Raw genomic sequence first — 117,789 nt, 5'->3', positions numbered from 1 at the left:
GCTCCTTCTTGGGCAGCTGGAGGGTAAGAAAACATTCATACAAACTGAAGGTGAACAAGGCCAGTACAGGGTGGGGCCTGAAACCTCTTTTCACCTTGGTACTTTACTTCAATTACAATTTACTTCAAGTCTTGCACATCACTTTTTAAATTTCACAAAGAGCTTGTGGTCAGCTTAGCCACTCAAGCTAGAAGATTAACAGTAGCCAGAAAAGAAAGGCAGAGGGGCCTGAAGTAAGGGCAGTGCTAAGGGAGGGAAACAAAGAGAAGTTTAAGTCCAGGAGATAGAACTTAGAATGGGAACAGTGGTTCTCAAAAAGTGTACTCCAGACAGGGCCCTAAACATTGAAAAACGTGGACTCCACCTCCTACCACATATGTGATTAAGAAATAAAAAGGTATGGAAGTCCAGCAAAGTTCTGAATATTCTCACTGTGATGACTTTGATCTTTTAAATACCAGACATGAAATTCTTTTCTCGTATTTCTGCTTCCCTTATTTGTTGACACTCTGACCGTGCGCTTGTCTCTCTACTGGAGAATTCATCACTGTCTGCAGACTACAGCATCGAACTTATCTGGCTTTCTGAGGCTACTTCAGTGCTACTAAACGGGAAGCTCTAGACGTGGGTCCAGGAAACTGAATTTTAGCCAGACGAAGAAATAATAGTAATAATAAATACGGTAAGTAGCCAGTGTCCACTTTGGCTCTCATGACTTTTGCCTCCTGATATTCACACCCTTGTGTAGTTTCCTTCCACATTGTCCTGGGGGGGGCAGCATATGACAGAAGTGAAGCTATGTTGCTTCTGAGATTAGGTTATAAATGAGTTAGGCTTCCCTCTGGGGTGTCCACTCTCCCTCTCTTTCTTGGATCTGTCACTCTGGGGAAGCAACCTTCTATGTTGTGAGCAGCCCTATGGAGGGGCCCATGTGGCAAGACCAGGAAGCCTCTGTCCAGCTAAGAACTGAAGCTTGTCAGCAACTGGGTGAGAGGTTGGAAGCAGATTCTTCAGCTCCATTTGAGTCTTGTGGTGACTGTTGTCTCAGGCCACCAGCTGACATCTTGCCTAGAACCTCAGGAGAGACCCTGACCCAGACTTACCTCTGCTAAAGCCACTTCTGGATTTCTGATCCCTAGAAACTGTGAGATAATGAATGTCTATTTTTGTAAGCTGCTAAGTTTAGGGATAATTAAGCAGAAATAGATAACTAATATAAGTACCATTTGTTGAAAGCTTACTGTGTATCATGTTCCCTTCCAAGTATTCAACAGATGTTATTCTATGTGAATTTCTCAACCTATGTGTGAGGTAGGAATTATCAACCCCATTTTGCAGGGGAAGAAACTAGAGTTCAACACAAGTGCTGAAAACCACTATTGTGCATATAAAGTTTAAAAGAGAATATCCAAAATGTTGAGTGAAAATATTACCAACCAGTTACTTTAACCATAAAATACTTTTTTTTTTTTTTTTTTACTAGACCCGTGCTTTGGTATAATTATCAGAAAAGATAATTTTATATTTCTTCCCAAAAATGCACTCCCAAGTGTACTCAGGGGAGCTGAATTAGTTGACCGTTAAGCATAATGTTTTCCACTTAAATTTTGGAGAATTCCTGCCAAATCCAGCATTTTAAAATTTAGGCACAATTAACACGAAGGCAGCCTTTCTGACAATTAATTGGTCCTAAAGTAGGTTTCCCTTTTTATGAGTTTGTTTACTTATTTGTGTCAATAAAATCATGCCATCGGCACAAATGACAAACAGTGGTGAGTTGACTTGCTAAGCCTGGACTGGAGCCTCGGCCTCTGGACACCTAGACGGGGGCCATTCCTATAGCTTGCCATTTTCTCTCTCTACTTTGTGAGATCCTGTACGGTTCCCATACATTCCAGTCACACCTGCAAGGTGGAGCAGGCTTGCAGGTCCAGAAGTCACCTTGGATGTGGGTGTGCTGTGTGACTTTACCACTGGGAGGAGAGAGGGGAAGCTCTGGCTTAAGGAGCTGAATGCTATCTAACCCCCTTCCCCCAGCTTCCTCCTCCAACTGTGCTCATTTCTGCTGTTGTGGGAAGCAACAGTAGAGAAAGTATGGATTTTTAGAACCCTCTAGACCCGATATCAAATCCGGGCTCTACCAGTTACTTGCCGTGTGATCTTAGCCTAGCAACTTTGCCTCTCTGTACCTGAGCTCCTTATTTTCATTCATTCATTCATTGGTTCATTCATTCATTCAATCACGTGTTTATTTAAAAATATTTATTGAGAGCTTTCTAGGCATAGAATTATGTGGTGAACGAAACAAAGTCCCTTATCTCTAAGAGCTTTCCTTCTAGCAGCTGTGGAGGGTTGTTGGAGAGACAGACAATAAACAGGAAAACTAATATATAATGTTACATGGGGATGGTAGTAGGTGTTGTGAAGACAATAAAATAGGGTAAAGTGATAGAGGGACGAGGGGTGCCACTTATCTGTAAAAGGAGACAGTAATTCCTACTTCACAGGGTTGATCTAAAGATTACATAAGATGTAACATAGGAAGCACTTGGCGCTGTACGTGAGACAGAGTATTAATCGTTGAGTCCTTGTTATGTAATAGACACTGTTCCAAGTAGTATAGATATATTAACTCATGTAATCACCTCGTTTTACAGATGAGCTGAGGCACCGGTGGGTTGTATTATTTGCCTAAGGTCAGGTAGTTAACAGATGGTAGAATTAGAACATGAACCCTAACATTCTGACCTCAAAGCCTATGTTTTTATTTGATTTGCTAAATGATAGTGTCTCTCTCTGCCTTTCATAACTTGATTTATGGAAGATGGAGGGACCCAGAGTAGGGTGCATTCAATTTTGTTGGGGAGGGGGGGCAGCAGACAGAGGCCAGGTGGGACCTAGGGCAGCTTGTGAAGCAAAAGCAAGGGCATCTGGAAGTTGAGTAACCATGTAACCTGGTGATGCAACTAGATGATAAAAAAGGTGACAGTTGAGGATAATGGAGTAATGAAATACTTGGATGAAGAGGGTATCTTCATTTAGCTTAAGTTGCTATAACTAAATATCATAGGTTGGGTCACTTAAACAATAGACATTTCTTTTTTCACAGTTCTGGAGGCTGGAAGTCTGAGATCAGGGTGCCAGTATGGTTGGGTTCTGGTGAGTACCCTCTTCCTGGCTTGCAGACTGTTGTCTTCTAGGTGTGTCCTCAACATAGAAAGAGAGAGAGAGAGAGAGCAAGCTCTCTGGTGTCTCTTCTTATGAGGGCACTAATCCCATCACGAGAGCCTTACCCTCATGACCTCACCTAACCCTAATTACCTCCCAAAGGCCTCATCACACTGAGGGTTAGGGCTTCAGTATATGAATTTGGAGAGGGGCACAATCCAGCCCATAGCAGAGGGGATGGACAGGACCTATGGAACTTATTGCCAGAATCTAAATCCACAAAGCTTTCATGGGCAGGAATCTAACAGAGATTAAACGTAATAGGAAAAGTGCCAATCCCTGAATTTGATCCAAAAAATTGCAAAGTCAGGGGATGGAGGAAAAAATTTTGGATTTAGTTAACTATAAGCTCAGTCCAAGCAGTTGGGACAATGTGGTCACCAAAAGAACGGACACCTCTCTGGTCAGATGCATCATTCCTGGGCCAACATTATATTTGGGCGCCCCTACAACACAGTCCTAAGGTGTCCTTTCCTTTGGGGTCTCCCTGCCCCAACCACCTCAAAACACGTCTTTCCATCTGCAACCCTCTTCCTCAGCTATTTTCTTTCTTAAGCTTTTTTTTTTTTTTTTGAGAGACAGTGTGTGTGGGGGGTGGGGCAGAGAGAGAGAGAATCCCAAGGAGACTCCGTACTGAGCATGGAGCCCGATGTGGGGGTGGGGCAGGAGCTCGATCTCATAACCCTGAGATCACGACCTGAGCCCAAACCAAGAGTTGGATGCTCAACCAACTGAGCCACCCTGGTGCCCCTTCCCCAGGTATTTTCAAACAGACCGTCAGCTTGTTATTTGTGGGCTTTCTAAAGTATCAATGTATTAATTTTTAACTGAACATGTGTTACATAATGTGCCACAATACAGGAGGCCTTTGTATGGATAATAGCAGGAATTAAAATTTAAGAAAAATACATGAAATAAGGAAGATGGAGAAAACTAAAATTGAAAGCAAGCCTAGGTTTATTTTATTTTAGTGGTACAAAGCCACTTTCAGGCCAGCTCACAGAACATTAAGGAACCACTGAGGTCCTGCAGGAACACTGTTTGAGAACCACTACTTTACTGTACAATCCTCTCCATTCTTGTTGACAAGTGCCTCGTTACCAGTGGGCTTTTTCCCTCTGGCCACAATATCCAGTCCTTCCGCTTCTCCCTCTTTACCATTTCTAGTTCTCCTCCCTCCCTGGGGGCCCTTGCAGGCTGAATGGCAGGTAGACTCAGACAGTCACTCGCTTATTCAGCAAGTCGTCAGGAGAACCTACTATGTGCCCGACTCTGCTTTAAACACTGGTGATAAAATGACCAGAAACCGGCATGGGCTCATCTCTTACGGGGCTTCTAATCCAACTGGGGGGAAGATAATCAAATCCAATTAGTTACGCACACGATTATAAATTGAAATGACGTCTAGGAAAGAGCAAATGGATACAGCCACCAAAAGGGCAGATAGCAAAGGCAGTGCTTGTGGTGCTTCCGACAAACAAGCGAGGTCACCTTTATTAGTAAAGTTACATAATCAAGTCCAGAAAGTCATAGGGAGATAATTTTTACAAGTGGGTAGGTGACTTCAATGTTTTATGATAAACACATAATCTTAAACAACACAATTTCACAACACAAACAAAAGTTTCCTGTGAATATATTTATGGTCTCAAGGTTGTTAGTCAGCAATCCTTGAAACCATTAAAACCAACCTGTCCTATTATAAGGAAGTCATTTGATATTCTTAGTCCACAAACTTTAAAACTTTATAATGACAGGATATAAATAAATACAGATTTAACATAAATTTTATGGTAACCTGTATGTAAATATTCTCGATTCATTATCCAAGATACAAGGCCAGCTGATACTTTATCTCTAAGCCCCTGTGTCAACAGTCTTATGCAAGATTCCTCAATAATTGGGGAACTGAGGCTTGTGACTTCTGGCTTCAGATATAACTTCTGGCCAAGTCCAATTAAAGAATTTTGGGGGGTTAATCATTACCTGTTTCCTTATATGTGTGGTAGGTCAAGTCCCTTAGCCTCTCTGAGCCTCAAGTTCCCCATCTGTAAAATGGAACAATAATAGGGCCTATATCACAAAGGTATTGTGAGAATTAAAAAAGAAAATACAAGCACAACACCTAGCACAGTGCCTGGCATACGGCAAACACTAGAAAACATCTGTTGTTATTAATCCCGAAAGTAGAGCTTCCAGGAAATGTATTGAAACAGAAATGTGATCTTTATGTCATGCTTCAGTAAAGAATTTACATGTTTATTTAACAGAGGAACTAACGTTCTTTATAGCTGTCACAAAAGCAGAAACTCTTTTCGGCGATTTATCTGGAGAGCAATTTGTGAATCATGAATATAATAATTCCCTTTGGTCTAATCATCCTACTTCCAAGAATGTTTCCTAAGAAAATAATCAAAGATGTAGACAAAGATTATATGGAATATGTTCATTGCAGCATTATTTATAATAGCAAAACAATGTACATATTCAACAATGTGGGAAAATTAAATTGTGGTGAATTTAGATTTTAAAACTTGAAACATGCATGTAAAGCAATTGGAAAGAAATATACTAAAACATTCAACAATAATTCTCTCCAGACTGTAGCATGCTAGGTGATTCCTATTCTATTATTTACACATGTCCATATTTTCCAAATTTTTCATAATGAATATGTGTTACTTTCACAAGGAAAAATGTTCTTTTTAATAGCCTCATAGACAAATTTTTTTCCCTAAGCTTTTTAAAACACCACACTGGGATGTCAGAATCCCGAAGTAGGAAAGAACTACAGAAAAATCATCTCTCCACCCTCTGCTGCCATTCCTCCAGATCGAATCTTTCCCAGCTTCCTCCTGGATGACTGCAACAGCTTCCTAATTGTTCTCCTTGCCCCCAGTACTGACTGTGCCATCCCACTCTCCAAATCAGTTGCCGTCAAAAATGAGCTTTCGACAGTGAAAATCTGTTTGTTCGCCCCATCTGCAAATCTTCCTGGCTCCCCATGGACTTAGTCATCAATTTTTTTTTTTTTTAGATCTCTTCCAACTGAATGATTATATATTTATATATATATTTATATATCTATATTTATATATACATACACATATAATTGAATTATTCAATTAATATATTAATACTATATATTAATTGAATATTATAATTGAATATATTAATTGAATATATATAATTTAAATTCAATTAATTAACATATAATGTATTATTTGTTTCAGGGGTACAAGTCTGTGATTCATCAGTCTTACATATAATATCCAGTGCTCATTACAATACATGCCCTCCTTAATGTCCATCACCCAGTTACCCCATCCTTCCACCCCCCTCCCCTCCAGCAACCCTCAGTTTGTTTCCTATGATTAGGAGTCTCTTATGGTTTGTCTGCCTCTCTGGTTTCGTCTTGTTTCATTTGGTCATCAATCTGACTCCTTAGCCGTGCAGGCCCACCGCAATCCAGTGTCCAAAGCAAACCACCTCCCGCTTCATGTCCCACCACTTGCCCTGGCACCCTATGCTCCGGACATACCTACTCACACTCTGTCCCACTTTGATGTCTTTCCACACGTCCACACTGCTCTGCCTGGTAAACCTGGCCTGCTCTTCAAGCTGCCTGATGCCCCCAGTCCTGAGAAGTCTCTCCAGACATCTGGTTACCCTTCGGCTACCCTTTCTTTGGTGCCCTTTTCATCACAAGTCCCTGTGGCTAGTTACTGATTTGTATGCTTGTATCCAGTACAAAGGTTCTCAAACTTCAGTATGCATACGAATCCTTTGGGGGGGAGCTTGTTAAAACGCAGATGCCTGAGCCCCACCCTAAAGCGACTGAGGCAGAACTCCTGGGTGAAGTTCGGTCAGCTGGAGGTTCAGCAAGCTTCCCAAGGGACTCTGATGCACTTGGAAGTTTGTGAAGGTTAAGTCCCACTCGTCTGCAGAAGAGACTGTGCCTAAGTCATTCCAGGCAGACAAACGCCCACTCCGAGAGGAAGGTGAGCATTCTCTACGGAGCGCTTAGTTCAGCATCGGCGCATTTATGTGTAGGCGCCTTCCGTACTTTTCTCATGAAACTCCCCCCAAAAACTCTCTGAGGGAACTACTCCACAAAGGAAACTGAGACTCGGAAAGATTCAATCCTGCACCCAAGAGAAAGTGGTGGTGCTGGGACTCTAACCTGGAGCCACGGGCCTGTGAGAGCCAGCGCGCTCTCTGCGCGTCTCGTTCTTCACAGGGCCCCATGCCTGCCGCTGGCCTAGAAGAAATGGGAAAAATCAAGGTCATACAACTCTAGGCTAGGTTCCAGTCTATTTACAGGATTGGCCTCAATTCTGAGACCGTTTTTCGTTTTTAGGGTTAAAAATGTTTTTTTACCTTTACAAAGTGATTTTGATGGTAGTTGGTTGCTTTCCCTTTTTTAGTCTTTATGTGGCAAAATAAAAAATTGGCGGGGCGCCTGGATGGCTCAGTCGGTTAATCGACTGCCTTTGGCTCAGGTCATGATCCCACGGGGGTGGGGGAGGGTGGGGAAGGGGGGGGCGCTGCTCAGCGGGGAGTCTGCTTCTCCCTCTCCCTCTGCCCTTCCCCCTGCTCCTGTTCTCTCTCTCTCTCTCTCTCAAATAAAATCCTTAAAAAAAATTGGCAACCCCTGTTCACTGTCCTTTTTTCTTAAATTAGACTTGTTCTGGAAATCCTAAAATGCGGTACCGCTGATTTTAATGCAATCTTCTTTCTATAGCGTGAGCCTGTTTCCTTGACTCATCCTGCAGCAAGTAGAGATCACTCATAACACTTCTCGGCACAGTGGAGTTTTGGATATTATTGCGGAGTGTGTGTGTGTGTGTGTGTGTGTGTGTGGTGGTAACGAAGAAGAAGGGGCCAGTTTTTCAGGGATGGGAGAACTGCTCAGCATCCCTCCCCTTCTGAGCCTGGCTAAGTGGGCAGCCATTACAGCTGGGGGCCGGGGGAGGGGTATGGTCACAATTCTAGCTCTTTCTCTTTTGCAGTTTAAACCCTATTGTAATATTTGAGCACATCATGCTCCCAAAGCCCTCTCTTCTCCGGATGGGAGGCAGGAAGCCAAGCTGGAATAGGGAAGGGTTTGGACAGGACTGAGGTGACACGTATAATTCTCCTGGCCCCTGCAAAGTCACCTCAGCCTCACTGTCCCATCAGGGAGGAATGTCCTGGAGAAGGTCCAGCCAGTTCTCGTGGTCCCTGCCTAATTTTCTGGTCTTGGGAGATCTGAGGAGAGGAGACAGGACAGAGGTGGGAAGCTGAGGCCATGGTCGTTGCGTTGGCCATTCCCACTAGACTGTGGGCTCCATGAGGACAGGGAAGGTGTGTTTGCTTCATATCTGTGTCCCAGATACAGCCTGGCCCATTAGAAGTGGTTAATAAATACCTGCTACACAAATGAATGGTCGTATCTGAGTGAGACAACTAGAAGAAGGGTCTTGGCAGGGGCCAAAGATGGGGTCTTTGAGAGGAAGAGACAGGAGGGTGTGGGCTCTGGCCTGTTACCCCAAGACTGGTCTTCAGGCACTGGTGTTGTTAAGGAGATAATTAGTCATGCAGGGTCCTTGACGAGTGGGATCATCTAGGGTTTGTTTGTTTGTTTGTTTTTTCCCCTCCAAAACCATCCTCTTGCCCAAACCCCAGATAGTTTTCCTTTCTTGTTTCTACTTCCTCATATTAACATCCCAGCACTGAGGAAGGAACAACTCAAAAGCACAACCCAAAGAGTTTGAGTTTGGATGAAAAGGGAAGATGGAGTGGGCCTGAGGTTGGTGAGACAGCTGAACCTGAGTGACCCGCACATGATGACTGACTAAAACACTTGGACTTCACAGAGCCAGGGACTCTAAAAGCTTGGGCATTAGAGGTCATCTAATCCCACACAGCGCATTGAAATCAGGGATCCTGCCTGGGGCATCTCTGGTATTGAACCGCATTAGGAGACCCTTGGTTTGGTAGTTTTATAGTCAGAGAAATCCACTTAGGTCTCAAGGCCTCATGATGCCCTTGTCAATAGACAAAGGAAAGGAAAGAGGAGTAAAAACCCAGGTGTGTCTGGCTACAAGCCCAGAAGTCAACCAAAGAGCCTAGAATGTCCTTAGGGACACTGACCCACGTACTATCTCAAGAGAGCATTAAAATTTAGCCCTGAGTGTCTGGAAAGAGTTCTGCTAAAATCTTTGTCTCTTTCCTAAAGGCTCCAGGAGCAGACCTTGTATCACAGGCTACGTCAGGCACTCCAGGGCTCACCTGCCAGGCCCACGTGGGCTCCAGCATCACAGAGGCATTCTGGAATGGATGTCTTCAGAGGATGGGTGATACTCAGATTTCGTATTCCTAGGCTGACTCCTGTAAGCAGAGGGGGACCTGTAGGAATGTCCTGGGCTGGGGTTGGGGGAGTTGAACCTCACACAGACCATGAGCTGATGGAGCACACAGTCAGGAATGGAGATGGGTCATTGTCCTCTGTCTTCAAAGCTTCTGACCTACTATAATGGGGAAGCAGAACCACCATCTGTCATCTGTTCTAGAAGGAGGCAACCAAGCACAGAGACCGCAGATCATCTGTGTAAGCATATACTTCTCTGGGTGTGTCTGTCTCTTTCCTTGTGAGTGTATTTCACCCTGGGTATATTTGGATACAGCCAGATATAGCTACTTATCTGTGTGTTTCCTTCCCGGTTCTCCTTTTTTTCCCTCCCTCTTAAATATCCTATCCCCCAGGGGTCTGGCCCCTCTTCTCTATTCCCTCAAGACCTTTCCCTGGTTAATTTCATCCACATAGCCTCAGTATGGCTATGAATTCCAAATCTATATCCCTGTCTTCACCTTGGTCCTGAGCCCCAGATTTGTGTCCGGGTCCTCCCAAACACCTCAGTTTGGCTGACACACATTCAGCTTGCTCCTAAGAACTCACCAACTTCCCCACATTATTATCAGAATATCTGAACTTGCCACACCCTCTTGAATACCTCTTCACTAATGTCTGATTTTCCTCCCCAGATTTACAGGTGGGGCAGGGGTGGGATAGGATATGGTGGGGTGGCTCTGAGAGTTGTTTAAAAGTGTTCTGGGGGCCTGGAACAAACATGGAGAAATTAGCTGGGATCCAGCAATGGGTCAGGAATAAGGTAAACAATTGTCTACGGCCATACCACCCTGAACGTGCCCGATCTTTTCTGATCTCACAAGAATAAGGTAAACAATTTAGAGCTGGATTACAATGCCAAATGGAGCAAACCAGATGAGAACAAAGCATCCTGTGGCAAAACCATGGGGGTCAGAGATGGAGGAGCTACTGGGTTAGATGAAGCCCCATTGGAGAAAGTGAGGCTAGCCCAGAATGATGGTTGATCATCATTTTACACATTATACGTGTATCTGGCACATGAGATCTGGGAACAATCAGAGAAGCTAGGGAATACTAGCTTACTGTCATCTATAGATCAAGTCCAAACTCCTTAGCCAGAACTTTCAGATCCCCTCTGACCTGGATCATGCTTACTTCTACAGGTTCACTCTTTTCACTTTCCAGCTCATGCCAGTACTGCAGGCATTTCCCTGAATTCAGCGTGTCTCTTGTGCTCCTATGGGCACACACAATTCCCTCTGCCTAGAACATTATTTCCACTAGTGTTTACTCAGTAAAGACCAACTCATCCGTTTGGAGTTAGCCCCAGCTTCCTCAACTCCTCCAGGCATAACGAATGATTCTGACGTCCTTCTGATGTCACCAGAAACATACGTTTATATCTCAATTATTTCAATTGCTGCACTACATGATAATTGTCTACTTGCCTGCCTGAACTGAACCGTGTGCCCCATGAAGACAGAGCCTATCTCTTACTGCCGTGTTTAAATCCCCACATCTAACATGGTAGATAGCACATAGTTGGTGCACAGTAAACATTTGCTGGATGAATGAATGAATGAATGGACTCACATTTTTATCAGGGAGACAGACAAGTAAAGAAAAGAATTACAAAGCTATGAGGAAAAGGCCATGCTAACAGGTCATTTTGGGTACAGAGAGGAAGGAATGCCTGATTTCAGGCAGCCCTATCCCCCTTTCTGCTCCCTGCAATACGTAATTCAACATAAAAGCACTAAACAGTAAAATAAAATTTTTGAAACAAACAAGAAATCTTATCCATAGACATGAAATGACATAAGCTCTTTCTTTTGGGGAAGGGGGCAGTACCTCTGCTCTGTTGGTGACTGTAGCCGTCAGGACGCTGGCATCCTCAAGAATTTAACAGAAGAGAACGTCATGACTCTTGGCAGAGATGTGGGCGGGTTAAAGAAACCGGCCGGGACTGAAGAGGCACCTACCTGAGACTAACGACAGGAAGAAGAAGTCGCCCTCTCTGGGCCTGAGGTCCAGGGTGGGAGCCTAGAGCTGTGGCCATGCAGGAGCACAGCCACCGCCAGAACTTGAGCTCAGCCCAGCAAGCTGGTGGTGCAGGTGGGGGTGGGAGAATCCCCAATCACGCCCTCCGCCCACCTTCAGGTCTGCCTCTCACTCTTGTTAGCCAAATGCAATCAGGAGCCAGAGGGCAAGTGAGCCCAGGTTATAGAGGTCAGCCTCCAGGGGCAGGGGAAAGAAGGGCTGGGAATGGAACTGGGTAGTGAGAGGGCAGAGAACAACCAGCACTGGGGGGAGATGCCTCTGCTTTGCAGGTGACCTATGTCTATGATTATTGCCTGTTGAGGAATCAAACATTGATTCGGGCCCTGCAGATGAAAATTCTACGTCTCATGCTTTCTCTATTTGGATATTTGTGTAGCCGAGCTTATTAAAATCTGTGCCGCTTATTTCATAGGTCTGGGATGGGGCAAGGGTATCTACGTTTTTAAAAAGCTTCCCAAGAAATTTTGACAGGCCTCGCTTGATGAGAACCACTTTTATAGTCCCATCCTCTCAATTTTATCAACAGGGAAACTAACGTCCAGAGAAATGAAAAATGCCCTGACTTGGCCATGCTCCGAGAACTATCCCTTAGGTGACATTAAACGATTTGGCTGGAAAAAGGACATGTTTGCACATGTCTCCTAGCCCCATTTCTCCATTTTCTGGTGAGAAAACCCAGGCTCCAAAGATGGAGTGAAGCCCCTAGTTAAAAGAGCTAGTAAGTCCCAGAGAAGGACAGGTTAACACCAAGTACAGTAGTTCTAACTCTCAATCCAGGCTTTTTTCTGGGCAGGACACTGTAGGAAGGTAGGTGTGTGCGCGCGCGCGTGCGCGTGTGTGTGTGTGTGTGTGTGTGTGTGGCACCAAGCCCTCCGGGCAACAACTGTAGTCTCCCGTTCTGGTAAGGTAGGTCTGCCCACAGTCCCTGCCTAGGAAGAGAGCAGAACAGGCAGAATTCACTGCCCACTGGGGCTCAGTGCAGAAGGGGCTTGGAGGCGATGGGAGAAGGCTGTGGGTGACCCCCAGTCCCAAGTCTTGATTCTCACCCTATTGCCCCTGACTCTGAATCTCTGCTTGTCAATTCTATTACCGAGAGGGCTGCTCCCCACTTCAAGTGGGTGTCAGGTCCGCACAGGCTTTGGGGAAAGCTGGGCGGGTCCCAAAAGAAAAAAGAAAGAGGCCCATTGTGGGAAGGGCTCACAGAAGGCAAGCTGTAGGCTTCTTCTGGCCCAGCACCAGACTGGGGTGCAGCAACAGGGCCTTAGTGTCACCCCAGGATGTTTAAAATTCCTTGTTGGTTGATAATTAGGGCTAATTAGGGCTGGTTATCCCCTCCAACCCCAGTTCCCAAAGCCTGACACACAGCTCCTTCCCTCCTACTGCAGATCAAAGACCACAGGCCATCCTTTAAGAAGTGTCTGAAATCTCGGTCTCCAGGAAGCCTCCTGGACTTTCCTAACACCAGCAGCCTGCTCCTTCCCCATCCTACACAACATGTGGGCTTGGGAGGAAATGTAGAGATTATGTGCTTATTTTATATATGAGGAAATCAAAGCCAGAGAGGGCAGGTAATTCACCCAGTCACCCAATGTGGACCTGGCAAAACTGGACAGAGATTGCAATGCATTTGACCTCTTACCAGTCCACCCATTTAATTCCCATGATTCTGATGAGGCCCGGTTCCAAATGTGCCTGTGTCCCTTTAGTCTCTGTAATCTCGACATCCAAGCTGCCTAAACCGGATTTTGGCAAAGTTAGTTCCCCCTTGTGTGGGTCCTTAAGTATGCTCAGGTCTGCCTGTCATTCCTGATGTGTTCTTACGCTACAGTTAGTTGTCTCTGAGCTATGAGAGGCATGTGCCTAAGAGCAATGAAGTATTTGTGGTCTGTAAGCTGCTGCGGGCTTGTCTCCGTGTCTCTTTTTATGTCGAAGGATGTGTGTCGACCTGCGGCTGCTGGTTTTGGGTCTCCGTACTTGTGTGATGCCTAAGGGTAACTGTGATTCTGTATATGTTTGTATATACGTGGGGACGATGAGTCTACGGGCTGCTGTGGACCTACTGATGTGTCTCTTTTCACGTTGAAGGTGGTATGTACGCTGACCATTGTGTGTCCATTTGGATGCGTGTTTGTACACAATGAAGGTTGTGGGTCTAACCGTAACTATGTCCGTGTGAACGGCGTGTTTAAAGGCTGAAGGGAATCAGCTTTTTACCCCCGGGTTATGAGAAGATGTGTGTAGCCGTGTGCCCACGACAGGAATGTGTTTGACTCTCAGCCCAAGCTCGCTCCTCACTCCGGGGTCACAGTCACGTTCCGTCCGGGGTGCTCTGGCCCGGTTTCCCGGAGGGGCGGGGCCTCGAACGCCCCGCCTCCCCGCCTGCAGCCCTCTCATTGGCGCTGTGTGCTGTGACGTGGCGGGGATCGCAGACAGGAATCGGAGCGCCCGGCGAGCCGGAGGTATTGTCCGTCACCCTAGGCTTTGTCTTCGCCTGCTCACCTGGCCGCGGGCACGTCCTGGCCGCTGCAGCCCAGAGCGGAGTGTCAGCCGCTGCCGCCGCCGCTGCCGCCATGGTGTCCCCGGTCACTGTGGTGAGTGAGCGAGCGAGCGAGCCAGTGTCCGGCGCGGCCGGAGCCCACCGGCCTGGGGACTGGGCTGCGGCAGGCCAGGCCGTCGGGGGCCGAGGAAGGGCAGGGATCCCGCGGCGGTCGGCGTCCCCGGGCGGGAGGCGGGCGCTGTCAAGTGCCCCCGCAGGCCGGACCCGGGGCGCCCCTCCTCCACGCAGCCCCTGCCCGCCCGCGGGAGGGAGGAAGGCAGTGGGCACGTGACTCGGAAGCGTGACTTTGTTGATGTCTGTGTGTCTGACGGGGGTCGGCGGGGTGGCTGCCGGGGAGAGAGAGGGGACAGCAGCTGGCCGCCAGGTTCTGCGTAGGCAGACCACAGGGAGGCGTGGGAGAGTGCGGAGAAGGGCAGGAAGGTGACTGGGACCTCCTGGGAATCCTGGCCCAAACTTGTTTCCTGGCGTCCCTCATCCTATAAACAAGCCTGGGGCGCAGGAGGGGACGCCCCTAAGTCCAAGCAGCGTTGGTAATGCGCTGGAGGAAGAGGGGTCATTCTCTCTTGACATCTCTCCCTATTCAGACTTTCTCAACTCGAACCTTTGTCTCTTCCCCACCCTTCCTCTTCTAGTGTTGGATTCTCTATGACTGTCAAAGTCTCACCAGCTACTACTACTACGGCCTGTTTCTCCTTACAGGAAATATGGGGCTGGGGGAGGGGTATGGAGCAGAGGTTGATGCTTCCAAGGACTGGCAGGTGGTTGCTGGGGAGAACTGGGGACTGTGGGGTTGTTCATCTCCTCCAGTCTCCTCTACCCATGCCCCTACCCTGACGAGCCTGGATGGGGCAGATCTCCATAAGAAGGGACTTAGTCATCTTTTCTCCCTGCTCTCACCCCTGGCAGAGCAAGGGCAGGCTTGGACCCTGGACCTACCCATCTGCCTCTTCCCAACCTCCTTCATCACAGTCTGATCAGTCCTCAGGTAACCGGCAGTCTGGGAATCTGTGTGTTCCCAGAGCCTTGTGCTGGACAGCTCACCCAGCCAGAGTCACAATCATTTTGGGCAGAGTGTGTGTATACAGGGAACCTCAGCAGTTCTGGATCACCCACAGAGACCCTGTACCCGAAGCCCAAAAAAAGGAGCTTCAGGGGATCACAGATTCAGAATATCTGCAGTAGCCCCCTCCCTCAGCTTGGAGAGTACCTGAAGTGGCCTTGGACACACCTTGCTTTAGCTGCCCTCCCTCCTAATCTGGCTGAGGCTGAGTCAGCTGCTCTAACTTCCCCCTCTCAGTTCCACATCTCCTCCCAGCCAGTCTGCTGGCTTCAGATCAAAAGCTGGAAAGAGAACCCCTCCCCTGCTTCCTTCCTCTCTTTTTGATGAGCTTTTGAATTGCTCTTGTTCTCTGGGAAATGAGACTGACCAAGAGACACCCCGCCCCTTCAACTCCCCAATCCCTGAAATGGTTCTCTAGCCAGCATCCCTATCTCCTCTCCTTGCTCTTGATGGTACCTTGAGGCTGGTACCTTTCAGGGCAGCTGGAACAAAGGCTGAAGGGCAGACTGGCCAAGGAGAGAGCCTGTGGGGGCTGAGGGCCCACCCTCACGCATTCCTGGCACTCACCGGGTGTTGCCAGGGCCCTAAGCCTGTGCCCTGGCCCCACTGTGGAGGATCACGAGTTGGCCAGTTGTGGCGTCTCTGTGGTTTCCTGCTGACTCCGCTTCATTCCAGACAGCTGGTGGTTGATGCTGGCAGAGAGGGGTTAAAGGGGTTTTGGGGAGGGACAGGGAGGAGCCAGAAAGGGAGAAATATTGCCTGCAGGAGGGGACTTTATCCCAAGATCTGCTTTCTGCCCAGCGAGTGACTATTCCGGTCCTGATTGGGCCAAGAATGCCCACGGGCAGCAGGAACAGTGGAGCCCTTCCCTGCCTAATCAGTTAAGCCTCAGGGTGATGATGGGAATGTTCATACTCTGCTGGCTGGTTGGGGCAGGCCAGACTGGCTTTCTGTGTGTCAGTTCTCCCTACTTGGGAGGTGGGTCTGGCTCTGGGGTGGTATATGTCTGGGTTGAGGGTGCTGGCTCGGAACACCTCTGTGTGCTTCTGAGCTCCAAGTGCTGAGTGCTTCCCTTGTCCTGTGTCCTCCAGGTGAAGAGTGAGGGACCCAAGCTGGTGCCCTTCTTCAAGGCCACCTGCGTGTATTTTGTGCTCTGGCTGCCCTTGTCCAGCCCATCGTGGGTCAGCGCCCTCATCAAGTGCCTGCCCATCTTCTGCCTCTGGCTCTTCCTTCTGGCCCATGGCCTAGGATTCCTGCTGGCCCATCCCAGTGCCATCCGCATCTTGGCGGGGCTCGTCTTCTCCGCTCTAGGTGATGCCTTCCTCATCTGGCAGGACCAGGGTTACTTTGTGCACGGTCAGTTGCCGCAGTAGCTATCTGGGAGGAATCCTGGGGCTGGGTGCCAGAGGGTCTTAGGTGGCCAAGGATTTGGGAGAAGGAGCTTTTGAACAAGAATATGGGGAATCTGAGGGTTTCTGAGGCCAAAGACTGTGGGGCCCTTGTTGGAGGATTACCTTGCAGATGATCTGGTGATCAGTTCTAGAGTTTCTCAGGGGAAGGGAGGGTGTATCTTTACCTCTGTGGATTTCTTCCCACTCCTGATACTCCCCAGACAAAGCTCCTGGGTTTTCCGAAGCACTCCCCTCCTACCCCAACCCTGTTACTCATTAGTCCCCCGAACCTGCCCTCAGCATCCCCTCATCCCCTCTCACTCCTAGGTCTGCTGATGTTTGCTGTGACCCACATGCTCTACGCCTCGGCCTTTGGCATGCGGCCATTGGCTCTGCGGACAGGTCTGGTGATGGCAGTGCTGTCGGGCCTGTGTTATGCTCTTCTCTACCCGTGCCTCTCAGGTGTCTTCACTTGTCTGGTGGGGGTCTACGTGGCCCTCATCGGCTTCATGGGCTGGCGGGCTATGGCAGGACTACGGCTGGTCGAGGCAGCCTGGCGCTGGACTGAGCTGGCGGCAGGCAGTGGTGCGCTGCTCTTTATCATCTCAGACCTGACCATCGCCCTCAACAAGTTCTGCTTCCCCGTGCCCTACTCACGGGCACTCATCATGTCCACCTACTATGCTGCCCAGATGCTTGTCGCCCTATCAGCTGTTGAGAGCCGGGAGCCACTGGAAGACTGCAGACTGAGCAAGGCTAACTGAGAGGCCAGAGGCTAGTTACCCTCTCTCCTCCCGGGGCAGGGGTCCAGAACCTGCAAGGACTGGGTCAGGATGGCTGTAGGCCTAACCTGGGGCAGCAGATACCACCCGGGAACTGTACAAGTTGGAGGGGGTGAGCAGGAAAGGGATCTCTCTAGCAAAGCTAGTGGTCCGGAACAATTCTGAGAGCGAAAAAGAGCCAGCCTGATTCTCCTTGCTGGAGCTGAAATTAGACATCTCCCCACCTCTAACCCCATCGGGACTGTCAAAACCCCTCTGGAGGGTGATGGTGCTCAGAGTCTTGTCACCCCCGCCCACTTCTTCTAGATAGAAAAGTCTGACTCACCCACTCCCACTCTTTCTGATCTGCACAGAGTTGAGGGAAGAGAGGAGAAATCTGAGCTGAGATGACCCAAGCCCAGGGCTTGAAGCCCCTTTTGCAGGCCCCTAGTTGGGAAGATTGGATGAGAATGGAGTCTCCCTTTCCTTCATCTATCCTTGTTACTTGAACAATCTCAATTTCTAAGTGTTGGTGGGAGGTGAAGGGGTGTCTGTCCGGGTAGGTGAGACTGGGGACTTCATTGGCCTGGGAGCTTGCGTTACCAAGGATTCACGTTGGTCCCATCTCTCTCAGAGGCTAGCCCAGAGTGCAGGCCCACCACCACCACCCTTAGACCCTATCCCCAGGGCTCGGGTGAACCATGCCAAAGGAAGGGGCCAGCCTGTATGTGTGTCTGTGCATGTGAGTCCGTGTGTGTGTGTGGTCTGTCTCCCAGTCTATGTCTGACTCTGCCATCTGTCTCTGTCCTGCTGTCTAAGTCTTATAGGGAGAGGGCCTCAGGGAGTTGCTGAGGGGGTGCTGAGCCTGGCTTAGAGAGCTGGGACCCCACCCTGCCTCCATCAATGCTTTCCTCTCTGCCCCTTCTGCACTGGGAGCCAGAGGAGGGGGCTCCAATGACATTCTAGGGTCATAAGACCTAAGGCATATTCAATGCAAAAGGAGCAAGGATGGGACAACTCCATCCTTTGCTGCTCATGTGAAAAAAAAATAAAAACCAAGGACCATTGACTGTCTTGCTTGTCTGCCTGTGTGGCATGTGGCTGTCCTGGAGAGGAGGGGGTGGGACATGGTGCCAGGGGCCCTGGATGTCCTTACAGCCTGGGTCACAGTCCTGGCCAGTGCATCTTGGCGCCAGGCTGGCTCCCTGGCTCTGGTGACACGGTGCTGGTTGGAGTAGGTCTCACTTCCCCGGTCACGTGTATGGGCGAGGATGTAGTTCAGGAGGATGGGGGATGGGTAGTATTTACCACCATCCAAGTTTCTCCTTGATACATTCCCCTGCGCACGGGTGCCTGGCCACCTTTGGTAAGTCTTAGTTACCCAGTGTCCTCTGCTGCTGCCCACCTCCTCCCAGACCTGCTGCCTGCTCCAAAATGATCCAGATTCCCATCAAGCCTCTCCTCTCTCCTTGGCCTGTGGGCTCAGTTAAACAGCAGGGAGGAGGGAGATTAGATTGGTTGATTTGTACTTTAGATGGGAAGCCCTGGCGAAACAATGGAGTGGAGTCACTCCACTCCAGGGGCATTTGCATCTTAATGGGCAGTGCCCCGACCCAGAAGCAGAAAAGGAAGCCTTGGGTGGTGGTGAATATGCCCTTAGTAGAGAGGTTGTAGAGTTGTAGAGGAAGAGGCTCAGTCCCATGTGGGTGATGGGTGAATTAGTGATTTCCAAACTAGGATTTTTACAGAGATACCTGGTGGGGGACAGTGAAAGAATAATTTGAGGAAGGAGGCTCAGAGATCCCCCCTATCCTTGTGTGATGTCCAGTAGTTTCTTATGATTTTTTTTTTTTAAAGGGAGAATTCTGCTGTAAAACCTAAGTTTGAAACCTAGTGAGCTGGATGACCAATTCCTTCTAGCTCTGAGATGCACTAATTCTGAAATAGTGGGAACCCTGGGCACTAAAGAGGCAAGGCCCTGATCCCCTCAAACCCCAAAACTCTGACGACAGACCTACCTGGTGAAGAAATGGGAGGGGGGGACCTGGAGAAGGATGAAGCCTCTCAGGACTTGCTGTCCCTTGCCCTGAGGGGAGAGGAGGGTGCAGTGTGGCTGCAGAGGACGGGGGAGGCATGTCAAGGCCCAGTCTAGAAGGGGCTGCTCACTCCCAGTGTGTGTGGGTTTGGACTAAACTCTTGGACTCCATGCTCCGTGTGTCCCCATCCACTCCCAAGTCCATGTCCTTGGTCCCTGCTGCACATCACCCTCAGGAACAGGCAGGGGTGAGCTTAGTCAATTTATTGTCCCATGCCTTCGTGGACTGTTTACATTGACAAGCACCAGAGAGCTAACGGGGCTGCCCTCACTGGGGCCACACACAGGATAGGCCCCGAAACCACATATCCCAACATCCTCCTGACGCTTGGGCTGGGCCGGAGCTCACATAAGGTACTTTGACTTCTTCTGCAGACTTTCAGTGACTGATGCTAGAATGGACTTGTCATCTTTGTCTGAAAGAGCAAGACAAGTATTTGTCAGTGTTAATGTTGCTAGGAGGAAGGCAAACTCCAAATTGCTGGACTTACAGTTAAGGCCCCAGTCTCCCAAGGTCAGTTGAATGTATGGGGCCAAGAGCTACCAGTTATTCAGCACTTAATATTTGCCAAGCATTGCGCCAGGCACTTCTACGCACTATCTCATTTAAGCCTCAGAACAGCCCTAAGGGACAGATGAGAGAGCAGGCTCAGCGTGGTTTGCCAAGGTCACACGGCTGGACAGCAGTGGAGCCAGGGCTCTTGGCCCACGTGCTTACAACCCGAATTAAGTTGTCAGGGATTTCTCTAGCTGTGGAATGAAAGCTGGATGTCTCCCACCGGGCCTTCCCTGGCCTACTTCTGTCACACAGTTCCGCCGCCACCATGGAGGCACCATCTCAGGGCCAGACGGCTAGCCGAGTACTCGAGACAGACAGCGACAGGGCGTGGCACCTGCCCCAAAGAGAGGCACCTACAACAGGACACCAAGGGACTACCATGGAGAGTTCAGGGAGTGGCAGAGGATGAGGCTGGAGAAGTAGATGTGAGGAGGAGCCTTGCTGGCTGGGGTTGTCCCAAAAGGATCATGGAAAAGTTAGGGAGTTAAAGCAAGAAGGGAGCGGGGCAGGTCAGCTTTGCATTTCGAGAGTTCATGCTCCTTGCTGTGTAGTTGTGAAGATAGTAGAGTGTGTAGGAAGAAATGAGATAGTTCCCCTACACGGACGCACCTGAGCGGAGATGTGGCACACCTGGGCAGAGGAAGGGTCTCCACTAGGTTCCCTTCGGTCTTTCCCCCCTTTGTACTTCCCGTCTATCCTTATCCTAGACCAGTAGTTTTCGGTCTTGGTTGTATATCAGAATCCCTTGTCAAATCTTGTAAACATAAAAATGCCTTCCAGAACCCTGCCACAGAGATGGTGACTGGTGAGTCTGGTTTAGGCCTTATCACCAGTATCTTTTTCAAAGGCAAGTCTAGGCCCACCAAGGGCTGCAAACTACAGTCTATTGAACTCCCAAGTCTGCAGCGGCCAGACACATAACAAATGACACCCAGAGGATGGGAGAGAGGAACCAAGTATGGCCAGTTGGTGAATGTTTACACCACCGGATGGCAGAGGAAATAAAAAACGGCGCCAAGAGACGGCCATCTCGTGCCTCTGGACCAGGTGGGCCGCAGGGACACCTCCCTGCCCCCAGCCGGCCCTGCCCGGTGCCCTCACCGTAGACCGTGAGCGTGCAGCTGCTGCGGTCCTTGCCCAGCTCGTTCTCCACCAGCACGCTGTACTCGCCGCTGTCCTTGAGCGTGCAGGTGGGGATGACGAGCGTGCAGACGCCGCTGGTGGAGTTGTACCAGAACTTGGAGTTGGCCGTGATGTTGACGTCACCCTTGTAGAGGGTCACCGTGGGCCGCGGGTTCCCAAGGAAGGCGCAAGTCATGGTGCAGTCCTGGCCGCGCAGCACCATGTGTGGCTTGAGCGGGGTCAGGAAGCGCGGCGCGTGGCGCCAGTCCTTCTGCTGGTACGGCTTCAGCTTGGCGCTCAGGTCCTCGACTGCGCAGGGTGGGACACGGCGGGCGGTGAGCGCGCCCGGGACCCCAGCCGCCGCCCGCCTGCTGAGAGCTCCGAAGGCGCCCCGGAGACCCAGCTCCCCGAGCCCCGGTGGCCTGGGCTACATTCCCACGCGCTAGCAACTCTGGGGCCCCGACTTGACACTAGCGTGCCCGAGGTTCTCCTTCCGCCCCCCTCCCACCCCTTGTCACTCCACGGTTCCACGATCAAAGCCAGGTGCGCGGGTTTTTACCCTTTTCCAGACGCGGGAGTCCTAAGTTCTTGCCAGCTTCGGGCCCCAGCTGTTCCCCGGCTGTTAACTGCCCACCCAGGCTTTCCCCGGCGTCATCTCAGCCTCCACCGTCTCCCCTCGCCTCCACTTAGCTCCTTGCAAGTTTCCCTGACCCTATCCCCACCCTTAACCCCTTCCCTTCCTGGACGTCACCCTCGGGGACCCTCCCCAGTCCTCACCCCCGTGGACCCCCGGCTCAGCTCCACACCGCCCGCCTTCCCCCGTCATCCCCGCCCGCAAGGGCACCTCCCCACCCCCACATTGGTCCCACCCCTCAGATACCCAGAAAGTATCTCCTCTGGGCTTCAGGGTCGCTACTTCTCTTCCCAGCATCCGTGACGTTAACCTTTCCACCTCAGCGGTTCTCAGATTTTACCTCAAATCTTCGATACCCCGGCAACGCCTATGTCCTCCCTGCCATCGGGGATATAATCCGAACCCCCGAGTCCCCCAACACTCACTTTTGTCCTTGTTGATGAGCCAGGTATCCTTGGAGTCGAGCGGGTCGCTGTCACCGATTTCGTTGCGGGCCACCACTCGGAAGTAGTACTTCCTGCCGGGGAGTAAGCCTGTCACCGTGTACTTGTTGCTGAAGACGCGGTCGGCTGCCGTGAACCAGGCCGCAGTACTGGCATCCCGCTTCAGGATGACGTAGTGGGCCTCGCTGTCCTCCTGCACGTCAGGGCTGTGGTTCCAGGTCAGGGTCACTGTGTTGGGGACCTCCTCAAACAGCTGTAGGTTTGTGGGTGGCTGCGGAAAATCTGGAACGGCCACAAGGTCCGTCAGCCACCCTTGGGGGCCTGAAGACTTGGGCCCACCCCAGCCACCTGCCAAGCCCTGTGGAAGATGGAATGGGGAACGTCTCTTCTTTGAGTCTCAGGCCGCTGGTGTTTTGGAGTCAGAAAGAACTTTCTGAGGTGCAGCTCTGCCATTTACCAGCCCTGTAAACTCTGAGACCCATCTCCTCATTTGCAAAATAGGCCTAACAGTAACTCCCACAGAAGTGTTGAGTCAAGTGCCTGGCACATAGTAACTATTCAATAAAAGTTTATCCCTTCATCCCTTGAGGGCTTAAGGCTTGATTATAAAGCTTCTAGCCCTCACTATGAGGTCACTCCAGTTCCGAATGGACTCATCTCCTCCTGTCCCTCCCGCCTCCCACTCATTTTCTGCTCTCCCTCTGCCAACCATACCTTGCATATGCCCCCGAAGCTCACCAGATACGACTGCAGAAACTGAAACAAGGGTTTGGTCCTAGTTCAATGCCTCTAGGGCTTCTGGACATTGGGAAAAAGTGGAAACAAACCTCCCCATCAAGGCAAAGGCCGATGACGTCTTGCCCTGTGGCGCCAGAGCAGCCTTCACTACCTTCAGGCATGACTTGAGGGTGGCAGGAACTCGAGCAGCAGTGGGGAGCTCGGTTTTGGGGTGTGTGCAAGGACGCCTCCCCGAGGCCTCCGCCCGCTGTCGTACCTGCCACCCGCACGTGGATGTCATAGTATGCCTCTCCAAACTCGTTCTGGAGCAAGATGCGGTACACCCCTGAGTCGGAGCGCCTGGTGCTGTTGATGAGGAACTGGGAGTGGTTTTTGCCCTTGGTGATGGTTTCCCGGCCCTTGGTGGGGATGCCATCTTTCTGCCAGATCACGTTCGGTGCGGGTGAGCCCTGCGTGGTGACAGGAGATTGGCACTGGGGTCACCCAGGTGATATTTGAGGGCAGGGCCTCTCCCACTCCACTGTCGAGGGCTCTCCTGCCAGGCTCTAGTGCCAGGCGTCTGGCGAGGGGCAGAGACAGAAATTATGATAGCTAGAGCAGCCATCTTTGTTAAGTGGGGGGCACCGGGGGGCCAGGGTCTGGAACGACTCACAGAGAAGGCAGCGTGGATGCAGAGGGCTGTCCCAGCGCGAACCACCATGTGACTCTTCAGCCGGGCACTGAGGTCAAACTTGGGGGCAGCTGAGGGAGACGGAGGAGACAGAGGTGGGGCCATGGACTCAGCTTTAAACCTCCCCCCAGAGCCTTTCCCAGTCTCTCGTCCATGCTCTCACAACAGGCCATACCTACAGCGGGCAGCCCCAACGCTGTGAAGCATTTAGTTGTTCCTCCTTTGTCTTCCCCTGTTAGTATGTAAGACTCCAGGCCAGGTCCTGTGTCTTATTTGTTTCTATATTTCTAACACCTCCCTTGGCACACAGTAGGTACTATTTGGCATACAGTGAGTGGTGTTTTTTTTTGGGGGGACAGGTCACCCCTAGCTCTGTCTAAGCACAAGTATGGATGAGTTCTTAATCATAGCATCACCCAGTTTTTCCCTGTGGGATGAGGTCCCAGAGAGGAAAGTATGGGGCCAGGATGTTAGGGCCTAAACCCCAGCTCTCTCTGCATCCTCACCTGGTGGTGGCATGGCACGGACCCCCTCATCCAGCTCCACAGGCTCCCCAACTCCAGCCTCGTTCACAGCTCGGATTCGGAAGAAGTATTTCTGCCTCTCGGTGAGGCCTCCCACCACGTAGCAGGTGCCCGAGATGGGGATCTTTGTGCACTTGGACCACTCCTTATTGTCTTCAGCCCGCATCTCAAGGATGTAACCGGAGGGTGGGTCTCCCTCTGCAGGCTCCCGCCAGGCCAGGGAGATGCTGGAGTTGGAGGAATCAGACACGTGCAGACCCTGCACCAGGCCTGGGGGTTCTGGGTGGCACAGACATCCAGTCAGCCTTCCGACTCCTCTGCACTCAATCCCATGCCCAGTTCCCACATTCATTACCCCTGAAACCTAACTTCCACCACCTCTGCCTCCAACTCCTAGTTAACACTTTCCACACCAACCCTGCACACTCAACAACCTCCAAATTCAATTCTCTCACTGGATCAACCCTTTCACCCTTGAAGTCAATACCCTCCAAATTCAACGTACCCTACACCCTCAATCCCCTTATATTCTAAACTCCAGCCTTTAGCCCAACTGTCTCTACCACATCCATTCATGTGCAGTACCCCCACCTCACCTCCTAAATCAGGACCCTCCCAAACATCTACCCTACAGCCCTACCCAATCCTCAAATATGCATCCACCACCTTACCTAACCAGAAATACTCAGAGTTTGATAACTTTTTTTTTCCACCCTGCCTCCTCGCTGTCCCTGACTCTCAATCTTTATTTGCTGGCTTTCTTTTGGGTGTGAATCCTGTCCCTCTCTTAGGCTGGCAGACCCCAGAAAGTGGAGACTGTGTGGTAGGGTCACCCTGTTAGACCTTCCCAGAGAAGAAATCCACTGTCTACCTTGAATGGGCTAATTCTACTATGTGTTGGGGCTTGGCAGCCCCCTACTCACTGACAGGGTCCTTGGCTACCACTGAACTGGATGCCATACTGGGCTGTCCAGGGCCTGCCTTATTCACAGCTATAACTCGGAATTCATATTCTGTGTCCTCCAGGAGACCATCCACAGTGCACTTGGTGTCTGAAATGGGAATTTGAGGGGTCATGAGGCAGGGGGTCCATGAGATGGGAGACCATAGAGTGAGAGGACATGGAAGGGGGGGTTATGGGGTGCTATTAAAACCCCCAAAGGAGTTGGGGAACAGAATATGTTCAGGGCAGCAGGGGTGCATAGGTCCACCCAGCAAAGCCTCCCTTGGTCCTCCTGGGCCTCTCTCCCTAGGACCTCACCTTGGATGGGGTCCTTGTTGACTGGCACCCATAGGTTACTGCCTTTCTTCCTCCGCTCCACAATGTAGCCAAGCACTGGGGCTCCCCCATCCTGGGTAGGGGCATTCCATGTGATGGTCATGGCCTCTTTGGTCACATCAGTCACTTGAGGCTGGGAGGCAAGACCAGGGGGCTCTGTGGGAGACAGAGGGCAGAGGTTGGCGGGGGGAGCATGTAGATGGTTGCCCACCCTATGCTGATCTCTGGCTCCCTCCTTTAAGAAAACCCTGATGATTCTTAACTGTGGTTGCACATTAAGATCAAGTGCAGAGTTAAAAAAAATACCATCACCAAAAGACACTGTCTGGGTTTTACCTCCAGATAGTTTAATTTAATTGGCCTCGGGTGGAGGCCAGTCATCAGCATGTTTTTCAAGACCTCAGGTGATTCTACTGTGTGGCCAAGACTGAGAATCACCAGCTCGAATCTACCAACCTGTGTCATTCTCAATGCCACAGTTCTTAATGTTCTCGACACAGGGAGACATGGAGACCGACTGGGAGGAGTGCAGCAAGCAGTTAATTAGCATTCATAATTAAAATGCCAGTGTTGTCAAGGGTTTTCTTTGGGGGAAAGTTAGAACAGATTCAAGGTTATCTCTAAAGTAACATCACTCCCACTTGGATTTGGGATGATTTCTGGAATGGAGAAACAAGTGGAATCATTTCCCTGGAATTGAATGCACTTCTGGATATACACACGGGAGTGTGTTGTGCATGAGATCTGACTGGGAAAAGTCGAGAATTCCCACCCAAGATGATGTTCGGCTCTTACTCTGGATTCTGTCTGTCTCATAGGCTAGCTACAGAGGTGACCCCAGGGAATTCCCCCACAGACTAGCATTCCTCACTGTCTGACCCCTGAGTTTCCCACTGAGCATGGGGCTATCTCACTGACCAATGGGATTTCCTGCAAACACTTCGTCTGTTTCCAGCGGGTCGCTCACTCCTTCTGAATTAACCGCCAGGATACGAAACTGGTAGGCTTTCCCCTCTTCTACCTTGTTGGTGGAGAATTTCGTGAATTTGCTGTCCACCTCGCCTATCTTAATCCAGGCCTTCTTGCCGACCATCCTCCGTTCCACAATGAACTGTGTCACTGGCCGCCCGCCATTGTCCTTCGGAGCCTTCCACTTCATGTGCACACAGTTCCCCGAGAGTTCCAGGAACTCCACCCGGCCCTGGGGAGGCTTGGGACGGTCTGAGGACAGAAGAGAGCATCAGAATGGGAGCCAGGGATGAGAAAGGCTTTATCCACCTGCTGGAGGTCCAGCCAGACTGGGGGATAGTTAGAGTCTGAGCTTTATGGATGCCTCGCCCTTCTCTGTGTTCACTGCCCCTCCTTGTAAGACTTGTCCAAAGAGTTGGATCCTTGGCCCCCTGAGACTCTCACTTGCCTAGCAATGGGGGGACTGGGGATCTGAGGGTCCCCTGCCTCAGCATATTCCCTCCTTGTCTCCTTCCAGACAAGATCTGCCCCTCCTCTCAGCTTCCAGAACTCCAGTGCTTTCTGGTATTAATAGTTTATCTTATGTTATAATTACATGTCTGCTAGTTTTCATCCCTTTTGGGTTGAGAGACTGCTGGGATACTTCCATCTCTGTCCTCAGCACTGAGAACACAGAAGAGCTCAGTCATGCTGCTGAATTGAATTGAAACCCAAACCTTCTCACTCCACAGCTTGATGGCGTGGGGTGTGTGTGTGTGTGTGTGTGTGTGTGTGTGTTGACTATGAGCTCACTAAGGCCAGCTCATCTCTTTCCTTAGCCTTATGATTAGACTCATCCCAAATCCCATTCCTACCCGCTCCCATTTTTCCAACCTCATTTTATCCTCAACCGTATCTCCCCTCCCCTGACTTCATTTCACTTCAACCCCCAAAACTTCCCCACCAACCTCACTTCTATCCCTAAATCCCACCTCTTTCACTTCATTTCTACCTTCCAACCATGTCCTCATCTTCAAGTCAGTGACAACACAACATTGGAAGGTCTATTATGTGGTCGTGCACTCCGCTATGTGCCTTAGATTCACTTGAAAGAGATACAAAAAGCAAACTAACAAAAAACCAAGTCATCCTGTTGCAGGTAAGAAACTGAGGCTTCAGAAGGTTCATTGACTTGCCCAAGGCCACAGGATTAGGAAGTTAGAAAGTGGGCTTCTGGCTGCGATCTCTTTCTCAAGCCCCAGCTCCAGCGCTATCCCCACCCCCAGCGCTGAGCAGCAGGTACGCTCAGCCCAGCCCAGCCCAGCAGAGTCCTGCCCTCACCCAGCACGCTGAGGTGCAGACTGGCTGTGGCTGTGCCGTGGTCATTCTTGAGCTTGAGCAGAATAACGCCACTGTCCTCACGCACGCAGTTGGAAATGGTGAGCAGCGCCTGGTCCTCCCTGCGCTCCATGGACACACGGTCCTCCTCCGTCACCTCCACGCCATCCTTGTACCATGTCACTTTGGGCAGCGGTTTAGCCCGGAAGGGAACCTTGATGTTCGCAGTGTGGCCCACCTTCACAGTCATGGGGTGCGCCCCCAGCACCTCCAGCACGGACGGGTCGATGGTAGGAGGATCTGTGGGGCGGTGGCAGGGCAGGGTCGCCCAGCAGGAATGGGGGGCGGGGCGACAAGGGGTGGACGAGGACCCCATGCGGGTGGGGGAAGAGCTCTGAGCACGTGGGCAGGCCAGGTCTGGTTGAGTTTTGCCTCTAGGGGGTGGTGACCTTACCTGCAATGAATACCGAGGCTTCGCTCTCTGTGCCCTTGGCCCGGAATGTGTACTTGCCCTCGTGCTCCGGGCCCATATTGGGGAAGATGAGCTTGTGCACTGCACCCTGCTTCACGATCTGCATGCCGGGCAAGTCCGTAATCTGGGAGGTGGGGGGGGGTGGCGAGGGCGAGGGGCGGGCGTGTGAATGTATGCCCAGTCAACCCCTTCCCTCCTTGGACCCCTTCTCTATCCCTTGCCTCAGACCTCCTTGCCATCCTTCAGCCACACGCCCTCCACCTTCTCGTCGTTTAGCACGACGCACAGCTCAGCCAGGCTCCCAGTAGCCGCGTGCACGTCAGACAGCCCGCTCTTCACTGTGGCCAGACGCTCTGGGGAGAAAGGGAGCAGGGGCTAGGTTAGGGTGCTGGGGGCAGAAAGGACTCATGGGAAGATTGCTGGTGGCCATGGCCAAGGGAAGGAGCAGGGGTGCCATGTCTATCAAAATAACTTACGATTAGCAGGAAGTTTGGAAATGGTCAATGGGTGATTGGAGAATGGTCAGTGGGGGGACTGGAGCAAGTAGGTGGGAGGTTGGGGAAAAGTTAGTTGCATTGGGAAATGGCCAATGGGGGGCTTATCATCAGAGGATGGTCAGTGGGGACTTGGGATGCTCAGCTGGAGAAGGGGAGTGGATGGTGTGGATGCGGGTGGTTAGCGGAGCTAGATATGCTAGACTGTTTTTAGGAGTTGAGGGTGGTCAGGGACAGTGGGGAATGGTCAAGGTTAGTGAGTAGGGGCTGGGCAGGGTCAAGGAGTATAGAATGATCAGGCCTGCTAGGGATGGTCAGAGTCTGAAAGTGAAGGATGGATAAAGTCAAGGGATTTCAGATAGAGTTCGAGAGATGGGGTATGATCAGGGTCTAGGAGGTAGAGATGTTCAGGGCCTGGGAGGTCGAAGATGGTCAGAATTTGGGAGATGGGGGTGGTCAGAGTGGGGAAGTGGAAACTGATCATGGTCTGAGGAGGGTTGGAGTCAGTAGGGGGCTGATCAGTGTCCATGGTAGGGAGCTGTCAGGATGGGGGGGATTGGTCAGTGGGGACTGACAGGGTGGGTGTATACCCTCCACGGTGACCATGGCAGTACTGTAGTATTCAGTGGGGTCTCCATCCTGCATGGCCACCACGGTGTACTCGCCACTGTCACTGAGCAGTGCATCCTCAATGACCAGCTCTGCTCGCTTGCCCTCATGGCTCATGCTGTACTTGCTGCTGCGCTCCAGAGGATGCCCGTCCTTCTTCCAGTGCAGTGTCACATCCTTGGACGTCAGCTCACACTCAAGGCATGCACAGCTCCTCTCTTTCACACGTACGTTCTTTAGGGTTCTCACAAACTTGATGGGGATGCCTGTGGACAGATAGATCTGGATCTGCACCCAACCCCGACATCCCTTTTCTGCAGCTACCTGCCGCCTTGCTCCTCTTTTTGGTCCCAGAAACACAGGGACCTGTGACATGGAATGTGTTTGTGTACAACATGTGACCCATAGAGGTAACTGGCAGGGAGAGTCCCAGCTCTATCCCTTACTTCCTAGCTGACTCTCTGCAATGCATTCACTCCCTGAGCCTCAGTTTCCTCATATGTAAAATGGGATAACAACTTTTACCTCCTCACAGCATGGCAGTCAATATCTCTAATGCCCCTTTGGAACTCCAGCCATAATTGCACTGTCTTTCTGGTGTCTGGGCCTTGATACATGCTGTTCTCTCTGCTGAGAATTTCCTCTCTTCTTCCCCATTTGCTGAAAGCTGAACTCCTTTTTTGTTCTTCTGGGAAAGAAGCAGCTTGGCCATCACCTCATCACATCCTTTCTGATATCACCTAGTGGTGCCCCTTCTTTGGGTTCCCACAACCTCTGTGCCTCTCTCCGTCACAGCCATGATGATTCCATGTCACATGTGTCAAGTGCGGTTCACATGTGTGTCATGCTTCTGGGTGTACCCACCATCATGTGTAACTCTCCAAACTTGCTCTCATACAAGAGCGCAAGTGGTTAAGAGGGATATGCTAGAATATATGAGATTAGAGCCAGAAGGGCTAATAATTTCTTGACCCATTATCTCCCAGCTGATAATAAGACCCTAGCATGTCTTGACTCCTTGCTTGAGAACTTATGTTCTAATTCACACCTGCCTCCCCCACTATACTAGGAGTTAGTGAAGAGAACCCTCTGTCTTTCTAGTACCCATCACAGGGCTTTGCAAGGAGAGATGGATGGATGGATGGGTGGATGGATGGATGACTGCCCACATGGAGGTGGCTGTGGCATGAGGCCCACCCCTCAAGCTCTGGCCCAACCACTCACGGTCAATTGTGAGCTGGGCCTTCTGTATCAGGTCCCCCACCTCAGCAGAGAGCTCGCCCGCATCACAGAGTCTGGCGTCCTTAATCTTAAGTGTGTGGGTCAGACCATCCTCGGACACTGTGATTTCATACTTTTCGTCCCTCTTCAGCTCCTTCCCGTTGAACTTCCACACAAAGTTAGGCACTTTCTTGGAGAGGCGGATCTCGAATACAGCTGTCTGGCGCTCTGTCACCTTCATTGGCTTCATCTCTCCCAAGAACTTTAGGGGCTCATCTGTGGAAGAGTAGGAGGGGCAGTCACTGGGCTGCAGCCCTGGTCTCTCCTGAGGGGTGGGGTGATGAAGGGGGCATGGAGATTCAGGGGTCACTGGCCTCCTGTAGCCCACAATTGGGGAAAGCATCCTTCCTTTCATTCTGCTTGTGACCCCTTCCCATGATGTTCATATGGTCTCCTCCCCAGTTATGTTAACACAGCAATTTTACAAAGCACTTATGTAGTTTTCGATAAGTGCCAGGCACTCTTCTAGCCAATTTGCACATATTAATGCATCCAATTCCCATATAGGTAGATTTTACTATTATTCCCCATTTTACAGATGGAGAAACTGAGGCAAATAGAAGTTAAATAACTTGTCCCAAATCACAAGCTCACAAGCTCATAGTGAAGCTAGGATTCGAGCCCCACTAGTCTCACTCTGGAGACTGTGCACTTAACCACGATGCCACACTGCCCCATGGCACTTACTATCTCATAGGCCTCTCCCCATGTTTCCCTCCTCCATTAATGTCCATCCCCATACAGTCCTCAACTGCACAACCCCACAGTCCTCTCTCCCATATCCCCATGGACCCCATCCCTGGCTATTCCTCCCTTGACCCTGACTGTGTCCTCTTTGTCCCCCAGATGCCCACACATTCATACCCAGTACTGTGAGTTCTGCTCTCAACCGCTTGTCACCCACGGACAGGCTGTAGGTGTCTGCATCGTTCATGTTCACGTTGGTAATAACTAGCATGTACTTGGTGCCCATCTGCTTCACATCATACTTGCCTAGGGAGTACTGGATCCTCAGTGGTTCATTACCCTGCCTCATGAAGAAGGTAGAAAAGCTGATGAAGGACTTTAAGAGGAGAATTCCAGAGGTCCTCATTCCCCAAGGCCAGCCTAAGCTGGAGGGTGCCATGTCTACCTCTCTAAGATCCTCAGACACACCAGAGATCCCTAAGATCTCTTTAGCCTTATCTTCTGGCTCAGTGGGACCCAGGATCCCTGCTTCCTGTGAGACCTGAGCTCTTAATGTGACCTTCAGGACTACCTAACCCAGCCTTTTCAGATGGCTAGACTGAGGCATAGAGAGAGGAAGGTAACTGTCTCAAATCAAAAAGCAAAGTGATGGAATAGCTAAGACTAGAGCCCAGCTCCCAGTCAGTTTCAGTCATACCAGGAGGCATCCTCTTGCTGGGATGGAAGAGAGGACCTGGTTGATGGATAATGAGGGGGTCTGTGAAGGGAGGAGGTACAGAGAGGAAATGATATTGCCAAGGCAGGCCCTGCCTAGGTGCCCCCCCCCCGGCCACCTTCATCCATATCATCTTGACATTGGGGTCCTTCAGCTCCATGATGCAGTCAAAGACCACAGTGGTGTCAATCTTGGTCTCTATGTCTTCCAGGGGCTTCAGAATCCGGATGGTCTGTGAGATTGTGATAATAAAATGGCAGGCGTCAGGGACATCTGGAGCCTGACCAGTGTGTTAACCCAATGCTGGAGGAACCCCCTAAAGGTCTGGGCAGAAATGACTAGGCTGATTGGATAGCCATGATTCCCCCCCACTTCCTGCCACTGAAAGCCTCTAGCACTTAGGGGGAGACAATGAGAAATGAACCACCATTTGCACAACAGTCACTCTGTACCTGGGCCCATTACATAAGTCTTCTAATTCCACTGTAGATGCTTAATAATTGAGAGTTGGCTGAGTGAATGAATGATGACAACGCAAAAACAAATGAAAGACGAAAGTAGAATTTTCATTTTGCAAATGAGAAATTGAGGTTCAGAGGGATGCCCATGTTCACATAGTTAATAAGGCAGTAGAACTGGGATTTGAACCCAGGGCTGTCTGACTCCAAAGTCCATGCAAGCACATTAGGGGGTAGAGGAGGGAGAAGAAGTAAAAGGAAGGCAAGTTCCTTTCCTGCTCTCACCCTTGAGCATGTGTGTGCAGGCTGGAGAGGCCTTGCCACTGGGGGACACACAGGCACTAGCACTTCTGGAGAGACCCAGACCCCTACCTGCAGACCCCTGCCCCACTATGGGCACTGACCTCCACCTCCACTTTCTTCATCTCTTTGAGCTTCTTGAGCAGCCCCCGGAAGTCAGTGAAACCATACTCCATGCAGACCTTCTCAAAGTCCTTCTTGGGCACCTTGGACAGAATCTCCAACATCTCTTTCTCACCTATCCCCTTCTTCTGCTTCTTCTTGGGAGCAGGGGGTGCCCTGCGAGGAGGTGGGTACCAAGCCTGGACTCAGCACCTCCCTCTGAAGACAGAGGGAGCCTCTCCCAACCTTGAGATTCCCCTCCCTACTTCATGGGTTCTAGGAGCCTGGGTCATTAGCTCGGGGCCCTGCTGAAAGGCCTTCAAGAAGCCCTAGCCTGGAGGGTGGAGGGACAGCACCCCAGGCAGAGGGGCCTCCCAGCCTCACCTCTTCTTCAACATCTTTTTGAAATCCATTTTCTCTTGACCTGAGGACCAGAGAGATGGACAGGGTCAGACAGGGGGAGTCTGGTCCCTAAGAGGAAAGGCCAGGAGGAGGGTGCTGGCTCACCTTCTGTCACGAGCAAGGACACGGTGTAGATGGCATCTGCATGGTCATTGCTTGCGATGCACTTGTAGTTGTCAGAGTCATCGGAGGTCAGTGACTCCAGCTGTATCAGAGACAGGCCATTAGTGGTGGGGGGGGGACCCCAGGGAGACTCTCTGTGAGAAGGGAGAGGAGCTGAGCGCTGGGCATATGTGTGGAGGACTGAGCAGCCTCTATGATTTGGAGGTTCCAGGTAGTAGTCAGTGTGAGTGTGTTTGTAGCCTGATTCTGCATGGGATTCTCCTTCTTGGCTGTGAGCTGGAAGACAGGGACTTCCTCTGAGTTGTAACTATGTGCAGTTTCTATCAGTGGGATGGTATTCCTTCCTTTAACACATATTTACTCCTCTGTACCAGGCACTGGGCTGAGCCCGAGGAAACTGATGAATTAGGCTGCCTTGGTGCCTGCAGCATGGACAGCCCAGTGGGGCCTCAGAAGGTGCTTGCTGAGTGAATCAATTTGTGTAAGGGGTGGCCCGTAGGGGGACCCTGGGGCAGCTTGTGTGTGCTATGTGGGGCTGAGGGTCAGTAATGGGACCATGAGAGGAGAAGGAACCGAGTTCTGTCTGTGGGGGAGAGGGGAGGCTCTTTGCCCTTCACAGTGGTAAGTCCTGGCAGGACCAATTGGGACAGGTCTCCGTACGACCCATCCCTCCTTTTCCTCAAGGGTCTAGAGCTAAAAGATGCAGAAGCTGGTTAGATCTAAAGATGATCAGCCCTTGGTGAGAGTCTGTTGGAAGGCTCCCTGAAGAGCCCAGGAACCCCGACCCTCACGAGGACACTAGGCTTGGTTCCTCCCTCTGTTCCTATCTGCCCCTATTTAGCCTGACTCCACCCACTACGGCCCTGCCCCTTCTAGCCACGCCCACATATTTGGCCTCTCTTCCCTTTTGGCTCTCTCTCCTCTGGAATAGCTGGGTCTCTTCCGGTGGGGCCTGTCCCTCCTTGGCTTTGCCCTAGTTCTGCTTCACCTTGCCCCTGAGTTTGGTCCCCTGCTCACTCTAGCAAGGCCTCAGCTCCTCATTCAGCTTCTCTTATCCTGCCCCTCCTCTAGGGCAATAACAGCCTCTTTTCCCATGGCCCAGTTCTTGGGTCGCTGTTGTGGCTCTCTTGTCCACGAGGGGGGCTGCAGCATGCCCTGGGGTCCCTGCCTCTGGCTTCATCCATAACTGGATCTCTGGCTCGGGTCCCCACACCTTCAGCACATGCTCCTTGTTAACGCTGTCGTAGAACATCTTGGCCGACTCCTTGATGGGGATGCCGCTCTCTCTCTTCCAGGAGATGTTGGGTTTCGGGTTCCCCCGCACCCGGGCTCGGAACACGGCTTTATCCCCTGCAGTGGGCACAGGACGCACGTTCACCTCCTAGCCTCCAGGCCGGACCTTCTGCCTGCACCCTGCCTCCTGCCAGGGATCTCACGTCCGCCCTGGGCAGGGAGGGACCCTCAGCCTGGCACGGCTGATATTCGTGAACTGGGGGTCAGTGGGGTGGTGGTGCGGGTTGGGGCACTGGGTGAAGAATGGGAAGCAGTTAGAGGCGTGGGGAGGAGACACGGGGAGCAACGCACCCTCAGATGCGGTGACCGGATGAGGTTTCTCCACGAACTCTGGGACGCTCTCGCCCGGAGGGATGTCAGAACTTCGAGTGACCAAGCTGAAGAACTCTACGGTGCTGGAGGACTTCCTTGTCACGACTTCCTCTGTGGTGGCAAGTGAGAGGTCAGAATGGGCTCCAGGCAGAGCTCAGCCCGGGATTGGAGGGCTGATCTTTTCTTTACGGGACAATGGAGCATTTTAGGCCAGCGCGGGGACTTTGGCCAGGAAAAGAGGACTTAAGAGTCAGTGGGTCGTTGTGTTATGGCAAATTTCAAACACCAGGGGGAGCCAAATCCCCTTACCTTCATTGGACCACAATATTGGGAGCTAATTTTTTTTTTTTTTTTAAAGGAGACGTATTTTGGGGGTTTTTCTTGATCTCCTGGACTTCTCTCCTGGAAGTTCTGGTCCCCCAGTTGCCTTAAGAGGGGCCAGGGCTTTCTGCTTGGGAGGCCTGGTAGCTTAGTTGAGCTCTGCTGTAGGCCTTCCCCCTGTCCTTCTGTGGTTCAGCATTCATTGCTATGGGAGTAGTAGTGATTTTTGAGTGAGGGACAGGAAACATTCCCCCTCCAGGGGGGCTATATGTGGGCATCTCCTTATCTGAGAGAGCATATTCAATGTGGTAGGGTAACTCTATATCTGGAAAATGAAAAGTTGTATTTTCAGCATAAACTACAGAAAATCTTGTTGGCTGGTGAGCTGACAGTTAAAAACAATTGCTCTGATTCACGGAGCACTTTCCTTGGGTCAGGAACTGTGCTAAACACATTTCAGAGATTATTTTATCTCATCCTCACAATACCCCAGTGAAGTAGGTGCCTTCATTATCCCCGCTAATCTGAAGGACTGAGATGCGAAAAATGTCTTAAGAAACTCTGCGTTTAGAGTGTGCTGGCTGAACCTGACCTGCAGATGTGTGGTATTTGACCTCGTCAATGGTTAAACAAAAAGGAGCCCTAGATCTAAAAATTGAGAGATTTCACATAAAAATTCAGATTTCTGGATTCTCAGCCCTGAGCTCATACTCCTGTATGGCAACGGTCAGTGGGCAGTGACTAGAGGGGGCCCCTCTAGGTCGGGCATGTCCTCTGCCATTCTCTGTCTTTTTTCTGGCATTTACATTCCCTGCCTGGACCCTGTTGGCCAGTGGTTTTAAACTCTAGCTGCATGCTAGACTCTCTGGAGAGCTTGAAAAACACACACACACACACACACACACACACACACACACCTGATTTAGCAGTTGAGCCAGACTTCTGTATTGCTCCTTTTTCATTCCCCTCCTCTCTGCCTGCTACACTAAGATAATTCCAATGTGCAGCCAGGGCTGAGAGTCACTGCTATAATCACTGAAATTTGCAACTTCTGGTCTCACGTCCCAGCCGTTCTCCTTGCGTTGCCCCAACTGACCAGCAGGAGTTGGTACAGAGCTTTCATCTGGCCCTGACCTCTGTGCACAGAGGAGCTGGAAGGACTCTAGCCCTCCAGGACTTTGAGGGAGGGGCAGTGACTGGGAGGAGATATTGGATATCCTGGCCCCTGGCCATCTTTTAATCACTTTCCGCTAGAGACATGACTAAAACAATCTGTTCTGCTCTGAGACCATTTCTCAGCTTTCCCTTGGATCTGCTGTCCCCCAAGTTTGGTCCCCAAGGATTGAGAGCCTGGAAGCTTAGGTCACTTGTTTATGTGTTCATCCTCTCTCCACTGACGGCTCCAAATCTTCTATTTCTGAAGTGGAGCAGGGTCAGCATTACTCAGATCTAGGATGGTAGCTACATCCCTAACTTCCTCTGTGCCTGCAGTTCTGCCATCAGAGATACATCCATCTGCCTGTGACCCTGTTTCCTCAAGCAATTAAGCTCATCAATCACTCATACACATTCACGGGGTTGACTTTTCCTAAGCTGTTTTCCAGAAGATCTGATCTGTGGGTAAACATCCCACTGGCTGAAGCTTTATCAAAGCACAGATTAGGAGAGGGTTGCTCTTTGTATCTCGGGCTCCTGAGGGGTCCCGGCACTCACAAAGCCTGAGGCCACCCAGGGAGTGGATGTGGAAGAAGAAAGGCTGCCCTTTCCCGATCAGCCCTCCCACCCACTCTACTTGCCTCCCACAATCTTGGTTGTCTGGGAGAAGGTCTGCATGTGGGTGGTGGAGCTGGAGAACTCCATGGACACGTGCTCCTGCAGCATCTGCTGGTGGTGAATGGTTGTCATGGTGACAGCAGGCGTGGGCACTCACCTGGGAGGACCAGGGAGAGGATGAGGCCATGAAGGACAAGGAAGGGAATAGGAGAGAGATCCAGAGAGGTTATTCTGCGCGCGCGCGTGTGTGTGTGTGTGTGTGTGTGAAGGGACAGGGCAGGTGGACACAAGGGGAGATGACTGTGCACAGGGGAGGGTGAGGGGAAGTAGGACAGCAAGCCTCTTCTTTCTGGCCTTTCTTTTCTTCCCTTCGTGTCTCACCTTCCCAGGATGGTTACAAGGACCCGTGGGCCTGTCATCCCCACCAAGTAATCCCAAACCATTCCAAGTTTCAGGGGGAGAGAATGTAGGGCTTAGATTTACCCAGGGAACCAAGTTAGGCCCAGGGGGAGCTGAGGATACATATTGATAGCTACATGGAACAAGGGAGGTGGTGCTGGATATTTCAGCAGGAGGGAATGAAGTCAGACCTAAGAAGGAACTTCCTGACTAAGCCATACTTCAGTGGGCCTTAAAAGGAAGCCGGGGATTTTCCTCCTGAGCCCTGGGGACCCCTGGCATTGGTGGAATGCTAAGACAGATGATGGCATGTGTCTACAGCTCTGCTTTCATTTGTGACTGGGTAAAGACAGAGGTTGAGTTTTCATGTCCTATACTTCTTAAAAAAAATCGGTAATTCAATCTCATAGTTAATAAAACAATATAAACATCTATATGAAGAGGCTCCCTCCCACTCCTGAGCCCCCAACTCCTAATCCTCCCCCAACATGTAACCACTGTGGTCTCTCAGCTCCTTCTGGAGCGCCTTCATGCAAATACGAGTATGTTTTCACCCTCATCCCTTTCTTGCACTTCAGGGAGCCCTCCTATATACACTCTTCAGCCCTTTCTTTTTCATTTAATACATCTTGGAGATCTCTCCAAACCCGTTCATAAAGACTGTCCTCGTTCTTGCTAACAGCTACACAGTGTTTCAACGGATGGATGTTGCATTTTTATTTAACCAGCATGGCAGTTTTTCCATATGAAAGAAACCGATGTCTGAGAGAAATCACCTGTTCGAGGTCACTCAGACTAGAATCCTGGCCTCTTGACTCCCAGTCCACTGCCCTCTCTAGGGACCCAAAAGCCTGGCTCTAAGCCAGTTCGAGGCTAAGCTTCACCTCCCCGCTATGACAGATCTCTGCCTGGCCTGCTTCCACCTCTGAGCTCTAAAACTGTCACCAGCTAGACCCCAAGAGCTGATCTTTACTCCTCACCTGCTTGTACCCAAACTCTGTTCCACATTTTTCCTTAAGCTCTTCTTTCCAGCTTATCTCTTCACTCAGGCAAAAGACCCTAGGGGCCTAACATCCCATGATAGAAACCGAAACTACCCCTCAAGCAGTACCCATTGCCTGGATGGGGGCTCTGTCAGTTCAGGCGGCCCAGACCCGTCTGAGCTCACCCTCCCGACTCATGCCTGCGCAGATGGACCGCGGAGTGACCGACGGTTACCTTTACCTCAATAGAACACTAAAATCTCCACCCAAGACGGAGCACGAGCCTGCTTTACATGACATACAATGTACGTATGAGCATGTTTCCGTAAGGACCTTATGCCCGCCCCGACACAGGACGACAAGGCTCCCCTATCTAAATATTCATCCTAGCCCTCAGTAAAAGAAACCCACTCGCCCTTGCTCGGGGAGTCACAGCTTTGGAAGTTACTCCCCATGATCTCCTTATTTGCTGCAAATGACGTTTCCTTCGTGCGACAACTCACCTGGTGTAGTTTCCACCTATGACTCACCGAGGAGCAAACTCACGTTAGTTGGGTTACTCTGGCTGTCCTGCTCTGGGCTCCGAAGGTAGCAGGCTCTGGCCCCTTCTTAAGGAAAGAGGGGAGCCTTACCTTTGTGCGACCAGTTCCTCCTAACCCTTGAATGCTGTGTCCACGGCTTTGGGGGTGCAGCTATGCCCGGGCTATCGGCAGGCCGGTCTCCTTCTTCTTTTGCCCCAACAGTGGAGCCACCAGGAGTCACGGGTTCCTTAAATGTCCGGCCCCCTGGGGGCGATCCCTTACTGAGGCCCCACAGCCGACCCAGCTAGCCTGGCACATTGCTTTGGGGGGAGGAGAGTGGGGGAAGGGAGGCTGGAGCCAAGGCTGGAGGAAATGCTGGGGACCAGGCGTGTGGGCAGGAGTCTGAGGGCGGTGGTCCAGGTTACTTTTCCTGTTCCCTCTTAGCAGAGGTTTTGGTTCTCACTGCTGGTGCCGAGGGGCTCAGGGTAGTGTGTGTGTGTGTGTGTGTGTGTGTGTGCATGCACGCAGATACATACACACGCATATGTACATGTGCCCACAGGCCAGTGGGGTGGGGGGGTCAAGGGAGTCGGCCATTTTGCAGAAATCCAGGGGCACCATTCTTGTCGTACTCTGTGTCTGGTGCCCGCACAGCTTGAGTGGCCTCCCAGGGCCACCCTGGGGGAGGAGATAGAACTGTTAGCTCCCCTCCTCCTTCCCACTCCTACAGCTCAATCCTCATCTGGGTAGAGGGTAGGAGGCCCACCCTCCATGGCTGGAGAGTATCCCCCCCCCCAACCGCCCCACCGCCCCACCACCCCGGGACCTGCATCCCAGCTGTTCAAGCCTCTCCCTGTTGTTTCCTCATTGTCTGTAGCTTAGCTGTGTGTGTGGACCCTCAACCAACCCACACAAAATGCTGGTACCTCTTAAGGACCCACTGGTTGGTCAGCAGCCATGCCCTGGACCCTCCCATGCCCTGGAGTGACCCCACCTGCCTGCAACAGCATCACAGCTACTTTTGCTGCCTCCCTGAGGGCAGGGGTAAGAATAGAGCAGGAGTGTCCGGGATGGCTCAGGATCTGAGCCCTGGGGCAGAGTCTCTGGGCCCCTAGGGAGAGGCTACTGGCAGCCCGGGCCTTACAAGGGAAATTTCCAGGTTGCAGCTGCTGTTGGGACCTGTAAGGCTCACGGGGATAAGTGGGTGGGCCAACAGGGAGGGGCCTGGGTGTGACCTGAAAGTCTCCCTGCCCTAGCTTTGGCCTCCCTGGCCCATCTGTCAGAGCTCGTGGCCTGCTAGACACTTGGCCTTCTCTGGAAGCCTCCCACACCTGTCCTTGAGGCTCCTCATGGTCCAGGGCTCCCAGATGGGTTGGGGGGGAGGGGGATGGTGCAGGAGAATCCTGCCAAAATCAAATGGATTTGGTGTGTATTTCCAATCTGCACGGGGGGCACCAGGGAGCTTGAGAGAGAGAGAGAGAGAGAGAGAGTGTGTGTGTGTGTGTGTGTGTGTGTGTGTAGAGGGTACACAAAGACCAGGTTACAGGGAGGCAGGGAGGGGAGAGGCAATCACACAGACCCAGGGGGCTAGTTTTGCTCAAAATGCTCCGTTTATTGCTCTATTCAATGACCACGAGCAAATTATAAAAAGACACCAAATGTCTCTGTCTGCCGTGGAATAAATATTTAAAGTCAGCAATAAAAACACGTGGCTCCAAGATAACACATGTTGCCAAGAGTCATGCATGCCCTGCTGCCGGGCTCTCAACACACGCATGGACACAGGAACACGCAGGGCGACACGCAGCGAGACTGCTGGGAAGGCTTTCCCACAGGGACACAGAGAAACGTTTCACACAGATCTGGGGCCCAAACCCCACCCCACCCTCAGAGCTCCCCCTTCTCCCACCCCCACTGGGGCCCAGGTCCTCTGGGTTCACAGCCCCCCTCTGTCCCCTTCCCCCCCCAATGCCTCACAGGCTGGTCACTGCCTCCTGAGGGCATCTGACACCACGAGGTCACCCTTGCTGTGACACTCCTCCCCCCCCACCCCAACCCAGAGACCTCTGCCCCCAGCTGAGATCTCTCCGCCAACTCCTCAGGAGCTCCCCATCCCTGTCCCCAGAACTGGGGCAAAATGCAATCTGCTGCGTGGGAAGCGGGGGTGGGGGCCCGAGGCAGGCACCTCTGCCTGGGCTGCTTTGGGGCTGGAGCTCATTACCCCTTTCCCGGGCTGAGGGGACACAGTGTCCGGTACAGACAGCAGAGATGGATGGACAGACAGAAACGCTGCGGCAGGACGCTTGGACTGCGGCACAGAAACGTTTAGGATCAGGTAGCAATGGAACCATCGTTAAAAACTGAGGCCCCAGGTCTGCATGGCACGGGTCAGGCCCCGGGGCCCCAGGCCTGGCCTGGCACATCCCTCCCCCACCCCGCCCCCCGCCCCGGTATGTACAGTAGGAAGAGCTATGTTGCGGGGGCAGAGGCCAGGCCAAGGCTGGCAGAGGAGGGAAGGAGGGAGGGAGGGAGCAGACTGAAGAGAAGGAAGCAGGAGGGGTGGTGGTGGGGGGCAGGCCAGGACCGAGGCAGGGCTCTGCATGTGGCCAGGGTGGGGGCCCAGACTCAGGTTGGGTGGTGCCCAGAGGACCTCAGGGCAGGAGTGCGGTCACTCTGGGGGCTGGCGGGACAGCTGCTTCTCGTAGAGGCTCATGACATGGTGCACAAACTGGTATTGCTCGCATGTCTGGATCATGCCGCCCCTGGGGGCAGAGACACACGGTGGACATGGGGCTGTGGACGGATGGGCTGTGGGGGGGCGCCCCCAAACCCATGACTACCAGTCATTCGCGAGGGGCCTTGTCTTGCCCTCCCTGCCAGCCACGCCCCTCTGCTCCTTCCTGCCCCTCCCAGCTCTGCCCGGATAGGAGAGCAGGGACAGGGATGACAGGCCCCTCCAGCCCTAGCCGCCCCCCTCCCCTCTGCTCACCAGCCGTGCTGCTTCTCCCTCCCCGTCAGGCCCCCAGCTGTCCGGATCCAGCTCTCCCCATCCGTCCTCTCCACGCCCTATCTGCCAGGCTGTCCACCTGCAGCGTGTGCCCGGCCCCTCAGCCCTGCCGCCCCCGGACTCCGGCGCCCCGTGCGCCCCGTGCGCCCGGGCTGACCTGTCCTGACGGAGCTGGCACGTGGTCTTAAGGATGTCCACCACGCCCTCCTGGCGCAGCTGCTGGCAGCAGATGCTGGTGGCGATGAAGCAGCCCGTCCTGCCGATCCCCGCACTGAGAGCGGAAGGGACGCCGGGGTAAGGAACGGGGCGGCTTCGGGAGTAGGGAGGCCACCCTGCCCAGGGGGCCGGCTGCGAGGACCCACCTGCAGTGGACGATGATGGGGGCACAGCGGGGCCCCTCCTGCTGGGCTGCCTCCTCCACCTCCTGCACCAGGTGCAGGAGTGGGGGCGCCCGGTCGGGGGTCTTCTGGTCAGGCCAGGATGTGAACCAGTAATGCTTCAGGCCTCGCTCTTCGGTCCCGCTCTGTCCGGGAGACAGAGACCCACCCCAGGTACATGTGAACGCTTAGAACCCATAAACCAGCCCAGAGATGGGATGGGAGCGGCAAGAACACAGCGAGGAGGACCCAGGGAGTGGGGCCATCCGTATATGGCTCAGTGGCATCAGAGACCCAAATCCAGCTTGGTGGTGGAAGCTGGTCAGTGACACAGGCAGTGGTCTTCACTGGTCAGTTCTGCCCCAACAACTCCAGGATCATCCAAGAGAGGCAGAGAGTCCCTCTCCAATCCACTCCCGTCCTCTGGTTCTTTATCTTAACAAACTGCCCAGTCACCTGTTAGTCCCACGACACGGAGCACCAGGACTCTCCCTCTCCCATCACCGCCCTGCTCCGCCTGCCCACCCCCAGCGAGTCTTGTCAGTTTTCTCTCCTCTCCTCCAGGACCACCTCCACTTTGGCCCTTACCATCTCCGCCATCTCTCACTCCTCCCTGACTGCTCCCTCCCCACCGAGGTCAAGCGGCCTTTGTCTGCAGCACCAGTCTGGACATGCCGCTCTCCTGCTCAGAACCCTCTCAGGGCTCCTGCTTCTTTCTGAATAAAACCCATTCTTCTCAGTCTCCAGGCTGGCAAATAAGACCCATTGTCCAGGGTCTAGCCCTCCAGGCCCTTCTCCTACCCCTGTATCCTCGTGTTCAATGCTCCTGCATTCCAAATGGTCTGTAGATAAAACCTCTGCCCCCCTCCCCCACACTCTCACGGCTATTCTATCTTCCATGCCTTTCTTTTTTTCCTCTGCCTGGAATGTTCTTCCCACTTGTTTGCCCCCCAGTCAATTCTTACTCATCCCGCAAAACCCCAGTCAGCACCACCACTTCCAGGAAGTCCTCCTTGAGCACCCTAACAGAGTGTCCGTCTTCTGTCTTCTTGCCTATCTCTAGCTTGGTACTTACCATCTATGGGTGCTCCTTTAGGAGAGAGTCCAGGCTTTAGACAGCTCTGTGTTCCCAGTACCCAACCCAGAATGAGGCTTAGGGCAGGCGCTTGTAAAGACTCAGGGACAAGTTGTCCCATGGCACTGAGACAATGAGGCAGCCCTCCCCTCACTTCAGCCTCCTTCCAGGGAAGCAGAAAGCTGGTTCCTTGGGCCCCTAGGTTATCTGGCTGTGACAGCTACCAGACCCTCTGCCCCCACCTCCCGGCCCTCTCATGCCCCCCAGCAAGGCCTAGATCTCAGAGCTGCTCACGTGGCCACTGCCCTTCCGGGGCTGAGCGCTTTGACACCCCACCTTCTACCTTCTCCAGTGGGAGAGGGCAGCTCAGAGGGACAAGTTTCAGGCCTTGAGTTTGACCCTGAAGCTGCCAGTGTCAGTAGACTTCTGACTGTTTCTGGATAGAGCACAGCTTCCTGGTGCCTGGCTCACCTCTTCCAACCTGTGGGGTTATTACATTGGGCTCTACCTTCCCGGAACATGGGTCTTATTTCTCAAAAACAGAACCCATTAATCCTCCTGACTCCAAAGGAACAATCTCCTCTATTATGCTGAGCCTGGAAGAAACACAACTTCAGGGTGGGAGGATACCTCCACCCCTTCTTCTGGGATGTTTTGTATTGCTCATATATATGCCTTTTTTTTTCCTTTTTGTGTAAGCATCACTTCCCTGTGAAACCCAAATGCAGCAAGGAGTGCCTGCCCTCTGGTGGACGGATTGCATACTACAGGATCTCAACGTTACCAACGGACCTTCCGTTTTAAGGACAGTGCTGGAGGCTGTTGGAGATCCCTTATCCAGGCAGTCCTGGACTTGAGTGTATCTTAAGCAGAGTTGGAAGGCATTCAGAATGACAGTGTAGACAGAGAATCTAAGAGCATTAAATGCAACTGAGGTTTCATCCTGCCTCTGGCCCTCAAGTCTTTTCACCCCTCCCTCATCCCTGCTTATCGGTACATCCTGAGAAGGCACGGGCCTGGATTTCAGCTACAGTGGACTCTTGGACCCTGTTATCTGTGGCGTCCCCAGTCATGACCCTGTCCCTCATCCTCCCAGCCCAGCCCAGCCCCTGGCCTCACCCTGAGGGAGATGAGTCGCAGCCGGTAATCCTCAGTATGAATGACTTTCTGCACGATGATCTCCACACCGTCGTACATCACCTGCTTCTCCGGCCAGTACTCAGTGCATTTCTGCAGGGGCCCAGAGCAGGCTGCATACACTCCCAGTGGCCCCCCCCACCCAGTCTCCCTAGTGCCCCACCAGGGCCAGCGGGGCAAGATACAAAAGGGCAACAGGTTTGCAGTCAGAGAGCACTGGGTTCAAATGCCCCTTTTGAGCCTCAGGTCCCTCATCTGGAAAATGGAAGTAATACCTACTTCGAAGGACTCTTCTGGGGATTCGATTAACTAGGCTGGCCTGGCACGGGCACACGAGCCACCAGAGTGAGCCCTGGCTGGGGGTGGGGGCAGAGCAGCGTGTTTCCGGAGGTCGGCCCATCCCTGTGGCCCTGAGCAGATGACCTAACCCTGCTTAGCCTCCCATTTCCCCTCCTTGGCCGCAGGCTCCTAACCTCCCAAGACTGCTGTCAGGACTAATATGGAAACAGATGCTCAGCACAGGGCACAAAGCGGCAGACACCTGGGAACAGCACAGGGGTGCCTACCTCGTTCATCTCCTCGATGTTGGTGATCATGACGATGATGGGCGTGTGCTCTTGCCACACCATGCGCCAGAAGTCACCGACTGTGCTCACGATGGGTCCCTGAGTGGCGATGTACACCTTCTCCTCCCCACCATAGCCCTGCGGCCAGCCAAGCCCAGGCTGTCAGGGTCGGACACCATGTTCCCTGGGCCCAGTCCCCACACTCAGGCCCTTCCTGGGGGTGCTGGCGGGAGCCACGCTGGCTTAGGGACAAGCGGGAGGACGGATCCTGTGGGCTCGGGCCTCCCTCTCAGGGAGAGGTCACTTGGATGGGGCTACGTACCCGGATGTAGTTGGCGTTGATGTAGGAACTCAGAGGGTCGTCAGGGTCTGGTGAGGTCAGACACACTCTGCTGTGGGGGTCTGGGGTGGGGGGAGACAGGTGAGGCCGGTATTTGACAGGTGCGACCACCCCTCTAGGGCAGGGCCCATCTTCTCTGGCCCACTGCAGGCCACCCGCATTTCTTCTGGGATTCTTGAAGTTCCTCCTTCCCCTGCCCACTAGCAAAACACTGGCCCATCTCCGTGGCCCTGGCTGTCCACCTCCATAGCATCAGTGTCTGCCCCCTGCCTGTGTCCCGTAGGCTTCCCTGGGCTCCCCGTGCCTCATGTTCTGGAGAGGACAGAGCTAAGTCAAGAAAAGAACGACGGAGGGCACGCATCCCGGGCAGCAGGGCAGCAAGCGTTTGGACGCCCACGGTCACTGACGTGCTGGGTCCACCTGAAAAGCACACGGCCCTCCTAAGCCTCAATTTTCCTATCTGTAACCCGGGGCTAAAGCTGCCTACTTCCTAGGGTTGTTGGGAAGATAAATAAAAAAACAGCTGGGAAGGTGTGATGTAAACCGTAAAGTATAAATACAAAGGGCTGTTGGGATTTGGGGGTAGAAAGCCGAGGGAGAGCACAGGGATGGGGGGCGTGGAGCCTTCCACGCCTGCGATCCAGCAGCAGAGGGAGTGGGCACGCCGGCTTTTTATCTTTTTTTCCAATCTATTCACATGTCCAGTCCCGCAGTTACAGAGTCTCACAGCCTCCTGCTTCTCTCCCTGGAGTAGAATCTGTTTCGTTCCAGCTAGAGCCTCCCTGAATGGACTCTTCTGTTGGGGCAGAGGCTGGGACGGAGACAGGGAGGCTGCGTGCGGTGGGCAGGGAGGTGGCTGGGGGCCCGGGCCCTGGCTCCTGCTCTGGCTCTGTCACCAGCTCCCTGTCCTATCCCTTTCTCTCCCGAATAGGGAGGGCCGAACGGAAGACGCTTCCAGCACCCAGGCTGGGGCTCTCCAAGGCAGGACAGGGGAGCCGAGAGCTGGGTTCGAGTCCTGACGCTGTGACTTGCTGTGACTTGCTGGCAGCGTCAGCTTAGTTTCCCCGTGCCGCGTCTACGACCTGGGAACATCCCTTCCATCCTAGCCCTGCTCGTCTTGTAAAGGTGAAAGGAGCGAATGGTAACTCGGGATCAGTAACTGAGCCCAGCACACGCCATGTAGCACAGAGCTGTTACGACAGCCATTATTACCAGCTTCCCTAGGAAGTCCCCAGGTAGAGAGGATCCCAAACCGGGGAGGAAAAGCAGGTGACACTCACAAGCCTCTGCTCTCCAGCCCTTTCATGCCCAGCCCCAAGGCCTGAGGTCCCGGCAGCTGATCTGGGGGCCAGGCAGCAGAGAAGGGAGGGGAAGGGCAGGGGACGCTGGGTGGCCGGCAGAAGAAAGGAGCAGGGAGTGCTGAGGGGCCGGCTCGCTTCTTGCTGGTGGCTGCCCAGATCAGGGGCCAGAAGTGGGCACAGCACCCTCGGGCCAGACACCAGGGCCTTTGGCATTAAAGAACCACCGTGGGCACGGTGACCCCCCTGAGTACTGCCTCTGTGCCTGGTGCTGTGCTTGAGCGTAGGGACTCCCCAACAAACAAGACGGGGTCCCTGCCCCCAAGTACTGCAGGCAGGCAAGCAGTGGGTGGTCTGACAGCAACCGGGCTGGGTGTGAAGGCCCAGTAGGAACAGGAGTAGGGAACACCATTCTGTCCGATTCCAGGGCACAGGGCAGGGTGGGGGATGGAGCCATGAGCTGGAGAGGAACCACCTGTCAGAGGGTCTTATAAACCATGCTTATCGAAACCCGAGGATTACAAGGGTGACAATGACAGTGTTTAAGGAGGAGAAGGACACAAATGGATTTCTGGTTTGCACCATTTCTGTGATAATGGTAGATGAAGGATAGGAGGGGAGAGTACAGGACTCAGGAGACCCGTCAGGAGATTACTGCCTGGCACAACTCCAGAGGCCTTATGTCAATGTAGTCTATGCCAAAGTGCTCCTGGAACTGGGCAATATAGATGACCTGACCCCCCAAAAGTCAGGGCATCTATATTGCCCAGTGCCACCTTTACATATGGCAGTGAGGATGGAGAGGGAGAGCTGATCTGAGAGACATTCCTTCTTTCCTTCCTTCCTTCATTCCCTCCCTCCCTCCCTCATTCAAATAGGAGCAGAATGTCTACTATGTGCCAGGCCCTATTTTGGTACTTGGGGCACAGTGGCAAATGGACAGAAATTACTCCCCCATATCTTGTCTTCAGTGCTGCCAGCTGGGTTACTGGTCATTCTGTCCTGTAACTGCCAATGGGTCTGATTCTTCCATTAGACTGTGAACTCCCTGTCTCTCATTCATGCCTCAATCCCCAGTCCCTGGGGCGGAGGTTCAGCCGATGTGTGCCAAATGAATGAGAGAACAAGCTTCAGGGTGTCCTGAATCTGGCAGGCCTCTGTCACATCTGACACGCCCTCTGTCCCACACACACCCCGCACTGGTCCCAGTCTCTGAGGCACAGGGTCACTTCTTGGGGCCACGGAGGATGCTCTGTGGGGCTCCAGGGCCTGGAGGCTCAGAGCATGGTTGAACTGGCTCAAGACCTCTCAGCAATCCAGTGGGGACCAGGAGGAGTGGTGGCCTGGCTCCCACCCTCCCCCAGGGACCATTCTGAGTGAGCAGCAAAGCCCTGGGTTCTGGGGGACCTGAGCCCCTCCCGCCACAGGGGGCTGGTTGGTTGGAGGGTGACAAGATGAAGAAAGAGGTGAGCAGCCCTGAATAATGCATCCTGGCCTTAAATGGTGCTTTGTTTAACCGGAACTACCTAGAGATGGTGTAACCATAGCAACCACAAGTCGATATTTTAAAAGTTAAAAATAAGTCCTGACATCTTACATGTTGTTGGAGATGCTGATGGCACAACTGCTTTTTCAAAGCCTCATTACTCCACAAACTGAGTGGAGTAGGTTGGTGGGGATTCACTTTCAACAAGTCACCCCCTAAGCCAGCCCTGGGGCCTGGGGCCAGAACTTGGCAGGGGTGATAGGCAGACAGGGGCTTGATGAAAGTTATCTGAAAATGACACCCCAGGGCTGAAAGAGGAACATTAGGGCACCTGGTCTAACTGCCCTCGAAGGGGGAAAATCCCTCTCAGATCTGCCAGGGGATTGATCATGCAGCTTCACTTGAACACCTTGAGTGACGGGGAGCTCACCATCTGACAGGCAGCTCATTTCCTTGTGGGGGTGGTTCTTCCTGTTAGAGGACTCAGTCTGACCAAATTCGACTCAAGGTAGACAAAAGAGCCCGATTCCGGGGTCAAAGAGGCCCAGACTGAAACTCAGTTCTGCGCTTCCTAGCTGTGTCATTGTGGATGAGCCACTTAACCTCTCTGGGCCTTATTTTCCCCTCTTTAAAATCTTCCCCTCTTATCTCTATCTCTGAAGAGATAAAGAGGCCTTTAAACTCCTGTCTAGCAGCTGCTATTACCCTCATTCTTTCTCTTTGAGTTTCCAGAGCCAAGCATAGCCAGGGCAAGGGTGAAGGAATGAACTCACCCCTGCCCTCACAAGCGGGGGTCCTTTCCCTTCACCGGGTACCCACAGCCCTCTTTCTCTTCTCCTCATGACCCTGGAGGCCTAGCTCTGGGGTTGAGGTCTTCCTCAGGGCAAGGAGCACCGAGGTGAGGGTGAGCCTGTCCCCACCCCCTGGGGCAGTGAGTACTCACTGGGAAGGATGGTTTTGTACCGGTTCTTCCGCACCAGCCCAGGGATGTCATACTCCTTCGGATCCACAAAGTTCATGGGGATTTCCTGCAAGAGGAGGACATGGGGGTGTTAGCAGCTGTGGGCTGCCTCTCACAGACGTTTGACTCCGGCACTGGTGGGCCCCGAACTTCTAGCCCAGTCCATGTTTGCTGGGGTGCATACATTCCTTCAGTGAACATTTACTAGTAAACGAGTCAGTGCACACAAAAAACACTTAGGACAGTGCCTGGCACATAGTGAGTGTATAATAACTGTTATTATTACGATTGTTGATCCGGGGCCAGCCTGGCACATAGTAGATGCTCAATAAGTGGTTGATGAACAAGGAACAAGAGAAAAAGCAACCCGGCCAATCACTGCCTTCTATCACACTCCCGGCGCCGCCGCCAACCCGAGTGGCTTTGCTGATCCGAGTTCCTGCCCTGGGCATTCCCACCTCCAGGAGCTCGGCTTGTGCTGCTCGCTTTGTGGGAACATCCACCCCGTTCCTCTGTCCTCCACCTTAAATGCCACCTCCTCCAAGAAGCCTTCCCCAATGCTCCAGCAGGAAAGAAGCCTCCTTCTGAGTCCCCAGGGATGTGTTTGTGCCTCCCAATCACGCTCTGTGTCAAAAGCTCCAGGTCCAAAGTCCTCTGCCTGGCATGCGAGGTGGCCTGGGATCTGGTCTTTGTTTTCCCCAGGGCTGTTCTCGGGGACCTGCTCTCCAATTACATGCCAGTCTCTTCCCTGCTGTGAATGTGCCCCTCGCCCTCCTGCCTCCAAGTCTGAGCTCCCAGCATTCCTTCTGACCTTCTGTGGGTCGGGAGCACTGGTCCCACCCTTCTCCATCTGTCCAAACAGTTCCCGGCCTTTAAGATCCCCCCTTAGCCCCTCCCCACTGTTCTTGGGGTGACTCCCCAGTGCCTCTGGCTTCTTTGCTCCCCCCTCCACCTGTCCACACTGCTCAGTGCCTGACTACAGACAGGTTCACGGTGTCCACGGTTTCAGGACATAGTAAGTATGGGCTTCAAGAATCACTACACTCAATTTCTAGGGTTATTATGAGAATCCAAAACCTCCCCCCGCAAAACCGAGATGTACAAAAGTGCCCATGGAGTGAGGGTAAAGGCTGTGTTCCTCTGTCTCTGGGCAAAATCAACAATGATCTACTGAACAGGAAACACCAAACAGGATGCAAGCCCTTTCTTCAAGGGGAGGTGAGGGTGATGGGAGCACACAGCAAAGCTGAGGCTGGGGTGGTGGAGGAAGGCTTTCTGGAAGCATCCAGTGGGGGGATGATGTGAGTAGAGGCACGGGAAGAGGAAGGCCTGGGGTGGTGGTCCAGTTTGAAGTGGACAGTTCCTGTAGGGGTGGGAGGCTGGCCCAACTCGGGTTAGGACAGGCCATGCCCAGCCCTGGAGAATGTGGAGCAGTGGGTCGGAGGGTGGCAGAGGTTTTCTCAGAAGAAATAGCCATCAGGTCCAGGTAGGAGGCAAGGTGGCCTGGGCAAGGGAAGTTGAGGGAAGCACATGGCTGCCCCATCCCCCTGGCTTCTCCCAGGAGAGACTCTCCCCAAATACTCATGGCCTCTTGCCCATTCCTGCCCACACTGGTGGGCGAGTTACCAGATGGGTGAGTTCGAGTGAGGAATGCACTTTTGGGCCCAAGCCCCTTCCTTCTTCCTCCTTTGGGGACCCTCCTGCAGAGAAAGAAATATAGGGGTGCACCTCCTGGGGTGGGTAGAAAACTTAATTCCTGGTATCAGGAAGCTCGCTATTGCTACACACCTAAGCCTCATTTCAAGCTTAGCTTTCATCATCAAAAATAAAGGTGATATTGTCACCTCCTATGTCTTAGCTAACGACTGGCTGAGTGCTCCGGCAGGCAAAGCAGAGAGGTCACTTATTGGGTCCCTCAGAGTCCAACAGGAGGCAGCTGGAGGCTCTTGCAGGGGTCTGGGGTGGGGAAGTGACTGGAGAGTTGTCAGAGGATGAACAATGCTTAGAGATGTGGGGCAGGAGGAGGGGAGGAAAGCAGGAGAGTCAGAAGGAAGGCTTTCCATCACTTTCAAAGCACAGTACTGGGCAGTAAGGACTTGGGGATGCCACTGGACACCAGTCACCGCGATGAGTGCTCTGCACACGTCAGCCATCTCCTTAATCCTTGCAATATTCCAATGATTTTTATCCCCACTTTCCAGATGAGGAAACTGAGGCTCAGAGGGGAAGCAGCTTGCCCAAGACGGCGGGAGAGCAGATAAGGAAATGACATCAGTCTATGAGGTGCCGGGTTCTGGGCACCCCGCACCACTGCCTGGCTGGGTGCGTGACCGATGTGAGCCGAAAGGTCTGCCCGCTGCGGGCGGCTGACTCAGGGGGACTCACAAAGAATTCTGCCTGCAGCAGGAAGGGGTCCAGGGCCTTCTCGTGAAGCTCCTCAGCCTGCAGGACCTGGGAGGCGCTGAGCAGGTACTCACGGGCTGACTCCTCACGTGGGGACATGAGATAGCCAAAGCCCTCCTCACTGCAGCCTGGCGTGCACATGTCCAGGGTCAGGGAGACGTTGGAGCCCCTCCTGGAAGGACCGGGAAAGGGAGCGCGTCTCAGAGGTGGGAAGATGAGGCAGGAGAGATCCAGGGTGGGAGCAGGGTGGCACCCAGGAGAGGAGTGGGAGGGGGGACAGCACCCCTGCGTGAGGAGCACGAGGCTCAGCCCCGAGGCTGAGGCCTGACTCCCTGTCTCCTGCCGCGGAGTCGCTAACTGAGGGAGGCTTGGGGCCCCAGTTCCAGAGGTTCCATCCAAGGCAATCTCAACACAGCCCTCCCTGGACTCTCCTCTGCCACTGCTGGAGGCAGTTCCCAGCCCTGTGGCCCCAGGAAGTCATGAGACAGGGCACCTGCCTACAGCAGAGAAGCAGGGCTCTACCCTGTGCATCATGGCCTTGGCCCCACGAGTCCTGGGTGAGGCTGCCAAGGAGTCACGGACATCTCACCCAGGAGAGGCCAGGTCCCTCGGCTATCAGGGGAAGAGGGAGTCCCGGGCAGTACAGCAACTGCAAAGATGTCCGCACTAGACAAGCTCTACCATGTTCAGTGTCTAAGGCACGGGACACGCGAAAAGCCCTCATTATATAGGAAGGGAAACTGAGTCCCAGAGAGAGGACAAGAATTGCCCAAGCTCACACAGTAAGGCGATGGCAGAGCTGGGACGAAAAGCTAGGTTTTCTGACTCCTCATTTAGTGCATCTTCCACAACGTCGTGTAGGTAACGCAAACCCGGTGTGATCTGGCTTACCCAACGGGGCTCTGAAAGAGGGTGCTGACACCTCCCAAAGTACGCTCTCGGGAACACTATGGGACACTATAAAAGTAGGGGTCTGGGGTCAACAGACTTCGAGGAATGCCACGTGCTACCCCCTTGTTGATTTACAATGAACACAAGCATGTTAAAGGCCCTGACAAGTCCTGTAATAAAGGAACCTCCCCAAACTTACTTGAGTACAGGAGTTTTTGTGTGAGCGTGCACACAGGTATGCCCGTGTGCCCGTGTGCAGCAACAGTATTTACCCTGGGGCGTTCTGATCTATGTGAATCAGACCTGGGGAGCATGTGGCTACACTGGCTAAACCACGAGGCTGGCTCTGTCCTGGCCACTGGAGTCAGAGTCAGGCACTTGCCCTTCTGGCAGGGAGCTGAGAGCTCAAGAGCCCACGCAGCCCACCCCTCCTCCCCCCTTCCCACCTTTCCTGTAGACCCATGGACTTGACAGTCAGTGAGGCAGGGTCAGCCTCAGGCTTGATGTCCATCACGCAGTCAAACACAGGAGTCTCAGGGACGGGGTCCAGGTCCAGGAAGTCATCCTCGACCTTCTCTTCCATCCACTCTGAGTAGGTGAAGGAGGGCTGGCGGCTCACTGACTGGCGCCTATCCTCAGGGGGCACTGCGGTGTGTGGCTCTGGAGGAGTCCTCAGGAGGTGCCACGCCTAGTTGGGAAGATACAGTATCATGGACCTGGGACCATGTTGGCTAGCCCCTGAGTAATGGGGTATCCATGAGATTGAGCCCCCTGCCCTCAGTGAGTCTAAAACAGCCCTGCCCTCCTGGGAGCGGTCTGCATGGCACTATCCTTCACCTAGATGGGAGGTTCCAGCCCCCACCTTACCCCCTGCCCCCTCCCCTGGCAACCCTCAGTTTCTTGTGGACTGAGGTCTTCTTGGTGGGGTGTGGGGCTCCTACCCTAGTCTTCTCGGGCCTTAGTCCTTCCCTCAGCCTAGAACACTGCAAACCCATTTTCAAGAAGAAGGTGCCCCTCATCCCAGGCTGGGCACACTGGTGGAAGGAGACAGACACCCTGTCCTTGCCCCTACCTGAAACATCTAGCTTGGAGAGCAAATGGGAGCTGGTGGGGACTGGGCCTCAGGGTCAGAGGAGGGGAGCACTGAGGTCAGGTCAGGAGGCACCTTACCAGGGTGGTAATGAGGATCACAGACAGAGTGACCAGCAGCAGACTGGGGACTTCCCAGGTCCCAACACCCAGCCAGGCCTGGGGAACATGAGACAAACAAGTCAGGGGGGTGCTGGGGACGCAGTTCTCATCCATTCCTACGGTGACAAAACTGAGGCTCTGAAAGCCGCCGAGCAGGAGTGGGTGGGGAGCAGGGAGAAGGGTTTCAAGGGTGTGGAAGTATCTTCTGAACTCAGAGAAGCCCCATCCAGGGGTTGGTGACATTGGAGGCCCCCAATAGCTCCGTCCTACCTGGGAGCTCCCTGGAGTTTACTCACCATGGGTCCCAGCTGTTCCAGGAGTGTGAGCAAGGAGGAGATGAGGTCTGTGGCATTCTGCGACCAGACGGGCCCATAACCGCTGAGCCAGAGCACCCCGCAGGCAAGCTGGGGCAGCCAGGGGGGAGCGGACTGAGATTGGAGCCTGGGCTCCTTGCCCCCGTTCCCCCTGCAGAGCTCACCTGCAGCCTCAGCCTAGCCCCCCCAGACCGCACAGCTGAGGGAAGAGCCCAGGTGCTGTGTGCGCGAAGGCCTCAGGACTGTCCCTGCAGAAAAGCTGACTGGAGGGAGCCAAGACGAAGCCCTTCCCAGGGGGGACCTCCCCTCCCCCACCAGGTACACACATAAAAGGAAAAGTTTCCCCCGAGATATCTCCATAGACGGGAAGTCCTCAGAGAGGCCCCTGCAGGCCTGGCTGCTGGGGAGGCCTAAGTTCCTGCTCCTTGCGTTAGGGAAGGCCGGGCTGTGAGGGTCTTAGCTCTGTAGCTGAGAACTCCAGCCTCCTCCGCACACCGGCCCGAGAGCTTCGAGGCACCGAGGGGCACCGGGAAGGCCCCTCATCCCCCCCGATCCCCGGGTGGCCACCTTGGGGGGGCCGTGGCGGGCCGTCCCTCCACCTGCCCTCTCTGCAGACCCTCGTCAGGCCTGAGATCGCCTTACCAGGAACTGGGAGGCAGCCAACAGGCACAGGCTGCTCCTGACAGTGAGGGAGTGGCTCCCGGCGCCGCGAGGTGGCGGCTTCTGAGCAGGCTCTGAGGGCGGCGGAGGCGGCGGGGGCGGCGGCATCTCTCTGGGCGCGTCCACGAGCCCTTCGGCCTGGTCCAGCGCCTCCATCACTACCGGCTGGGGGGGACCTGTGGAGGGCGGACACGCGCTGGTGACCCGGGCCCGGCAGCCGCGGCGGGCCGCTCCTTCTGGGGTAGCGGTGGCTTCTTCTCAGGCTGGGATCAGTCAGCGCGGCTCCACTTCCAGCCGTCACCCTCGATTAGCAAAGCAATATTCACCTACCTTCGTCAGAAAGAGCTAAGTGTGGGTGGACAAATTATTTCTCTTTTATTTCTCCAGTAACAGAGTTAAAATGGCAGGAGGTTTTTCAGGGAGTTAACATCGCTGTGTTTACGCAGTTTCATTCTTTTCCATTTCTTAAGGAAATAAAAAACAACCACCTCAAACTCAATTAAGAGTGGGGGGGAAGACATGGCATAACCAGGCCGTGACCCCGAACAGCCTTCCCACGCCTGCCTTCCAGATTTTTGTCTCTTGTGGTCTGTGCCTTGACTGGGGCCAGAGGCTGGACCCTGGACAAGATCCCAGCCGTGTGCCCCTTCCCTGCCTCAAGGCGCCACACTGTGGGGGCGGCTAGGGTGGTGTGGAGGGAAATCTTGGTGTAGTAGAATTGGTATCAAGTGTCTCGATCTAGTTCTGGATCTGTCCCTAGCTGTGTGACCGTGGGAGAGTCACCCCCTCTCTGGGCTTCAGTTTCCACACCTGGGAAACAGAAGTTCAGCTCGACCCTTGGTTCCCATACTGCTCCTGGAGCCCTGGTGCTTTCTCAGGCACACTGGGTGTTACCAAGAGCTCTGAGTCCTAGGTGTGAAACTGCTTGTCCCCGTTCCATACCCTGAGTTCCTTCTCAGATTATGTCAACACAGGGTTCCACGAATAAAAATGTGTGAACACGACTGGCTTAGATCTAAGGCCCTGGCCGTAGGGACTCTATCGGCATCCACTTTGGTGAGTCCCCGGTGTTGGATGTCCCCCATCAGAACCCGTATGGTTGACCCTACTGCCAAGAAGAGAGGGGCTAGCAAAATGGGTGTGTAACAGCTTGACAGCGGGATGGGGCTGTCCCCACAGCACTGCGTAAATGGGACAATGGACTCCTTTCCTAGTTGGGTGACAACAGAACACCCATAGCCAAGACCACGTGAGGCCAACAGTTTTTTGTCCACGTGCTTGCTTGCCCACTGGACAAACATTTACTGAGCATCTCCCACGGCCTGGATCACCAGTGCGGTGCAATGGGCCCAGGTCCTGGTGACAGCTCTGTGTGTATCCCAGGTTCTTCCTCCTAGATGCTGACCTGGTGTGGCTCCCCACGTAATGTGATCCAGCCACATTCCTCGCAGTTCCTCAGGTGAGCTCACCTACTTGCTCTGCACGCCACCCCCCATGCTTTGTACCTGCTATTCTCTCTGCCTGGAACCCTCCAACCTCCTGCTCCCCTGCCCAAGCCCCCCCCCCCACTCTGCCAAGTTAACTCCTCTTCACCTTATAGAACTCACATCAGATGTCACCTGAAGTCGGTCCTCCCGTCACATTCGCCTAGCACCACCTGCCTCTCCATACCACCAGCAGGAACCATACATCTGGAATGTGGGAGGCCCCGCTCTGAGTGCTTTATACATGTGAATGTCTTCCCTCTGCACAGTACTCCTATGAAGTCAGTACGACAATTATCGTCATTTTATAGAAGAGGAAGATGAGGTACAGGGAGGGTACAAGACTCTCCCCTGGTCAGTTAGCTAAGAAGTCATCGAGGCGGGTTCAAACCGAGGCAGACAGATGGGCTCTGGCTGTGGTTTGTAAAATTATTTCTTGAATATCACCTCTCCCACTTGTCTGTAATTTCCATGAGGGCAGGAGTGGAGTCCATTTTGTTCATCATGACTGTCCACAGGATCTAGCAAAGTCCTGACATGTAAGTCTGCGATAAATATTTATACCAAATGAGTGCATGATGGTAGGCCAGTGTTAACCAGTCACTCAGTTTTCTTACCAGATAACTGGGGATGATCATACATTCCTTGAAAAGCCATGATGAAGACTGTAAATACTATAAATGAAACACTCAACATGGCACCTGGCATCTAGTAGGTGCTCAATAAATGTCAATAATGTTAGCACATAATTCCTGCCTCCAGAAGGCTCCCAGCCTCATAGGGAAGACAGACCAGTGGATACATGCCCATAATCCACTGCGTTCAGTGGAAAATCCAAGTGCTGGGGGAGTCACTTTTTAAGGTTACCCACTTTTGCCTATGTAGGGCCCCATTACCTATATGAGCACACAGCTCAGATCCTGGCCAGCAAGGTGAAAAAGAAAAAGCTGCTGCTAAGGATGGATCCTGCAGGAAGCCAGAAGTTTCCACGATGGAGACACAGAGGCTTGATTGCTCAAGTGGCAAGGTCTCCACCCACGCCCTCAGAAAAAGCAGTCAAAGGGCGATGCCAAATTTGGAAGGGTGGGAGGGGTCCGGGGCCCAGAGGTCACCTGGCTTGGCTCTGCAATGCACACACTGTGGACCTTGGGCAATCCCTCCTTCTCCCTGGGTCTCAGTTTCCTTCTCTGTAAAAAGAGGGGCTTGAACTAGAACTTGGTGCCTCTCAGATGTTTCTGCCATCCTCACAGGAGAGAGGACGTGGGTCTTTAGGAGAATAACAGCAAGCTCACATGATTTTGGACCTTGCTGCTTTTTTTTTTTAAATTCATGGGTGCTCTGGGTTCTATGCTATGGTGTATCTGTACTTGTTTTGATATTAAAATAATGGGCTTTTTCCCCTGCCAAAGCTTCAAGTCAAATTTCTCCTTCAGGAAAATGCGCTACAATTTATCCTGTGGCTTTGCCCTCAGGGGTACATGCACCCCAGTCTGAGGAGCGTGGGACCTGCCTGCAATAAAACATCATGCTGCTATTATAAAGGACTCTGTAAATGAATATTTAATATCATGGAGGAAAATTTCGATGGTATAGGGAAAGGCAAGGTGACAAAAGAGTATAATCTCCTTGACCTTAAAAATTAGGAGAGTATAAACGTGCGTATAAAAAGGTGGTAAATGCCCATCGTAAGATGAGAAGTTAATGTGAGATACTGCTTGTGAAGCGTGTGGCATGGCCAACTCCTGGCATACAGTAAGTGCTCAATAAATGTTGGACATGGTAAATGGGAAGAACAGAAGCCAAATGTTAACAGTTCTTTGGAGGAGGGGGAAACGAGAGGTGGTTTTTTTTTCATTGTTCACTGTTGTGTTCCCAGAGCCTGGCCCAGGGCTCGGCAAAGTATACAGTCGGTGCTCAATCAGTGTGTGCTGGACTCGTGCCTGAATGAACAGAGACGAAAAGAGAGACGGTTCCCAAGCCTGGTCTCCAGCTCCCCTACTTCCACTGCTTTCTATCACACGCCTCTGCTCCCCACCCCCGAGATCACAGGTACTTAACTTGACATCTGTGGATCCCCTCCAACATGACATGCAGAATATACTGTGTTTTTGAAAACATATCTTCCTGAATTAAACGTCTGCGTTCTGCTCAGAACAATTTCTCAGTAAACCCTGCTCTGAAAGGTAAGCATCTCCCAGGTGCTCAGTGAATACCCATCAGTTGGATTCATCTGGCTCTCAGGACTGCCAGGTGCCCTGTGGTCTCTCTTTTCCTCTCTGTTCATTCAGGCACGAGTCCAACACACACTGATTGAGCACCAACCATACACTTTGCCGAGCCCTGGGCCAGGCTCTGGGGACACAACAGTGAACGAAACAGTCTCCACCTGCAAGCACCACCGCGATCCTGGCCCCATTTGTCCTTTTGGCTTCTGGTCCGGCTCCTTGAGATTATGTCAGCTCCCATCCTTGCCCTGCCAACCCTGCCACTGGCTATCTTGCTGTGGGAGTCGTCCCGCCACCTCCCCGGACAGGGTCTGCGCACGTCCCAAAGTGCTTCTGCTCACGCACTTGCGTTTGTTTCCCTCGGCAGCCCTGTGAGGTAGACATTAGCATCATCAGCCCCGTTTTGTCGTTTTGTCGGTGAGAGGCGGCTGCTTGTGTCAAAGGCTGGCTTTTCAATAGTTCACAGCGAGGAAGCTGCTTTGCCACGCATGAAACCCTGACTCAGAGGCAGCTTGCTGACAACCATGTAACGCAGGGCTCCTCCTGGGCTTGCCTCTTGCGCAGGGTGAAGGGGATTTTCTAGGCGCGCAAATGGAGGCTGAGAGGTCGAATGGCTTGCCCAAGTAAGCGAAGACCTGGGATTCCAACCCAAGGCTTCCAGACACAGAGTGATCTTTCCATTTTGCCATATTGCTTATCAGGAGGGCTCACTGCAGCAAAGGAGGGAGGTGGTGAGAGCCTGGGAGGGAGGGAGGGAGGAAGTCTCTGGGTCTGGGGGAATCCTGAACACTACCCAGCTGCAGGGGGTGGGGGTGGTGCATTTGTGCCTGACCCCCCGACCCCCGGGGGTTAATGGCTCCTCAAAGGCTACACAGCGCGGCGGGAAGAAGCCCTGGAAGGCAGGCGCTCGGTATCCTGGGCCAAAGCTCTAGGGACCCTGGGTAAGGCCTGCAAGCAAATAGCCTTCAGATTTCACCTGGGGCATGTGGAAGCACTGTGATCCCTCTCCCGTCACCTAGCGCCTGAATCCCACCATTAAACCCTGCAGCTACTGTGTGCCCTGGGGCTGGCGCCACCCGAGCTCTGGAACCGTGGCGGCTCCTGTCTGACTCATCCTCGGAGCGCGCGGGCTGCCAGCCCACCGGAACTGGAGCAGAAGGCTGGCTCAGCCTGTTCCTGTTTACATGATGAAGGAGCTTCTGTCCCATTCAGCTTTTTCTCCTTTCCCAAACATGGCCAGGAGTGACCTCCCAGCCATGCCCGCATCCTCACGGGGGCCCTAACCCACGGAACATCACACCCAGTCCCGACCAGACCCTTAGAACCAGTGACGGTCAGAGCCTGACAGGCCCCAAGGGGCATCTGGTCTGGTCTGCTAATTTGAGAGGGGGAAACTCAGGCCCAGAGAGGGGAAAGTGGCTTCCTCAGGGTCACAGAGCCAGGAAGCAGCAGAACTAGGATTTGGTCCCAGGTCTGTGGGCCTCCACTGTCCGTGATCTTTCTGCTATTCCACAGAAAGTTCTGGAAACCCACCAGGGGACAAGGCAGGGCAGGCCAATCAAGCCTATTCTGAAATTCTGCTTGGATAAGCCCTGAATGTAGAACCAAGGGAAGTAGGTGCCCCCAGGGAATGGAGAAGAGGTGGAAGAGTCTAGAAGGAAGAGGCCTAATCAGCCATTTCTGCCGCCACAATTATCACACTCCTCAGCCATGCCCGGGGAAAGAGACAGCCTGGCCTCGATGGGCCAGGACTCTGGCCTCCCCGGGAGAGGCAAGAGTGCTGGCCTCCATTTTCTGCTACCTTTTGGGAGGCGTGTAGCAGGCAAACTAGGAGGGGATGCGTTGGGAGGTGAGAAGATTCACCAAAATAATGTTTTCATTTGACAAACATTCATCAAGCACCTGTTCTATGCTCTGGGGATGTTTTGTGTCTTGATCCTAATGCCGACCGGCAGGACTCCTCGGCGTGAGAACAGCCCTGGCGTGCACGCACGTGCGTGCGCACACACACACATCCAGCCCTGCTGGGCAAAGGCAAACTGATGGTGGGTGTGGGGTTCTAGAAGTTGGCACTGGCTCCCTACCGGCCCCCCACCTCATCAGTCCTGCTGATCAGCGAGCAAGAAGGCCGGCACACCCACAGAATGAGGCAGTGCGATGGCAAGAACCGGGCTGGCCGCGAGCCCGCACTCTCGGATGGTAAACTGGCTGAGGGTAAGGCCCCAGTCTTGCTCACTGCTGCACTCCCCAGGCAGGATGGCTTGGGAACAGGAAACCGCCTTTGGCAAAAGAAGATTCTGGACTAGGACATGGGTGCTCACAATTTATCAGCTACATGACTTAAGTGGGCAGCTTAACCTCTGTATAACTAGATTCCTATAGTGGTTTTCAAATGCGTCTGTGAATTCCTCCACATTCCTCCCATCGCTGGGTGGAAGAACAAATGTCCCATTCCCCTCCCGCCTCCCCAGCTGGATGATTGCCTTAAAGATGGGAATGTGGCAGAAGATGATGTCTGCCCCTTGAGACTAGGTTAGAAAAGTCCATGTAGCTTCTGCTGCTTCTCTTTGGATGTGTGCTCTGGAAACCTTCAGGAGTCATGTAAAAACATCTAGCTGCCCTGAGGCTGCCTTGTGGAGAGAGCAAGAGAAGAGAGCGGAGAGAGCGCGAGACTGAGAGAGAATGAATGCATCAGACATAGTAGGTGCTCAGGAAAATTTGAATACTGAAAAGAAGCCCTTAACCCTGACATTCAGCACACAGGCCAATGCAGCAGGAGGGAACCTGCACCGTAGACCCCATGGGATAAATGATCTGTGATGTTCTGGGAGCTCACCTCAAGCAAGGTGAGCAATCTGCACCACAAAAGAGGTGGGGGGCAGCTCTACTATGCTCCCTTCTGGCTGATGCAGAATTTTCCAGAACTTTCCTCAGTGACTTGCTTCAAGCTAGGGACCCTGGTTCTCAGACTGACACAGAGTGCAAGCCTGTGGGTGTGAGGCTGGGGCTCCGCAAGCTCGGCTTCCTCCAAGCCAATTCTCTTAACCAGCCTACAAGGCACAGGGCCACGCATCCCCGTGACGGCTTTACCAATACCCACGCGTTCAGGGCTTTCAACCACCACAGGAGGTAGGTAAGGGGACTGTCCTCTTTCACCGACAGGAAAACAGGAGTTCAGGAGGTTCAGTGACCTGCCCGAGGCCATCACGGCTCGTGGAAGGCAGAGCCAGGCCTCAGAACCGGGCAGCTGGGCTCCAGCATCTGTCTTCCTAACCAGACCCTGTGCTGCCCACCCCTGGCTGGGTCTCCATTGCTTCTTCCTCCTGCCTATCGGGGGGAGTCAGCTTGGGAAAGAGCTTCAGTCCATTCTAGAACAGAGGGGACAGGGGCGACCCCGAATGGAGGGGACAGTGCTCCCGCAGCACTATCACACCCCAGCATGGGGGCAGGGTGGGGGTGGGGAGGCTCTGCTAAGGGCAGGGTGGGCAGAGAAAAGCAGGCTCGGGATGAAGATGAGAAGTCCGGGAACTCAGGTGTCCGATGCTCAGTCTGGAGAGGGCGAGGTGGGGGTGGGGTGGGCCGGGGGTGCTGGAGGCTGTCTGCAGACAGCTGAGAAGCTGTGCTAGGGAAGGGGGCATGGCAGGGGGCGAGAATGGGACCCACGAGGGCACGCTCTCAGTAGGCCGACTGAAGTAACAGGAAATATCTCCAGGACCCGACTCTCGTGTGCTGTAACAGCAGTTCTTCCTATTCCCCAAAGTGGCTCTGTTTCCAGGGACGTAGCTTTTTGTAGAGGCTTTGTGGCAAAAGTTTAAGAGTCACACAAACTTCGGTTTGAGGCGTGACTTCTGTGACCTTGGGTAAGTGACTTACTCTCTCCTCTGGACCACAGATACGGTAAGACTTGTCTGCTGGATTTTGAGGATACCATAAGGTAAGACATGCAAGGCGCTTAGTCTGGTGCCCGACACATGGTGAACGCTCAATAAATAGTAGCACAATTCAGAGAGGAGGAGGAAGAGGGGAGGGGAGAGGAGAGTGAGGGAGAGGCAGCAGTAAGGACTTCCCTTTCATCTGCCAGGTGAGCCCCCCAGGAGGACAATGGGTGCCCTGACCCCACGTGGGCAGAGGCTGTGAGGCTGTAGGCTGGCAACCGGGGTCGGTGGTTGGAGTGGGCATGGGCTGAGGGTGGCGGGAGGAGGGGGAGCAGCGTTGTCTCTGCCAGTTAATTAAATCCAGAATGCTAACAAGCGTCCAAAACAAAACACAACTCAAGTAATCTTTGGATGGGATATAATAAAATGGTTCTATCTGAAATTGCAAACAGCTTTGTTGCTGCAAACAATGGCTTAGTTCTTCGTGCCTCTCCGGAGCGGAGGCCCAGAAGTACAAGGGTGCAAAGGGTCAATGAAACTCTGAGGGTGCGCCCCCCCCCCCGCCAGCTGCCCATGCTGAGAACTAAAACAACAGACAGAGAGGCCCTGGGGCAAGGGGGTATGAGAGGTCCTAAGTGCCTGAGACTTTGACCAACGCAAATGCATGGGGAGGAAAGGACAGACTTGAGAGGCATTTGGTCCACCCGCCCATTTCACAGATGAGGAAACTGAGGTTCAAAGGGTGAGAGGCAGAACCAGGATTGACATATGTGTCTTTAACGCCTCCACTCAGTTCTCGCTCATTACGCCAGCATGGCAAGTTTCACAGGGGCTGCCAGCGGGCATCTGAAGGGCTGAGGCCAAAGGCTCCAGGGCAGCAGAAGCCTGGGTCCTGGCTTAGGGTTTTTTGGTGGGCCCTGGTCAGTGCCCTCAGAAGTATAGGCAAGTCCAGTGGTAGGAAGGGAGTAGGAGCGACCCGAGACTCCCCAGGACAGCAGCGCCCACAGATCCCACGCCTTCAGAGGCCGCCATCCTCGGTCGGCCCTCTGCAACCAGGGAGGCTCAAGATGTTGGTAAAGTATCAAGAGACTGCAATGGCAGTCCTAGTTCTGCCTCTCCCAGGCTATGGGGCCCTGGGCCTCTCACTGCCTTGTGGGCCTCTGAGGCCTTCTGTGAATTCAGAGTGTGACCAGGGGTCTCTAAGGGCCCTGCCGGTGCTAAAGATACTAAAGATAGGTATCTTTAAAAAACAAACCTGAGTCCCTGCTTTAATTAAATTCAATGGTCTCACCTTGTTCTTAGGATAAAGACCAAACTCCTTGTCATGGTCAATAATAAAGGCCCAGCATGTGTTGGCCCCTGCTTATCGCCCCAGCCTCCACGCACACCACCTTACTCCTAGTTCTCTCTGTTCCAGCTTCTCCCAGATCCTCTGCTGGAACTGGCCTGGGAAGCAGAAGTCTGGAAACCAGTGGTTCTGCTCCAAGGAATTCTCACACAGTCCCTAAGGGGACATGGAAGCCTATGCTCTCTGTGGCGGCGGTGGGAGAAGTGGGGGGATTAAAAGTACAAATTAAAAGTACAAGCACACAAAATCTCACCACCCCTTCTGCAAGAGCACACAGAGACAAACAAAACACATACACTAAATACCTTAGAACACATTAACTATGGGGAGGAGCAATATGGCAGTGGGAGAGAAAAGAGAATGAATAAGTGAATAGAACCAGAGAGGGGCCTCTTGTAGACCACTGAGGATAATGGGGCCATGCAAGCAAATACCTACAATGATCATTACCCTGCCTCCCCCAAGGAAACAGGAAACAAAACCACCAAGTTGTATGTTGGGTCAACTCCAGATGGCGAAAGAGCAACAGCCAAGGGAAGGCCTGTTATCTTGTCTGGGTCCCACACGTGAGAGAGCTGGAGAGAGGGCCATCGCTCTCTCCAGGGCAGGCTCTGGCTGCTTGGGAACTGGCGCCCCCTGTAGGGGGAAACGCTCATGGACTTGGCTGAAGCAGAGCCAACTGCCGAGACCCCAGAGTCTCCTCTTTTCTGAGCAACTTCACCAACATGACATTTGAGTCATTGTGTTGGCTTTCTCCAGGGAGGGGGGGTGGATTCCAGGGCTTGGTGACTGTCTCCACAGATGCCCCCACAGGGTTAACTAACCCCCATTAAGATCCCGGGGGTTGGGTCAGCCTGAGATTCTGGGCCTGCCAGGCTGAGCCACCCAACCTGGAGGAACGTGACTCACCCCACAAGGCCCCTACTACCCCCAACTACCACTCTTGCCTGGCAAGGATTGATGAATATTTTGGGGTGGCTAATCATTTTTTAAATGATTTTGGAAAATACGAGGGGAAAAAACCCTCATAAAAGCATAAAGGAAACTCAAATCATCCATAATCCTACCACGCTGAGAAAGACACTGGTTTCCTTTTGACATATTTTCTGGTATTTTTTCTTTCTTTGTGGGTGGATTTTTTTCCCCTCATAAATCATTCTGTATATAGACGTATCCTTAGAATATGTCTCTTTGGATTTCAAGGGTTCAACTTTTCAGCAGCATGGCAGACAGCCTCCAAGGTGCCCTAATGATCCCGCCCACCAACTGCTGATATTCACACTGACGGGTCACACATGTAAGAAAAGCTTTCTTGGGCCTTCTATCCCAGCCCAGCACCAGGTGAATACAGCTAAGTGAGTGACCTCAGTTGAAGCCACATGAACAGAAGAATCACCCAGCTGAGACCTGCAGGACCCTCTGAATCATGAGCAAATCAAAGGTTGTTAACTCACTAAGTTTTAAGACCATTTGTTAGGTAGCAAATAGATTAACCAAAAGAAGTGGTTGGGACTTGAAAGGAAGAAATGAGCTCAACTGGAAAGATGAGATTTTTTTTTTTTTTTTTAAAGATTTTATTTATTTATTTGACAGAGAGAGAGACACAGCGAGAGAGGGAACACAAGCAGGGGGAGTGGGAGAGGGAGAAGCAGGCTTCCCGCAAAGCAGGGAGCCCGATGCGGGGCTCGATCCCAGGACCTGGGATCATGACCTGAGCCGAAGGCAGACGCTTAACGACTGAGCCACCCAGGCGCCCCAGATGAGATTTTTTTTTTAATGGCTGAAATATTTTTTAAAAATTTATTCATTTATTTATTTTGAGAGAGAGAGGGAGGAAGCGAGAGCAGGGATGGGGAGGGACAGAGGCAGAGGAGAGAGATCAAGCAGACACCATGCTGAGCGGGGAGCTCAATGTGGGGCTCAAACCCATGATCCTGAAATCATGACCTGAGCCGAAATCAAGAGTCGGATGCTTAACCAACTGAGCCACCCTGGTGCCCCAAGATGAGATTTTTTTTGGAGGGTCCCTGGGCCAGGCAAGGTGAAAGGGGACAGCATCTGTCATTGCATATCTTAGGGATACCACAGATGTCCATTTGTCTGAAAGACCTTTAGCATCAACCTGTGTGGAGGCAGATGGCCTTTCTTCCCATCATGAAGACTCTCTGGTCATATCACACCTCCAGGTAACTCCCTGGAATATCAGAACCATTTCTACACTGGTGAAGGAAAATGGGTGACTGTCTTCCCCTGCAACCCTGGCCCCCTTCTCCGCCTGACTCAGCACGTAGACAACACTCTTGCCTGTGTCTGTGCTGGTTCTGTGAGGTGCCAGGCCTGTGGTGGGCAGTCAAGAAACATCCAGAAAGCTATACCATCCACTCCACTGCTGAAGCACTGGACTGCAACTTGATGCCTGGGCCCTTAGGAATATTTGAAGGATTTCCTATTCACAGTCCACATCCTGGAACAATCCTCACCCTCATTACGAGCTAGCACTTACAGAGCATTGTGGAAGAAGCACTGAGCATGCATCAACTCATTTAATCCTCACAAAATCTCTGTAAAGATCTTATCATGGTACCACCTCATTTTAGAGTGAAGAATGTGAAACTCAAAGCAGTCAGATAAGTTACCCGAGGTCATGCTGCTGATCAGTGGCAGAGGGGGGATTTGAACCCGTATCTGTCTGCCTCCTCGCAGCATCCCAAGACTCAGCTAGATGGGTTCATCCCTCCATATCTGCCCTAGTATCTGAGAAGAGTTAACCTCTACCATCACTGATCAGTGGATACCTGGGTGGGTACTTCTCAATACAATGGCATCATTACAGAATGCTCTCCAATTAGGGTTCTTAACACAACCAAATGGTGTTTTGTTTTTCTTTAATTTCTACTCTGAAGACTCAAGACAAAGACAATTCACTGTACTGCTAGCCACAATAAACCTTCCTAAATGCATTAAAAGTTTTGAATGAAAACAGAACTCCAATGATACAAAGAAAGAAAAGTCAACAGAACTTAAGCTGCTGAATGTCGATAGGGACAAGTGACCCCTCAGCAATACAACTATAGGCCTGTCTTCTCTGTTTGTCTATCTGGGCTCCTGCACTTGCTCCCCGACAAGTCTGAACCAGTACTAGGTGCCAGACCCTGACCAGAGTCTTTGTGAGAACGAGGGTTAGTAGACGGGGGACAAAGCCCATTAGGATGTTAACCTATTCGTTAAAATGCTTTGATAGCTGGTTCCTAAAGACATGAGCCAGAGCCCTATTCATCCTTCAGGTCACAGATGAAAGGCCATTTCTTCCAGGAAGCCTTCCCTGACCCCCCCAAGATAAGGCTGCATTAGGGGTACACCCTTCCATGGTGTTCTGGCCTCCCTGAGAGCAAGAACCAGGGTCTGCTCTTCACTGTGTCACCACAGCCTGGCCCAGGTGTGGGCACAGAGTGGATGCTCAATAAAAGTTTGTCAAATTGATAAAAAGGCTTTGCAATTGGTCCTTGCTGGCTTCTGGCCCAAGATCTTGTCTGTGTCATGAAGGGACAGCCCGGAAAGCTGAGATGTGACCCTCTGTCATGGCCAGGGTTAGTCGCTGCGGGATTAGGATTTCCTCAGTAATGCATCCCCTTGGGATGCCTGGGTGGCTCAGTCGGTTAAGCATCTGCTTTTGGCTCAGGTCATGATCCCAGGGTCCTGGGATCGAGCCCCGCATCGGGCTCCCTGCTCCATGGGGAGCCTGCTTCTCCCTCTGCCTGCCACTCCTGCTTGTGTGCGCATGCTCTCTCTTTCTGACAAATAAATAAAATCTTTAAAAAAATGGCATCCCCTTTATAAAAGGCCACCCAGGATGATCAATGGTCTCTTGTTGAGACCTAGACCTTGTCCCCCTGAAAAGAGGGTCAGCCTGATATCCATGATGATTTAGAACCTAGGGCTGGGCAGAGCGTAGCCTTGAAGGCACTGGGACGTAAGTGGGAGTGAGTAGGAGAGTCACCAGGACACCAGCGGCTCCTACCGAATGGGCAATGGCCTACTCAGGCCTTCAGGAGCTACTCACAACCTTGCATAGAGCCGGCTAATCATGATACCCTTACATCTCAGGGTGGCGGTGACTCCCATGGCTCCAGCCAGCTGCTCGCTGTAGGATGCTATGGGAGCACCTGGTTTCCAAGACCAGAGTTGTCCTTACACCCGGACCGAGCTCGTTCTCCTCTGGCCACGCCACTCCCTGGGGGGCAAGGAGTTCCACAGGGCTAGGAGGTGTGCCTACGCTCTCCTTTCCAGGCCACGCTCTGGCTGCTAGGACTCCAGAGCTCCCTGCCCAAATGTCCTGGAGCCTGCCTGCATGGGTGCCTTTCTGAGGGTGGATGTGGCCTCCTGCTTGGGTACCTTTAGATTTGAGGGGTGGCCAAGGAGCAGCAATTGGGGTGGGATGTGGAGCACGTGTGGACCCACAGACTGACGTGCCCACATGCATGCACACAAGGGCCCTCGCAGTGCAGGACTCAGCAGAGGGTGGTGCGCCACCAGGGGCCTCATTTGCAGGCTGGCCTTGGTCCCTGCAAATGTTAGGAGCAGGCCAGCCCCTGAGCCTGCCCACTGGAGACAGTGTGAGTGACACTTGGTGATGTCATGCCATCACCAGCACCTCCTATGGTCTTGTCTACCTCCTTCCTCTCACCTGTACCCCAAAGGAAGCCACGGGTTCGAGGCTGGACCTGCAGTGGTCCTGGCTGGGGAAGGAGCAGAGGCCCCAGCATCAGCAGGGTTGCCTGGTTTCTTGCAAATATGAACACCTACACACAGAGGCGGGGGGAGTGTGAGTTTGAATGTATAAATGTATTTGGGTGACTGTGAGCAAGTAAATGAGCAAGCACTGGGGAGTGAAAGAGAAGAAAAGGAGAGTGACCCCGTGTAAGAGAGCGTGTGCACGAGGGAGAAGGAAAATGTATGTGTGTGTGTGCGCAGAGCGGGGTGCACCGAGACTACGTGCAGCTGAGGGCCTGCGGAAAGGGTAGAGAATGGGAGCGAAGGAGTGTGCCCGCTGGTCTGCACGTGTACGTGAGAAGGGGCCTGGCTGCGGAAGAGAGAGAGACCTGAAGCAGGAATGACAGAGCAGGCAGATCAGCCTGGATGATGGCACCATGGAGCAAAGAGATCCCGAGGGCACAGGGGGAAGGAGGCGCGCAGGTGCATGAGCTTCAAGTGGGTGTGTGCCCGTGGGGCTTCATGAAGCAGAGCGAGACGGGGCGTGTGCCTGGGTAGCTGTGTGTGGGTCTGTGAATGTGCATACATGCGCACGGGGCTGGGACAAGTGAGGACGGAGACGGGCGTGTGAGCACATGCGAGCAGCGCCCCGGGGATGTGAGTGAGCGTGCCTCCCAGCTGCCCGGGGGCGTGGCGATGCCGGAGGAGGTTTCCACCCAGAAATCTCAAGCTGGGAGGTCTACGTGACCTGCTTGGTGCTGGTTCAGGTCCAGGTGACCGCGGCCACGCGGTGCTTGTGGGAAGGCGTGAGTCACTCAGGCAAGACTAGCCCTCACTCCACCTCATCTCGCCCAGCGGGAAGACAGCTGGGGGGAGGGGGGAGAGATTTCTTGGTGGCTGTAGTTTTACACCATCCTTATGCAATTGCTTGCAGTGCTCTTGGGTTCATTTTAAAGGCCCTGCTCCCCGATTCTCTCGGCCTTTATACCCCGTTTCATGTCCAAGTTGCTGCTCAGATCGGTGGTTCTGGCTGATGAGCATTTATGGAAGCGTCCTCCTAACCAGCTTCCAGGACCGCCCTATTTACAATGCTACCCCCCCCACCCCATCCTTTCTCATCCCTCCTTCTTGGTTTTAATTTCCTCCCCAGCACGTACTACTATCTACCATCCTAAATATTTTACTTATTTATTTTATTCCTTGTCTCTCTTTCTCTACATAGCAAATGCCTATAGATCAAACTACCTATGTGCCAGGTACTGTTCTGAGCTTTCCATTAATTCATGCGCTCCTCCAACAACTCTCCTTGGTTGTAAATAGTATTCGTGCTTATATTTTGTAACTGGGAGGCACAGAAAGATTAAGTCGCTTGCGCATGATCACCTCTGGGGTAAATGGTGGAACCAAGCCCAGGTCGAGAGTCCCTGCTCTTTATCAGCGCACAACACTGCCCTGTGAGGGTGGACATTTTCTCAGTTCGGTTCACTGCTGAATCTTACAAGGTTCAGTGCTTACAGGAGTGCCTGCCCAGGGATTCACTCAATGAACAGTCATCCAGTGAATGAAGAAATGAGTGAATGAAGACTGGACGTGGAGGACGAAATAGGCACTTGCCTTCAAAGAAGTCACGGTCCCGTGGAGGAAACAGGCAAAACATGATTACAAGATCACATGACGATGGCATCCGGGGAGTCTAGAGGGGCGTATAGCTGGCCTAGTCCCTGGCGGGAAGGACCCAGATGGGGACAGGCATGGTGACATGGCCCATCTCCTCCAGACTCCTCCCCGGGGACAGACACACCTTAGCTCTTCTTGCCTCAGTACACACAGTGCCAGAAACTGATGGTGGCTCCATGGTGACAGTGGAGGCAGAATGGGGAGGTGATCAGGAGCATGGGCTCTGGAAAGAGACGGCATGAACTGAATCCTCACTCTACCAAACACTAGCAAAGTGACCCTGGACAGACTCCCTCACTTCCCTGGGCCTCGGTCCTCTCATCTAGAAGATGGAGACAGGAAACGATACCAACTTCTTAGGGCAGGGGACAGGATTCTGTGAGACGGACATGCGAGAGTATTCAGAACAGTGCCTGGCACAGGGAAGGGCAACGTACCAGTTCTGTTGCAGAGGACCGATACTCCTCTTCCATTCTAAGCTGGTTGCTGGCTTTCGGGGACGGTTGAAATGTCATATATTATTCTTATTACTGTAGTCTCTCTCCTGTGGTTTCACCCCATTTTCCAGAAGCAGCTCAAAGCAGGGCAGGGACTATGTCTGTTTTATCTACCACTAGATTCCTAGCACCTAGCATAATACCTGACACATAGTAGGCGCTCAAAGAGTATTTGTGGAATGAACGCCTATGTAATTACATTTTTTTAATCCTTGTGAGGATAAATACTCATATTGCCGTTGTTCCCATTTACAGATGAGGACCAGAGGCCCAGCAGGGGTAAGTGACCTGTCCATAAACACAGAGCCTATAAGCCAGACCCAAATGCCAAAGCCGGTGCTCTTTCCTTCACACCGTGCTACTCTCTGGACCTCTATACATCACGTCCTATTTTCCGTGGGTTTTTTCTGGCCACTGGGCCAGCCCCGGTCGTAGAATCATCTCTGAATTCTATGACTCATATCTGAATCACGGAACGTTTAATAGTTGAAAGGGACTTTTGATGTCATCTCGACTTCCCACCCATTGTGGAAATTTCCTCTCTCCACTGTCTATCCAGATAATATTTGAATGCCTCCAGTGATGGAACACTCATTTTCTTCCTCTTGAATTATCCAGTTCTACGAGTGGACCACTTTCAGATTCAGAAAGAAAGTTCTGGGGACACCTGCGTGGCTCAGTCAGTAAAGTGTCTGCCTTCGGCTCAGGTCATGATCCCGGGGTCCTGGGATCGAGCCCCACGTCGGGCTCCCTGCTCAGCGGACAGTCTGCCCCGCCCCGCCCCACTCATGCTCTTTCTCTCTCTCTCTCTATATATATATCTCAAAATAAATAAATAAAATCTTAAAAAAAAAAAAGAAAGAAAGAAAGTTCTGGATCCCTTGTGCCAACAGGCTTCTTTTTAATTTCTGTGTATCGGGTTTATGCCAGCCTCTTAAGATACACAGAACGAATCTGCTGCTCCCCCCACAGGACAGCCTTTCATATATTCACAGACAGTTCTCACATCCCTTTGGAGAATTCTGTTCTTGAAGCTAGCTGTTTCGGGTGCCCACAAGGCCCCTGAAAGATGACACCCACCCCAGACCAGCTCAACAGGCCTTCCAAAATGTTTTCGAGCAATGGTACCTCCTACTGGACACGGCGTGAACTGCACCGAAGGGCTCAATCCTTACCTGCAGGCCTGAGGAAGAAGCTGCATCAGTAGCTGGGGCACTGGCTCATGGTGGGAGTAAAATAACCACTTATTTTAAGGAGTCATCACTTTAGAGTCATACCTAGTTGTTTTCAATGTCTGTCTTAAAGAGTGTCACTGAAAACGCCACTCAAAGGTTCCTCGCCAATCATGAGGTTTCTGACAAGCTACAGGTTTGGAACTTCAAAGTCAGCATTCAAAAGGCTGTTTTTGAACCAAAAGGATTGGAAAGAAAGATGAAAACGAATATTGTGTTACGGGAGTACGACAACTTTTTTTTTTTTCATTTCTCTTATTTTCTATCATTTCTACAGTAGATATTTGTTATAAGAAAAAAAGTTTTATGAAAAGAAAACGAATATTACAACTGTCTCCTACCCTCCTTTCCTTTATTCCTTCCGTGAGCTGGGTACTTGGTCTACAGCTGGGACACGTTGCCACCCCACGGGCCACGGGCAGGAGTGCCGCGGTAAGGTCTCTGTGGTGGCGGCGAGCGCGGCCAGTGAGCCCCAAGCAGCACGCACTGACCCTCACGGCGAGGCTCTCAACAGGGCTGGCAGCTACTTTCTCCCCATCGCCCACCCACCCTCGGCTCATGCCACATCCGGGCTGTCCATGTCCCCTCACCTTACCTCTTGAAGTCTTGCCCAACACACTGCTGATCAGCAGTCAGGGCCCCAGCAGCCCTGGACTCCCCAGCTCCTCACCCCTCTCTCCACCCTCCCGGCACACCCCCAGCTGCCCGCTCTTCCCTCCGTGGGAGCCCAGAGCAGCTTCAAATGACAACAGGTCAGAGAGACATCGGGGATTAGAAAAACAAATCCTCATTTAAATGAAGACTTGTGAGCAGCTGAGTCAGCCCCCCCGGAGCAAGTTCACAGCTAAGCGGGCTCGACTCCAGCGCGGGCCATCCGGGGTGCTCTCCGCGCCCAGGGAACTCTGGGGCCCCTGGGTGCCGGGCAGACTCACCCGGCAGCCTGTCACTGCAGCACATGTCCAGGGCCCCTCCCTCGGAGTCATCGGCCGCGTGCTTCTCTCTCGCACTCCTGCAGCGGATGAAAAATGCCAGATGACGCCGTGCAGCTGGGATCAAGGCAGAACCCTGAACAAGGATAAAAAGGCTTCTTGCTCGAACTGTGTCCCTTTGAATAACCCTACCCCGTGGTGGGGGAGGGGGCGAGGAGGAGGACCAACCTGCAGAAGGGTCAAGCTGCAGAGGCGGGAGCAGAATTCTGCAGGCGTTTTCCCTGTGCAATAATGAGCAGCAAATGCCCTACAACCGTCGTCACCCCCATCCCCTCTGCCATGGAGGGAGGGCTTACTGTGTGCAAAGCACTTACAAACTTCATCACACTAAGTCTTCATCGTGACCCCCCGATTAGGGATCGATCAACAGGCTCAGAGGAGTTAAGTAACTTGCCTAAGGTCACACAGCTCATTAGGGTGGAGCTGGGTATGAAATTACAGTCTAGGACTCCAGGCTCACTGTTGTGTTTATTGTTCTGCCTCCTAGTTCCTGTAGGTTTGAATCACAGGTGAGCAAGGAGAGGTCTGGGTCATACACCGTCTATGCCCAGCTCCTCAAGGCCTGCAAGTACCTTGTGCCTCAGGCAGTGGAAAGTGGCATGCAAAACTCTCCTCCAGAAAGAGTTAGAAAATGTAGGTATATATATTTTTTGTGTATTCTAAATGTTCTATTTCTTTCTGGCATCAGAAAACCCCCTCTCTAGCCAATAAGGGCACTTTCCTGGACTGTACTGGGGTCTAGCTTTTCTCCTTTACCCTGTAAGCTGGAAAAAGGTTGCAGGAGATCAGCTAGACCCCATGAAGTGTCAGCAGAGTAGACACACCCTGGGGGCAACTGTGCAGCTCACAGGGGTTCCCCTACTCTGGAAATGGCCTGATATGCAAATATGGGTTCCAGCGACTCTGCCTGCCCTTCATGTTCTGACCCCTGGCAGTAGCTGACCGATCAAGGGCTAGACACACCAACCAGGCTGAGGCAAGTGGATCCTCTCCCCTGCACTTTTCAAATGCATCCTGGAGGGCCTGCAGTCTGCGGTTGCTGGCTCTAAATCATGGTAGCCACAGTGTCCTGGAGAGAAGGTCCAAAAACATCTGCTGCTATGGGCCTTGGGTCTGCTTCATTCCTGCCCATCCTGAGTCTTGAGTCTGTCTATCAAAACCATGAGATGCTCCAGGATCCTTCCAATAAATTCCAACATTTTAGCTTAAGCCAGTGGAACCTGATTTCTGAAATTAGCAACCGAAAGAAACCTGAATATAGCACTGCCAGCATAATACTTCCACGAACTTCAAGAGGTCAACTACCTCTCTGCCCACTACTTCTGCCATCCTACCTCTCAGACTGGTCCCAAGGCCCGTGTTAGGCCCAGCTGCAGACCTGAAACAGTTAAGGATAGACAGGCGGAGTTAAGGGTGACCCTTTTCATTCTGACATCTTCTGCTCTAAGCTGGCATTGCATTATTTTATCTTTTCCTCACTCCAACTGGCAGGGGCTCTGAGAATCCCAAACCTTGGAGCCTAGCTCTCCTGCAGAGAGAAGGCTGCTATCTTCAAGGCCCTTTAAATGTCTCCTGAATCCCTCCACTTTTCTCCCTCTCCGCCACCTACATGTTGGTCCACGCCAGCCTCTCTTGCCTAGATTACTTTGGCAGCCTTTTAACTGGTCTCTGGCATTCACTCAGGCTGCCCCTAAAACATTCTCCATCTGGTTCCAACACATATGGCTTCATAGGTTGTGCAATTTATAACCTGCACAACTGGATGGGGCAGGCCTGAGCTAGAGACGACTGTTTCAAAATTCAACATTTATCATATAACCTTCTTAAAAAAATACTTTAAGTAAAAAATACTTTAAGTGGCATCCTATTGCACTTAGAACAAAGATAGAAATGCTTTAACATGCTTTACTAGGTCTTGCATGATCTGACCCCGGTATATCCCTCCGACCTTATTTCATACCCCTTTCCCTCTGTACTCAGCACTCTAGCTGCACTGGACAGGTTCTTTTCTCCACAGTGCCTCTGCACATGCTTTTCTCTCTGCCTAGAGAGCCCCTCCAGCTCTACTTCCTACTACTTTTTACTCACACACTCGACACAGTTTGAAATTTCATTTTCGTATATGCCATTGTTTGATTAACATTAGACTACAAGCTCCCTTTCTGTTTTATTCACCACTGTATCTTCAAAGCCTTGCATAGTGCCTGGTTCATAGTAGGTGTTCAATAAATAAATAAATAAATAAATACTCGTTGAATCCGTGAATGTTGCCCTGACCTTCTTGAAAGAAACATCAGGAACCTCAAACATGGCCACCATCTGAGCTGCCTCACGGGCAGGTCTTTGTGAAGCCACCTGGAACCCTCCTCCACAGCTGCTGTCCAGAGCAGGCACAGAATCACACACCCGGAACGCCCCTCAATTAGGAGAGGAGGAAAAAGGGGCACAGAATGGAGGTCGGACCTGCTCCAGGTACTCTGTTGAGCTGGTAGCCATGGGGATTGGGATGCTGAGCTTTTTCTCTCTACTGTAAAGAGCACCCTAGCTGGAGGGCAGCCTATGAGGGCTGGCTCCTGGCTGGGTGCAGAAAGGTAACCAAGGTATCCAGATACCTCTGGAAGGGGACGCATGTGTGACTCACAGCTGCTTTCACACCTTAAGCCTCCCAGGCCCTAAGCCGTGTTCAGAATAGCTCAGCGCTGCATGTGTGCAGTGGACTCTATAAATAAGCTTCCTAGAAAATGACTAATTTCATAATCAGAAAAGCAGAAAGAGTAGCACCTCTCATCTGTAGAGGAAAATGGAGCAAGAGTTCGCTGCTTGGCCTTGTAGTTGAAGGACTCTGGGCAACCTGAGCCAAAACCCGCATGGCTAGGCTGTTCAGGGGAGGGTTTTAATTAGATTTCCGAAGAGAAGAGATGGTCCATTCAGGCTGGATGGAGAAGCCCAGTCTCTGGACCCTGCCCTCTCTCCTCGCCGCCAGAGCAGAAATAGCTGCTTGCAGTGGGTTACTGCAGACTCCTTCTTTCTCCTCGATTTCTAGGAGCTGGGCAACAGGAGCAGAAAACCCAGCAACTTGCTGGGCTGGCCCCCTCGCCCCCCACCCCGATGCTCTTAGAACCAGAGAACCCCAGAGATAAAAGGACTTGGAGATCACCCAGCCTGTGCCTCCCTCACTGATGGAGAATATCTGGGCGGGGACAGAACCTTCCCAAAGCCACTGCCTCATTCACCAAGCGTTTGCTGAGCACCGCCTGTGAGCAAGGCGCGGAGCTGTCCTAGGAATACAATGAGGAACCACCAGGCCCCTCCCTGCACAGCTCCCAGTCATCTCGGGAAGACACACACACAAACACGACTGCTCCCACACCTGCTTCAATCGACGTCTTCACGCGATGCCTTGGGGAGCTCAGCTCAGATTGTGGTGAGGGGGCAGGGTGGGGGGGGAATCTTCTGCAAGGGGAAGATAAGAGCTGGTTCTTAAACATGTTTCTAGACGGATGACGGGTCACAAGGGAAAGAACCTCCTTCACGGTGCAGACAGCAAGAGCAGTGCAGACGTCTGAGATGTATTTGGCACCAACTGGAGGGGGCAGGCCGGTCAGTGGGATGGGAAGCGATGGGGACTAGGCCCCAGTCAGAGGCACGTCGGCAAGGCCTCACTGCCAGGAATCCTGGCTTTCCAGCAGGGCAGCCTTCTTCCACTTGACCATGGGGCTGGCCTTGAACTGAGATGTCACAGGTGCCCCCACCCTTGGCCTGGGCAGGGGAGGTCGATAATGGATGGGGGGCCAGGAGCATGTGTCTGAGGAATGGACATTAGACCTGGCCAGTGGCATTTGATCTGGTCCCAAACTACTCCTTTTTCTAAATTGTGGTAAAATTCACCTAAGAGAAAAATTCACTACTTTAACCGTTTTGAGAGTGTACAATCTCGTGGCATTTAACACATTCACCATGTTGTACAACGGCCACCACTCTCAGGACCCAGAGCACTTTCATCACCCGAAAGGAAACCTCGGACCCATGAGGGAGCCCCAGCTCATTCTCCCCTCCCCTCACCTCTGGCAATCATTAATCTGCTTCATGTCCCCATGGATTAGCCTGTTCTAGCTATTTCATATAAATGGAATCATACATTACGTGGTCTTTTGTGTCTGGCTTCTTTCACTTAGCACAGTGTTTTCTAGGCTCATCCAGGTTGGAGCACAGATCAGTGCTCCGTTCCTTTTTATGGCTGAACAACATTCGGCTGTGTGGATATACTACATTTTATTTATCCATTCATCAAGCCACGGACATCTGGGTTGCTTCCACCTTCTGGCGATTATGAACAGTGCTGCGCCAAACCAAACCTCTCCTTTAAACTCTGCTCCCAACCTGCTGATGCCTGGGTACTCTTCTCTCACCCTGGGCCCCTGAAGCCTCGTCTATCAAATAAGATGGTCAGACCCCTGGCAGCCTGAATGGCATCACTATCACTTGTTCACGTGTGTGTGTGTGTGTGTGTGTGTGTGCACGCGTGCACGTGTGTGAAGGCAACGGGGACCCCCGCGTTGCTGCCTGCTGGACACTGGACCTGGACCAGCCTGCCTCACCTTCCCAGAACTCATGGCGAGTGGAGGAGACACAGGACAGGTACCTGCTGTGGGCTGGGTGCATCAGCATTCTAGCAGAGGCCCGTCTGGGATGGGCTGGGAGCACCTCACCTCTCTCTGGGGGGTGGGAGGGAGGACGGGTGGGTGATGTTAGGAAGCAATGCCAGTTTTGTCCGGGACTAGTGTAGGGAAAGAGCTGACAGCTTTGGGGAGGGAGGCTGAGCAGCCTGCACCCTCTTCCTGGGTAGGTGAGGGGCTAGGAGGAACTAGGATACTGAAGCCTTACTCTGGGTGGGAGCCTGAACCCCCAGCAACCTCCTGACCCAACCCCAGGCAGACATGCCCTCTACCTCGGGCTTCATGCTCCTGAGGTTCTGGGGCCGCTGAGACACCCCTCACTGTCACCATGGAGCGCCCACCACCCTCCCAGAGCTCTGATCCCACCAGGCATCACTATTCCCTGAATCAAACCCATATACTCCTACTTCTAGGCCTTTGTTCACGCTGCTACCTCAGCCTGAAATTTCCTTTCTCCCTCCTGCCAAATCTTACTCATCCTCAACATTTCCTCTTCCGTGGAGCACTCCCTGATCTCCTGGGGAGAATCAAACTCTCCCATCTCGGGGCTCCCCATACTCCTGGCTCACTACTTCGGTCTCTTACTTTGTTCTGCTGCTATAGTTGGCTGTTTATGCACCTGCCTCCCCTATCAGGTTTCCAGTCACTTGAGAGCATCCCCGCCCCCTCAGCCACCTCTGCATCCCAGGTGTTCAGGACCCGAGCCTGCTGATACACGGTAGAGTTCAGGAAGACAGTGGCAGGGTCTTAGAGTTAGTGGCTCTGGGGGTCTCTGGGAGGACAGACCCTAGCTAGGAGCTTCCCAACCTAGGGAAGATGCCAGACCACGACCAGAAAGAGGCCCATAATGCCGGCTCAACTTTCAGCAGCGTATTCAGCATGCAGGGGCCAAGGACATGCTGGTTCCATGGAAGACAAAGGATGAGGCTGACTACCTCATGCAAATGAGTCATGTGTCCCCGCGCATGCACATGGAGAGGGCTTGGCCTCCTCAGTGGGGTGAGCGGGAGGGAAGCCCACACACACTACTCACCTGGCTTCCTCATAATTCATTCCCAAGGTGTCCGGATGGGGAAAGGCGCCATCGGGGGCCAGGGCAGGAAGCTTCTCAGCAAAAAGCACACTGGAGATGTGAATGGAGAGAGGCCAGCTTTAGAACACGCAGATGGGAGACTCAGGCAAGAGAGGTCAGGCGCCTTGCCTCACGTCACACAGCATGGACAGCGGTTTTCAGGCAGTTAACAAAATCCAAATTTCCTTTGGGAGTCAACTCTGTCTTCTCTGGGTGCCCCACTTGTCTGTTACCACAGGGAAGGCCCAAGACCACAGGTCTATTCCCTGTTACTCTGTGTTGTACCTTTCTGCCTAAATGACTCAGAGTCTGTTTCTGTTGCTGGTTACCAGAGAACTCAGACTGACGTGTGCAGCGAGGTTGGGGAACAGACAGGCTCTGAGCCCCAAGCTCCCAGTGCTTAGTTCACAGCTATTTCCATCTTGCCAAGCTGCCTACCCTCCCTGCCCAGCTGTCCACTGTCCAGCCATCTGTCCCCACGTCTGAGCAGGCTGCAAACTTGGAGTGTTCTGGATCCCAAACACAGGGTCTGAGTGTTCTCTGCTTGGGATGTGCCCAGATAAATGATGACTTCCCCATCCTGCTCTGTTGGTGGGAGACTGGGGCGTGGGTGTGGCCGAGACCCAACGGGAGGGACGGTGGAAAGATGCTGGAGAGTCCCTGCAGAGGGCTTCGGGCAACACAAAGTTTCCCATCTTCCATGTGAGTCAGATCCCGGGACTGGAACATTCGTTTGCTCAACTAGTCTTTACTAAACAGCTCCTATGTGCAGGCCACGGCTGAACTCTAGCTCACGGCCTAATGGGGGAATGCAGGTCAGCAAAAGGCAATGGTGACACAGGCTGCCAGTGTGAAGGAGAAGTGCAGGGTGCTGTGGGGGCACCGCTGAGGTCCCTAATGAGGCAGAGACCTCAGGAAACGTTCCCGGGAAGGAAATCTATGATGTGCCATGAATGAGGAGCCGGGCTCAGCAGCTACGGAATGACAGAGGGGCGGGTGGGCTGTTCCAGGCAGAAGGAGGGCATGTGAACGGGCCTGAAGCTAAGAGAAAACAGGGCACGTTCAAGAGATGGGAAAAAATTCAGTGTGACGAGGGGAAGGTGAAAAGGCAACATGATGCGGGACAGGGACACTGATGGAGATGCCCATTCGTGATACTCTTCCTTCTTGTTTTCCATCTCCCTCCCCTCCCTCCCAAGGTGAGGCAGACCTTATTCTTCAAATAGCCCTAGGAGGAACATACTTTCATTTCCTGTGTTTTCTAGATGAAAAGATGGAGATTCAGAGACGTGAAGTGACCTGCCCCACGCCACACAGCTAGTAATGACAGATCTGCCCCTCACCGCCCATGCTCCTAAGCCCTCTTCTCTTCTGGCTTTCCACCTTTGTTGAAAACAGTGCTCTGAAGGTAGGAAGAGAGTGAGCATGAATGAATCAGCAGACTACAGCAGCTGTGCTGTATCTGTTCTTTTAAAAAAAAAATCCTCGTTTTAGGTCTATTAGGCTGCATCCCATTTTACAGATGAAGAAATTAAGGCTTGGGGGCGAAGGGATTCTGCCAGGCTCACACAGTGGGCAAATTGGTGAAGGAGCCAGAGGCGGACTCAAGCGTGCCTGTCCTCCTGCCCAGGGCCCCGAAGGACCTCCTTGCTGTAGGGCCATTAGCTTTGTGTGCTCTCCCCAGGCCAAGGACCCAGCAGCCCAGCACTTTTGTCCAAGGCCACCTTGTGACTTTGGGCTGGCCGTTTCCTCTAACCTGCGTCTCAGCAGCGCCAACTAAAATCAAGGGAATCGAACTTAATGACTTTTAAGGGCCTTTCCTTAAGGTCAAGCCCCAACTTCGGGGCGGTCAAGGTGGATTTAATGAGGCGGATGGTGGTGGAGTGGCAGGGAACCAAGGCTTTGGTCCACGGAGCCCGCCTGGCAAAGGCCGCTGGATCTTCAAGTGTGTAGGGCGGCTCCCACCCCAGCCAGTTACTGACAGAGGTCATGTTCACTATCTGCCGCGGACAGTCCTACTTGTACAGTGAGCCCCCAATAAGATCAATCGAAGAGCAGGATTTCAGAGTTCAAAGGTCATCGGGTTCAACCCTGTTTTCCAACACTCTGAAAACACTCATTCTGCTCCCTCTCTCAACACGCCCCCCCAAGACCCAGGTACAGAGTTTAGTGTACGAGGAGAAAACACTCACAAACATGAAGGTATGATCACACCTCTTATGAGGGTATTCTGGTATGTCCCTGGGGTTAGATGCCCACTCCTACCTAGAATACCTTGGAATGTACTTTTCCCTTCACTGGAAAAGCCCCCCTTTCCCCTTCCCAGCTTGGAAAACTCTCGAAGACCCTTTTCAGATCCTATTCAAATGTCACCTCTTCGGCAGAACCGTCCCTGACTCCCTTGGGAAGAACTGGGTACTCCCTCTTCCTTTCTTACCTCTCTGTTCAGAAATGATCTATTGATGCCTGTAACCCCAATTCCCATGGGGCACCTGTACACAAACCTGGGGTCTAGAATTCCCGCGGCCCCCTTGGATTGAGTGCTGCCTGTGTGCTGGAGACCATGCCAACTGCTGGGCATGTTCTCCATCATTCATCTCTCACTATAACCCTATCAACTAAACACAGTGATCATCCTCCTCCTACGCATGCAGAGATTGGGACTTGGAGGGACTGAGTCATTGTTCAAGGTCACAGAGTTGGTAAGTGGCAGAACCAGGCTTCCAACTCAGGCTTTATTTAAACCACGAAGTGTACAGCTTCTGACATGGACCTTCCTGTTTTCCATGCCTACACTCTATCTGACACCTGGCAGATAGATTCAAGACATATTTCTTGAAAAGACAAATTAAAAGCAGGCTAGAGACTGAGTATGAATAAATGGCTCATTAAAAACCACAAAGCACAGGCTGTGGGATTGGGCTGCCCGAGTATGAATAAAGGATCCCCCAGTGGTTACCCAATCTTGCACAAGATACTTGAATTCTCTATGCCTCAGTTTGCTTACTTGTGAAATGGAAATAACCATCTACACAGCAAAGGATTCTTAAGGATATTAAGCGAGAGGAGCCTGGGTGGCTCAGTCGGTAAGCATCTGCCTTTGGCTCGGATCATGATCCTGGGATCCCTGCTCAGCGGGGACTCATCTTCTCCCTCTCCCTCTGCCCCTCCCCCTCTGCTCATGCACATGTGCTCAGGTAAAATCTTAAAAAAAAACCCTAAAAACGTTAGCTGTTTATCTTGTATACATACATACATTATTTTGTATACATACGTTATTTTGTATGTCACGTGTTGCCTGTTTCTCAGTTAATACAGCTCTTCCTTCCCCACACAGATGAGGTCCATGGAGACTCTAGGATGACTCTTATGATGTACTAATAAATTGGTTCTCAGAACAATAAATAAATAAATTTAAAAGCCCTGATTAGTGGCATCTGCCGATTTCCATGGTGTAAATGGTCCCACGGTGGCTGATTTCGAGCTATGAATGTGAGGGGTCAGGCTGCCCGTCTTGGAGATCAGGAGTTTTACTCCAACTCTCTGTGCCTCAGTTTTCTCATCTTTAAAATCACATTGCTGGGATGAGTAAACATCCAGCTCCTAGAGGAATGCTTGGCCAGAGTACATTATGTAAGAGTTAGCTCATATGACGGTTGTTGAGAGTTGTAACAACACTCAGCCTCACTGTTGCTTGTCTGGCTCGGACACTGGCCCAACACCAGCACCTGGCTTTTCGCCTGATGCCCCTGGCAGAGTCTCTGTCTTGGTCATTTGCCTTCTAGGACTGAGGCCTTGTCCACTCTTGCAGCTCTCCCCAATCCACGTGGAACAAGAATTCTAACTTGGCCTGTGTTGGTCACATACTCACCCTGATCACAAATGGTTTCATGCTGCTGGTGTCTATAGGCCTCTGGTTTCAGCCCCAGATGTCCCTGATGCCACCCCTTGGCCTGGACTACCTGTGCCTTTTCATCAGTTCTTTTCACTCACTTCTTTCTTCTTTTTTTTCCCACTTAGTCACTCCTTCCTATCTTCTTTTCAAATCCGAGGGTACAGGAAAATGCTGGAAGCACATTGCCCTGCCTCCCATCCCTCTTCCTCTGCACGGGGCTCCCCGTTGTGGACCATATAGGAGGAGGCCCATCCTTTGCCCCTTCTCAGCCTGGGCAGCTCACAGAAGCTTTGCTTTGCTCTGGATCGTCCATGATGGTCCCATTTGGCATCTGCTCTGCTCTTCACGCTTATGAAACCACTTCTCATAGGGCTTGTACGCTACAGAGGGGAGAGCCGGGGCTCAGAGCTACGGTTGCTCCCCCTGCAGCCAGGGAGAGCTCTGGCTCCTGCCACACCCATCATGAGGTCTAGTCCCGGCCAGAGTCCCCAACCTCTGCCTCTCATTTAACCCTTCTGTGCTCAGGCCTGGCCCAGGCAGTGCCAGCACAGGCTGGGAAGACCCTGGCACTTTAGGATTTGGTGAAAGACTCAGACAAACTGAGTCAGGCAGAGCCTGGGAGAGGCAAGGCAGAGGCTACATTTGGAAACCTTGGTTGGGTCTGAGGCTCCTTTGCCAGGAGAGACAATAGAGCGTCATATGGAATGGGAAGGAAAAAAACAAAAAACAAAAACCAGACGGGACCAGAGTCAAGGTTTAAATGGGTCTGGCCTCCTGTATTCAAATGTAATATCAGCTGCATGCCTACTACGTGCCCCATGCTTTCCAATGCCTTATTTAATTAGACCCTTGCGGCGACCTTGTGAAAAAGACATCATTAGCTCACTTTGTCTAGGAGCTAAGAGGCACTTGGAGGGATTAGAGCCTGGCATGAGCCCAGGTAAGTGTCACTCTCATCCTGCTCAGGTGGCCCATGGAGAAGACGGGACGGAGCTAGGTCCCGGGCCAAGGACAGATGGTCCTCTCAATGCCTCATGCTACTGTACAGCTGGAAACCTGGGGCCCAGGGCAGGTTGTCAACAGAGGTCCTCGGTTATGGGCAGAATCCCTCAAAACATGACAGCTGACCATTCTAAGGTCACGCACCTCAAGGCCACCATAGTGCTCTGGAAAAAGGATGGATTTAGAGGCAGAGAGACCTGGGTGAAACACTGTGCTTTGCCACATTCTCCCCATGGGGTCCCTGGCCAGTGTCTGGACCTCTCTGAACCTCAGTTTCTTTCTCTGGGCTGCAGGAGCAACACAGCTGCCCGTGGCAGGGTTGTGGCACAGGCTCTGGAAGTGACTGCAGTAAAGAAAGTACCAGGCAACCTGAGGCAGACGGCCTCCTCCTTATTACAGCTGACCTGGCCCAAAGCTTCCCTCGCAGTCAACCCCGCACCAGAGGTGCTTCTGCTCTTTGGACCAGGCAGGGCCATCAGCTCCAAAGGTCTGTTTCCTTTTTCCTCAGGCTCAGTCAGGTGTTCCTGGAGCTAATGAGAACAGTGCAGGGCCTCCCCAGCAGAACAGACTCTTCTTCCATCTGGAGAGCCCTGGGCTGTTTCCAGGTCTCCCTCGTCAGACCCGGAGCCCTGAGGAAGGTGGGTCAAAGAACTGGAAACCTGACTTCATGGGATTCCCCAAATCCTCCTGCACCATGAACACTGCCCCATCTTCCAGCCACACTCATTTTTGATTCTCGGCCTTTGTCTCCCCTGTTCTTCCTTCCCGCATAGGCCTCCCTGTTCCTCCTTTCTGAGCTGTGGCCTCGGGCCCTTCTGCCCTCAGGACCTCTACCTCAGCACCATGCCTCCTCCAGGAAGCCTTTCCAGTGAGGCCGGTGCACGGTGAGCACGCCTCTGGCTGAATTCTTCTGCCAGCATTTGATTTGTGACTCGGAATCTGGCAACAGACTGCACCCCACCCTGGGCTGCTCCCTGGCTATCCCGTTCATACCCTGGGCTTCTGTGAGCTGCCCAGGCTGAGAAGGGGCAAAGGATGGGCCTCCTCCTATATGGTCCACAACGGGGAGCCCCGTGCAGAGGAAGAGGGATGGGAGGCAGGGCAATGTGCTTCCAGCATTTTCCTGTACCCTCGGATTTGAAAAGAAGATAGGAAGGAGTGACTAAGTGGGAAAAAAAAGAAGAAAGAAGTGAGTGAAAAGAACTGAAAGGGAAGGGCAGCCATGTGAGACTCAGGACCAGGGTCATAAGAGGACAGATCCAGGCTGCTTTGGATCATGCGTTAAGGCTTTCTGTGAATTACCCCCTGATTATGTAACTCCCTGGTTTAATAGACTCCTCTTTGAAAACATTTGGAACTTGACCTCTTCCAGGCAGCCTTCCCTGATTGACTCGGGTCTCTTCCCTGGCTCCCTGAGCTGTACTATTCTGTACTCTCTGATGCCATTTCCATGTTGCTGGGTCCTCTGGGGAAGGGCTGGAGGTCTCTGCTTCACTGGCGGCAAGTTTCACTTTACATTGATCATCTGTAGTCAGAGATATCCCACACTGTCTCTTTTATCAGTTTCAGAGGGTGGGTGAGATTTATTTTGAACGGTTGTTTTAAATCCAGTTTGCCTTCAAGACAATCTTGAGACAAGGTCTGCTATTGTTTTATAATCTTATATGATTCTTTACTATCAGGCTCTGTTGGGCCCAAGACCCAGTCCCTGCCCTCAGCCAGGGTCCAGCTTAGTGCATAGAGTCAGAAATGTGCTAAATGGCCAAAATATGGAAAGAGCCCAGATGTCCATTGACGAGATGAGTAGATAAAGAAGAGGTGATACACACACACACACACACACACACACACACACACACACACACACAGAGGAATATTACTCAGCCATCAAAAAGAATGAAATCTTGCCATTTGCAACGACGTGGATGGAACTAGAGGGTATTATGTGAAGCGAAATAAGTCAGTCAGAGAAAGACAAGTATCATATGATCTCACTCATATGTGGAATTTAAGAAACAAAGCAGATGAACACAGGGGAAGGGAAGGAAAAATAAAATAAGATGAAAATTGAGAGGGAGGCAAACCATGAGAGACAGTGAACTCTAGGAAACAAACAGAGGGTTGCTGGAGGGGAGGTGGGTGCGGGGATGGGGTGACTGGGTGATGGACATTAAGGAGGGCACGTGATGTCATGAGCACTGGGTGTTATACGCAACTGATGAATCACTAAATCTACCTCTGAAACTAATAAAAAAAGAAAGAAATGTGCTAAATATCACCTGAGGCCATCTTATGGGAATGCCTAGGAGGGCACAAAGGGAGGGGCTGGGAAGTTGCACAGAGAGATGATGAGCATCTCTGGGACAAGCAGGAGTTCAGCAGACAGTGGGGAGAGCATTCCAGGCAGAGGACAGCGCTGGGGCAAAGAGCCAGAGAGAGGAAGGAGCCGGGGAGTGGGAGAAAGAGGACATGTGGGTGCAGCTGCAAAGGGGGCAGGAGAGGAGACCCCCGCGGCATGGCAGCCGGCTTGGTGCAGCAGGCCAAGTCATCCTGCCTTGAACTTGGAGGCTGCTTTCACTCTAGCTGGCATGTAGAAATCTGTGCCAGTGAGGCTGGGGGCACAACACGGACGGATCCCCCGAACTGCCTCATGCCACAAAGACCCCATGTTCTGATGCCATTCCTGTGAAGATCAAGAATGGACGAAACATCCAGAATGACAGGACCAGGAACCATGGTTACCTCAGAGGGCAGGTACTTTGCTCTTGGTGGTCACGACTAAAGGTGCGCTGGCAATATTTAGGGGATGGGACCGGGGAGGCTTTCGCGACGAAGAGCTCTCCCACTCAAAGGCCAAGAGGGTCCCTGGTGGGAAGCAGTGCTGCAGGCCGCACCAGGGGGTGAAGGAGCAGAGGGGACTGGCTACATCTGGGTTTGGGGAAGATGGGGCTTTGGCCATGATGGGAGCCCACAAGGTCCGGGCAGCTTGGGGCAGCGAAGTGACGCAGAAGGTGGACACGGGACCTCCATGGCCACTCCTGGGCTTTGTCCTTGGTCAATTCCAGCCCGCTGTCCTGAAGCTGCTCGGACCCAGGAGGAGCCCTAGATGTCCCTCTGTGGTACCCCAGGAGGGGCTGGAAGGAGGCCAGCTAGGGGAGGCAGAGGGAAAAGGAAATGCCCCCTGCCCGGCCTCATGATGAGCACCAGTGATGATGAATGATTATCCTCCTCTGAAATGGAGTCTCGGTGAGGTGGGGTGGCCCTGGGAGGTCAGAGTCCCTAGCAGGAGGGCTGGAGGCTGCTGCCGCTACAGAAAACCGTTTTCTGAAACCACGGGCAAAAGCAGAACACAGCTGACTTATGCTAAAACGCTGGCCCACCTCTTCCTGCAGGAAGCCTTCCCGGATCTCCACGCTGTGCAGGTGTCTCTCCTGCGTTCCCACAGCCCTCGGCCCAGCACCAGAGGACGGTTACTGCCTAGGTCTGAATCTGGCTCTGCCACTCCCTTGCTGTGTGTTCTTGGCAAGTTCCTCAAGCTCTCTGAGTCTGTAAACTGAGGACAATAAACACCTTCTGTACTGACCTGTCATGAGGATAAGGAGATAATGTCATAAGCACCCAGAAGAAGTCAGTACTTGTTATTATCATTATCAGAACACATGTCAGGATGGAGCACTATTGCTGGGTTACTCGTCTGGCACCCCCAAGAGACGTAAGCTCCTTGTGGGCAGGGGCCTTGTGGCCACGTGGATTTCCTGGCACAGTAAACACTTGCATGCATGAATGAACTGCATCCACTAAGACCTCTCCAGAGAGCTTTCTTTTTCTACCCACAAGGCCTCTAAATCACAATAATTCTTCAGAAATGGAGGCTGGATTCACTTTTACTCTGGTCTCTCTTCTCTCCTCTCTATTACCTCCAAGGCCACAAAGAAGCCACGAGCTTCTACTTTTTTATTTTTCAAAAAATTTTATTTATTTGAGCAAGAGAGAGAAAGCACATGAGCTGGAGGAAGAGGAAGAGAGAATGTGGAACAGACTCTGTGCTGAGCGTGGAGCACAATGCAGGGCTCGATCTCATGACCGTGAGATCACGACCTGAGCCGAAACCAAGAGTTGGTCACTTAACTGACTGAGCCACCCAGGTGCCCCGAGCATCTATTTTTTTAAATTAATGGCTTCTTCCCAGACTCCAAACTCCAAAGACTTCATTCAGTGGCCTTTTTCATGCTGGGCCCACAAAAATCTTTTTTAAAAAAAGCCCCAGTTGTTCCTCACAAAGTTAAACACAGAATGACCCTATGATCCAGCAATTCCACTCCTAGATCCGAAAAAACTGAAAGCAGGGGCTCAGATACGTACATCAATATTCACAGGAACAATGTCCACAACAGCCCAAAGCTGGAAGCAACCCAAGTGCGCATCAATGGATGAACGGATAAACCAAATGTGGTCGTCTGGACAACGCAATATTACTCAGCCTGAAAAAGGAAGGGACTTCTGACCCATGCAATAACACAGATGCATCTTGAAGAACACTCTGCTAAGTGAAATAGGCCAGCCACAAAAAGGCAGATAGTGTATATACAAGGGGCCTAGAACAGGTGAATTCACAGAGAAAGAAAGTGGAATACAGGCTACCAGAGGCTGGGCGGGAATGAGGGATTATTGTTTAATGAATACAGAGTTTCAGTTTTGCAGGATGAAGAGAGTTCTATGGGTGGAAGGTGGTGATGGTGGTGCAACGTTACGAATGTACTTAATGTCGCCGAACTGTATTCCTTAGAAATGGGTAAAATAGCAAATTTCATGTACTTCCCAATTTTAAAAAAGCACCCCAACAGAACCAAGAAAATGCTGGAGGGACCCCATCCTGAATCGGACCACTCTGGCATACCCTTAGTGCTCTTTTGCCTCTGGCCTCCTGATCTGTGATCTCCCTGTCCATCCTCTCCTTGGTTCTTGCTCCAGTGTCCCCTGTTCTCTTTCTACCCCAGGACCCAGGGCCACATCATTTAGGTCCACGAAATCAACCTGCCTCTGTCCACAGTCACTCCTTTCTGTCCCTTGGGCCCCTCTTTAACCTCTCCATGGCCCCATCATACCCTCTTGAGGATGCTTAAAACGGATGCCTTGAGAATCCGAGATGGAAAAGCTGTGCTTGAGGATGTTCACTACTATATCCACCAACAAAGAAATGGTTAAACAAAATATAGCAAAGCCACTAAGGATAAAAAGATCATGATGGGACACAGAAGTCACAATAAAATGTTAAGTGAAAAATGCAAGGTACTAAAGCTAGATGTGGACTGATTTCATCCATTAAAAAATACAGACTTTTAGAGGCAACCAAGAAACAGACTCTTAATACAGAGAACAAATTGATGGTTGCCAGAGGGGAGGTAGGTAGGGGGATGGGGGAGATAGGGGATGGGGATTAAGGAGTCCACTTATTGTGATGAGCACCGGGTGATATATGGAAGTGTTGAATCACTATATTGTACACCTGAAACTAACATTACACGGTATGTTAACTAACTGGAATTCAAATAAAAAAATAAAAAAAAACTGCAGGAAGAAAAAAAGACAGATTTTCAGAAGAAATAGAACAGGATGTTCAATATCATGGTTAATCTTACATTTGCTTTATAGTGTGGTCACGTCATTTTTACAATGCAATTTATTTTTTAAGGCCAGGCAACACCCTTCAGCTGATGATGAAACATACAATCTTTGGAGCTGACTCTAGACACCCACATGCTGCCCATCACTGAAGTCCACAAATCCCTCTGAGTGACTTCCAGAGAGTTCTGGGAGAGGGGAACATTTTGACTTGAAGCCTCTCTAATGACTTCAACCAACCACCTCACCATGCAAAGGAAGGACAATGTAGGGTCTTCATTTTACTATCACAGTGACCAAGAGATTTGGCCACGAATGGTTTACCCCTTACATTAGCCCAAAGTTAGACATTCTCACTGAGAGCCTTGCTCTCTAACAAATCTGCAAACTGTGGACTTTTCATACTTGAATGACAACACATTCAAATCATCTGAGCTTTACCATTTTGACCATACGACACCTTACTATGCCGTAATATCTTTATTTAGTGGTTCATATAATTCCAAGGTATGCAGCTTCACACATAAATGGTCATTTCTAACATTCAGTCATTCAACAACTATTTAGTGAGCCAGTGCTGAGTGTCAGGTTTGGTTTGCTAGTCACTAAGAATACAAGAAGAATAGGACTCTGGTTCTCTTGGGACTCATTAACACTGTGATTTCTTATTCCTTAGGCCTATAAACACCTACATGATCTGGCCCTGCCCCTCTCTCCTACCTTTTCCCTTACCACCATTCTTCTCTGCCTATCTCTTACAGCCACACTTGCTAGTCCCTGAAAACACCAAGGGATTCTTACCCCAGGGCCTTTGCACTGGTGGTCTCCTCTTCTTAGAATGCTATTCTCTCTGGTCTCCTCACTTCATTTAGGTCTTTGCTCAACTCTCACCTCCTCAAAGGCAATTCTATTTAAAGGCAAATCTCTTCCTTCACTCTCCCCCCTCCCCACCCTGTTTTATTTTTCTCCAGAGCACTTCTCACCCCTTGAAATGTCATATCTCTGCTTATGTTTTATTTTCTGTCTCCCTTGGTAGAGCTTGGGCAGGAAGTTCATCTTTTTCAGCAATGTATCCCCAGAGCCCAGAACAACCTGGCACATAACAGATGTTTATATGTATCTGGAGATTGAATGAATGAATGAGCAAACTGGCTCTTGACAGTTCGGGGTGCTCAGTGAGCCAGCTTTGCAGGAGTCATTATGGTGCCCTGTCAGATCCATGGCCCCCACTGGCAGGCCTCCCCATCCCCCCCTCCTGTTGGGCTCTCTCTGTGAATGGCATCCTTAGCCACTCAGGCTCAAAACCTTGCCACCACTTCTCATTCCTCCCTCCCTCTAGCACCTACGGCCAAACCCCTGCCCATTTTGGTGACACTCTAGCCCCCTGCATCAACTCCTTTCTCTCTTTGTTCTTATGACCACCCCCACTCCTTTTTTTTTTTTTTTAAAGATTTTATTTATTTATTTGAGAGAGAGAGAATGAGAGAGAGCACATGAGAGGGGGGAGGGTCAGAGGGAGAAGCAGACTCCCTGCCGAGCAGGGAGCCTGATGCGGGACTCGATCCAGGGACTCCAGGATCATGACCTGAGCCGAAGGCAGTCGCTTAACCAACTGAGCCACCCAGGCGCCCTGACCACCCCCACTCCTTATCTCTCACTTAGACCTCTGTCATTATTTCTCACCTGGCCTCCCTGCCAGTGGGTCCTCCCCTCCAATCTGTTCTCCACAGGGCAGCCAGGATGAGTTTCCTATTGGCCAGGCTGGATCAGGTCTCTTCCCTACTCAGAAACTAAAGACCCATCTCTTAGCTTGGCATTCAATGCTCCCAGAAACTACCTCCACCTTCCTACCTAGTCTTCCCTCTCACAACTCCTCTGTTATCCTTTCTGCTCCAGTTGGAATGATACACTTTCCAGTTTCTACACACGCCCAAGAAGGCCCCAATCCCTGTTCTCTGCTCATGTTGCCTCTAATACTTGAAATAATTTCCTTTCTTTCTTCTAGTGTACTAATCACGTAGACCCAACTCAAATGCTACAGAGCTTCTCCAAGAAGCGATTCCTGATTTTCCAGAAGAATAAAATCCATCCTTCTTCTCAACTCTTTCCCAAAGATCATCTGTCTCTCTCTTAGGGCAGGCGCTGGGAAAGGACAGGCAACATGATGTAGAAGAAAGAGTTCAGAATCTGGATTCAGATGATCTGAGCTCAAGGCACAGCTCCCTGGCTCTGAGACTTTTAAAGTATGCACCCTTAGATAACTTCAACTCCAAGTCTTAACTTCCCCATTTATAAAATGGGAATGATAACACTGTGGCTATCATGGGGGTCTTAGGAGAATTAAATGCAAGCGACAGTGTAAGAAACGTTTTGACACTATATCAGTTACTAAATTCAGTCATGATTAGCTGTGAAACAACTGATAAACTGAAGTGTTCCTTGTCCCAGGGAGGCTTCATGGATGTCTTATGCCGGCTGAGCGCGAAGTCCAGTGGGAAAGAGATTTTTTGAGGGAGAGGGACTCCGAGGCCCTAAAATCCCATGTCCTTGGGCTATCTGAAGAGGGAAGACGTGAAGTATACCCTCAAAGCTGGGGCTCTAATGGTATTAATAGTTACCTATTCTGGAGCTCTTTCTATGCCCCAGGCACTGGGCTAAGTACCCTATATAAATTATTTCATCTCATTCTATTCCCTCACAGAGTAATAGAAGAGGAAAATCAGGCCCACAGCAATTATGTAAATAAGTGCTCCCCTCCCCCTTCCCCACAGTTCAGACCTGAAAGATACCCTGAAAATTTCCAATCCAACGATCTTATTTTTCAGATGAAGAAACAGACCCAGAGAGGTTATGAGCATTCACTGAAACAGTCCAGCCAGTGAGGAGGAGACTGGGCCTGGAACCCAGATCCCTTCACTTTCAGTGTGGGAGCCCCTGCTCCGCAAAAAGCCAGGGGGCACTACGCATCAGGAAGTCCATGTAAATGGCGCTCCTGGAGCGCAATGCCATTTCTGTGGACCACATACGGTGTGAGTGGTGGTCCCTGGAGTTATGACACCTAGTCACCTTGCCAGGTGGCTCACCCCACTCAGAAAGGAAGCTCTTGAGACAAGAGCCTCAGGCCCCTAGAGACTGAACATTGCCCTCCTTGCCAACTACTATCTCATCCAACGGAGTCTCCTCAAGAGTGACTGACTTCATCCATTCACCACCCAGCTTGCACTCCTTCGACATACCTCTCGGGGCACCCTGTCTGCGCCAGGCATCGGGCTCAGCTCTGGGGACACCCAGCTGCCCTTGAGGGAGCCTTACCCTGAGCTACCACCTGAGCCTGGGGAGGCTGTAATTCAAGCTTCCCCAGCAGCTTTGTCAGCAACACCAAGAGACTGTACTCAACATACATCAAGGAGGAAGGGGTGGCCTGACATGAAGGACTTGGGGGACCTCCACAAAGGGATGATGCAAGGGGCCTGGTTAGATTAGAAGACCCAGGCCATTAAGGAGGAGGGGAGCATGACCTGGAAGGCATATAGTCAGGTCAAGGTGAGGAAAGGGGATGACTCTTGAAAGCCACACCAACTGGTCCAACTGAGGACACAGGACAGGCTCAATGACTCCTGGGAGAGCCCAACACCCTAGAATCTGATCTCCTGCCCAGAGCTGCTTCATTCTTGCAAATTAAATCCCCAAACCTGGAGTGCTTGCTTGCATAAGAGAGCTCTCCTCTGAGGCTGACTGAGGCAAACTAAAGGCCACCCTTTCCACCCCCCCCCACCCCCAGTAAGGATGGTAGCAAATGAATGGCACCTGCCGCTCCAAGTGGGGGCAGGGCTGGAATTACAGACTTCCCTGGTACACTCAGATGAATTTTGGGGTTCTGGGGCTTCAATGGGTATAGGATTGAATTATGTAGGAGAAAAATGAATAGGAAAGCCAGAGACCCTAGATTCTAATGCAGGCTTTGTCACTAACTCTGGTGACCTTGGTCAAGCCACCTCACTGGACCTCAGTTTCCCCATTTGTAAAGTGAGGGGGTTAAATGAGTTCCAAGGGCTCATCTGGTCCTGACCCTCTAAGCCACGTGATCCTTGGTAAGGTAAGCCCCCTGAGGGCTCTGACCGGGACAATCTCCGGATTTTGCAGCAGCCTGGGCCTCATCTAGGAAAAAGGGGCATGCTGGGGGAGGGGAATGCGCTGGGCTCTTATTTTGGGGGTGGGTGGGTGGCGGGTTGTTTAAGCTACACGGTCGGTCCGGGGGAGGCGAAGCGAAGGGAAGGCTGGGAGCCGCGTTTTACAGGCCAGCAGGCTAGCGGCGATCTCCTGCCTCCCTCCGGAGCTTCAGACCCCGGAAAGGCGACGCAGCCAAGAGCCGCGCACCAGCCTCGCTCGCGGAGGCTCGGACCCGGGACCACCGTCTCCATCCTTCCCCGGAACCGTGCACGGGCTTCGTGGGGAGTGGCTGCTGCTCTCTCCCCGGTACCCAGCGCCGAGCCCCCTCCCCGGCGCGGGGGCCCCCTCCCCCAGTCCGGGGGCGCAGGGAGCGCCATGGGGGCGTGGCGGTGGCGGGCTCCCGCTTCTCGGCCCTGGGGGTTGGAGGAGGTCTCAGTCGCGGGGCCGCCCCGGGAGGGACCCCGCGCCTTCCACCTACCGGCTCCCCACACAAAGGCGCCCACAGAGGCGCCACACTTACCGGCCAGAGCGGGCTCCGGGCGCCGGCGAGCGGGCGGGCGGGCAGGCAGGCTGGCGGGAGGATGTGCGCGCGCGAGTGTGCGTGTGTCTGCGTGTGTTCCTGTGTGTGTCTGCGCGAGTGTGTGTGTGTATGTGTGACGGGGGCCGCGCCGAGCTCTGTGCGTCTGCGTGTGCGGGGGCGTCCGTCCGTCGGTCCGTCCGCCCGGCGCTCCGTCCCGCGCTCCGTGCGCGCTCCCTTGCCCGGCCGCCCCACCGAATGCGCTTGGGCTGCGGAGTCGCGGGCGCAGCCTCCGGGTCGGCTCGGCACCCCCCAGCCCCGGCTCCGCCCCGCCCCCGGGCGGCCTGGCGCCGCTCCCCGGGAATTGCGCAGGGCCCGCGGGGCTGGCGGGCGGGGCGCGGGAGCTCCGGCAGCGCGCAGGGCCGGAGCGGGGCTGGATCTCGGACCCTTAGTCCCTGACCCGATCTCAGGCGCCCCCTCCCCCCTACTCTGCTCGGAGTCCCCGCGCGCGCCGCCCCCGCGCGGAGGTTGCCTGGACAGGGAGGGCGGGGGAGCGGGAGAACCGCATGCATTTCATTCATGATTTTCTCTTCACGGGAGCCCCGGGCCCGGGCTGCGCCGATACGGCGACCGCCAGAGGGACCCCAGCGGGGCCGTGCGCGCCGAAGCCAGTGCGGGACGTACAGGCAGACAGATGGGGGTAGAGGAGAGAGCGAGACAAAGGGGTCAGTGCTGGGCGGCGGGGAGTGTGCACGGAGAGGGTGCTGTGCCGCTCCCCGATGTTGGCCGCAAGATGCCAACATCTGCACGGAGTGGTTGCATATCCGAGCGCACACAGTGCCGGGTGCCCAGGACCTGCTCCAGGGCTCGGAGGAGGCACCCGCCTTCCCACTCTTCGCTCTTCAGTTTCTGGGAGCAAGACCTCGCTCCGCCAGGTCTCTCCTGCCTGACGCTCGCCCTGGGGCGCGCACCTGTCTTGGCTTTCTCCTGGGCATCGGGGGCCGGGACGCGCAAGGAGCTGCCCATGCGCCCCACAATCCCACATTTCCCAGGATGGCACCCTGCTAGCCGGAGGTTCCTGATATTCCTGATGGGGGGCTTTTTGAGGCATCAGGCTGCACACACAGCGGGGATCCTGAGCTCCATTTTTACATGGGGCAACCGAGGCGCAACACCACACAGCAACCACCCTGGTTCCAGCCACCATGTCTTTCACCTGGATTTCTGCAGTAGCCACCAGACTGGTCTCCCTGCTTCCAACCTTGGCCCCCTGCAGTTGATTCTCCATACAGCAGTCAGAGATCCTTTTAAAACGTAAGTCTTCTCCTTCACTGGAAATCCTACAATGGCTCTTCATTTAAGACAAGTGAAAGCTAAAGCTGCATAACAGCCTGCAAGGCCTCTCCTGAGCTGGCTACCTTTGAACTCTCTAACCTCACTCCCTACCACTCTAGTCACACTGGTCTCTTTTAATGCATCACCAACATGGCAGCCACCCTGTGGCCTCAGGACCTTTGCAAGGCTCTGCCTGGAAACTTCCCACAGTCACATGCCTAGCGGACGCCTTTACCTCTTAAATGTGTCACCTCAAAGAGGTCTTCTGTGACCATCCTATTTTATTTTTTAAAGATTTTATTTATTTATTTGACAGAGACACAGCAAGAGATGGAACACAAGCAGGGGGAGTGGGAGAGGGAGAAGCAGGCTTCCCGTGGAGCAGGGAGCCCGATGCGGGGCTGGATCCCAGGACCCTGGGATCATGACCTGAACTGAAGGCAGACGCTTAACAACTGAACCACCAGGCACCCCTGTGACCATCCTATTTTAAATTGGAGACCCACTCCCCCTATTTTCTCCGTGGTAGTCATGACCTTTATTTTGTGTTTCCTCACATTGGCCCTTCTCTATCAGCTCTCACCTCAGTCCTCAGGCATTCCAGTCCTCCAGGCTCACCAAAATTTTGTTCTCTAAACAAACTGTATTTTTCCCATTTCTATCCTTTTTTCATCCTGTGCTTTCTGCCTGGAAAGCCATGCCCCTATGTTTTACCTCGTTTGTAAAGTCCAGTTCAAATACATCCTTCTCCATGGGGTCTTCACTCATATCCCCGGGGATACTCAGTACTCATTCCTTTCTGTCTGCCGTGACAGCAGGTTCTTTTTTTCTTTCTTTCTTTCTTTTTTTTTTCTTCCAAGTGCACTATAAACTCCTGCGATAGGGCTGGGTCTCTTATCTCTCCCCAGTTCCCAGCACAGAAGGGACCATCAGGACATGCCTGTGGATCAAGGGCAGTGATTTGGAAGGCCTGGATCTTGATTAGTCTTTTTTTCCCTAGGAGGGGCACAGAGCCCAGGTAGGTCTTCTTGTTCTCCTCAAGTAGTTGCCTGTGGATCCAATATCAGATAACAAGGCCATGCTGCTTGGTCTGCACAGAAGCATGCATAGATATGTCAGTTGGTGCTCAAGGACTTGCCCTCCCTCCCGGAGAGCATCATCTCTGTCCTTCAGCGTAAGGTTCATTTTCCCTGATGGCATCAACGTAACAACAGCAGCGACCATAAATGAACATTTAGTATGCTCCAGGCACAGTTTCGTTGTATTTTCAACACACTGCTCTAGCTCATCTTCATAACTTTGGGAGGCAGGCATTTTGATATCCCCATTTTCAGAACAGAAACCAGAAAGAATAAGTGACTTATTTAAGGTCCTACAGTTGATATGTGAGGGGTGTGTGTTTCAAATTCAGGTCTAGCTAATTCCAAAGCCCGAGTTCATAGAGCAGGGGTGCCTTACTGGTGAAGGCCCTGGAGGCTGGTGGAGGGGAGGGGTGGAGGGCTCAGAGAGCCTGGGCAAGGTCAGCCTGGCCCAGATTCTTTTGGAACCCAGCTCAGGAGTCACAGAGGCTTGGCACTCTGGTGGGTCCGGGGCCTCACAGGTTTCTGTCAGTGATGCCTATGACATCCTGTGGTGGAGGCGAGTTGTCGCCCTTCGTGAAAATACCAGAAGGCCAGCACTGCCTCACAGACATTCCTAGCTGTGTGCTCTGGGTTCCAAACCCAGCCCCAGCTGTCAGATGTGATTAACAACGTTCATCTCAAAGGGTTACAGTCAGGATCTGTGCTGATATGTACAGTAATATGCCTGCCTGATACATACCTGCATGACTATACCTACAAAGCAGGAGAGGCTCCAAAAACGATCTGTCTCCTTTGCTTCTTGTAGGGCATTTCTGTCCCATAGGGTTTCTGCCCTGTACATCCTCTTATTAAAGAGTTTCAGATTCCCATTGTCCGGTAAGTGTTACTGTGGGGCGCAGTTAAGGAAGGAAAGTCTAACTTTTATGAAGGGCTTTAAAAACAAGCTATCCATGTTGCTTCCCTGTATTCTCTCCTTTCATCTGCGTGGGTACATTAGGAGGGAGGCACTGTTATTAACGACGAGGAAACTGAGGCCCAGTACTGTGGCCATGGCTTTCCCATGGCCACCGTACTCCCTAATGAACGGCAGGAATGAGATTCTGACCTGTGTCTGACTCAGTGCCCTGAGCAGCACCCATCTCTTCACCCTGTCAGCATGCAGAGTGAGCCCAATTTCCTTTCTCTTCTCTGATGGGGAAGAAGGAGAATTCTGTGAGTCCCATGGCAATGAAGTTGTCCTTGGGGGGTTGGGAGGGTTTAGGCTTACTGGGCCACTTTCTGTGACTCATGTACCCTTTCTTGAGGAAGGGAGGAAGAGGGGTTTGGGAAAGAGGAGGAGCAGGGGAGAGAAAGAGGGCCTGATCAACCAGAGAGCGTCTTGCTGGTGGTTTTTGATGGGCTCTTAGAGATTAGAGTCAATATTTCTTGCTTTGGTCTCACTTGGAATTCACTCTACTGATAATGAAATGTTCTGCTTCAGTGAAAATGTTCCCCTATCCAGATTTTATTTATTTACTTACTTATTTATAACCCACCCCAATCCACAGAGGATTTGAGGTAGCTTACCACAGGATCAGAAACCATAAAACAATGTTAAAATAGAATCAGGACCAAGGAAGATGTAAATAAACTTTGAGAGACAAGACCAAGGCTTGATAATTACAGCTGATTTTTATCGAGTTCTTCCTGATTGCAAAGAAATTTGTGTACATTATTTTATTTAATCCGTAAAAAGAGCCCTGTGAGGTAGGTGCTATTATCATCTTCATTTTGAGGCATAGGGAACCCAGGGCGAGAGAGATGAACTATGATGCCCAAAGTCACGTAGCTGGTGAGCAGTAGAATCAATATTTGGTTTGGTTTTGGAACTCACACCCTTCACCACTGTCCGGCCCTGCCTCTCCAACGGACAAAAGACCACAAATATGCAGACCACAGGGGCCTCCAGAGCACTGGGCTTGAGGCTCAAATTTAGTTCTGATCTTCTTGGATGTCAAAAAGAGAGGGAATAACACATGGAACTCATTCCCTCACACTGTTCAAGTCTTTGCTCAAGGTCACCTCCTCGATGAGGCCCACCCTGACTACTCTTCTTAATAGTGGAGGCTGCCTCTGCCTCGTCCCTGCTGCTGCCCAGTCCCCCTTTACCTTTTCTTTTATGATGGCACATTTTACCTTCTAACATATTGGGTAGTATATAAGCTATATTGTATATTGGTTGTAACATAAGGCACTCTTTAACATATTCTTTTTTTTTTTAAAGATTTTATTTATTTATTTGACAGAGACACAGCGAGAGAGGGAACACAAGCAGGGGGAGTGGGAGAGGGAGAAACAGGCTTCCCACGGAGCAGGGAGCCCGATGTGGGGCTCGATCCCAGGACCCTGGGATCATGACCTGAGCCAAAGGCAGATGCTTAACGACTGAGCCACCCAGGCGCCCCTCTTTAACATATTCTTTATTCATACCTTTATTTGTAAATTTTAAATTAACTTATGTGTTTGATATGGTCACTGTTTCAGTGTCCGTCTTCTCCCACTAGAATACAGGAATCACACGGGCAGACATTGTCATCCGTTTGGATCATGGATCTATCCCAGGTGTCACAGACAATGCCTGGTGTGTAGTAGGTGCTCAATAAATTTTTGTTGCTTGCTTGAATGATTATTTCAGCGAGGAAGAAACAGACCAATATGTCTAAAGTAGGTCACCTTTTTTTTGCTAGCTTGTATTTTCTTTCTTTCCTTTCTGCTTTCTTTTCTTCGTTTATCCAAAAAGAATTTTCCATAAAGAAGTTGAGGCAGCTCTAGCACTTAGCTCTCAGAGCACAGCTTCAGGAGGCTTTTTCGGATGGTAGTCTCTTAGGGTCCCCGTGGCCAGTGACCTTAGTGTCATTGTTATAGCAAATGCATAAATGGGATTCATGAAGCTGATTTTGGTGAGGTCTCTCAACAAAAGCTGGGCATTATCCCACAGCCAAATTGGCAAAGGTAATTTAGTTTAGGGGTCTAGGAATAGTGTCCAAGTACCTTTCCCAAGGACTTGGAATTTGGAGCAGATGCTGTGGGGATGGGGATGGGAAAATTAAAAGCAGAGTGTTTATGTGAAATAATTGACTTAAAAGGAGAGGACATCTTTGTGTTCCTAAGAGCTCCCCTCTGGAGTCATATTTCCTGGCTGTAAGCCTAAAGAGTGAAAAGCCAAGGACATTAACAACATTTGTCAGAGGAGAAGCTGAGCTGAGACCAATTGCTCAGGTGGATGCGGGTTGGGGGTGTGATGTGATCTTTTTGTAGGAGCTGGCCTCAGATCTGGGCCAAGCCTCTGAGAGCCACGGACACCAGCCTGTCAACTCAAGGTGAAGGCCAAGGGCACCTGGCTGCCAATCCTAGGGAGAAACATCTGAAACACTGTCTCAGGAGGAGTGGGAGTCAGAACTTTGATCACTCCTCTAGGATCCTATGAAGCAGATTCACTTAACAAATATTTTATGGAGGGCCTCCTCTGAGCTGGCCACTGTTCCAGAAGTTGGGTACACATTAAAGAACAAGACAGTCAGCTTCCCTCCTCTCATGGAACATACATTCTAGGGGGGGCACACTGCCAAGGAACCAGGTTAAAATAATGAATCAAAGGATAATTTCAGACAGTGGTAAGTGCAGTGAAGGAAAAGAAAAGAGAGCTGGGTGATGGAGAGTAAAGGCAGAGGGAGGCTGCTTCTGCCTGGGTGTTCAGGGAGGGCCTCTCAGAGGCGGTAACATTTGAGCAGAGACTTGAGTTATAAGAAGAAAATGGCCATGCAGAGTAGGGAAGAGCTTAGCAGGCAGAACTTTCTCTTCTAGGCAGAGCAGGAAGGCCAGGGAGAGATGAGGTGGGAGAGGAGGCTGGGGGAGTTTGGGTTTCCTTCTAGTGTGCTGGGAAGCTATAGGAAGTTTCTCTGTGGGGAACGTGATGGGGCTTGACTTGAACACGGCATCCTAGAGAGCGGCAGTAACAGGGAAGCACAAGGATCCCAGCCCTCCGCTCCCAAAGGGCCCCCAGAAGGTGTCCCGTCTGGTGCTTCCTAAGCTGGCTGCATCTCAGAATCACTGAGGGGAACTATTTAAAAAATATAGATTCTCAGGGTCCCCCCTACCCTCCAGAAAGTCTGACTCAGTAGGATCGAGGCGAAGCTCTATCTTAAGATGCTGCTGCTGATTGGCTGGGAACAACCAGTGGTCAAGGTCCCCACTTTAGGGGAAGTATGCGGAGGTGCAAGAAGGAGAACTGCCTTGTCTGAGGCCACAGGGTGTCTCCTGACCCTGGAGCACTGATGGCCAGGGGTATCTGGCAACAAGCCACAGGAGTGACTATTGGCTAACGTAGGCAAGAGGGAATTTATTGGAAGGTCATGGGGGCAGCTTGTGGTTGGAAGGGAAGGCTGAAGAGCCATACTTGGAAAGGTGGGAGTCAGGTTTGTGGGTTTGCAGAGTTGGAGCATCTCCATTGTCCCATCCGGGTGTCCCCATAGAGATGCATTAGCACCTAACTTGGTTTTCTTCCTTCCTGCCACTCAAGACTCAAAGTTCTGGGACAGCGAGAGACCGATTGGCTGGGTTCTGATTGTGGACTCACCCCATTGGCTAGTGGAGGGCACACCCTGATTGACAGTCCTATTCAGACTTCACTCAAGACTTCATCCAAAAGGAAACCAGGAGTCTGGCACCAAAAGAGCAACCACAAAGGTGCACTGCCTGTGGCACCTCAGGGGGTTGTAAAGATCACTCATCGCCATCATTGTCACCATCATCACAGTAACGCTTCCTCATTTACAGTGGGCCACGTACTATTCAAAGCATGGAACATATATGAGCTAATCTAACTCATACTTTAAGGCTATGAGGCAGGTACTGAAGTAGGTACTGAGCTTGGAAACTGAAGCACAGAGAAGGTATGTAGCAACTAATGTCTAGATTCTGCTTTTACAGATTCCAAAGGTCATTTACACCTGTTGCCTAGTTCACTCCTCATTTTTAACCTGTAAGGACAGGCATTTTTACAGGTGGAGAAAGTGAGCGTGCACATGCTGTAGAATCTAGTTAGTAAGAAGGGGAGTCCTTGGATTCATACATTCACTCATTCATTCAGCCACTCATCCATCCATCCATCCATTCACTCATTCATTCAGCCATCCATCCATCCATCCATCCATCCATCCATCCATCCATCCACTCATTCATTCAGCCACTCATCCATCCATCCATCCATCCATCCATCCATCCATCCATCCATTCACTCATTCATTCAGCCATCCATCCATCCATCCATCCATCCATCCATCCATCCATCCATCCACTCATTCATTCAGCCACTCATCCATCCATCCATCCATCCATCCATCCATCCATCCATCCATCCACTCATTCATTCAGCCATTCATCTATCCATCCATCCATTCACTCATTCATTCAGCCACTCATCCATCCATCCATCCATTCATTCATTTATCAAGCAGCAAGCAGCTGTCAGGTTCTGGGAATTCATTGGTTAACAAGCTGCAGTTTCTTCTCTCCAGGAGTTCACTAACCCCAGGTAGAATGTTTGTGGCAGTGGCAAGAGAAGAGTCTAGAACATGAGGCTGGCCCAGAAACAAAACAAAACAAAACAAAACCAAGGGCCTCGTGTTAAGGAGCTTGGATTTTGTCTTGAGGGCAACTGCAGAAGGATTTTAAGCTGGGAATGTGTGCCTTATGAAGACAACTCTGACTGCAGTATGAAGAATGGACTGGAGGGGTAAGAACGAAGGTAGGGAGACAGTTGTGGGGTAATTCGGGTGAGAAAGCATGGCTGCCTGGATTAGGATGTTGGCACTGGAGATGGAAGGAAGTGAACAGAGTTGACAGGTAAAAACTGGAATTGACAGGACTTGCTGGTTGGCCGAGGGTGGGGGGTGAGGGCGGGTTTTAGGATGAGCCCCGGGATTTTGACTTGGGCAACTAGGTGAGGTGTGGTGCCCTATATTGGGGGTGAAGGCTAGCTGAGGAACCATTTGGGTGTGGGAGATGATAGCTCAGTTTTGGCCATGTGGTGTTTGAAGTTCCAGTACGACAGCAACAGGGAAGGATATAGAAGTTTGTAGACCTTTTGCCTCCAGACCCTGTGATTTTCCCAGAATGCCTTGCTAATTGAGAATCTCCATCTCTGAGGAACATTTAGAAACTCAGAGACTGTCAGATAAACCTGAGAGACACCCTACTTCATCGCCCTCCCATTCCAGATGAGAAAACAGGCCAGAGAAATGTGGTTCCTGGAAGGTCACACAGCAAGTGGATGGTTGAACTAAAACCAGAACATAGGGCTTCCCGGAAGGCCCCTTCCCTACCATCCTACAGGACCCTCGTCCAGAGGTCACGCACCAGACACTTGCAGCCGAAGCCAGACTCCAGAAGGACTCTGTCTGGCCTGCAACTAATTCAAACTAGTTGTCTTCATTAAAAAAAAGATTAGGACATTTCAAGTACAAATCCATATTTAAAAAAAAAGATAACAGAAGATCTGGCAACTTCAGGCTCACATGCCTACATGACAGTGACCAGCGACGCTGCATAGTAGCTGTCCCCTTGAAGTGGGACGTGTTCAGTTTGCCACAGTCCCCACTCTTTTCCCCGTCACCGGGGGCGTGTGCTATTTGCCATTTGTCAGCAGGCTTGCTCTGTTGTTTTCCTTAAAGAGCAAAGTCACATATTTTTGGTATCATAACTAAAATATCTCTTATCTGTCCCCAGCTTGCTTCATTTCCCTGGCTTCTGAAAGCATTTGAGTTAGGACCCTACCCCTTCCCCTCTGTGAACCACACATTCCTCTTTTTAAAGCGAGGCATTTGAATCCGATGACTCCAAGGCCGTCCAAGTCTGCACTTCAGAAATGAGTCGTGCTATTGACAATGCGTAATTGTTCTGCAGATGGTTTTTGAGGGATTGCTCACCCTTGACTCTTTTGTCCTTGAATTATGATTTATCTAAGCCCTTGGAAGAAAAATGCCTTTTGTTTTGGGAGTTTATCCTTCATCTTTTGATTTTGAAAAAAAGATGAGTACTTCAAACAATGCAGTGTAGCTGCAGTTGTTAGGAAGAGCGCAGTACCAGAGGCTGCCTGGAGACAAGCCAGCAGAAAACTCTAGTCTCCCTTTCTCTTCCCTTCCTCTCCCCTCCCCTCGCCTCCCCTCTCCTCTCCTCCCCTCCCCTCCCCTCCCTTCCTTTCCCTCTCCTCCCCTCCCCTCTCTTCCTCTCCCCTCTCTTTCCCTCCCTTCCTTTCCTTTCCCATCCCTTCCCCCATCCTTCTCTCTCTTCTCTCTCTCTTTTCTCTTTTGAGCAAAGATGTCATAATAAAAAACCTCTTCTAAAAAGACCAGTCTTATTACCAATAGAGTTTAGGCTGCCCTGAATCCAAAGGGTTATTTCTAAAGACCACCCCTTCCCCAGCCAAACTATCAAATACTCAGTGAAATGAACTCTTGAGTTTTAATTCTGGCTCTGCCGTTAGATGGTCGGTTCATCTTGGGCAAGTAATTTATTTTTCTCTGGGCTTTGGTTTCCCTGTCTATAACATGGAAGGTTGGAGGAAATGCTTAGATGCTCTTGCATTTCCTTATGGCCCTAACATTTTAGAAGACTGCCGGAGATTTAGAGAATAAGGTAGCACCAGCAGGTAATGTCTCTGTGACTCTCCTTCAGGGTCAGCAAGACCCCGAGATCTCTTCACCTTGAAATTATAATAGTCAGCAGAACGTCTTTGGCTTTCTCTCCTCTGGCTCTCCAAGTTTTTTGTTTGTTTGTTGTTTGTTGTTTGTTTTGATTTAAGTAATCTCTACACCCAACATGGGGCTCGAACTCATGACCAGAGATCAAGAGTCTCATGCTCCTCTGACTGAGCCAGCCAGGTGACCCCCACCCCTACCCTGGTTATTTAATCAGTGGTGAAGGAAGGATTTCTATCCACCCTCTCAGTAGATGTGATGTGCCCCCAGTATCTGTCTCACTGGGTAATCTTACTTTTAACATCATCCCTTTGTTGTAGGATCTAAATGTCTGTAATTAATTCTTCAAATTCCATATTGCCCTCAGACTGCAGGTCCCCAGCCACAAGGATGGAGACGATTTAAGCAACAAGTGCACCCCCTGGTGACCAATGTAAAAATTGCAGAAAGGCTCAGTTCAACAAATGCTGAATTTAAATCCTGCCTCTGCCTAACCCTCAAGGTAAGATTTTTAGAAAGGGCATAGAAGTCCTATAAAGTATTATACAGCCTAGAAATAGGAAAGTTATTGTTTATGAAGGTTGTATGTCCACTCCCAGAGCCAACATTTGCCCATGTGACATGTCCACCCCCAGGGCTCCTCAGTTCTTGACTTAACAGTTGGGGTAGTGGGTGTGTTGAGCCCCACACTGCCATCCTCCAGTTAGTCCTGCTTCTCAGTGCACCAGTGGGACTGGTTATTCAGGAACATAATCAGTTCTCAGCTGTTGGAGAGGTAGAAATGCATGTTGCAGGAGTCCTTCTTAGTACTGCTAGAAAAGGGTAGGGATAATGTTAGAATCACTTATTCAAATGATCAAATACTGAGCACTTACTATGTTCCAGAAACTTCCTATGTGACAGGTGTACAAGTTGTGAACAAAACAAAGACCTTGTTTTATGAGCTTATATTTTATTGGTGAGGGGAACAAGCCCCAGTATTCTTTTCTAATCAGAGATGCTAAGATTCATCAATTGCAAGTAATGGTCGTCTGGTTTGGCAAAAATTTGTGACAATGATTTGGCCAGGGACTGGGGGCCCTAAGGAGATTTAGTGTAGCAGGCTGAAAACAACTGAGGTCTCAGGGCATCACGCTGACAGACAGAAGCCCTACCCCGTGAAGCTATTCTGGGTCCTGAAAGTGGAATCCGAAGGAGACTGGTTCAAGGTCTTCATTCTCCCAGGTATGATAAGTCTGAGGAAGAGCCTGTGGATGAGAGGAGAAGAGAAAGAGGAAGGTATACAAACATCAGGAGTTGCATATAGTCACAAATCACCAGAGCTGGAAGACCATCTTAGAGATGATCTCCTGTAATACCCCCATTTTAGAGACAGAGTAACTGAGGTCCTGGCCTGAAATCACAATTAATGATCATTAGCACAGTGGGATTAAAAGTTGAATTTGTATAAATTGATAAGGAGAACAAATATAGATAAGTGTAAATATTATGATTCCAATTTTGATTAAAAATCATATGTGGTTATATTTTAGAGGTGGGATCATAAGGGTTTTAATTTTTGGGGCACACATTGATATACTTTCAAAATATTCCACAGTGAGACTGAGTAAATGTAAAATAAAAATAAACATTATTCAAAAGAACTTGTATTTTCAATGATTCAAGGGAAATAAACCAAAATCCGATAGCAGTGGTGGGATATATATATACATGTACATACATACATACATACATATATATATATTTCTTTTTTCTACTTTCATGAATCTTCTGCATTTTATTTAATAACTGTTGTAGACATCGCTGGTCTTCCCAATATGCCGTTCCTCCCTTATTCTGGGCATACAGCAGGATTCCCCTTTCTTGGGGATTACTCTCCCTTGGTGGCCCTTGCCCTTCTTGTATTCCTTATTCTGCCCAATAGGTTATGACCTGTGCGGTCAATGGAGCCTGAGGGCTACAGCGTTCAATTTCCAGCGTGAGCCTCCCCAGCAGCAGTGAACTCTAAGCCTCACGTTGAGATGGAAGTACCTTAAGCTGGAAGTTTCCTGCACTGCCGGGGGCTGGGCCTGGAGGGCAGCCACTCTGAACAGGGGCCCAGACATGCTGTGGACTTTGATGAAAGGGAAATACCCTTTTCCCCTGTGATGTCACTGAGATTTTGGTGGTGCTTGTTACCCCAGCATTCCCTAGTCTACAGCGACCAGTACAGCGATACGTATCAACTTATAAAGTAAAAAGAATCATCATCATTTTGTAAAATGTAATCAACGAAATGTACAATATTCAGAAATGTTTGTCAAATTTCACATTAAGGTATATTTGTAGTGAATAGTCATCCTAAGTTTGATTTAAAATCGAGATAATTTTTTTTTCAATTAAGGAATATTGATGTGTAATGACTAGTTTACCGAATTGCAGACTTGGACTATTGGGAGGGGCCTCACACTTGCATCTGGCACATTCTACAAGTTCATATAGAGATATATCAAAACCATCCAATACAAATGAATTGTCTAAACTAATGGATTCCAAAACCTTGATAACCAGTAATACCAGGAGAACTTTACAAAAAGTGAGACTTCTCAGTCACACCTGTGGAGTTTTGGTGAAGGAGGCCTCGTACAGGACCTAGCAAAAGGCATTTGAAGAAATCTGCCATGTGATTTCAATCCCAGGTCTGGGAATCACTTGTCAAGAGGATGACTTCAAACTGCATTTGTCATTCAATTTAAGTTTCGTTTAAATTTTGTGTTCACCTTGAAATTGAAATCACTTTTGCATTTTCAGATTGGGTTCTCTCGAAGTAGAATCCAAGGTGAGGATCCATGTGCATGTGATGTGCTAAGGCGTGCTCTCCGGAGAAACCTGTAAGGGAACAAGGGAAGTCAGACAGGGAAGAAGAAGCAGCCGAGCCAGAGGATGATGTCAGCAAAGTCTAGCCTCAGCATGATCTTGCAGGGAGCTCTGGAGTGCAAATGGCAGCCCAGAGTTGTCCCACCTTGAGCCAAGGGAGCTGGGCTTCTGTGCACCCCCCAGTGATGGGCAGTCATTTGTCACAGGCAGCCTGGACTGCGGGTAATATAAGCTGTGAGGTGGCTCCAATCAGCCAAGGACAACTTGCTGGTGGAGTAGCAAGTGTGAGCTGTTAGCAGGAATTCAGTTAGCAGCGGGGGGTAAGCGTAGCAGATTGGGGAAAGGGATCCCCGGGGCGCCAACAGCGTCTGCTCTGGTCCAGCTCTGGCACTACTTAGATCCACTTGCTTCTCGTGTTGAATTCACTCCACCTTGTCTCAGCTTCTCCGGGATTCTGGATGGCCACGGTTTGTAGCGAAAGCTATAAGAGAAGGATATGGGATGAGTTGCAGCCCCCAGTTCTGTGGCTGGCCCCAAGGCTGCAGCGGATGCTTATCGTCTCCTTTCTGTACCAGCCATGACAGCTTCTCTTCACCTCTGCTAGCATTTCTGCTGGTCTAGGTGGCTTGATGGTGGAATGACCTAGACACTCAGGGGGTCTGAACCCCTTTTTATCATGTTCTTATTAGGCCGTTGTTACTGTATTTTTTCCCATTTACAGTTAAACTTGGCATGAGAGTAAGAAGGGACACTCCAATGGTCCAATAGTTGCTTTAGATTACCCAATGGTAAACATATTCCTCCCTACCCCCAATATGTGGTAGCAACCCTACATCCTCATGATAAGGACCAATTACTCCTGGAAGTATGGTGGTGCCTTTCTTTGACTGGTGGTGTGCTGGCACGGAGAGCATGAAATGTCTAAGGAGGAAGCCAGCGTTTTAAGTTCAGTGAGCTACTTATTTTATTCCCTGGTGTAAGCATGCTCCTTCTGGGGACCGGGACCTCTAGATTCCCAGAGTCCAGAGTTGTAGGCAAGGGAAGCACAGATTCCCTAAGTGGGTCACTGGGAGTAAAGGTAAGTGGGGCCACTCTTACTTTAATCTCTTCATTCCCGGACCCAAGTATTCTACCTATGGAGGACATTCCACCTATAGTGGCCATTGGTTTGAGAACAGCTGGCTTTTCAGCTACATCTTTAAGAGGCACGTTCACCACTATCAGGTTAGCAACTTTGGGAATAACGTGATATGTGATAAGAGCAATGGAGTCCACGTGCCCATTGCTTTGCTCTTTCGCCATTGATAAGGTTCCTTGGTCCAAAGCAATGTTATCTGTAGTTTCACGTTGGGAAATGAGATACTGTACAGGGAGGGGAATGGGGTGAGGCGAGTGAGGTGCCTAGGATGCAGATTTGAAGATGACACTCACTCTTTGGTACTCCAGATGCCTCACCTGCCTCACCTTGGTCCTGACCCTGACGCTGTGAGCCCTCGGATTACGGCGCTGGTGGAGGCACTCCAGGCAGGAAAGGCAAGCCGAAATACCTAGAATATGTGTCAATCTTAGTCAGCGTGAATTGCTGCCATTTCCAGGATGGAAGCTTCGAGTTATAGCTCACATGTCAGTAGATTGCTCGTTGGCCTCCTTGGGGGTCTGAATGTTGGTCTTTGCTGCTGACGGGTTGGACATGAGAAGCAGCCGTAGCCAGATCAGTCTTGGTGAGAAGAAACGGTGCTGCAGGACCCAGGCATACCCCCCATCTCTGTCACCGTAGCTGTTCCACTCATGGTCCCATTTCACCCACACTAAGGTGTCCAAGGACAGGGGCTGGCTGACATCTAATGGATCCTGTCCTCTTGGTTGTTTTCATGCCACTTCTGCAAGGATGTCCTCTGCTGGGCATGTATGTGTGATACAAAGCATGCAGTTAGTGGTTTTTAGTATATTCACAGAGTTGGGCAAACGTCACTACAATCCAATTTTAGAACATTTCATCACCCCAGAAAGAAACCCTGTACTCTTGAGCTCTTATTCCCCATTTCTGTTCTTCTCCCCCTCCCTGCTGCCCTGGCCCCAGGCAACCACTCACCTACTTTCTGTCTCTATGAATTTGTCTCTTCTGGGCATTTCGCATAAATGGAATCATAGAATATGTGTGCTCTTTTGTGTCTGGTTTCTTTCACTGAATGTAATATTTTCAAGATTCATCCATGTTGTAGCACGTTTTAGTACTTCCTTAATTTTATTGCCAAATGATAGGCCACTGTATGGATATACATTTTGTTTATCCATTCATCAATTGATGCATGTTTAGGTTGTTTCCATTTTTTTTGCTGTTGAGTAATGTTTGTGCACAAGTTTTTGAGGAGATATTTATTTTCATTTCCCTTGGGTATATACCTGAGAGTGGAATTGCTGGGTCAGATGGTAACTCTGTGCTTATCATTTGGAGGAACTGCCAAACTTTTCCATGGAGGCTGCACCGTTTTACATTCCCTCCAGCAATGCATGAGTGTTCCTCTTTTCCTGCCACAGATACCTCTAGTGCCATGGGATCCGTGGGCCATATGGCCCAAGTGCCAGGGTTACACATACTGCAGACTGAAATTGCTACAGTGTCCTTTCTTGCTTCTTACCCTCAAAACTGGCATCCTTCCTCATCACTCTGGGTCTGAGCAGTATCCCCCAGTGGGAAATGTGCTGCTTCCAAAACCCAAAGAGGCTTAGCAAGCCTTGCACTTCTTTCTTGGTAGCAGGATTGTAAGTTACAACATCTTTTTTTTTTTTTTTAAGATTTTATTTATTTATTTGACAGAGAGAGAGAGATAGCGAGAGCAGGAACACAAGCAGGGGGAGTGGGAGAGGGAGAAGCAGGCTTCCTGCCAAGCAGGGAGCCCGATGTGGGACTCGATCCCAGGACCCTGGGATCATGACCTGAGCCGAAGGCAGACGCTTAACGACTGAGCCACCCAGGCGCCCGTAAGTTACAACATCTTATCTTTTACTTTTACACTATCTTATCTTTTACTTTGTGCCAGCATGCGTAAAAACCACCGAACCCTTAAAACTTCACAGATAAGGCAGGCAGGGCCCTGAATTTTTAAATATTTATCTCCTAGATATCCAGAGTACTTGTCACTTCTTGATCATCAGGTCAAATAAATATGATGGCATCAATATAATGGACCAATATGGTATTTTCTGGAATGTCTCTTTAGAATATTTTGCAACAGAGGGCATAATTGTTGTATACTCATGTCCTTCCCACCTGAAGCAAATTTCTTCTGACCTTCCTTCCTGATGGGTATTAAAAATAATGCATCTGCCAGATCAAAAGCAACACCATATACCAGAGGCCATGTTACTATGTTCTGGTAAAGATAGGAAATATAGCACAACAGCTGTATTTGGTAGATGTCAGTAATCCACTGTCATCTGCCATATTCATCTGCTTTTTACAGGGGCAAAATATGAATTAAATGCACATATGATCAAGACAATCACTTCTGAATCATTAAAATTTTTGAAGGTAGTACCAATCTCTGCCATTTCCCCTGGAATGCAACTTTTAAAAAATTTATTATTTTGTCTAGAAAGGGTATAGTTTCAGGGGACAAGTATAGCACTTTGGTTCCCCGGGTTTCTGGGTCAACTCAGACTTGTATATAATAGCCCTCAAAAGATCTAGGCATTCCCCGTCCCCAGACATTGTATTATCCTAAATCCTGGCAGTTACCCGAATACTTTGGGGAAGGACTGGAGAAATCACTACTATATATACTTACTGTGGTATTTCAAGGCACTTCCTCAAGGGGACTCAGTCTTTCTTTCTTTAAAAAATAAAAATTTTTTAAAAGGTTTATATTTTGAAAAATTTCAAGCTTACCAAAAGTTGCAAGAATAGCACAAAAAAATATTGTATGCTCTCTCCCAGAAGCCCCATTCAAGTTTCATCAAGAATGTCCTTTATGAGGGGTGCCTGGGTGGCTCAGTTGGTTAAGCATCTGACTCCTGATTTCAGCTCAGGTCATGATCTCAGGGTTGTGAGATTGAGCTCCAAGTTGGGCTGGCTCTACACTGAGCATGAAGCCTGCTTAAGATTTTCTCTCCCTCCCTCTGCCCCATCCCCCCCCCTTAAAAAAGAAAAAAAAAAAGAATGTCCTTTTTGGCATCTGGTCCAGGTTCACATGCCGTGTCTCAGTGGTCTCCTTCAATCTGCAACTTTCAGGGGCCCCTGGGTAGCTCAGTCGTTAAGCGTCTGCCTTTGGCTCAGGTCATCACCCCGGGGTCCTGGGATCGAGCCCCGCATTGGGCTCCCTCCTCCACGGGAAGCCTGCTTCTCCCTCTCCCACTCCCCCTGCTTGTCTTCCCTCTCTCGCTATGTATCTATCTGTCAAATAAATAAATAAAATCTTTAAAAAAAAAATCTGCAACTTTCATGACTTGTACATGGTTATGAAGATCATCTGGCCAGTCATGTTGTAGAATGTTCTTCAACATGGTTGTGTCCAGGATTTTCTCATGATTAGCCCTGGGTTATACATTTTGGTCAGAATACCACAGAAATGATGCTAATGCTGCATCCTTCTCATTGCAATCCTACATAATGTGGATTTGCCCTATGACTGGTGGTATTAATTTGATCACTTGATCAAGATGGTGTCTGCCGTGGTTCTCCACTATAGTTACTTTTCTCCCCCTTGTAAAATAGTATGAATTTTGTAGGGGAAATACTTTGAAGCTATATTAAATTCCTCGTCTCATTTTAATCCTCTAGTTTTAGCATCTATTGAAATTTCTTGCCTGAATTAATTATTACTTCAATGGTTGCCAAATGTTGATTTCCTAATTCCATCAATCTTCAGCTGGCATTCTACTATAAGGAAACACTTTTTCTGTTCCCCATTTATTTTTCCATTTATACATTTTTGTCATCATGGACTCACTGATTCCCATTGTTTCATGAGTTATAATCTGGTACTATCAGCATTTATTTTGATGCTCATATTGTCCCAGATTTTTCCAGTAAGAGTCCCTTTAAGCTGGTTTCTGTGTTTGTTTGTTTTTAAGATTTATTTATTTATTTCAGAGTGAGAGAGAGAGTGTGCGCACACATGCGTGACCATGGGGAAGGGCAGAGGGAGAGAGAGAATCTCAAGCAGACTCCCCACTGAGTGTGGAGCCCGACACAGGGCTCAATATCACGACCCAGAGATCATGACCTGAGCCAAAATCAAGAGTTGGACGCTTACTGACTGAGCCACTCAGGCACCCATCTGTGTTTGTTTTCTATGTCTCCATCATTCTTTGAGTGCTTCCTTACTTTCTCGAATAATACAATTTTCCCAAGTTCATCTTTGGCTTTTTTCCTGCATCTGTCCTGGGATCAGCCATTTTTTTCAAGGAGACTTCCTTTCTTTAAATGGGGAATGGTATGTAGAAACTAAAATCTATTGGAGTATTGCTGTTTAGAGCCCTGACCCCGCACCACCAGTTGTCAGAGCTAGAATATACATATGTGTGTATAGATGTATATGTATCTGCGTGTGTTTATACATAGACATTAATATAGATATTTCTGTATCTACATACGTATTGAAAACCATTAGCTTACACCTATACCTCTAATTCCAATTCAGCACCAATCCAACAATTGGATTGGATTGGATATAGCTTTCCCTGTATTTGCCTTTTCCAACTGTGAGAAATCTGGCTCCCATTATGCTCAATATATTTATTGCTGAATCCTCCCCTGCATATGACCAATAACCTGACCACACTAGGCCAGCATTCTGCTTGGACGCCCTCCTCATGCAGGCCCTGATCCTGCTCTGCTCGTCTCCTCACCCCCCTGCTCTGATGTCCTCCTGGCACGGGCTTGTCAGCCTCCCTTTCGATTGATGGGTGTTAGGTCTGAGACCTGGCTCAGGTCTGAAAACTGGGTAAAGCATCATGACACTCTGTTGAGATGGCTGACCTCAACCTTGGGCTCATTCATTCTTGATGTCTCTTGATTATATATATTAAGTGATATCTTCGATGCCGGCAAACATTTATTGCCCCGATGAATACCGTGCTCCACTTTCCATCTCCACAGATTCCTCCAGGTCAGGCCGCCTGGCTGCTATTCTGATACTGTCACCCATTGTGGGGATTAAAGTCATCTTGTCATTGATGATTAATGCTGCCATCTGGCCTCTACTACTCCAGAATGCTATCATCCCTTTTGAAACCAGAGAGCCCAGCTTCGTAACAGCATCTCCTGCTGCCAGTTTCAGCCCGCAGAGGACAGCCTCCACGGAGCTTCTCCACTGTGCTGACACCCTCCTCATCATTCATTCCTTTTCACCTTGGTAGAGGTAGTGTCCTCTGGGCTGTTCTGCGGTGCAGAGCCTGAACTGGGGGTTCTTGCACAAGTGATTAGATAATGGAGTGTTCTCATGAGAAACCCGTGAGAGAGTGAGGGGAGTGGAATGGGGAAGGGGCGGAGCTAAGCATGGAAATGGTTTCAGGTAAAATCAAGTCTCATCTTGACCTTAAGTAACATGGAGTCCGTCCTAGCTTGAGGCAAGAAAGAGGGGTTTTTGTAACTTTGATCCCCCTTGATCAGGCATCTCAGGGTAAGCTAGCTCCATTGACCCTAGGACCAGCCTCTGGAGAAGGTTGCAGATATGAGCTATTAACAGTGGCACCTGTACCAGTTGGTGGATGGACAGATGGAACAAAACCAACAAAAAGAGTTTCAGGGATCTGGACAGGTCACCAGCAGTGTCTGCTACACCTGGACAGGCTTCAGCCATAGGTAACTCTGAATCTGCTGATTTTCCCCAGGACTGGGGACATTTCCCCCGTCCATTCAACTCTGGTTCTACTACACGACTGTTCCACGACCTCTTCTTTCCTTAAGCCTCTGATACCTTTTCCATCATCCTCACTGTCAGCTGATGACCTCAACAAGGACGATGGAAACAATCAGAAGAGATATTCCCCAAAGTTCCACCTCCATACCTGTCACCTACCTGAATCTCTAACTATATACCTCCTCCTCCCTTCTGTTACTGTAGGTGAACCATCCCTTCTCTACTGTCACTATTCCTACTAAGGCCAGCCACGTGTGGTAGGAGTAGGAGGTTGGAAGGTGAAGCTCCACCCAGATGGCACGGCTGGCCTACCCGGGGCCACTCTGATCCAAGTGTAAGGGCTGTGGCAGGGTAAGGCATAGTCTAACCACTCTCTGATCTCCTGCTGGTCGCCTCCTATTGGCTGAACCAAGGAAGCCCAGGTGTTGGAAGGGAGCCTCCTGGGGGCACAGAGAAAGGCCGAGAAGGGTGGAGAACTGGTTGAGGTGGGGGCACGTAGACAGTAGCCAGCACAGCCATCTATATACTGATGATTTCCAAATTTGCATCTCCACTGGAACCTCTGAGTTCCAGACTCCTATAACTAGTTTCCTGTCAAATTAGTCTATCTATTGCTGCATAGCAAATTACCACTCATTTAGAGGCTTCAATCAGCACACATTTATTGTCTCAGAGTTTCTGGGGGTCAGGAGTCAGGGCATGGCTTAGCTGGGCTCTGCTTGGGTGGGGAGGGGGCTCTCACCAAGCTGCCACGGAGGCACATTTGATCTTTCATGTGGGATCATATTTGGCTCCAAGGGTTTCAACTAAAGACTATGGATCTGTCTTTATAAAATGGTAGTGGTTTGCCCTGCCAGCGATCTGAAGGATGTATTGTTCCCTGGGGGGTGAAGCCGAGACCATGGAGGGGAGGAGTCTTGGGCGCCAGTTGCCATTTGTTGACAGATAGTATTCTTCAGTCTGGGATGACTCTGCACAAGTCAGTACTATTCTGAGGACTGTTGTGGCTGCGACTTTTTGGGTAGTTTCAAGTTGTCTTCCTAGGGGAGCATGACTGAAACAATCGATCCTATCTCTGTCAGGGCGGTTGTGTGGGTCAACATTTACAGCGAGGACCCGAGGCTGGGCTGTTCCACCCTCTGCTTATGGAGTACCCCAGAGAGTGGCAAGGAGAAGAAGACACCTTCCTGGGGTGTCAGGACTGCGGTCATGTGGCTGTGGGACAAGTACAGTCATTCTTCACACACTTGCTGTGAGGTGGAACCTCTGATTTTCCAGGAGGGGGAGCAGAGAGAATAACCAGAGGGGTACAGTGGTTGTGAAAACGGTCCTGACTTTTCATTTTACTTGTTAGAGATGCAGGGGTCTCACACACTTGAATGAACCGGTCCCACAATTTGGTGTCACCCAAATGAATAGGATTTTTTTTTTTTTTTTGGTACCTCTGACAACTAGAGAAAACAATGTCTAATCAACTTTTTAGACTCTCTGACATTTAATATTCTGGCTTCTGCTTACCCTTCCATCCACATTTATTACTACTATCCCTCTCCTATTTTCTGGCATCATCCTTAAAAACCTTGTCCATAAAAGACATAATTAATGGATCCCAGAACCCTATCACACTGAGTGTGGCTGGAATTGGAGAATTCCCCTGAAGACAGCACTCAATAGACTCTACCAATCAATTGGCATTAACCTGAGGAGGAAACGTGCGCCTTGTTTATGCTCCCTGAGTAATTTTTGTGCCTTTCCTGAAATTACCTCCTGTCTTCCAGCTTCCCCTGTCACCATCTCTTGTTATTAAAAATTGTCTTTTCTTAAACTTACACACCTCCCAGAACTGTGTGAGTATCAAAAGATCAAAAAAATAGGGACGCCTGGGTGGCTCAGTTGGTTAAGCATCTGCCTTCAGCTCAGGCCATGATCCCGGGGTCCTGGGATCGAGCCCCGTATCGGGCTCCCTGCTCAGCAGGAAGCCTGCTTCTCCCTCTGCCGCTCCCCCTGCTTGTGTGCTCTCTCTCTCTCTGACAAATGGATAAATAAAATCTTTAAAAAAAAAAATCAAAAAAATAGTTGTAGAAAGGCCCTTCCCTGAAGCTGTGCCATGTTTGCGACCCCCCCTCTGTGCTCTGTTAGCTCGGAGATGGTAGTTCCTGGTAGCCGATATCCCCTGCCATCCTGAGAGCATGCCGTAGTGCAACATCTTGTCCGTTTCTACATCTCCCATAGGGTCAGAGCGGGTTGCCAGTGTTGATACCTGATATCGACTTGTGAATCAACTAATGACTGGACAGGAATGGCCGTCTGTCCAGCAGAATGTGCAACGTGGCATCGGTCCAGATTCCAAGCAGGCTGTGAATACCAGGGCGCAGTGCTGCAGAGGTCTGAAAAAAACCAGCCTGCATTTGACACTGATTTGTGTGGCTGGCTGGCTCACAAGTCCTTTAGTGCCCATGTTTCTACAACTACAACCTTTCTCCCTTTTGCTGGTGACAGATCCCACTTTCCTGAAAAGGGATGATGGTTTGTGAATAAACAGGAGCCTTCAGAATGCCCCACATTTTGTCTCTAGCAATTGGTCTAGGTGGTCATGCGACCAGTGCTGGACCAGTGAACATCATCCACTGAGGTTTTTGTTGTGGTTGTTGTTTGTTTGTTTTTTTTTGGGGGGGGGGGTTGTTGTTCTTCTAACTGGAAGTAGCACGGAAATTTCCTTTTCATATGGAGCCTCTAGAGAAGATCAGGGGAGGATAGTTTATCCCCAGAGGTCAAGGTGATGAGGGTTATTCCCATCTGTTGCAAGAGTTTGAGGGACTTTAAAAATGTTATGGTGAACGGGATTTTTGTTTCTGATGAGACTTCTGTGTTCACATGCACTGTGTGCATACTTAGAGGGAAAATGTGAAACAGTCCCACAGCGGGGCAGAAATCTTGGTCTTAATTTTAAGACTATACCTGGCTTTCTTTGGACTCCACCTTTGTTCTTCTCTCTTTCTGTCTCTTATTGCACTTTTTTTTTTTTTTTTTAAGTAGGCTGCACACCCAGTGTGGAGCCCAACATGGGGCTGGAACTCATGACCCCAAGATCAAGACCTGAGCTGCGATCAAGAGTCGGACACTTAACCAACAGAGCCACCCAGATGCCCCCCTCTTGGTGCACTTTAAATTTCTGAGTCCCAGTGGATTTTTGTTCTCATCGTCACTTTTATCCCCCGAGTCCCTGCTTTCAGCTTTTTTTTCATGTGATTTTCACGCACCAACTCACATGTATTAAAATCTCATACACAATCTTGGTTAGTGTAATAAATTTAATTAAGTTTTGGTGTCCATGGGAATTTGTCCCATTGTTTATCAGAAAGCAAAAACTAGAATGTAACTTGATAATAATAATTACTAACACTTATGTATCACTAGTAGTTCTAATCACCTTATATATAAACACACTTGATTCCCGAATAACCTTCTGAGCTAATATCAACATCAACATGATTTAAAAGTCTGTGCCATTGGGGTGCTTGGGTGGCTCAGTCAGTTAAGCGGCTGCCTTTGGCTCAGGTCATGATCCCAAGATCCTGGGATCGAGTCCCGCATCGGGCTCCCTGCTCAGTGGGAAGACTGCTTCTCCTTCTCCCACTCCCCTTGCTTGAGCACTCTCTCTCTGTCAAATAAATAAATAAAATCTTAAAAAAAAAAAAAAGCCTGTGCCATTATTATCTTTGTTATTCAATAAAGTTGGATTTAAAGGCCATTTTTTTTATCCTTTGATTTTGTCCTTTCCATATTGTTCTTTTTTTAAAAAAAGATTTATTTATTTATTTGAGAGAGAAAGAGAAAGAGTGGGAGGAGGAGCAGAGGGAGAGACTCTTCAAGCACACTCCCTGCTGATCACGGAACCTGATCTCACGACCCTGAGATCATGACCTGAGCCGACACTCAGGTCGGACTGAATGTCAGACAATCAACTGAGCCACTCACGTGTCCCATGTCCTCTCCATATTTTTCTAATCAACTTTATTGAACTAAAATTTACATATCACATTTTATGATATGTGCCCATTTTGTGTGCATGTATAGTCAAAGTGAGTTTTGACAGATACATGCATCCATATAACCATAACCCTCAGTCAAGATACAGAACTTTTCTATTACCCTAAAAAGGGTCTTCATGCTTTGTTGCAATCGGTCTCCCAA

The 117,789-nt window shown here is 51.1% G+C and overlaps 3 protein-coding genes and 1 long non-coding RNA gene across 7 annotated transcripts; 2 read left to right on the top strand and 2 right to left on the bottom strand.

Annotated features, from left to right (window-relative positions):
* The first annotated feature begins 14,127 nt into the window (after positions 1–14,127).
* On the top strand, positions 14,128–18,498 carry TMEM86A (transmembrane protein 86A). Its single transcript, XM_036077545.2, has 3 exons — positions 14,128–14,253; positions 16,371–16,635; positions 16,998–18,498. The coding sequence occupies exons 1-3, from the start codon at positions 14,233–14,235 to the stop codon at positions 17,432–17,434; spliced, it is 723 nt and encodes a 240-aa protein (XP_035933438.1). The 5' UTR covers positions 14,128–14,232; the 3' UTR covers positions 17,435–18,498.
* Positions 18,499–19,816: 1,318 nt separating this feature from the next.
* On the bottom strand, positions 19,817–37,255 carry IGSF22 (immunoglobulin superfamily member 22). Its single transcript, XM_036077539.2, has 22 exons — positions 37,147–37,255; positions 35,009–35,140; positions 34,638–34,774; positions 33,407–33,506; positions 33,284–33,323; positions 32,902–33,076; positions 32,158–32,271; positions 31,502–31,664; positions 30,581–30,853; positions 29,338–29,622; positions 28,482–28,606; positions 28,236–28,377; positions 27,785–28,081; positions 26,414–26,716; positions 25,478–25,651; positions 25,140–25,268; positions 24,199–24,495; positions 23,675–23,763; positions 23,279–23,471; positions 22,267–22,566; positions 21,187–21,516; positions 19,817–19,942 (listed from the first exon to the last, which is right to left on the bottom strand). The coding sequence occupies exons 1-22, from the start codon at positions 37,253–37,255 to the stop codon at positions 19,872–19,874; spliced, it is 3,978 nt and encodes a 1,325-aa protein (XP_035933432.1). The 3' UTR covers positions 19,817–19,871.
* A 3,360-nt stretch (positions 37,256–40,615) lies between these two features.
* On the bottom strand, positions 40,616–94,957 carry PTPN5 (protein tyrosine phosphatase non-receptor type 5). Of its 4 annotated transcripts, none has more exons than XM_078058316.1 (15): positions 94,940–94,957; positions 78,479–78,568; positions 72,713–72,789; positions 54,715–54,908; positions 54,055–54,162; positions 53,738–53,815; positions 53,014–53,255; positions 51,659–51,848; positions 49,256–49,340; positions 45,511–45,590; positions 45,189–45,326; positions 44,605–44,715; positions 42,396–42,556; positions 42,191–42,304; positions 40,616–41,788 (listed from the first exon to the last, which is right to left on the bottom strand). In XM_078058316.1, exons 2-15 carry the CDS (start codon positions 78,496–78,498, stop codon positions 41,695–41,697), a joined length of 1,692 nt encoding a protein of 563 aa, XP_077914442.1. In that variant the 5' UTR covers positions 78,499–78,568; positions 94,940–94,957; the 3' UTR covers positions 40,616–41,694. The 4 variants fall into 4 exon arrangements, with proteins under 4 accessions (XP_077914442.1, XP_035933435.2, XP_077914441.1 ...); XM_036077542.2 differs by lacking the exon at positions 94,940–94,957 and adding an exon at positions 93,727–93,964; XM_078058315.1 differs by lacking the exon at positions 94,940–94,957 and adding an exon at positions 86,795–86,813.
* Positions 94,121–117,526, top strand: LOC144379430 (uncharacterized). Its single transcript, XR_013442390.1, has 3 exons — positions 94,121–95,037; positions 115,828–115,980; positions 116,632–117,526. It is a non-coding gene; the product is annotated as an uncharacterized LOC144379430 (long non-coding RNA).
* Positions 117,527–117,789: the final 263 nt, after the last annotated feature.

Source organism: Halichoerus grypus, chromosome 11, assembly GCF_964656455.1.
Source record: "Halichoerus grypus chromosome 11, mHalGry1.hap1.1, whole genome shotgun sequence".
NCBI classification, from domain to species: Eukaryota; Metazoa; Chordata; class Mammalia; order Carnivora; family Phocidae; genus Halichoerus; species Halichoerus grypus.
The sequence above is the reverse complement of the archived record's forward strand: the minus strand, read 5'-3'. Positions and strand labels throughout refer to the sequence as shown.

Coding starts and splice junctions, on each gene's coding strand:
- TMEM86A (XM_036077545.2), top strand. CDS start 14,233: ATGGTGTCCCCGGTCACTGTG. Junction 14,254..16,370: donor TGGTGTCCCCGGTCACTGTG/GTGAGTGAGCGA, acceptor TGTGTCCTCCAG/GTGAAGAGTGAGGGACCCAA. Junction 16,636..16,997: donor CCAGGGTTACTTTGTGCACG/GTCAGTTGCCGC, acceptor TCTCACTCCTAG/GTCTGCTGATGTTTGCTGTG.
- IGSF22 (XM_036077539.2), bottom strand. CDS start 37,255: ATGACAACCATTCACCACCAGCAGATGCTGCAGGAGCACGTGTCCATG. Junction 26,717..27,784: donor TCTGCACCTCAGCGTGCTGG/GTGAGGGCAGGA, acceptor TTCTGTCCTCAG/ACCGTCCCAAGCCTCCCCAG. Junction 23,764..24,198: donor CCGTGCCATGCCACCACCAG/GTGAGGATGCAG, acceptor CGTCTCCCTCAG/CTGCCCCCAAGTTTGACCTC.
- PTPN5 (XM_078058316.1), bottom strand. CDS start 78,498: ATGAATTATGAGGAAGCCAG. Junction 53,256..53,737: donor TGATCCTCATTACCACCCTG/GTAAGGTGCCTC, acceptor CTTCCCAACTAG/GCGTGGCACCTCCTGAGGAC. Junction 42,305..42,395: donor CCCATCATCGTCCACTGCAG/GTGGGTCCTCGC, acceptor TTCCGCTCTCAG/TGCGGGGATCGGCAGGACGG.